At 40.5% G+C, this 121,896-nt stretch overlaps 5 protein-coding genes and 1 long non-coding RNA gene across 7 annotated transcripts in view; 3 read left to right on the plus strand and 3 right to left on the minus strand.

Annotated features, from left to right (window-relative positions):
- LOC134217165 (zinc carboxypeptidase-like) overlaps nucleotides 1-1,328 on the minus strand; it is a 1,531-nt gene extending 203 nt beyond the window's left edge. Inside the window, exons 1-5 of the mRNA XM_062695943.1 lie at nucleotides 1,163-1,328; nucleotides 965-1,101; nucleotides 436-905; nucleotides 84-374; nucleotides 1-20 (exon numbers count right to left, since the gene is read on the minus strand). The exon at nucleotides 1-20 is cut by the window's left edge and continues 203 nt beyond it. Coding sequence (XP_062551927.1) covers nucleotides 1-20; nucleotides 84-374; nucleotides 436-905; nucleotides 965-1,101; nucleotides 1,163-1,312 — 1,068 coding nt within the window. The 5' untranslated portion in view covers nucleotides 1,313-1,328. The remainder of the gene's footprint in view (nucleotides 21-83; nucleotides 375-435; nucleotides 906-964; nucleotides 1,102-1,162) is intronic.
- Nucleotides 1,329-13,396: 12,068 nt separating this feature from the next.
- Nucleotides 13,397-18,433, minus strand: LOC134217168 (zinc carboxypeptidase-like). Its single transcript, XM_062695945.1, has 7 exons — nucleotides 18,290-18,433; nucleotides 14,867-14,993; nucleotides 14,676-14,812; nucleotides 14,242-14,620; nucleotides 14,100-14,187; nucleotides 13,718-14,008; nucleotides 13,397-13,660 (listed from the first exon to the last, which is right to left on the minus strand). Exons 1-7 carry the CDS (start codon nucleotides 18,316-18,318, stop codon nucleotides 13,467-13,469), a joined length of 1,245 nt encoding a protein of 414 aa, XP_062551929.1. The 5' UTR covers nucleotides 18,319-18,433; the 3' UTR covers nucleotides 13,397-13,466.
- Nucleotides 18,434-18,542: 109 nt separating this feature from the next.
- On the plus strand, nucleotides 18,543-20,291 carry LOC134217167 (zinc carboxypeptidase-like). Its single transcript, XM_062695944.1, has 5 exons — nucleotides 18,543-18,751; nucleotides 18,819-18,955; nucleotides 19,017-19,486; nucleotides 19,546-19,836; nucleotides 19,898-20,291. The coding sequence occupies exons 1-5, from the start codon at nucleotides 18,593-18,595 to the stop codon at nucleotides 20,110-20,112; spliced, it is 1,272 nt and encodes a 423-aa protein (XP_062551928.1). The 5' UTR covers nucleotides 18,543-18,592; the 3' UTR covers nucleotides 20,113-20,291.
- A 30,572-nt stretch (nucleotides 20,292-50,863) lies between these two features.
- LOC134213007 (zinc carboxypeptidase-like) lies at nucleotides 50,864-52,460 on the plus strand. Its single transcript, XM_062691451.1, has 5 exons — nucleotides 50,864-51,249; nucleotides 51,304-51,682; nucleotides 51,738-51,825; nucleotides 51,886-52,176; nucleotides 52,237-52,460. Exons 1-5 carry the CDS (start codon nucleotides 50,888-50,890, stop codon nucleotides 52,428-52,430), a joined length of 1,314 nt encoding a protein of 437 aa, XP_062547435.1. The 5' UTR covers nucleotides 50,864-50,887; the 3' UTR covers nucleotides 52,431-52,460.
- Nucleotides 52,461-52,489: 29 nt separating this feature from the next.
- On the minus strand, nucleotides 52,490-101,175 carry LOC134213004 (myosin-VIIa-like). 2 transcript variants are annotated; one of them, XM_062691450.1, is made up of 13 exons: nucleotides 100,939-101,175; nucleotides 82,871-83,008; nucleotides 82,680-82,802; nucleotides 82,008-82,610; nucleotides 80,909-81,421; nucleotides 80,336-80,851; nucleotides 79,406-80,275; nucleotides 63,274-63,471; nucleotides 61,415-63,205; nucleotides 61,227-61,342; nucleotides 53,899-54,061; nucleotides 52,740-53,837; nucleotides 52,490-52,678 (listed from the first exon to the last, which is right to left on the minus strand). In XM_062691450.1, exons 1-13 carry the CDS (start codon nucleotides 100,957-100,959, stop codon nucleotides 52,490-52,492), a joined length of 6,339 nt encoding a protein of 2,112 aa, XP_062547434.1. In that variant the 5' UTR covers nucleotides 100,960-101,175. The 2 variants fall into 2 exon arrangements, with proteins under 2 accessions (XP_062547434.1, XP_062547433.1); XM_062691449.1 differs by having other exon boundaries at nucleotides 63,274-63,474.
- Nucleotides 101,176-109,920: 8,745 nt separating this feature from the next.
- Nucleotides 109,921-114,610, plus strand: LOC134217169 (uncharacterized). The gene is made up of 2 exons (XR_009980933.1): nucleotides 109,921-110,093; nucleotides 114,264-114,610. It is a non-coding gene; the product is annotated as an uncharacterized LOC134217169 (long non-coding RNA).
- The last annotated feature ends 7,286 nt before the right edge of the window (nucleotides 114,611-121,896 follow it).

A 121,896-nucleotide genomic window follows, 5' to 3' on the forward strand; every position in this document is an offset into this window, starting at 1 on the left:
CGATGACCCGGATGCAATATCTGTGTGAACATATTCAGTTATCAATGCAATAAAAACCTTCCTAATATTGCATCAATACATACATAACACATCGGCCGTATTTCCAAACTTGTACAGGGTTCCATATCGCTCAGACAGTGCTATAGCAGCTGCTTCAGCCATGTCCATCCAGTCATAAAAGCGATCGACTTTTTCGGCATTTTGATAACCATAGGGCAGTAATATGAGCTGACTGTATGAATGGAATGAGAGATAGAAATGAATGTTCTCCTTATTATCAGTGAAATAGTCCATGAGGTGTTTCGTTTCGATCTCCGATGCTGGTTCTGGGCCAGCATACGTATCCGTGCACGGATTGGCAGAAGATCCACCATCTAAAATACGAATTCATTAGAAATTTGTATTACCATTGGTAGACTGTGTTTTCATGCTAACCCATCCAATGGTGTGGGAAGTTCCGGTTCATATCAACACCATAGCACAAAATACTGTGAGGGTACCTCGTTTTTCTCCACATTCGATTCGTTTCTTTGGTGTAGTGGAATCCGTCAGGATTAACAACAGGTAAAATATACCAATCGTAGTTCTGAGCAATCTCCTGAACCGCCGGATCCGTCGAAGTCAACAGTTCATTCAAAATCCACGTGGTCGTTGCAGAAGTAATCCATTCACGGGCATGGATGGTTGACTCAATGAATATACCCGGATTGCCCTCCTTCTTGGACAACTTTACCGCTTTAATTTCTCGACCTTCATAGGAGTGTCCAATTAGCTCCACAGATAGGATACTCCCGTACTCTTCAACCAACCCATCAATCCAGTCGTAAATTTCGTCCAGCGTGTGGTAGTCGTCCCAATTGAACCCTTCAATCTTCCTTCGAGCAGGTCGTTCAGTGTCGATTAACCTATGTGACACGTTTTCAAATTCAAATACGGGGTATTGACACTGACATTATCTACTTACTGCTGGACATTTTCTATCTTCAAAACAGTCTTCATATCTAGTCGCGATGACAATTCGTAAAAATCTTCTATTTTATGCGGAGGAACCATTATGCTCACTTTCATACCCGTTTGTACCGGAGAATCCCAGAAAGTATACTGAAATCATTTACAATAATTACAAATTGTGATCAAAAGTGACTCTAACTCAAAATTCTACCCCATCAGAGAATTGCTCCAAATGTTGCAAAATCTGTAGCTGTTTCTCATTCGCAACGGTCACATCATAAACTCGGTAGTTATCAAAGCGTACGCGCTCACCCCATATTAAGGCAACTGATATCGCTAGTACTAAAAACGGTATTCTCATTTCTGAAACTACTTGTATACTGAGCGTCCCACTCGTAAAAGCATATATTTTTATTGATTCCAGAAGTCGGCGATCAATTCGATGGACAAAGCTTATAGTCGAAATAGATAAAGGTATCAGAAGACGAGACATTCAGCTTATCAAGCATCTTTTTAATAATGACACATCATTCCACAGATTGTGGTGCCTGTATTGCGTTCATGGATTAGGTAATCACTTCAATGCTAAGACAGGTTAAACCTTTTGTAGTATCAACAAACGACATAATTTTGTTATGCATTATATGTATGCATTCATACATCTGATGGTGTATTTTTCAGTTCATAAGTGCTATGATGAAAATCGAAAAGTTAAGCACACGTTTCAAAGTAGGGGATGATACCTATTGTTCGTAGCCCAAGCCTTTCCCCTAATTAAAAGATAAAAATAGTGAATATTTTCCTCCAAAACACACCTCTGGCTTAACTGATATACTTTTTTTGTTCTTACTAGATGATTGATATTCTCTAAATAAAACTGTCATTACCACAAACAGGTAAAGTAAGGTTAAAGTAACAGCCCCACTTTTCTGTCAAATTTGAAATAGGCATAAGGTAGGACGATGCAAGATGAGCATTCTAAGATTTACAGTTAACACCTTCTCAGCAAGCATGCTTTTCTATATTACAATACGACAGTTCTTGTTCGATGCATCTTATCTAACATCTTGACTAGAATGTGAATTTAAAAAAGAACGGTAATTCCGATAAATGTGACTTAACTTAAATTCTGTTTTTGACTTGTTCAAATATACTACGGGGCAAGATGATCATCTCTACGGGGCAAGAAACGCACCCTTTTAAAAATCTTTTTTTTGTAATTCCTGATCATAATACCTGGTTTACAGTTCGTCTTTGAGTGATAAAACGGCCTACTTTTCCATACCAACCAAATGGGTGCTTTAATGACCATTATGCAACTCAAATGGGTTGCATAATATCCATTATAGCACTGATTTGGGTGCTATAATGAAAAACCAATATCAGAACAGCAGTTACATGATTATATTTTGCTGAATTAGCTTGGGTAGGTGTTCAAATAGTGTATTCTCTGTGTCGCGTCATAAATTAGTTTGATGGACAAGACATCATCATTTTCCAAATACAAGTTCATCTATCGCCTAATGGTTTGAAGAGCTATGCAATGTGGTACTATTACATGGAATCGAATAGCTCTCTGCAGCAACATGATTTATTCGCAAGAATGATCATGTGGAGTAAATCAGACTGTGAAATTTGGTACATATTTAACATACTGAAGCCATTTTCGTCATTGCAAAAAATAGCGTGTGCAACTCGTTGCAAAACTCGATTTTTTCAGCACTCGGCAAGCCTCGTTGGATAAACGTACAACTCGTGCTGAAAAACGAACAGTGGGTAATGTCTGTGACATAACCGCGAAATGGGCGTAGGACTTGACTTGACCATGCCTTTGAAGATGTATAATACATATATCCAAATCTCTCACGTCACCTAATTTGAGCTTGAGCTTGAGCTTGATTGACTGCTCGTAGTTGCTACTCCATTATGACCAGATCAGCTGTTCTTGCACAGGGAACCAACAGATGTTTGCTTGGGACTAGCAAACATCTTCAATGTACAAGTACTGGTGATCTCATTTGTTAGGTCATACTGGCGCCTGCCACGTCAGAATGCAAGTCAATATAGGGAAGGGGGAGGAAATGATGATGCAATCACTCGCCCACTGCAAGCCGAATATACCTCTGCACTTGCCACGAGTTCATGCGGAATTTGTTGGAATTTCCGGGTTAGGTTGGAGAGGCAGAGGTCCGTCTTGGTTAACGAGCTGCCAATGTGATAGATAGGAGAAGGTAACTGATGGAATTTCTAATTGGATGTAGGAAACGAGCTCTGAACGAGATTACTGATAGAATACTCAAGTTGAAGGTATAGGAATAATAATGGAAACGGTATGGAAGTCCATTTCCAGTTCTTGCGATTGCTAGAACATGAGAAATAAAGAGAAAGATACAAAGTAGGAGAATGGAACGGACCTGGGATTGAACCCACGAACTCCTGCGTATGAGGCAGAAGCAGTAGCCATATGACTACCAAGCCCGTTTTATATCCAAATCTCTCACGTCACCTAATTTGTATTAAAAAATCGGCGATAACAGCCCAAACATTATTATAACAATTTTCATGAGCAATATAGGAAAAAATATCTCAAAAAGAAAAGCTCTCAATCGATTTTTCATCTAATAGTGGAATTTTTTTGGGATTTATTTCATTATATGTCACAGTTCTTGTTATGTAACGGTTATGAAAAAATCTTGAAAATCTGCTATTCGCGTATAACATTTTATCTCTAGAATATTGGATTTGACACCCAAGTACATTTTCTAACGCGGAGGGTATTTAAAACATTGATATATATATATATATATACTAGCTATATATATATATATATATATATATATATATATATATATATATATATATATATCAGTGGCTCTCAGAAGAACCGTTTGCTTCAAAGAAGTACATTTTCTATCTCCATCTGTTGCGTCATGTTGCAGCGGACTGTAAGGCTGATGCTGGGTGCTCCTGGGTGGAGCGCAAAACCAAAGCTGTCTTCATGCAGCGTATCCGCTTGACGTGTGCTGTTTCTTCAATGGAACCAGCGGGATGCGAATTGCCTTAATGCAGCATGCGACGAACCAGTGACGAATGCCACCCAATTGCGAAAATTATTATTAACTCTCTTGGCCCTGATAAGGGCCGAAAATTAACTCCTTTCGGGGAACTGGTTGACCGAGGGGGTTTCTTTACTCGAAACCAAAACACACACACGCGATTTCTTCAAGAACATTGCAGTTCTTTCTCTTGATTTTCTTCAACTTGTTTCGGCTCGATACCAATGCCGGCCGGTCTCGGCTCAACACTGATGCCGGTCGGCCTCAGCTCTTCATTGATGCCGGCTAGTTTCGGCTCGACTCTGCTGCTGCTGCCGATATCTCCTCGGCATTGCTGCGGTGTCGGGTGAATGGGCTGCTTCTGAAACATTTTCTGCGGCTGTACGGACGATGCTGTTTTGCGAAAAGTTGCGAGTGCTGACGAATCGATGCTGCTGTGGCTTTGCTTGTCCCGGTTAGAATGAAAGAAAAATATCCCGTTGGAAGCTCTGAACAGAATGAGAAAAAAAAATTGGAAAAATTGCGTCACCCTCTTTTATGGCTTATTTTGGTGCGCAGTTGCAGCTTATCCGCTAGCGTCTGCACCCATCAGAATCAAACGAACAAATGACGCGAGGAACAAGCGGCACCCATATTTATAGGTTTCAGTGCAGTCAATGTTTTGCTTCGAAAACAGTTTTAGGCCTATTGAAACAAGTTTTTCGGGTCATATCAAGTATAAATATGAAAGGCATACTTAAGATCTGTCGATTAAGGGGATTTTCGAAGAGATCCGTTCACTGGTACAAACGCTATTATCATTCAAAATCTTTCAGCACAGCGTAACGCGGTCGATTTAGAAATATTGAAATGACACCCGGTATAGTGAAGAGAGACGTAAATCCTACGTCAAAAATCATCTTTTTGCAACTAGTTGCACAAACTACTATTTTCTAACTAAAATGCTTTAAAGCACCAATATTAACAAAAAATAATAGTTTTTAATGCGCATTGGCCATATAAAAACAATGAAACCGTTTTTGGGATCGATAAGTAATCCTTTTCAAAATAACATTGAATAACAAAAGTCAGTTTAAAATTTCAGTAAATTTGGTAATGTACGTTACTCATCAGATTCTGCGCAGAGTAAATCATAATTGTAGGTTGTGCAAAAGAGTTTTAATATTTTGTGTATTATTTAATTGTTTAAAAATGGAGTGCTTATTTGGCCCCATTTGAAATAAATTATTCTAATCTTATTAAGTATGATCAAACATTTGGGCCCTCCTTAGCCGTGCGGTAAGACGCGCGGCTACAAAGCAAGACCATGCTGAGGGTGGCTGGGTTCGATTCCTGGTGCCGGTCTAGGCAATTTTCGGATTGGAAATTGTCTCGACTTCCCTGGGCATAAAAGTATCATCGTGCTAGCCTCATGATATACGAATGCAAAAATGGTAACCTGGCTTAGAAACCTCGCAGTTAATAACTGTGGAAGTGCTTAATGAACACTAAGCTGCGAGGCGGCTCTGTCCCAGTGTGGGGATGTAATGCCAATAAGAAGAAAAAACATTTCACTGTGAACATTTTAAATTGCCCTAAAACATACTTTAATGACATATAAGATGTGTACTTGGTCAAGATTTTCATTGAAAAATGTGTTTGTTTTTAAAAACTTCAAACTTTTATTTTTATAATATTTTCACGTGTCAAGTATTTTGTCGGACTATAGTTTAATAGTGTGTGGGGTTATTTGAAGAGAAAAAGTCATAATAGCAGTAAAATAAGGGGTGCTCTTCTTGCCCCGGTGGTGATCTTGCCCCGTCCTCCCCTAAGGCTACCACATTTGATAAAATGTATGGTCTGCACAACTATCTGGATAAAGACTATTGTGATTAATGAATATTAAGCATTTTAGAGGAAATGTTACAGAGTTAAAAGTTTCCACTTTTTCATTTACTTCCACTAAAATCTATTACAGTGGATGAAATTGAATAATGAAGTCTATTAAAAGACTATTGTGTTTGAACACATTTTTCAATATTTTTAGGTAAATGTCAATGCATTGCAATGTCGGATATCTTGTTCCTAGTTTCATTTTCACAAATCCTTCGCACTCTCTATTCCAAAGTGTGTTGCTGGCAAGCAATGGGAACGATAGTTATCTGTACTGCGCGATTCCATTTCCTAAAATTCTCAGCAAAAAAATCTCTTTACTTGTTGTATTTTAGCTGTAACGTACATTTTCTAAAAAAAAAAATATTTTGATTTGCCAAGTATCTAATACATGCATTCATCTCTTAGACTAGGTGGTCCGTGTTTTCTTAACACTATCATCCTTATTTGCTATGATACATTTTAAATTACTATTAATGCATTTCAAATGCCTCCGGCAGTAAGGATTTTTCATCTGGTTGAAACGAACCATGTAGGAATTACAATGTTTTAAACTTAAACTATACTTAACCTTATTTATACTAAGGGTACAAGGAGCTAATAGTTGCAATAGAAGATTGCAATGATTTTTGTATAAAATTGGAAATTATTTAATTGCACTTTTGTTGCAATGTCTCAATATTAGAAAAGTTCATTGGTTCATTACCACGGAGGCAACTTTAGAATCATTTCCATTTTTTTTTTATTCCTCTGAAGTGCCTCCTTTCTGGTATTGCAGCAACTAGTCCAACATGGCAGGTCTAAAAATTTGTTTGTAAATCAAAAATTTGTTCTTAAGACACAGTTTTGATTTGTTGTTAATATATTTGTTACATTTGGCTTGAATGGCTTCAATGTGATTTTTAAAAGATATTTTTTTATCTAAATATTTCGCTTCGCTAAACCAATTAATTGGAACTCCATTCGTAGTGACAATCATAGGCGCCAACTTATAATAATTAATATTTAACTAAGAGGCCAAAGTATCATATCAGAGTAGGCTGTGCTCACGAACGGAAGCGTTTACAACTTCCTGTCACAGTTTAATTTTTCTCGAATATTTTTTTTTAAAGGAAAAGTATTGGCCGGATGTGCTATGTTCTTCAAAGTGTTATACGCGTTAAAGTGGTGTGATCAATCAGGTGGTAGGAAAGAGGGTTCGGTTTCTCCGCATAACAATAACTTAAAAATCACTAACGTTTTACAGATTTATTTAATTACGGAAGACCATTACGGCTAGATACGATCAACTTATCCTAAATTGTGTAATGAAAAAACTACCGTTTAAAAGATATGTGCTGCATTAGCTGTATTATAGATAGAAGAGCTCTGCACCGACAATGACCATCATGTTTTGATCGAACAGTGGTGCTAGTGCGGTATTCAATTAAACAATTCTCGCTTAACTTTTCAAAAGGACCTAAGTAACATTTTTTTTCATGAATTAATTTGAATAGCGCAATCAACAGAAAAACATGAAAGCTTTTGATTGTACTATTCAAATTAATTCATGAAAAAAATGTTACTTAGGTCCTTTTGAAAAGTTAAGCGAGAATTAGGTTTCGCAAAAACGCAGTCAAAATCACGACTGTGGCAACCGTATTAAATTCGTTACCGGATGTTCATTTTTGTCATCATCGAAAGAATTCGAAGCTTCTTCCAGCTAATATATACACCATGAAGTATTATAAATTCAGTAGAAATCGAATTATAGCCGCTATCGAAATTGGATTTTTCTCACAATCCATACGTTACACCTAAATTCGGAAGTAGTGCGCTGTATAGCACATCACCAAATGAAAACAGCGCACCACTTCCGAAGTTAGGTTTAATGTATGGATTGTGAGAAAAATCCAACTTCGTTAGCGGCTATAATTCAGTTTTGCACTGAATTGATAATATCTGGTCTCCGGATACGGATTACAGTGGTGAGATTGTTTCAAAATGTTGCTTATCTTATGACAAAAACTAAATACGCGCTGGATTCGAAAAGTCCGGAAGTTTGCTTATGGATCCATTATCCTATTGATAATAGTAGCATAAACACAGGCGGGGTTTATTGTAAGCAAAAGTGACCTCGGACTAGTAATGAATTTTGTGAAACAGACAGCTTTCTTCCATAATATCACTGCCAGCCAGTGGGGATAAGTTTGTACGCACGCATGCAGATTCTGTTTCAGGCTTTCGAATCGAATGACCCCACCAATCTAGGACCGCTTTGCCCAGTAAGATGGACGTAAAGTATGTGTCAACGTCGTCCGTCACGGCGAACTATTTAGGTTTAGTTGATTTTTTCACAACTTTGTCCAACTATGATGCTTCATTTGACGCGAAGCGATTGATGGTGCAACGATATATGTTTCTGCAGTTGTTGATAGAAGGTACCGAATCTGCTGAAAGCGTCTCAGATCTCGTGGACAACCACATTGTATAGATCTTCTGCCAAAATTTATCAAGTATGTAAAGATATTCATCACCATTCCGATATCTGCTGCTGCTGAGAGATCGTTTTATGGGTTCCGCAGGTTGAAAACCTATAGAAGATCCAGTATAAGACAACAGCGAATGAATTCCAAATGTCTACTGCACTTCTACAAGGACATGGCGAATAAATGTGGATGAAGTGGTTAATACCCAGAGAATAAAAAAATAATATGTAAGCAGGGCCTAAGGTTTTTAAAAATCGATTGCTGTGATGTTTTCATTTCCCGAATTGAATAATTCCATACCTCCAAAACCAAATAACTTTCAACGCGGGATTTAGAGTTCTTTGGTATTGCCTTCGCCTCACATTCTTAAAACGAATCAGTAGCTGAAGATCGTCGAAATGAATTTAATTTCACATTTAGGAATTGCAATGATTCTGGCTCCGACAATTAAATTTAGCAAAGACATGAGAACATTATTAATATAACTTTTGGTATCGAGAGGAATACCAACATCAAAATTTCTATCGATATAAGTTTTATATAATTCCCAATCAGCTCTATGATAATTAAAATTAGCCGGAGAACACCGAGGAGAATACACCCCTTGCCGTTTTGGGGCGATACGCCGCGTCAGGAACTGTTGGTGCTACCGAGGGTGCAACCACTGCAACGCTATCCAATGTTTGCTGAAAATCACGGAGGAAAACAGGAGGAATCTAAATACCCGCGAATCCTTGGATCCGCTGACGGAAAACGCATCGATTTGGCCAGATTTAACGCCGGGAATGTACGGAATGGCTAAGTTAACTTAGTTAGTAAGAAACATGAGCATGAGTTACCAATTGGTCACATTTGACTTGAATCTATTAAAACTAAATCATTTGTCGAAGTATTTCGACTGGAAGATAAACAAGTTGGTCCATCGGGATACCTACCTGGATACATGGTTGGCTACAGCGTCGATACACGTATGCCTGGCGTATTGTAGAGCTCCATAATCGTCGGTCTTGGGCGATGTTACTCCAGTTTCCCCGAACGTTCAGGGTTCCCAGGTCCGATTCAATCGCGTGCAGCCAGCGTGTTTGTAGTCTTCCACGAAGTCGCCGGCCCCTAACTGGTTCTTTGTTTAATATTGTTTTCGCTATTCTTTCTTCCGACATTCGCACTAAGTGACCAGCCGTATTTTATACGATTCACAATATTTCCTTCTTTGTATACTTGATACAGCTCATGATTCATGCGTCTGCGCCACACACCATTTTCTAGTTTCCTACGAGTATTGTACAAAACACTTTTCGCTCGAAAACCCCGAAAGCTCTCCGGTCCGCCTCTTTTAATGTCTGTGCTTCATGTCCTTAAAAAGCCACTGGTAAAATCAAAGTTTTGTATAGAGCAAATTTCGTTATAGAGCTAATGTTGCGGGACCTAAGCTGGTTACGTAATCCGTAAAAGGCCCTATTCGCAGCAGAAATACGTCTTTTCACTTCACGGGAAACGTCATTGGTCACATGTCACAAGCGTTCCAATGTAAACAAATTCTTCAACATCTTCAAACACATCCCCATCAAGCACTACCTCTGCACCAACACCACTAGGTCTTCCCCTATCGCTATCTGCCACCATGTACTTTGTCTTGGTAGAGTTAATGGTTAAGCCTCTCCTAGCCGTCTCCTTCTTCAGTGGGACAAAAGCCTCCACTACTGCTCTGCGATCGATTCCAATAAGGTCGATGTCATCTGTGCATCACCCTGCTTCAATCCGTCTAAGGTCACAAACGAGGTAATCCGAATACTTGATTTCGAGCCATCTAGTGTTGCACGTATCAGTCTAATCAGTTTCGCCGGAAAACCATGTTCGGACATTATCTGCCACAGCTCATTTTTTCTTCACTGAGTCGTACGCTGCTTTGAAATCAATGAACAGACGGCGAGTGCCCAAGTTGTACTCCCGGAATTTATCAAGGATCATACGCAGGCCAAACATCTGATCCGTCGTTTATCGGCCCTCACGAAAACCTGCCTGGTATTCGCCGACGAAGGACTCCTCAAGCGGTCTCAGTCTGTTAAACAGGATTTTGTACGCCGAGTTCAGAAGGGTGATCCCTCTGTAATTGGCACACTCTAGTCTGTACCCTTTCTTATAGATTGGGCATATGAGGCCATCCAACCAGCCGGCAGGCAGTTCTTCATTCTCCCATATATTCTGGATAATGTGGTGGATTGATTGATGCAGCTGCTCACTTCCGTGTTTGAGAAGCTCGATTGGGATCTCATCCTTCCCAGCAGCTTTACTGTTTTTCAGCTCGTTTAGAGCCTTCTTTACCTCGTCCAGCGTTGGTGATTCCACAGCTTGACCGTCGCCGACTATGTCCATCCTACTCCTTAATACACCTTCGTTTTCATCGTTCAACAAATCTTCGAAACGCTCCTTCTACCTGGCTACCACCATAGTCTTGTCTGTCAGAATATTCCCCTCTGGGTCATTGCACATGGCGGGCACTGGTGCAGTCTTATACCGCGCGCCATTGACAGTTGCGTAGAACCTCCGCATATCGTTTCTATCCATGTTCTCCTGCGCTTCAGCTGTCACACTCTCTTCGTGTTTCCTTTTTTTTCCTGCGGTGGATTCGTTTTTCTTCTGCCCTTACTACATTGCACCGCTCTCTTTTGGAACGGGTATGAGCCACTAGCATTCAACTCCTTGCAACATTTTTCTCGTTCGTCACTCCCTGACACTCCTCATCAAACCAACCATTTCGTTGGCGTCGCTGTGCAGTGCCTCACACTTCCTGCGCTGTTGTAGTCACAGCTTCGTGAATATTTTCCCACAATCTGTTGACGTCGCCAGATCCTGTGGCATCTTCTATCCACTCGTCCGGCTTCTGATGGTACTGTTCAGCAACTCCTTCGACTGACAAGCGTTGGATATTGAAACGCATCGTTCTGTTGTTTCGAGAATTCGTGACACCTTGAAAATCGCGCCCGAATTTTTGCAACTACGAGATAGTGATAGTCTATTGGGATGTTGAATAGTATAATATCCCGCAGAACAATCTTCAAATAAAATTTTACCGTTGGAATTGGTTTAAGCATTATTCCATAAACGGTCACGGCATTGGAGTCACCAATTATAAAAAATTTTGATTTGTTGCGAGCTAGCGTTTGAAGATCAGCTCTAAACAAATTCCTTCGCTGCCCATTGCACTGGAAAGGCAAGTAGGCAGCACTAAAAGAGAATTGTCAAAAAAAAAATTCAACAGAAACTCTTAAGGTTTCAAAAACTTTGGTTTCGAAAGAACAATATAATTCATGTTTGATACGTCTATAATGACAATGGTGACCTCACCACAGGTGCTGTCAAGACAATCATTTCTGTGGATAAAATAATTTGGATCTCTTTGGATGAAGAGTCCAGGTTTAAAATATGTTTCAGTCATAATGGCAATGTGCACATTATGAACTGTTAGTTATCCTTTAAAGAGCGGGCAGTTTAAAATTTTCAAAAAAAAATTGGATCCATTTAAACGAAGTCCAATACCATTTAGTAAATTTGATACCAACTTGAACAGCTTCAGTTTTGGTATTTGCTTTGAACATTGCATCAGTAATGGGATGCAATTGTTCAGTTAGAAAATCAAAATCGGAAGCAGACATGCTACCTGAGTCGTCAGTATGTCTGTGCGCAAACACGTGCAAAAAACTCACTCATTTTTTAGGCACTTATCCTTAACCGATTTGCTCGCAGCAAGTTGAATTCGATGCAGAATCGTGTCCCATTGTTTCCTAATGAAAATCAGCCGGATCGGACAATGGGCACAGAAGTTATGGCCAAAATACATTATTTATCCATACCTGAAACTGGCGCGTAAAATTTTCTCCCTATTTCGCCGATTTGCTCGCAACAGATTGCATCGACGCGACGCGGAATCCGTTTCCATTGTTTCCTATTGAAAATTGGACAGATCGAACTATGGGCTCAAAAGTTATACTATAATACTATTTTTATAACACACGAGGCTTCATCACCGCTAGGTGCATTAATCTGGATTTTCGTTGTTGGATTTGAATATCGTGTCGTGAATGAAAAGAAGAATAGAATTTTCTACCCAAGATCATTATTTTAGCAAATATTTAGGTGGAAAGTTTGCTGAAGCTTATACACTAGGCCTTGTCGAAAGAATTTTCTATGTAAATCAATGCCATTACAAAAGTATTAAACATGGGTTTGAAGGAATCGCAATGCAGTCCAAATTGTTGCTCGAGAGAAATGAATACTTTTTCAAAAATAGAGAAGGCTAATGGATCGATGGCGGGAGATAAAAGATTCTTCCTCGTAGGCTTCCGGATAGGCTTGACTGACTTCCAGCCTAGGGTAGTAAACCCCCTTACATGTCAAACTTGCTACCGGGATTAGTTGCCTGGCCGGCACCACGGAGTGGGAGTAGGGATAGGAGTTGCTAAGTAGGAAGCTAAACTACTTAGCATAATGTACCTACAATAATAACAATATAAATTGGCAGACGAATATCGCCAAAACCTGGCTCAAGAATATTGCTTTTATTTTAATATTGTATCTACTTACCAAAACGATGCATTTCGGTGGAATGGCCAAAACTTGTGAAGTTGCGAATAACCTTCCAATTTATTCTGAACCTTGGTGATTAGTGTGATACTCTCGTATATATTTCGAAATATGTTTGAAGGGTTTTTACAACGTTTTTTTGTAGTTTCATCAAATAAAACGGAGTGTGGAGGGAAGAGAGTGTCAGTAAAATACCACCTTACACCGTAGGAGGGATGTTCGAAAATCGACAAATAGCCACGGTTTCAGGAGGGTCTGCATGTTCAACTTTGTCCCAAAATGTGTATGTGCTTCCTAGAGCAGTTGCTTATCATTCAGTTCCGCTCCACAGAAACGCTTCACAGTCATTTTTTATGCGCTTCAATATGAAGTAAAGCAGATGGCACAACAATCCTAAATGACGTCGCCATTCCCATACCTAACTCAATGAATTAGCGCGAGGGACTATAAATAACGCAAAAAAAATGATTGATTTCCCACATAGCAGCTTCACGTTTTTATTTCAAATGGTATATCCTTGCTGTCAGTAGCGGCGAAGTTAAAAATACCCCAAAACTCGTGCTTCATCGACCATTCCAACAAAAGCAGCCAAAACCTCTTCAGCATTGGGTATGATCTGATCAGCCGGTAAAATGAATCCGTACTGCACTTGATCACGGAGCTCGAAGGTGTATGCGAGGGGAATTCCTGCTGCTCCATAGGCCCAATCAACCGAAATACCCGATGCCACATCTAAAATACAAATTTGTCAAATATAATGCTTAGATCGTTTTACGATCAACAACTCACAGAGCACGTCAGCTGTCGTTCCTGCACGATATGGTGTATTATGCACTTTATACATGTCCACCACTCCTCTCCTTGCAATTTGCATCAAATCATTGTAGTTGGACGGATATGGAGCATTGGTGTATCCAAACGGTACCAGAACGTACTGACCCCGTGAGTGCACTGTCAAATAGAGTTTGAGCTTATCCGCGATTGATCGTACGTAATTGGAGATCGTCTTCACTTCAATCTCCGATTCGGGATACTCTCCGGCGTAGACGTCCGAGCAAGGATTGTTGGAGGTTCCACCGTCTGATGAATTAAACAAAGTGATCAATGATCAAGTAGAAAATAGATCTATACCACGTCAGTAGTCTATTGAACTTCAATACTATCTACTTACTGCTCCATTCAAAATCAAAGTTTCTATTAGGATCGGCACCTTGACAAAGCACTGTATACGGATAACGCGTTTTTCTCCACAGTCGGTTCTGCAATGACATAAATATGTACCTCATACTTTTACAAAATTGAAATGTTCATACCACAGTATGAGTATAAACGAATCCATCCGGATTTGCGACTGGTATAATATACCAATCATAGCTCTCAGCCAGCTCACGAACTGCTGTGCTTTCAGACGTCAACAGCTCGTTCAATATCCACGTTACGGTGGCCGATGTTATCCACTCGCGAGCGTGTATATTTGTTTCGACGAAAATTCCAGGATTGCCTTCCTTGTATGACAGCTTGATGACTTTGAGTTCACGGCCCTCGTAGGAATGACCAATGGTTTCGACGCTCAAAACGTCGTATTGATCATCCAAATCATCAAGCCATGCATATATCTCATCAAGGGTGTGATAATCTTCCCACCCGAATGCAGCGCGCTTTGCACGGTTCGATTGCTCATTGTCTATGGCACTGTAAATGAAACCGGTGATTAAATTTAAAAACAAAAATAAAATGATGGACTTACCTTTGAAGATTCGTTGAGATTAATTCTGAATTTAATTTTAGATCATCTAATAAAAAATCAAAATCAGCTTGCTTTTCTGGTGGAACTACCATATGAACGCTCGAATTTAGAGCCAAAGGAACATCTATAAAAGTAAACTAAAAACCAATGATCAATAATTTTGTACAACGATTTCAAATCGAACAAACTACTTCATTTGGTATAGTCTCCAAGTCCTGAAGAATCCGCAACTGTTCCTCAGTTTTAACAGTGACGGAATAAACACGATGATGATCGAAACGCAGTTTATTCGGTGTGCTGTAAGCTGCACCGAACAGTACTAGTGAACAGACCTCTACCGACGGGGCGACTATCCCCGCCGGTGGGCCGCGCGGCGGCACTGGATTTTCGAACTACAATAAAAAACCCCACTCCGGTGGTGGTACAAATCCGACTCTTTATTAACTTCCATTTAACTTACAGCTAAACCTACTTTATGTTGACATTTTTTTCTCTCTCTTTACTTAATGACTCTCTCACACATAACGGTTCATTTAGAACCTTGCCAAGTGCTGTATTTTGCTTATAAAGCAAAAGTAAGCAGACTTAAATAACAAAACCCTGTTGCTGGGCGCAAAACTCTTTTCTAGCGCGGGTCGGTGCCAAGGTAAACTGACTCCGCATAAAAGATTGTGACGAATCCCCCTAAAGGAATTTAAGTAGTTGGGGTCGTCACATTACCCCCTACCCAATGAGTTGAAAGTGTACTTGAAAAGATCACTTTCAATTGAAAAGTAAAGGGTTGAGTTCTAAACTTTATAGCAACTTGGTAGAACTTTGCAATATTTTGGTACACTTTTCCCTTTTTGGATAACTTTAAGTATCCAGATCCATACAAAATTCTATAAATGTACTCCCCTTTTGTTTAATTTTCTGGAGGGTGTTTTCTCTCTCCCATAATATCCTTTTAAGGAGGCATAATTCTCCTCCTGCAATATCTCTTTTTATTTCTTGCTATAGGAGGCATGACTCTTCTCCTGTAATATCTCTTTAATTTCTTTCTATAGGAGGCATGACTCTTCTCCTGTAATATAGTATTATTTCTTCAAATAATAAATCTTTCTATAGGATTATATCCTCCTTCATTATTTTCCCTTATTAAAATTTGGCAAACTAATGTGCCAATATGAACATTTTCATACGTTGTATATAAAACCCACTTTTAGAAAAATGTACCATGTTGTTGTTTTCAAAAATGGCACATGAAAATACTGCAACTCTACCATATTATATGACTTTCGAACATTTATCCAAAAATTAAAAAATCGATGGCTCCCTTTTCGGTCAAAGGCCAAGCAGAGTCATCGCATCACCCCCTTCCCAATCAGCTCGTGGTGGAATATGAGGGTCCATTTCCCTTTCTGATGATGGAATGTGAGAGTCCATTTCTCTTTCCCAATTTAAAAGACAGCTAAAGTAATGGTTTTGATTAAAAAACCAAGCTAGCCGTCATATAAAAAAAAAAGATTGTCCACCAAACTAGCGCTTTAGGAGGATAGATTCCAATGTTTCCATCAATTCATATCTATTTATGGTCATTAGAATGCATTGCATTATAGTAGTAATTGCGGCTTTAGCCGAAACGAAGCCGAAGCGCAATAGCCTGACGGAATACCTGCCGATTCCCTGTTCCTCCTTTGAAAGAAGAAAAAAAAAATTAGCAAAAGATTCCTTCTTTGAAAACGTTATAGTGAAAACCAAGGCTCAAAATAGTCCGTTATTAAAAACAAAAAGGCTTGAGAGAGACTGAAATTTCAAAATACAATTAGTCAAGATCCATTTTTTAAGAGAGAGAAAATTGTTCACAGTTTTTTTTTTATTTTGAATAATTTCATAATTTAAATTTTTCAATAACGTGTTCAACAATAATATAACAATACATTTTTTTTTTGAATCGTTCTACATACTACGAATTATACGCTGAATGTTTTAAACTGTTTAGTCTTTTACTGTTTGAGTTCTTCAATGTGTGTTCGTTTGGGGCAATAATCTGATTAAATTCTGTTAATTAATAATAAAACTCAATAAGCAACGTGCTCGACGTCACATACACTCGAATGATTTTTCTGTACATTTGTATCGCGTAATTCCGCTGCTTTTTACTTTCAAAATAAATTTTCTCGATTAAAAACACTTATTCTTATATGCTAAATGTTGGACTCAACGTGCTTCTGTTTCTTTGCAATATCACTTGAACGCATAAAAAGATTCACTTTTACACACAACTTTTGTTGTTGAATTTAAAAAGATGTTTCACTAGTAGATAATAATAATAAGCGTCAAAAAATACGCGCAAACGAAACAAAATCCGCAGTTAAATTATTAATACAAAAACTTATTATAAGACGTCCAGTTGTAAACCAAATGCATATTTTTCTCTGAAACTTATAAGAAAATACTCGCGTTCAACTAATGAAAGTATTGCACTACACTTAGAAGATAAAAGAAGACAAAAGGCATACTTATCATTTAAATCACTTTCTCGGATATCCTATCGAAGTCGAAGCTACTAGAAACCACCTGCAACAGAGGATTCACCAGGCTTACGTTGCGTGCTGGAACCTTTCTTCTCCGTCGGCAGCTGGACGTTTCCTCGTGGCCGCAGACCCTCACCCAAAGAGTGCACAGTTGAACCATCTTTTGTCGCAAAAGCACTCGTTTCTTCCGTGCGTACTACGCAAGCGAATCCGTAACTCGACCAGAGAACTACATCACCATTCACATTTGTTGGGTGTGATATCCGGAACGTAGGACAATTCCCGGCTTCTTCACCTTTGCATATTAAAATCCACTTAGCTGTAGTTCATTGTAAATCAGGATCTGATGAAAACTCAATTTTTTGTCGTAGAAACGAATGCCCGTGGTCGTTTCGCAAGCGCCACTTTTCGCTTATCGCCATTTCAAAACAATTACACTCAGCTGTTTTCGTCGCAATTAATTGATGATCCAATTTTACACTCAAGCTTTGCACAGCATAAAGGCTCTTCGCGCTTCGTTGCTTCTTGTTTGCTCACTTCAAATGTTCTCTTTGTGAAATGTTATCCTTGGGGTTTTCATTGTTTGTCACTAATGTTCACCAAACTCTCGAAACTCACTTAAATCCATATAAGTCATTATTTTCGCACCGCAGATTTTTTCTGGCGTACCGGCGCTTCACACAAAGCGCTTTCCGCTGTCACCACAATGAACAGACCTCTACCGACGGGGCGACGATCCCCGCCGGTGGGCCGCGCGGCGGCACTGGATTTTCGAATAAAAATTAAAACACCACTCAGTTCGGTGGTACAAATAAGACTCTTTATTAACTTACATTTAACTTACAGCTAACCTACTTTATGTTGACAATTTTCTCCCTCTTTACTTAATGACTCTCTCACACATAACGGTTCATTTAGAACCGTTGCCAAGTGCTGTATTTTGCTTATAAAGCAAAAGTAAGCAGACTTAAATAACAAAACCCTGTTGCTGGGCGCAAAACTCTTTTCTAGCGCGGGTCGGTGCCAAGGTAAACTGACTCCGCATAAAAGATTGTGACGAATCCCCCCTAAAGGAATTTAAGTAGTTGGGGTCGTCACACTAGAAGTAATATCTCCAGTGTCTTCATCGTGACTGAAACCGTCTATCTATTATTTGAAGTAGACCAATTAAGAAAACTGAAATCAATTGCTCCGGCTTATGTGATAACCAATCAGATAAAACCATGGTTCCCAGAAAATGCAATTTCAATGGGTAAATTTTGTAACTGTATCTGCTCAAACTGAAAATTTTCATGAATCAATCATCAATAACACATCGCTATCAGATCTCCGTACTAATCTATAAAAAGCAATGTCTATTTTCTGTAATCTATTTAGTCAGAAAAGAAGTGTCTAATAATCATGAAGCGAGGCTCACTGATATTGCTCTTACTTGTTGTCGGCGTGTGCGGTACGTTAGGTGAAAAAGTGCGTTTCGATAGCTATCGTGTCTATGAAGTGTCTATTGAGAACGATGAGCAACTCCAAGTGCTGCAATATTTGGAACAGTTCTCGGATGGTGTAAGATCTTCTGCGGTTTAGAGTTATTGGGAGTGCGTCGTTGATATTGACTTTATACCATTCACAGTACTCGTTCTGGGAGTCTCCAGTACAAACAAACATGAATCTCAGGATAGTAGTTCCTCCACATAAGGTCGGAGATTTTGGAGAAATAACGGAACGGCTCCAAATGAAAAATACCTTAATGGTCCAGAATCTTCAAGAGTAGGTTATAATTCACAAGAAAACTAGTCAATCCAACTAAGGCTTCAATCCTTCTATTTAGATTGGTTGACAATGAGCAACCACAGCGTAGTAAACGTGCTGGTTTCGACTGGACTAGCTATCACACCCTGGATGAAATTTACGAATGGTTCGTTGAACTGGTTGAAACTTATGGTTCTATACTCACAATTGAATCTTACGGTTATTCTCACGAAGAACGTGAAATGAAAGCCATCAAGTTGTCCAAAAATACCGGAAATCCAGGCGTGTTCATAGAATCCAACATCCATGCCCGCGAGTGGATTACATCTGCTACTGTCACATGGATTCTGAACGAACTGTTAACATCCACCGATCCTGCTGTTCAAGATCTAGCCGACAACTATGACTGGTATATCCTACCAGTTGTTAATCCTGATGGCTTAGCTTACACCAAAGATGTCAACCGAATGTGGCGTAAAAACCGCTACCCCCACTCTATTCTATGTTACGGAGTAGACATGAATAGAAATTTCCCAGGGCATTGGATGGGTATGTGTTGTGTAACCATGATATCAATGTTAATCGCCATAACAAATTATGCATTCCAGAGGGAGGAGCTTCCAGTAATCCATGTAGTGATACGTATGCTGGACCTCTGCCGGGATCGGAAATTGAAACGCAAAATGTTATCAATTACTTCCTAAAGTACAAAGACCAAGTTGAAATTTTCCTATCTTTCCATTCATATGGACAGTACATGTTGTTCCCATTCGGCTATGAAGGTGCTGAAAAATCGGAACGCTACTACGACTGGATGGACATGGCCGAGTCTGCTGCTATTGCACTCAGCCAGAGATACGAGACCTTATATCAATTCGGAACGACCTCGGATGTGCTTTGTAAGCAAACTTTTTTTTTTCGATAGTTCACATCTCTCTAAGTGATTTCCCTCATCTTCAGATATTGCCTCCGGTTCGTCACCTGATTGGGCTCATGGGGAACAGGGCACTCCGATTGCATTGACATATGAGTTCCGCGATAAAGGAGCCACCGGATTCATCTTGCCCGCCGAACAGATCATTCCAAATGCCCAAGAGGTACTGGACTCGCTAGTTGCTTTCTTCCAAACAGGCAAGCTGTTGGGATATTTCCAGCGCAGCGCCAGCGCTAAGTGAACAATTGCCGCATTCAAAGTGACAAGCCGAAATGAGATAAGATTAGACTGTCGGTGCATGCCGAATCGATAGACAACTTTACTCGTCGTAAAAATAGGAGGATTACAAATGATGTGAATGCATTGTTTTAGACAATCGTCGATAACCACTCATAGCGGCAATAAATGATGTCTATTTTATTTATTCGGTTGAACGATTATTCAATGACTTATCACAATTTTTTTTTTTTACATAGTTCGACCAATTGATTAAAAAAACCCAGATTAATCCACCTAGCGGTGATGATGCCTTTCTCGTGCGGTAAAAAAATAGTATTTTGGGCATTACTTCTGAGCCCATTGTCCGATCGGGCCAATTTTCAATAGGAAATAATGAGACAATATTCTGCGTCGAATTCAACCTGTTGCGAGAAATCGGTTCAGGGTAAGTGCATTAAAAGTGAGCGAGACTTTTTTACGCGCTTTTTTATGAGAAAAAGTATTATAGCCATAACTCCCAAGCCCATAGTCCGATCCGGCCAATTTTCAATAGGAAACAATGGGGCAGAATACTGCGCCAAATGCAACATGTTGGGAAGAAATCGGTCAAGGGTAAGTACAAAAAAGTGAGCGAGACTTTTTTACGCGCTTTTTTATGAGAAAAAGTATTTTGGCCATAACTCCCAAGCCCATAGTCCGATCCGGCCAATTTTCAATAGGAAATAATGGGGCAGAATACTGCGCCAAATGCAACATGTTGGGAAGAAATCGGTCAAGGGTAAGTACAAAAAAAGTGAGCGAGACTTTTTTACGCGCTTTTTTATGAGAAAAAGTATTATGGCCATAACTCCCAAGCCCGTATTCCGATCCGGCCAATTTTCAATAGGAAACAATGGGGCAGAATACTGCGCCAAATGCAACATGTTGGGAAGAAATCGGTCAAGGATAAGTACAAAAAAGTGAGCGAGACTTTTTTACGCGCTTTTTTATGAGAAAAAGTATTATGGCCAAGCCCATAGTCCGATCCGGCCAATTTTCAATAGGAAACAATGGGGCAGAATACTGCGCCAAATGCAACATGTTGGGAAGAAATCGGTCAAGGGTAAGTACAAAAAAAGTGAGCGAGACTTTTTTACGCGCTTTTTTATGAGAAAAAGTATTATGGCCATAACTCCCAAGCCCGTAGTCCGATCCGGCCAATTTTCAATAGGAAACAATGGGGCAGAATACTGCGCCAGATGCAACATGTTGGAAGAAATCGGTCAAGGGTAAGTACAAAAAGTGAGCGAGACTTTTTTACGCGCTTTTTTATGAGTAAAAGTATTTTGGCCATATCTCCCAAGCCGATAGTCCGATCCGGCCAATTTTCAATAGGAAATAATGGGGCAGAATACTGCGTCAAATGCAACCTGCTGCGAAGAAATCGGTCAAGGGTAAGTACAAAAAAAGTGAGCGGGACATTTTTACGCGCTTTTTTATGAGAAAAAGTATTTTGGCCATAACTCCCAAGCCCATAGTCCGATCCGGCCAATTTTCAATAGGAAACAATGGGGCAGAATACTGCGCCGAATGCAACATGTTGGGAAGAAATCGGTCAAGGGTAAGTACAAAAAAAGTGAGCGAGACTTTTTTACGCGCTTTTTTTTGAGAAAAAGTATTATGGCCATAACTCCCAAGCCCATAGTCCGATCCGGCCAATTTTCAATAGGAAATAATGGGGCAGAATACTGCGTCAAATGCAACCTGTTGCGATGAAATCGGTCAAGGGTAAGTACAAAAAAAATGAGCGAGACTTTTTTACGCGATTTTTTATGAGAAAAAGTATTTTGGCCATAACTCCCAAGCCCATAGTCCGATCCGGCCAATTTTTAATAGGAAATAATGGGGCAGAATACTGCGTCAAATGCAACCTGTTGCAATGAAATCGGTCAAGGGTAAGTACAAAAAAAATGAGCGAATCTTTTTTACGCGCTTTTTTATGAGAAAAAGTATTATGGCCATAACTCCCAAGCCCATAGTCCGATCCGGCCAATTTTCAATAGGACATAATGGGCAGAATACTGCGTCAAATGCAACCTGTTGCGGAAAAATCGGTCAGGGGTAAGTTCAAAAAAAGTGAGCGGTACTTTTTTAGGCGCTTTTTTATGAGAAAAAGTATTTTGGCCATAACTCCCAAGCCTATAGTCCGATCCGGCCAATTTTCAATAGGAAATAATGGGGCAGAATACTGCGTCAAGTGCAACCTGTTGCGAAGAAATCGGTCAGGGGTAAGTACAAAAAAAGTGAGCGGGACTTTTTTACGCGCTTTTTTATGAGAAAAAGTATTTTGGCCATAACTCCCAAGCCCATAGTCCGATCCGGCCAATTTTCAATAAGAAACAATGGGGCAGAATACTGCGCCGAATGCAACATGTTGGGAAGAAATCGGTCAAGGGTAAGTACAAAAAAAGTGAGCGGGACATTTTTACGCGCTTTTTTATGAGAAAAAGTATTTTGGCCATAACTCCCAAGCCCATAGTCCGATCCGGCCAATTTTCAATAGGAAATAATGGGGCAGAATACTGCGTCAAATGCAACCTGTTGCGATGAAATCGGTCAAGGGTAAGTACAAAAAAAGTGAGCGAAACTTTTTTACGCGCTTTTATGAGAAAAGTATTATGGCCATAACTCCCAAGCCCATAGTCCGATCCGGCCAATTTTCAATAGGAAATAATGGGCAGAATACTGCGTCAAATGCAACCTGTTGCGAAGAAATCGGTCAGGGTAAGTTCAAAAAAGTGAGCGGTACTTTTTAGGCGCTTTTTATGAGAAAAGTATTTTGGCCATAACTCCCAAGCCTATAGTCCGATCCGGCCAATTTTCAATAGGAAATAATGGGGCAGAATACTGCGTCAAGTGCAACCTGTTGCGAAGAAATCGGTCAGGGGTAAGTACAAAAAAAGGGAGCGGGACTTTTCTACGCGCTTTTTTATGAGAAAAAGTATTTTGGCCATAACTCCCAAGCCCATAGTCCGATCCGGCCAATTTTCAATAAGAAACAATGGGGCAGAATACTGCGCCAAATGCAACATGTTGGGAAGAAATCGGTCAAGGGTAAGTACAAAAAAGTGAGCGAGACTTTTTTACGCGCTTTTTTATGAGAAAAAGTATTTTGGCCATAACTCCCAAGCCCATAGTCCGATCCGGCCAATTTTCAATAGGAAATAATGGGGCAGAATACTGCGTCAAATGCAACCTGTTGCGAAGAAATCGGTCAAGGGTAAGTACAAAAAAAGTGAGCGAGACTTTTTTACGCGCTTTTTTATGAGAAAAAGTATTTTGGCCATAACTCCCAAGCCCATAGTCCGATCCGGCCAATTTTCAATAGGAAATAATGGGCAGAATACTGCGTCAAATGCAACCTGTTGCGAAGAAATCGGTCAGGGGTAAGTTCAAAAAAAGTGAGCGGTACTTTTTTAGGCGCTTTTTTATGAGAAAAAGTATTTTGGCCATAACTCCCAAGCCTATAGTCCGATCCGGCCAATTTTCAATAGGAAATAATGGGGCAGAATACTGCGTCAAGTGCAACCTGTTGCGAAGAAATCGGTCAGGGGTAAGTACAAAAAAATGAGCGGGACTTTTTACGCGCTTTTTTATGAGAAAAGTATTTTGGCCATAACTCCCAAGCCCATAGTCCGATCCGCCAATTTTCAATAAGAAACAATGGGGCAGAATACTGCGCCGAATGCAACATGTTGCGAAGAAATCGGTCAAGGGTAAGTACAAAAAAAGTGAGCGGGACATTTTTACGCGCTTTTTTATGAGAAAAAGTATTTTGGCCATAACTCCCAAGCCCATAGTCCGATCCGGCCAATTTTCAATAGGAAATAATGGGGCAGAATACTGCGTCAAATGCAACCTGTTGCGATGAAATCGGTCCAGGGTAAGTACAAAAAAAATGAGCGAAACTTTTTTACGCGCTTTTTTATGAGAAAAAGTATTATGGCTATAACTCCCAAGCCCATAGTCCGATCCGGCCAATTTTCAATAGGAAATAATGGGCAGAATACTGCGTCAAATGCAACCTGTTGCGAAGAAATCGGTCAGGGGTAAGTTCAAAAAGTGAGCGGTACTTTTTAGGCGCTTTTTATGAGAAAAGTATTTTGGCCATAACTCCCAAGCCTATAGTCCGATCCGGCCAATTGTCAATTGGAAATAATGGGGCAGAATACTGCGTCAAGTGCAACCTGTTGCGAAGAAATCGGTCAGGGGTAAGTACAAAAAAGTGAGCGGGACTTTTTACGCGCTTTTATGAGAAAAGTATTTTGGCCATAACTCCCAAGCCCATAGTCCGATCCGGCCAATTTTCAATAAGAAACAATGGGGCAGAATACTGCGCCGAATGCAACATGTTGCGAAGAAATCGGTCAAGGGTAAGTACAAAAAAGTGAGCGGGACATTTTTCGCGCTTTTTTTTGAGAAAAAGTATTTTGGCCATAGCTCCCAAGCCCGTAGTCCGTTCCGGCCAATTTTCAATAGGAAATAATGGGGCAGAATACTGCGTCAAATGCAACCTGTTGCAAAGAAATCGGTCAAGGGTAAGTGCAAAAAAAGTGAGCGAGACTTTTTACGCGCTTTTTATGAGAAAAAGTATTTTGGCCATAACTCCCAAGCCCATAGTCCGATCCGGCCAATTTTCAATAGGAAATAATGGGGCAGAATACTGCGTCAAATGCAACCTGTTTAGAAGAAATCGGTCAAGGGTAAGTACGAAAAAAATGAGCGAAACTTTTTACGCGCTTTTTATGAGAAAAGTATTATGGCCATAACTCCCAAGCCCATAGTCCGATCCGGCCAATTTTCAATAGGGAAATAATGGGCAGAATACTGCGTCAAATGCAACCTGTTGCGAAGAAATCGGTCAGGGTAAGTTCAAAAAGTGAGCGGTACTTTTTTAGGCGCTTTTTTATGAGAAAAAGTATCTTGACCATAACTGTCAAGCCTATAGTCCGATCCAGCCAATTTTCCATATGAAATAATGGGGCAGAATACTGCGTCAAGTGCAACCTGTTGCGAAGAAATCGGTCAGGGGTAAGTACAAAAAAAGTGAGCGGGACTTTTTTACGCGCTTTTTTATGAGAAAAAGTATTTTGGCCATAACTCCCAAGCCTATAGTCCGATCCGGCCAATTTTCAATAGGAAATAATGGGGCAGAATACTGCGTCAAGTGCAACCTGTTGCGAAGAAATCGGTCAGGGGTAAGTACAAAAAAAGTGAGCGGACTTTTTACGCGCTTTTTTATGAGAAAAAGTATTTTGGCCATAACTCCCAAGCCCATAGTCCGATCCGGCCAATTTTCAATAAGAAACAATGGGGCAGAATACTGCGCCGAATGCAACATGTTGCGAAGAAATCGGTCAAGGGTAAGTACAAAAAAAGTGAGCGGGACATTTTTACGCGCTTTTTTATGAGAAAAAGTATTTTGGCCATAACTCCCAAGCCCATAGTCCGATCCGGCCAATTTTCAATAGGAAATAATGGGGCAGAATACTGCGTCAAATGCAACCTGTTGCGATGAAATCGGTCAAGGGTAAGTACAAAAAAAATGAGCGAGACTTTTTACGCGCTTTTTATGAGAAAAGTATTTTGGCCATAACTCCCAAGCCCATAGTCCGATCCGGCCAATTTTCAATAGGAAATAATGGGGCAGAATACTGCGTCAAATGCAACCTGTTGCGATGAAATCGGTCAAGGGTAAGTACAAAAAAAATGAGCGAAACTTTTTTACGCGCTTTTTTATGAGAAAAAGTATTATGGCCATAACTCCCAAGCCCATAGTCCGATCCGGCCAATTTTCAATAGGAAATAATGGGCAGAATACTGCGTCAAATGCAACCTGTTGCGAAGAAATCGGTCAGGGGTAAGTTCAAAAAAAGTGAGCGGTACTTTTTTAGGCGCTTTTTTATGAGAAAAAGTATTTTGGCCATAACTCCCAAGCCTATAGTCCGATCCGGCCAATTTTCAATAGGAAATAATGGGGCAGAATACTGCGTCAAGTGCAACCTGTTGCGAAGAAATCGGTCAGGGGTAAGTACAAAAAAAGTGAGCGGGACTTTTTTACGCGCTTTTTTATGAGAAAAAGTATTTTGGCCATAACTCCCAAGCCCATAGTCCGATCCGGCCAATTTTCAATAAGAAACAATGGGCAGAATACTGCGCCGAATGCAACATGTTGGGAAGAAATCGGTCAAGGGTAAGTACAAAAAGTGAGCGGGACATTTTTACGCGCTTTTTATGAGAAAAAGTATTATGGCCATAACTCCCAAGCCCATAGTCCGATCCGGCCAATTTTCAATAGGAAACAATGGGGCAGAATACTGCGCCAAATGCAACATGTTGGGAAGAAATCGGTCAAGGGTAAGTATAAAAAAGTGAGCGAGACTTTTAGGCGCTTTTTTTGAGAAAAGTATTATGGCCATAACTCCCAAGCCCATAGTCCGATCCGGCCAATTTTCAATAGGAAATAATGGGCAGAATATCGCGTCAAATGCAACCTGTTGCGATGAAATCGGTCAAGGGTAAGTACAAAAAATGAGCGAGACTTTTTACGCGCTTTTTTATGAGAAAAAGTATTTTGGCCATAACTCCCAAGCCCATAGTCCGATCCGGCCAATTTTTAATAGAAAATAATGGGGTAGAATACTGTGTCAAATGCATCCTGTTGCGATGAAATCGGTCAAGGGTAAGTTCAAAAAAAGTGAGCGGTACTTTTTTAGGCGCTTTTTTATGAGAAAAAGTATTTTGGCCATAACTCCCAAGCCTATAGTCCGATCCGGCCAATTTTCAATAGGAAATAATGGGGCAGAATACTGCGTCAAATGCAACCTGTTGCGAAGAAATCGGTCAGGGGTAAGTACAAAAAAGTGAGCGGGACTTTTTTACGCGCTTTTTTATGAGAAAAAGTATTTTGGCCATAACTCCCAAGCCCATAGTCCGATCCGGCCAATTTTCAATAGGAAACAATGGGGCAGAATACTGCGCCAAATGCAACATGTTGCGAAGAAATCGGTCAGGGGTAAGTACAAAAAAAGTGAGCGGGACTTTTTTACGCGCTTTTTTATGAGAAAAAGTATTTTGGCCATAACTCCCAAGCCCATAGTCCGATCCGGCCAATTTTCAATAGGAAACAATGGGGCAGAATACTGCGCCAAATGCAAGCTGTTGCGAAGAAATCGGTCAAGGGTAAGTACAATAAAAGTAAGCGAGACTTTTTTCTCTTTTGGTGCGCACATACACACACACATACACACAGACATCACCTCAATTCGTCGAGCTGAGTCGATTGGTATATAACACTATGGGTCTCCGAGCCTTCTATAAAAAGTTTGTTTTTGGAGTGAACATATAGCCTTTACGTATACTTAGTATACGAGAAAGGCAAAAATGGTCATAATTGATTTACATTTTAAGAACCCAAAGGCTTAAAGATAGCGTGCTATGCATGGTGATGGATAATGGGGCCGTCCAGAAACCACGTGGTTATAAAGGGGGGAGGGTTGGAAAATGCACATGATAAGTCACATGGGGGGAGGGGGTTTAGCTCCCGAACCACGTGTTTTTTTAACTTTATTGTTTTTACACAAAAAGCTCTTGGTGATCCTTATTTCCATTCAAAAACGTCAAACGGTTCTACTACGGTTTCCACCGTCGCCGATGGTTTTTGGCATAACTGCAGCTACAATTTCGTGGAAATTCAGTTTTTACAAAAATCCAGGAGCAATCTTAAGAAGAAACTGTAAGAGCCTTGAAATTACTTCATACAATCCTGATGCAGTGCTGCAATTCTGAATGATTTTTAAGCAATTGTTGTGGTAATTAGAAAAAAAAATCTGTCGTTGAATCCCTAAAAAAATAGCTTGGAAATTACTACGAACAAAACAATCTCCAGAGTAAAATCCGAAAAAAACCTTGGAAATTCCCATGAAAATTCTGCTTGAAAATTCAAAGTAATTCCGCTGGAAATACAAATAATTTCCGGTGGAAGAAATAGAACATTTTTTCTGATTTTCTGATTTTACTGAACTGCTTTGGGACGGGACAAGTTTTGATCAGTTTTAGGTACCCTCCTCTTCCAACGTGGACAATCGCTTTTGTATGAAATTTGTATGCACTGTGGACATTCGCCATAACCCCTCTCCTCCTCATACTGTCCACCTGGTATATGGATAGCCCCTTTCGAATTTCTTCTGCAAATTCTTTCGAATCTTCTCAAAAAATTCATTTCCATTTCCATGAGAAGTTCTCCAACATTTTCAAGGAGAGCTCTTCTAAACTTTCAAGAATTTTTTTTTTAATTTGGCAATGCCATCTCTGAATAGAAATGCATTAGAATTTGTTAATAGAAATTATTCGGAATTCCCGTATCCTGTTCTTTAGGAATTCTGTCACAAATTCATTGAATTTTCCAAGGACTTTGTTTGTTCTTTGTTACATTACACAGCGCATTCTATCACAGATTTTGTCCCTAACACCAAACACGTCAAGATTTTGAGATATACCTCAATAAATGTCGTAAAATTAAAGATTTTGAGCATTTTGGAACGGCCATTGTTAACCCTATAAAAAGAATTACTAGTCAATCGAAGTCCAAAAGGGACCACACACATTTAATCTTTCGAAATGTGGTGCATTTTGAGCAAGTTGAACATAATAAGAGTGATTTATCTACAATTTTAATAAGTGAAAATTACTATGCAATTATGTTTTATGCAAGCCTCCTTCGAAGACTTAAATACAAGCCTAGTAATTTTCTGTAAACGGTTTCGAGAGGAATGTAACAAGAATTCAATATAATAGTTTGTCCAAGCAAAAAAAATAATATGTTTCATTGAAGTAAGTTCTATTTGAATGTAAATATGATATTGTATTTCCTCTGGCAGGACAAGTTTTCAAAAACTATCTCAAGTGATATGGTGTTCTTCTTCTTCTTATTGGCATTACATCCCCACACTGGGACAGAGCCGCCTCGCAGCTTAGTGTTCATTAAGCACTTAGGGCCAATTTCTTCACCTCCGCTTAACTCTTAAGCGATGCTTACCCATACGCTTAAACCTGGTTTAAGCACTAAGCGGAGGTGAAGAAATCGGCCCTTAAACAGTTATTAACTGCGAGGTTTCTAAGCCAGGTTACCATTTTTGCATTCGTATATCATGAGGCTAACATGATGATACTTTTATGCCCAGGGAAGTCGAGATAATTTCCAATCCGAAAATTGCCTAGACCGGCACCGGGAATCGAACCCAGCCACCCTCAGCATGGTTTTGCTTTGTAGCCGCGCGCCTTACCTCACGGCTAAGGAGGGTGTATTTAATGTCAATTGAAGCTCCACGGCACGGCAAATGCTGGGTAAAGCGTACCATTGGTACTTCGCGTACCTGAAGGAATAAAATAGACCCCATCTCGCGGTCCTTAGCCTCTTACCCAGCAACTCCTATCCCTACCTCCCGCGGTGCTGGCCGGGATACGAGCAACCTTAGGGAAGATCGGGTAACCAACCCCGTGGGAACTATGGTCGTATGCTGACAGGGAAGGGGGTTGCTCCTCTCCGGAGGTGCAAATCTTATTGAGCGTCTGTTCTCCATGTCAGGATCGGCTCACAACAGCGTCTGTTCTCCATGTTAGGGCGGCTGATCATCGTCCGAGTGCCAGCGAGGGACTCTAAAGTGAAACTGTGCACCATGGCCCACCGGAAATAAGGAGGAATGGTCCTCCGGAAATTTAGGGGGTTTGGTGTCAGGCCCTGCAAGCCAGCCTTTAAAAAATCATAAGCAACGAACAATCAACAAGAGAATACAGACCGGAACCATCGGCGAAGACCACTGCGACTAGCGATTGGAAACTCGGTTCGTGGAACTGCAAATCTCTCAACTTCATCGGGAGCACACGCATACTCGCCGATGTGCTCAAGGACCGTGGATTCGGCATCATAGCGCTGCAGGAGGTTTGTTGGAAGGGATCAATGGTGCGAACGTTTAGAGGTAATCATACCATCTACCAGAGCTGCGGCAACACACACGAGTTGGGAACAGCTTTCATAGTGATGGGCGATATGCAAAGGCGCGTGATCGGGTGGTGGCCGATCAATGAAAGAATGTGCAGGTTGAGGATCAAAGGCCGGTTCTTCAACTTCAGCATAATCAACGTCCATAGCCCACACTCCGGAAGCACTGATGATGATAAGGACGCATTCTACGCGCAGCTGGAACGTGAGTACGACAGCTGCCCAAGCCACGACGTCAAAATCATCATAGGAGATTTGAACGCTCAGGTTGGCCAAGAGGAGGAGTTTAGACCGACTATTGGAAAGTTCAGCGCTCACCGGCTGACGAACGAAAACGGCCTACGACTAATTGATTTCGCCGCCTCCAAGAATATGGCCATTGCCGGAAGAGGGTGAGCTCGATGGGGCCCCTCTTGAGGACTGCTGGAATACAGTCAAAGCAGCCATTAACGACGCAGCGGAGAACAACGTCGGGTATATGGGTCGAGGTCGACGGAACGATTGGTTCGACGAAGAGTGCAGACAGATTCTGGAGGAGAAGGACGCAGCGCGGGCGGTCGCGCTGCAGCAAGGTACCCGGCAGAACGTGGAACGTTATAGACGGAAGCGGAGACAGCAGACCCGCCTTTTTCAGGAGAAGAAACGCCGCCTGGAAGAAGCGGAGTGCGAGGAGATGGAACAGCTGTGCCGTTCTCAAGAAACACGCAAGTTCTATCAGAAGCTCAACGCATCCCGCAAAGGCTTCGTGCCGCGAGCCGAAATGTGCCGGGATAAGGATGGGAGCATCTTGACGGACGAACGTGTGGTGATCGAAAGGTGGAAGCAGCACTACGAGGAACATCTGAATGGCGCTGAGAGTACAGGCAGTGAAAGTCAAGGCAGCGGAGGAGATGACTACGTCAGTTCAGCGGACGATGGAAGCCAACCAGCCCCCACCTTGAGGGAAGTTAAGGATGCCATTCAACAGCTAAAGACCAACAAAGCCGCTGGTAAGGATGGTATCGGAGCTGAGCTCATCAAGATGGGCCCGGAAAAGCTGGCCACTTGCCTGCACAAACTGATAGTCAGAATCTGGGAAACCGAACAGCTACCGGAGGAGTGGAAGGAAGGGTTAGATGCCCCATCTACAAGAAAGGCGACAAACTGGAGTGTGAGAACTTTCGAGCGATCACCATCCTTAATGTCGCCTACAAAGTGATATCCCAGATCATCTTCCGTCGTCTGTCACCATTAGTGAACGAGTTCGTGGGAAGTTATCAAGCCGGCTTCGTTGACGGCCGCTCGACAACGGACCAGATCTTTACTGTACGGCAAATCCTTCAAAAATGCCGTGAATACCAGGTCTCAACGCACCATCTGTTCGTTGATTTCAAGGCGGCATACGACAGTATAGACCGCGTAGAGCTATGGAAAATTATGGACGAGAACAGCTTCCCCTGGGAAGCTTACCAGACTGATCAAAGCAACGGTGGATGGTGTGCAAAACTGTGTGAAGATTTCGGGCGAACACTCCAGTTCGTTCGAATCGCGCCGAGGACTAAGACAAGGTGATGGACTTTCGTGCCTCTTGTTCAACATTGCGCCAGAAGGTGTCATGCGGAGAGCCGGGTGTAACAGCCGGGGTACGATTTTCAACAGATCCAGTCAATTTATTTGCTTCGCGGATGACATGGACATTGTCGGCCGAACATTTGCAAAGGTGGCAGAACTGTACACCCGCCTGAAACGTGAAGCAACAAAAGTTGGACTGGTGGTGAATGCGTCAAAGACAAAGTACATGCTTGTGGGCGGAACCGAGCGCGACAGGGCCCGCCTGGGAAGCAGTGTTACGATAGACGGGGATACCTTCGAGGTGGTCGAGGAATTCGTCTACCTCGGATCCTTGCTAACGGCTGACAACAACGTTAGTCGTGAAATACGAAGGCGCATCATCTGTGGAAGTCGGGCCTACTACGGGCTCCAGAAGAAACTGCGGTCGAAAAAGATTCGCCACCGCACCAAATGTGTCATGTACAAGACGTTAATAAGACCGGTTGTCCTCTACGGACATGAAACATGGACAATGCTCGAGGAGGACTTGCAATCACTCGGAGTATTCGAGAGACGGGTGCTTAGGACCATCTTTGGCGGTGTGCAAGAAGACGGTGTGTGGCGGCGAAGAATGAACCATGAGCTCGCCCAACTCTACGGCAAACCCAGTATCCAGAAGGTAGCTAAAGCCGGAAGGGTACGATGGGCAGGACATGTTGCAAGAATGCCGGACAGCAACCCTGCAAAGATGGTGTTCGCTTCCGATCCGGCAGGTACGAGACGGCGTGGAGCGCAGCGAGCGAGATGGGCAGACCAGGTGCAGAACGACTTGGCGAGCGTGGGGCGTATCCGAGGATGGAGATGCGGCCTCGAACCGTGCATTGTGGCGTCAAATTGTTGATTCAGTGTTATCTGTTTAGATGTTAACTAAATAAATGAATGAAGCTCCTTTATTATGTTTATTCGAAAGAAGCAAGTACGAGAACTGTATTTCACGGCGTGTTCAGTAGAACAATATTATCACAAAAAATAAGCATGGCTAAAATTTCAACTACGTGAAAATATAGCTTCTTATCTTTCATTTCCTGGGTATTTTAAAAAAATCTACCGGGGGGTCCCGAACAACTTTTTTTTCCTTTCCAAATGGAACCTGCATTCTAATCTAATACCAGCTGCCAGTCACGAGTCCCTCATGAGTTGACTCGTCATTTTTTTTTTAACTATTTTTCATGAATTAAATGCAAGGAATGAATATTCTTCATGTTCTTTTATTTTGAACCTAATTTAAAAGGCTCAAATATGGAAAAGCATGACGGAGCCAAAATTATTAAGTTCAACATTTGGCTAGCAAACATACTGCTTCGCAAGGGTTGAACCCACTTATATTTTTAACAGTGTTTGCTTAGTTTCAATTTTATACTTTTAGGATTTAAATGAAAATTAGCGAAATTCGTAGAAATTATTCCAGATAATTGAGAAATTTCAAATTGATTGTTTGAGCTCAAAAAACGACAGAATTCCGACATTCAAGACATTACGATTTCTGAAAACCTAATGATTTTTTATAACATTTCCAAGATAATATAAAACTATTTTAACCTACCGAGATAAGCATGCCAAGACCATGCTGCAGGTGGCTGAGTTGTATTCCCGGTTCGGTCTAGGAAATGTATAGGTTGGACATTTCCTCGGCATTTCTATGTGGGATGGTTTTATAAAGATATTTTTGGTTTTGAAAGTAAGGATTTTATTCTATGGAGTTTTTATAAATATTAACGGGCCTAATAATTAGTAAAGCTTTTCTAAATTACGCTTCTGATCATTGTTGAGCTAGATTTTTTCCACTAGACAGATGAATAAAAGTAAAGCTCATCGATTACTTCAAAGTCTGGTGGTTGTACCAAGAGTCATGAAAATAAGTGTCTTTTTAGAAGAAGATGCATTTGATGCATAGGGCAGGAGATTGATTTTCGTTTACTGGTTAACTTTTCTGAACTCTTAGGCAATTTAGATTTTATTAGAGTCATCCCTTCAGCACGATTTTTGTGTCTGAAAATTCAAACTCTTCTCCAAAAACTTCTAAAACTACCCTGGTTCTGATCGTCCAGGTTTTGTGTTTGCGTTTTATGTTGGTGGTATTCGGCTTGACCAAATAATTGAACGTTATTGAAAGTGATTGCCAAAAGCAAAATAGCAATAATGTGACAACACAATGAAAAGTGGACTAATTTTTAAATTGGTAATGAATTTCGAGTGAAAATAATCGTTTCGAATGAGTATTTCTCCAAGCTCACGCAGTGCAATATCATAGAAAGTTGCATGTTTGCCACAACATTTGTAGTAAAATAAATTTGCTTGTCTGGATGAATCACTCGTTCTCATCAACTATGCATGGCAGCGATATGATCTCTAGGACAAAATACAGTACATATTTTTAAGTTTTGCCTTTCTCGTACAACTAAGGGGCAAGCCAGAGTAAACGCGACGAGCGATGCGACGCGACGCGACTCACGTAAAAGAATAACAATCATTATCAACAGGCTGTCAAATTGCACTGTCGCGTCGCGTCGCATCGCACGTCGCGTTTACTCTGGCTTGCCCCTAAGTTGTACCGAAAGGCTACCATTTCACTCCAAATTCGAACTTTTAATAGAAGTCCCGGAGACCCATATTGTTATATACCATTCGACTCAGCTCGATGAGCTGAACAAATGTCTGTCTGTCCGTGTGTGCGTGTGTGTTTGTGTGTATGTGTGTGCGTGTGTGTGCACAAAATGCCATAAAAAACATTAGCCAAATTTTCACATAGAAACTCTTAACCGATTTTCTTGCAACAAGTTGCATCCGACAGAGACTAAAACGCTGTTGATCACTATAGAATTTCATAATAATTGCAAATTGCATAAAAAAGATAATATTAAAATAGTGATGAGACATAGTCACATAGAACAATAATGTGTTATGAAAAATGCCTTGCATCTTGCATCTATGAATATTTTTAAAGTTTATCCACAGACAAACAGACGTAACAGCTTGAACATTTATCTGAAAAATCCATCGCTCAACTCCTCTACCACCATCTTGCGAGCATGTTACACAAAACGATGTTTCGTATGACATCGTCACCAGAAGGCGCTGGAGTGAAATGTCAAACCCAAAGGATTACGACACTAGCGCCTCTAGTTGTGAATTGCGTAATCAATCAAATTCAAATTGATCGTTGAAGTCATGGTCGATGGTATTTTCTTTAGTGTTACGTCTGTTTGTCTGTGGTTTATCCGTGGCATGCTTCCATTAAGAGTTTCATCGTACTATAAAGATGCTCGTGTTGCACGCATTTAGGCGTAAGTATGCTCTTCGTTCAGTTTCATAGTACTATGAAATTGTCCAAAAGTCAAAATTCGAACATAGGAAATTCGAGAAACTTTTGGCAGCGCCATCTGTCGTCTACTAGTGTAAATTTTCTATCATAACATAAGACGGTGTAACTGTTTTGCCTTTCTTGTACATCATCGAGGTGTAAGCGTAAAGGCTACATTTATTACCTTTTTGCGCGAGAAAGGCGCCATCACCGCTAGGTGGATTAATCTGGGTTTTTTATACCCATGTCACTTTTTGTTGAAATCAGAAGAGATTTTGTTTTAAACTAAAAGCTAGATATTTACTTCCATTTTTGCCTTTATTGTGCACTTAGCATGACTCATTTTTGGGCTCATCTGTTTACCGTATATCAATTGAAATCTGATTTCTATTTGAATGAGGTATTAAGGATTTCTATGAGCATGTTGGATAGTTTTTAGTGATAAATTGAAGTTACACAATCAAAAATACGACAGAAAAAAAGTGTAAAAAGTGAATTATGTGTATCTACATTACTTCTCCTTCTTCGTTTTGGCATTACATTCCCCACTAAGACATTGCCGTCTCACAGTTGAGTGTTCAATCAGCACTTCCACAGTTATTAACTGCGAGGTTTCTAAGCCAAGTTACCATTTTTTTACCATCAAATTTACCACCAAAGTTTCAATTTTGGTATATATTTGGGAAAGAATTGGGTGTATATGTGCATAAGATGACGATGCAGAGCATAATCTCCATCCAAGCCTTTCTTAGCTGTTTGCAGGGGATAACATAAATATATCGAGTTCGGCTTCGTCATGCACTTTGACGCTTGAGCTCCAATAAACTATTAATTTGAACTATAACTTGGTAATTTCGGTACCCCTGAGTTTATATACGATTATTGGAATAAAAAAATCCAGGAATCTCATTTTAAATGGGACGCGATAAATAATAATCGTTGGTCTTCCAACTACAAAGATCCGTTTCAGGGAGAAAAAAAAAGTTGTTCGAGACCCCTCGGTAGATTTTGTTCAAATAGTTACGAAATGAAAGCTTAAGAGCAATATTTTCACGTAGTGAAAGTTTTGGCGATGCTCATTTTTTGTCATAAAGGTCCCCCATACACACGCCGTGATTTATGATCATTCCAATATTCCTATGATAGAAATGTGGACGGAAAAACTATCCATTTGCAAAATCGATCAACGAATCGATAAGTTGCATTCGATCGTCCTTGTGTACACTCAGCGAACTGGACTATCGAAATTCATAACTGACGCCTTATGAATATTCGACTGATTATTCCACCAACAATGCTTCTTATACGCAGTTACCTCTTCAACTACCCAAGCGTCGATGGGCGTGTGGTCTACATACCGGCCTCCCGACCCAGACGTCCATGGTTCGAACCCAGTCTGCCGCACTTCACTTTTTTTTTAATGGAAATCATCATTCATAAGGCAACATATTGAAATTCATACCGATTCCTTGTGGCAAATTTCCATAAGGCGTTTTATTGAAAATCGTACGTCCATTTTCCTCAGTCATATATGATTGCATAACAAGCTGAAGTGGCGGCTACGCAACAGAAACTGGAAACGTGCGTGGGGGACTTTATATTTAATTCGCGTTGAAAATGCCGCGTGAATGTTGCAATAATTCCAATGCATTTTCTTTTATCTGTGGTCCGATTATGACAGTGAACCCGAAAAAACTTCACGATCAACGATCAACATGTTATAGGTTTGCTGCAGGAGCAGCACATTTTTTCCCGTGCACATTTTTTCCTATTCTACAATAATTGATCTAATAAATCATATTGAAATTCCAATACCTATTTTTCCAAAAGTTTTTTTTTAAGACACTCGGAAACATGTAATAAAAGTTCTCCAGGATACGCTAATTTTTTTCCCCGCCACCCCTCCTGATAAAGGTAGCCTCACACCTCGGGAATATTTTCCGCCAGATTTTGGGCCCTTTTCAATGGGGCCGGGATTTTGATTTTCCGTGCTCAATTCCGCGGACCAAATTCCCGAGGTGCGAGGCTACCTTAATGCTTGAAGGTCCTTCGGAAATTCCTTATCTATCAATAGTCCAACATGGAAACCATAACAACGTTTTGCTCCGGAAGTTCCTTGAGGATTTTTTCCGGAAGGATTCACCCGAAGGTTTCTTCGGGATTTCCTCCGAAAGTTCATTAAGGAATACCTCCATTAATTCATCCAGGAATTTCTTCGAAAAAACTTCCTGCTTCCTGAAGGAGCTTCCGTAAGAATTTCAGTTTTAGCTTCCGGTGAAACTCGTGAAGGACTTCCGGGGAAATTCCTGGAGGATTTATTGGAAGAACTTCCGATAGAACTCCTCCAAGAACTTCCGGAAGAGCACCTTCACTTCCAGAGGAATTCCTCAAGGAGCTTCCGGAAGAATTCCTCAACCGATGAAGAATTCCTCAATCGATGAACTTTCGGAGGAATTCCTTAAAGACCTTCCGGAGGAATTCCTCAATAAACTTCCAGAGGAGTTCATAAAGGAACTTCCGGAAGAATTCCTCAAAGAACTTTCAGAGGAATTCCTCCAAATTAATTCCTGGAACAACTTTCAGAGAAAATCCTGGAACAGTATTTAAAGATATTCCTAGAAGATTTCCAAAGGAATTTATCTCGAAGAGAATTTTTCTCTCAGAAAAAAAAAATATGGAGGAATACCTTAAAGATATCGCCAATGAATGCATACAAGAATTCTAGAAAAAATTACTGTAATTAAATTCTGAAACGCACGAAAGAGTTTTTGGCAGTATTTCAAAAGAAAGTCTGCATATAGAATTCTTTATTCTATTCGGTATTCCTCAAATATATTTTTCTGACAATTAGCGGATTTTGTGAACGGGTTTCAAGGGGAATTCCCAAACTAATTCCATCCACCGACCTAATTTAGGACACAATCTGTGAGGAAAACCCTGAATACTTTCCCAAACAATTGTTTTTTAAACTGAATCTAGACAACAGTACCGGATTAATTTAATTTAAAACTACAATAACAAATATAACAAAATTTCCGGAAAAAAATTTCAACGCGCATTTTATTTGAATAACAGACAGTTTCGTTTTCCCCTTCTGCTTGTTTATTCCGCCCAGTCCCACCCACTCACATGGTTTCGACAGTTAAAGTACAATTGTATTGGTGAACCCGGTGCGAAACCGTGAAACAGCACAGTGCGAACCCGATAGCTTTGGGGTTGGAACTAGTGCGAACCTAGTTCCAACCTGAGCGAATAAAAAAACACTTTGACAGCACTTAGGTTGGAACTGGTTCCAACCTAGGTTGGAACTTTTTAAAAACGAATTCGACATTAGAAAGCTTCTTTTGTGAGGAAGATGGATTTCTTTTTTCAAGGTCTCGGCAAGCCGTACTCATTACTACTAAAATAATGCTGCACACTATTCAATCAATTGTGTAGAGCAGCGGTTCTCAACCTGGAGTACATGTACCCCTGGGGGTACTTTCGCTGGTCCTAGTGGGTACCTCGGACAAAAATGCGTAATGGCGGACGATATACAGTTACAATCGAAACTTATTGATAAAGTTTTGGCAATTGTGTATTTTTCATTTCAAAACTTTGTCTTGTACATAATATGCATTACCTATTTTTATTTTTCAGACTAAGACCTGAGTGGGTGCATACAAGTGTACTCCATTCAGTTCAGTCCATGGCTGCATGTCGCCAACCACGCAGTCTGCGGAGGTTCCGCAAATTGTCTTTCACCTGATCGATCCACCTTGCGCGCTGCGCACCTTGGCTTCTAGTTCCCGTAGGATCGTTGTCAAGAACCATTTTCACCAGATTACTACCCGTCATTCTGGCTACGTGCGGGGTGAACGATGGATGCTTCTCCCAACAGCTGATGCAACTCGTGGTTCATTCGCCTTCTCCACCATCTGCGCCCCACCTAATAAGCGTTTTGTAGATAGTCAGTTTGGTACGGCGGCGAAGTCTATTCGATCGAAGCGCTTTGCTTCTCGGAACTATTCACCCAGACAGCTCGAAGGCCTCCTTCCAAGATGTTCAGAATCCTTCTTTCGAGAGGCTCGGAAGCATCCTTTCAAGATGCTTAGAAACCTCCTTTCAAGATGATTTGAAATCTCTTTTCAAGAGGCCTGCAAGCCTTCTTTCAAGAGGCCATGAAGCCTCGCTTTGAAATACCCGGAATCTTCTTTTCAATAGGCTCGGAAGCCTCCTGAGCGATTCCAAGCAACAGCATCAAAATTTAAGAAAATTTTTAATTCATGATTTTCTATTGAGTTGAAACTTTGCACAGTTTTTCAATTTCATCTAAGTCGTCATTTTTCGATATCAAATCTTCATATTGAGTCACGACTAACTTTTCAAAAGGGTGTATGTGAAAATGGTTCAAAAATATTTAAAAAGCTGCACAGCAAAAACGGAACGTTCGATTGTTATGATTTTTTCAGCAAAGTTAGACAACTAAATGGTGATTCTTAAAAAAATGTGCACAGTAAAAAAAAAATTTTTTTGCCTTTAAAAATATTATTTTTGTCACAAAAACTCAAATATCTCAAAACCCTATCTTTTTTCGAACGTATTTTTTTTAGGGAAAACGGTCCATTATATTAGCTATCTACCATAAAAATTTGGTGATGGTAAACTAATAAACAAAAAAGTTATGACATTTCAAACATTTCACAATTTTCACATATAGTAAACAAAAAAAATTTCCGTGTATTTTTTTTCAAGAATCGCAGTTTGATGCTGATTTTATTGTTAAGGGCCTTGCGTGAGTTAAACAAGTTGTTTGTATGATATTCCATATTTATGTATTCATCGATATTATGTATATTATATGTATAAATATTATATGTATAAATAAATAAAAATGAATTAATATTATCCTAAGTATTAAATTAAATGTGGCAGTTACACAATGTTGTTATAGAAACTCTAAGAGTTTTGGGTTTGAATTTTGGTATGGGTTATGATATCATGAAAACAATTTATTAATACTTATTTTTTATTTATTTTTATTCAAATTTTTTAAAATATCGAACACTTTTGAATTATTATCAGCACAGTTTGAGTATAGTTTTGCTTTAATTTTATTTTCCGACAATGGAATGAAACAGTGAAATTTTTGGGTTCCTTGGATCGTTTTCGCGTTATTAAATTGCTCGCTGAGCTCTGAAGCCTTTATTTCGTACTCTTCAGTAGTAGTAAAACAAAATGATAATTTGGTTAAATCTTTTTCTTTTCTACGATTTGCCCAATCAAAAAGTTCTTTCGCAGTTTTAATTGGATGCTCACGTTCTTTGGCTAAACTTGCTCTTGTTCCTCCAATAGCATCACAAGGACCTTTGCCATGTGATGTAGCAAAAAAATGCCATTCTGCATCAATTCCGTACATTGATTTAAATTGACATAGGCTCGAAAAATTCTTACGATTTTTGTACTGCGACGCTGCTCCATCAGACATGAAATATATCTTTTTGACTTCTTTATGCTTATCAACGTGTAAAAAGTTAATCATTTTTTCAATGAACAAGTTTACGGATACTGAATCGTGTCGTAAATCTTCGGAAATTATAATAAAACTTAAGTGTTCAATTTGCATACTCCCATTCAAATAAATAACGAATGGATGAATTGTAGCTTGATGTACGCTCCAGCGATGGGACTGCACTTCATCTTGCAATACAAAGCTGTAATTTTCAGAAAATCACAAATGACTAAAAATTCACCATTTTGTAAATGTATTTTTCGTATTTTTAAAAAGCTGGGTTGTTCTGTTTTAATGAAATCGTGAGGATTAAACTTTCTAATTTCAAGCAAAAATATGACACAAACTCATCTACAGGTTTTACAATAGTTTCTATGTCACACCTATCCGTGGTCACCCATTGCTCAAATGATAACTGATCAATATATTTTTCTTCAAACTCAGCGAATAAAGTATTTTCCAATGATGAAGAATCTGGACAATCCGAACAAGATCGTAGATAGCAATTTGATGTTGTATTTTCACACAAAAGACTACCAGTTAACATTTTAATATCCTTTGTTAAATTGATTCTTTTCAAACTATGTAAAATAAGATTAATATTCTCATGGGTTGTGCACACACACACATTATGTGTTCCTGAATTGGAAAGAAGCTTACATTGCCTTGGCCGAAGGCTTGCAAATGAGGAAAAACCTATTTTAATATTATCGTGAATTTCCTTGAAGCGTGTGTACGCTTCTTTTAAAGTCGTCATCATTGATCGTTTTTGGATTGCTTGACGCTTTCCATCTTTTTTTACTGATACATAATCTTTTTGACCAGGCATAGCTCGACTTACTTCATCATCTTCAAAATATTGAACTACTATTTCTTTTGTCTCATCTGTTAATGCAGTACTAGACCTAGACCTAGACCCTTTTTGGTTGAAAGACAGTTATTCTTCAATTGTTTTGCCTCTTTTACTGTATTTCTATTGGTTTTGAACTCATCAATGGCATCCTGAATAGACCACGAACTTGGCAGCATCGACAAAATCAATAATTTTTCTTTCCATGTCGTGGCTGCATTCGAGAACCTTTCCTTCATATTTATAATTACCTCATCGTAGTCTGTATTTTCCACATCATCAGGTCCTAATTTGAAGAGGTTTCTTCGTACAGCTTCGTTTATTTCACGGTATTTTTTCTCCGGGTAATAAACGTAGTCCATCTTACTCCATTTAATCAGAGTCACTTTTATCCCAGCTATGCCCTCGTTAAAGCGTTCGATGTTGACCTTTTGGATACACTCATCTTCCGATTGATTTGTTGAAACAGATTTCGCTGATGGTACGGTGGCAAGGCTCTCAGCACTTAATACTTCTGGTAATTCCTCAGTTGTTGTCGATACATCTGGCAATTCCTCAGTTGCTGTCGTTTTCGAACTTCCTGCGCTCTGCTCAACCGATGATATACAGATTGCTCTTTTGTCAACGTTTAGACGGCAGGACGTGCAAATGCGTAAATTTGTATTCAATGTGGACATTGGAGCATAACCAGTCGCTTTCAGTTTATCTATGGTGCTTTCGGTGAGATTTCGTAACTCTTTTGAACACTTTTTTCCATCAAACGGCCTACAACAGTTGAGAAAGCGGCTACTCATGTTGTTCGTAATATTTCAATAAACAAAATCACTTTTAAGTTTTTACTGACTAGTTTGGTGTCATTTGCTTGACTGAAGAAAAAATTACTATAAGATCTTTAACAACCTTAGTAGTAGTAATTTTTTGCTTTTTCGTGAGCATTGTCATGGTATGTACCTATCATGCATTTGTTGTTGTTGAAGATACCCGTTTCCTCCCGATCATAAAGTCTATTCTCTAAGAGGTATATTTTTTGCAGGTAAACTATAGACGTACACGTGTATATAAATCTTTGATTTTGCAGCTTTTGTCTTAAAAATAACATTTCTGATATGTTTCTATCAACGTTATTATCAACAGGTTTCAACACTATTAAAAAGAATTTTTCGCCAGTCACGTGCAATGAAAATTATGACACTATCAATACTTTTGATCACAACACTGGATCGTGTCTAAGTTTCTTATAGATGCTATGAATAATTAAATCAAAATATCATGAAAACAACTTGTTTAAATCACGTCCCTTAACAATAAAATCTGCATCAAACTGCAATTCTCGAAATAACTTACACAGAAAAAAATTTTTTTTACTAAATGTGAAAATTGTGAAATGTTTGAAATGTCATAACTTTTTTGTTTATTAGTTTACCATCACCAAATTTTTATGGTAGATAGCTAATATAATGGACCGTTTTCCCTAAAAAAATTACGTTCGAAAAAAGATAGGGTTTTGAGATATTTGAGTTTTTGTGACAAAAATGATATTTTTAAAGGCAAAAAAAATTTTTTTTTACTGTGCACATTTTCTTAAGAATCACCATTTAGTTGTCTAACTTTGCTGAAAAAATCATAACAATCGAACATTCCGGTTTTGCTGTGCAACTTTTAAATATTTTTGAACCATTTTCACATACACCCTTTTGAAAAGTTAGTCGTGACTCAATATGAAGATTTGATATCGAAAAATGACGATTTAGATGAAATTGAAAAACTGTGCAGAGTTTCAAATATTTTCGAAATGGTCGCTCAGGATCGACTGACATGCCCCCGTGGAATGCCTCTCCTTTCAAGAAGGTCGGAAGCCTTCTTTCAAAAAGCTCGGAAGACTCCTTTCAAGAGGCTCGAAAGGTTCTTTTCAAAAGGCTTGAATAAATACTTTCAAGATGCCGGAAGGCTTGTTTTAAGATGCCCTGTATTCTACTTTCAAGAGGCTCGGAAGTCGTCTTTTAAAGAGTCGAAAGATTTCAAAAACGCATGGATGGTTCCTTTCAAGAGGCTCAGGAAGCTACTTTCAAGAGGCCCAAAGGCCTCCTTTCAAGAATCCCGGAAACCTTCTTTCAAAAAGCTCAGAAGACTCATTCCAAGAGACTCGAAAGGTTCTTTACAAGAGGCTCGGAAAACTCCTTTCAAGAGCCTCGGAAGCCTCTTTTCAAGAGGCTCAGAAGCCTCTCTCCAGTAGGCTCGGAAGCCTGCTTTCAAGAGGCTCGGGAAGCTCCTTCTAAGAGGCTTGTGAGCCTCCTTTTAATAGGCTCAGAAGCCTATTTTCAAGGGGCTCGCAAGCATATTGTCAAGATGCTCGCAAGCCTATTTCCAAGAGGCTCGGAAGCTTATTTTCAATAGGCTCGAAAGCATATTTTCAAGTGGCTCAGTAGCCTCCCTCAGAAGCGTCCTTTCGATATGCAAAGGAAGCTTGAAAGCCGAAATGCAAGAGGCTCGAAAGCTATGCAAGAGGCTCAGAAGCAGGCATTGCAAATTATCCCATCATTCGATCTTCTGAGCAAAGATACTGATGATATGCTGGGATATCGATCTTAGTTATCTATCTGCTCAGTAAACAAAGTGCAATGCTCGCCATGGAGAAAAGTTTTTTCACTGCCTTTGTTGTAGCAACGCCCTCGCAACGTGAACAACCCCCGAATCGCGCTGGCTATCAGGATCATCTTCAAATGCTCAAATGATAATATCTTTCCAGAGTGCTCTTTGATTAGGGATAATATCTTTGCGCAAGCAAAGATGATATCCTGTGCTCAGATGATATTTTGCAATGCCTGCTCAGAAGCCTCTTATCAAGGTGCGGAAGCCTACTTTTAAGAGATTCAAGGGCTTGGAATTGAAAAGTGAAAGTTTGTTTCTTGCCCAGTCGTGTTTCTCCAGTAAGCGGATTGGCCGGTCGTCGAAATTTAGTTTAGCTTTGTGCGGAATGCAAAACGACTGCCGGTCGCCGTAATTTCGTTCTGCTTTGCGCGGGTAAGTAGGTTATCTGTACCATTATTAATAACATGCTCCTATATCAATAACATTCGCAAAACAGGCTATTTAGGCTCAATTTGTGTCGTGTTTTGTTGTTATCCGGCGTGCTCACTGCTGAAAAAAATCACAAAAATGAGAAATAAAACAATTTGCACACCAATTCCTTGTTTTCGAATGGTATTGATTTGGGTACATGGTATGAATTCAAGGAGCAGTTCCCCTAAATAAATCCGAAAGTAAAACAAAAATTCTTGTCCAGTCTTGTTTCTCCAGTAAGCGAGTTTGAAGTAGCCAAGTGCAGTGCGTGTTTCAGTCGTCGGAAAAATAATAAAATGTCGATTTCGTGTTCGGTGGCTAATGCGCATGTATTGCGCTTTGCTCCGGTCGAGAGAAGTGCGATCTTCAATTGTATGCAGTAGCTATCGGGCAAGTAAGTACAGAGTACTGCGCGTCCGTTCGGTCGTCCAAAACGTTTCTCCTCCTTTTTCGTAAGCCACCAGCCGTTCATGGTTTAGCATTTTCCTCGTGTTATTGCCCATCGAATTAGTGTTATTGCCCATCCCAAAGATCGCATCACTTAACGAAGAGAATCCAGATAAATTATCCTTTGTAACTAAAACGATATCCTATCCCAAAACAATCGTGGAGATGCAGAGGTATACTCGGTCTCTAGTAGCAACGAGAGTCGGACTAACAATTCTTCCCTTCCTATATGACCGTAAGGACGTGGCCGGCGCCGTTATTGCCTTTGGATATTTGAGCTCCCGAAACGTGTGCATTGAGAATGGGTAGCTAGTCCCAAGCCCCATTTATTGTGTTCTCTGTACAATTTCGCAAGTTCTAGTCAATCACGGAGTAGCAACTATGAATTGTGCGGTCATAATGCTCATGCTCATGCTTATTCAAGGGCTTGGAATTATTCTTTCAAGAGACCTGGAAGCCTACTTTCAGGAGGGGGTACCTCAATTAATGCAATAGTTCGAAGGGGTACCTCTCAAGAAAAAGGTTGAGAACCGCTGATGTAGAGGTTAGAGATGAGCCAGCCCCTGACTGGAAATCTCTTTAATAAAGAATAAAAAAAAATCGTGTAGATTTTTCGACCTCAATGTTGAACAATTATTTTTTTGTGTAGGACAAAGACAAACAATCAGCTTTGCAATTAACGCATTGAAGACTGTGTTCAAATTAATAAACAAAAAAATAAATACTTCAATCAAGTATCTGAAACCCTCTTGTTTGATGGGCTGCAATATGTCGCTAATGATCCACAACGGCACAAAGCACAACACAATTGCATCATGATAACAGCGAGCGAAAAAAAAAACAACCAGAAATCGAGCAGAATAACATTTTAAGAGGAGGAGAAATGTTGAGCATAAAAAGAAAAATAATGGATATTTTATTAAAAGTCGAGTGTAACATATATTTACTAGTATATCTATATTTCATTCTATATTTGCATATCCCAGTTCCAGAAACTCTGTTGAAGATTTTTAAGATTTTTTTTAGGAAATTTTAAAAGAATTTCCTTTGAAAAGTTTGCCTAAGCTATTGAAAATATCCTTGGAAATTCTGAGGAAAAAAAAACCGCTGGAGATTCTTTCAAATTTGTACTGGAAATTCTTCAGAAATAAAAGTTTGTTATAATTTCATCGTTATAAGTATTTCGGAAAATTCATCCACCGCTAGATCTTCGAATTTTCCATCGAAAAATGTTCGGAATTTTTTCATGGAATTTCCGATCAATTTATCATGGAAAATCTAAAGTTTTTCTCCATGGAAACTCCGAAGAATTTCATGTGAATATTCCGAAGAGTTTTCTTTGAAACTCCAGAATAATTATTCCTGAAAATTCAAAAGAATTTTTCGTGGATAGAAAAAGAAAATGTTGTTGAAATTTCCAACAATTTGTGGTGCAAAAATAATGGACAAGATTCGTCAATATAAAAAAAATATATATCGTCGAAAATAGATTCAACATTGTTACATTCGAATCATTTTTTGTTGTTTTATAATTGGCGCTGTGATGTTGCATGAAGAAGAAGAAGCAGAAAGATGAAAAAATCTCCACGGGAAAGCATTCAAAGAAGTTTTTAAGCTCTTCTCAAAAATTCTAAAAGCATTTCAATTAAAAACGGTAAGCAGTACGGGGTTGGACTTTTCTTATACTAGGATGCCATGCTAAACAACAGAGAAAAAGTATGAAGTGACAGCTGCGGTAGTTTAAAAATTCAACCGGAAAGAGGAAAGTTTTCTCTGGAACAGCAATATTTTCCCCTTGAAAAAGACACAATTCCCGTGTCGAAACGTAGGGTAGATAATAAAATCGTTATGAAATTGTAAGACTGATTTTTTTAATTGAATTTGAAAATTGAAGTTCCGAATAATAATATAACTTTTTAAATTTATAGAAAGGTCTTAGAACTATGGACTGGATAGTCTTGCGATATAAAAAAAATGCGGTAGTGTTCCAAAAAAAAAAACACTTAAATGTTTAATCTCAAAAGTAGTATTTATTTATTCAGACTAAGGCCGAAGTGGCTTGTGCGGTATGTAAGAGTCTTCTCCATTCGGCTCGGTCCATGGCTACACGTCGCCAACCACGCAGTCTACGGAGGGTCCGCAAGTCATCTTCCACCTGATCGATCCACCTTGCCCGCTGCGCACCTCGCCTTCTTGTGCCCGTCGGATCGTTGTCGAGAACCATTTTCACCGGGTTACTGTCCGACATTCTGGCTACGTGCCCGGCCCACCGCAGTCGTCCGATTTTCGCAGTGTAAACGATGGATGGTTCTCCCAGCAGCTCGTGCAACTCGTGGTTCATTCGCCTCCTCCACGTACCGTCCGCCATCTGCACCCCACCATAGATGGTACGCAGCACTTTCCTTTCGAAAACTCCAAGTGCGCGTTGGTCCTCCACGAGCATCGTCCAGGTCTCGTGTCCGTAGAGGACTACCGGTCTAATGAGCGTTTTGTAAATTGTCAGTTTGCGGCGGCGAACTCTATTCGATCGGAGCGTCTTCCGGAGTCCATGTACTTCGTCTTCGACGTGTTGACGACTAGTCCGATCCGCTTAGCTTCCCTCTTCAGTCTGATGTAGGCTTCCTCCATCTTCTCAAAATTACGTGCCATAATATCTATGCCGTCGGCGAAACCAAATAGCTGGACGGACTTATTAAAAATTGTACCACTCGTGTTAATCGCTGCTCTTCGTATTACCCCCATCACCCAATCAATCGTCGCTTTGATCAACCGTGTCAGTTCATCCGGAAAACCGTGTTCGTGCATTAGTTGCCATAGCTGGTCCCGATCGATTGTATCATATGCGGCTTTGAAGTCGATGAATAGATGGTGTGTGGGCACGTTGTATTCGCGGCATTTCTGCAGTACTTGGCGAATGGTGAACACCTGGTCCGTGGTGGAGCGTTCGCCCATAAAACCCGCCTGATACTGCCCCACGAACTCCCTTGCAATTGGTGCTAGTCGACGGCATAAAATTTGGGAGAGTACCTTGTAGACGGCGTTCAGCAATGTGATTGCGCGGTAGTTGCTACAATCCAGCTTATCGCCCTTTTTGTAGATGGGACACACGACACCTTCCATCCACTCGTCCCCACCGTGTTTAAATATTAAAAAGCTCTCCTGGTAGTTCGTCAACCCCAGGGGCTTTGTTGTTCTTCAGCCGGCCAATCTCCTCCTGGATTTCCTGAGATCCGGAGCCAGCAAAATTATGTCCTGTGCGCGTTCTCCCAGGTCCATCACCATACCGCCATCTTCGTCTGCCACATCGCCATTCAGGTGTTCTTCGTAGTGCTGCCGCCACCTTTGGATCACCTCACGCTCGTTCGTAAGAAGGTTCCCGTTTATGTCCTTACACATATCAGGCTGTGGCACGTGGCCCTTACGTGAACGGTTTAACTTCTCAAAGAACTTTCGTGTGTTATTAGCGCGGTACAGTTGCTCCGTCTCTTCACGGTCTCGATCTCCGCGCCTGTTTATATCGTGCATCGTTCGCCCTCGTGCGGTGTTGCAGCAATCTCGCCCATGCTGCATTCTTCTCTTCCACTAACTGCTCACATTCGCCGTCATACCAGTCGTTTCTCTGATCCAGGGGCACCGTGCCAAGTGCACCGTTTGCTGTGTTACCAATGGCGGATCGAACATCTCTCTAGCCATCTTCAAGAGACGCTGCCCCTAGATGCTCTTCCGTTGGGAGTGCCACTTCCAGCTGCTGCGCGTATTCTTGGGCTAGTCTTGTAGCCGCCCAATGTTAAGCCGCGGCGTCCGACTTCGACGCGTGTTGTACACCGTCGAGAGTTTTGAGCGTAGGCATACTGCAACGAGGTAGTGGTCGGATTCAATATTCGCACTGCGGTAAGTGCGGACGTTCGTGATATCGGAGAAGAATCTACCGTCGATTAGAACGTGGTCGATTTGGTTTTCCGTTTCTTGGTTAGGTGATCTCCATGTGGCCTTGTGGATATTTTTGCGGGGAAAAAAGGTGCTTCGGACAACCATTCCGCGGGAGGCTGCGAAGTTTATGCATCGTTGGCCGTTGTCATTCGATACGGTGTGCAGACTATCCGGTCCGATGACCGGTCTATACATTTCCTCCCTTCCTACCTGTGAGTTCATGTCACCAATGACGATTTTGACGTCCCGCAGTGGGCATCCATCGCATGTCTGCTCCAGCTGTGCGTAGAACGCTTCTTTCTCGTCGTCGGGTCTCCCTTCGTGTGGGCAGTGCACTTGAAGATGCTACAGTTGAAAAAACGGCCTTTAATCCTCAGCTTGCACATCCTTGCGTTGATTGGCTGCAACCCAATCACACGATGGCACATCTTACCCAACACTATGAAGCCGGTTCCCAGCTCGTTGGTGGTGCCACAGCTTTGGTAGAAATCGACGTTAGGGGTTTAAATACGTACTAACTCTTCTTGAACTGGTGAACAATGGTAGTGAGAGGAACACACGGAAGTTCTTATTACTGAACAAATTCTTTTGCTTGAAATGGTCTTGTAGACAGAGCTGAATCCCGGGTTTTCATTGTTTTACGTATGATATTCTAGAAGCAAGACAAGGATGTGGCTAGGGCTCCGATGCATGGCCAAAAACAGTATCACTGCTCTGTTTTCTCAAGAAAGGATTGATTTCCTATTGATAAAAGGCGCGACTTCGATGGGATTGCTCTCTGTGAAGGGTCTAAATAGCGGGACCTTGTCATGTTGCTCTTGAGAAAACAAAACAACAACTGTATCGAAACCGATACTGCATTGCTTATCAATAGTAATGAAGTAATTCGACATGCACTTAAACACTAAGGATACGAGTAACGCTACAATAGATCTAATAACAGGTCGCAGTAGCACACCCGAACAGGAAAAAAATGATGCGCTCTCAGTGCATTTTTGTCTGAATTCAGCCCACTACATCCGAAGTTGGGTAAATTGTCTGTATCTCGATGAAATCCGTCTTCGAGCGTAAAAGTCTAGTAACATTTATCTGAATAGACAATCCCTACTAGTCTGTTATTAAAGGAAGATGGTTAATAGCACATAAGTTCTATTTTTCTTCCCGTATCATGCGATATCCATGTAATCAGTGTTCGGTCGATCGGGAATATAACCATGTCTGCTGTGGCTGGGTATTTCATCAGAGCAATGGTTAATTAAAGAAAGTTATAAAGTTCTTTAACGGCCTTATATTTATAAAAAAATACACAATTGTTAACAAATTGTTAAAAACAGATCACTATGTCTGACTTATTTATGAGTTCAGAGCCTATATTTAGCTACACATTTTTGGAACATTTAAAAACTAGTCTAACCAAACTTATATGCTGTGCTATACCTGTGGAGGAAGTAGCGAGCATTGTCAATGTTTTTACAAGGCGCTTGAAGGCGTGTGTAACAGCCAAAGGAGGATATTTGGTAACACCGAGAGTATTACAATCTATGTTAATGTATTCATGTTGTCCGTAAATATAATGACAATCAATATGCAAACAATAAAGTTATGAGTACAAGAATAACCACGGATAATTTTTCACCACCCTGTATGAATTTTGAAATAAAGAAAACGCGCCTTTGCGATTAGGTACTTTTTGAAACGTCGTCCTGGCGTTGGTACAACCTCAAGTTAGCTAAACAATAGCGTCCACGAGATGTCTACAGAAGGCAAGCATTTTTTTTTGTTAAAACAACGTTTTTCCATCCGATGTTGTTGCTTTACACTAAGTAGAATTGATTATAGAATATAGTTGTTCTTTTTGATATATTTTAATATAAGGCATTTTTTTTCAATAACCTGCAGTCTTGTAAATGCGTTTGAACTTCTGACTTCTACTTTTCGACAAGTCTGTAATCGAAATATACCTAATTGAGCATATCACCAAATGATATGTTCCCAAATATTTCCCACACGTCATGTTTACACGTATTTCACACCCTTATCTCCATAGATTTACAACTGCTACTGATTGCCAATCATAGACAACAATCTAATGCCGTATATGCAAGAGTTCTATAAAAGGCTTACTCTAAGAGATCAAAATTACAGTGTCATACGAACTATGAACCGTGGAAGTCTTTTATTGCTCTTTGCTGTGGCTGTTTGTTCTGCCTTCGCAGAACAAGCTCGCTTCGATAACTATCGTGTGTATGAGGTATATGTCGCATCTGAGCAGCAACTAGAGACATTGCAGTATTTAGAAGATCGCCCGGATGGCTACATATTTTGGGATTCGCCTGTGCAAATCAACATGCAGCTAGAAATCGTTGTGCCTCCGCATAAGTACGCTGATTTCGAGGAATTGTCTAACAGGCTGAATCTGAAAACACGATTGATAATAAAGAATTTCCAACAGTAAGACCGATACTGAATATTAAACCTCATGATAATGCAAAAAGAGTCTTTCAGAGTTGTTGACGAAGAGCGCCCTGCAAAAAGTGCACGGAATTTCGGATGGACCGACTACTACTCCACGAACCAGATCTATGCTTGGTTGGACGAACTGGTCGGAAGATACCCAAATGTGCTGACCAAAACAGTTTACGGACAATCTTTCGAAGGCCGTGATCTGGTAGCTGTAAAACTGTCACAGAAGGCCAACAATCCAGGTATATTCATCGAAGCGAACATCCATGCTCGAGAATGGATTGCTTCAGCGACTGCCACCTGGCTTCTGAATGAACTGTTGACTTCCACCAGTGCATCTGTAGTGGATCTGGCTCAAAACTACGATTGGTACTTCATTGTAATGGCCAATCCCGATGGATACGAGTTCAGTAGGGATAGCGTAAGTTGTAAAGGTATTATATTATAGCGGCAAGTAAAATTGTCTTTCAAAATAGAACCGAATGTGGAGGAAAACTCGTCAGCCATCTAGTGTTTTGTGCATTGGAACCGATCCCAATAGGAACTTCGATTACAACTGGAGAAGTAAGTAGTAATGCTGATAATCAGTTATTGTGACCCACATGCTTCAAATCAAACTTTTAGATGGAGGAGCCTCAACGAATGCCTGTTCCGATACCTTCTCTGGACCGACCGCATTCTCCGAGCCAGAAACGCTGGCCATGGCCAATTATTACGCTACAGTTGCTGATAAAATTGATGTTCAATTTTCATTCCACTCCTATGGTCAGTACCTATTAACTCCGTTCGGATTTACTGGTGCCCCGGCTCCGGCCAACAATGCTGATCTACAGCAAATAGCTGCTAGAACTGCTTCTGCCATTCAAGCTACGTATGGTACTACTTACACTTACGGAAATAGTGCACAGCTTCTGTGTAAGTTTCTGCGTCATGCTTTGAATTTTGAACATAATCATTAATCAAATATGATTTCAGACGTCACCTCTGGCAGCACCAACGACTATTTCATGGGAGTCCATGGCACCAAGTTATCATACACATTCGAATTCCGCGACACCGGATCCACTGGATTCGTACTTCCAGCCGCCCAGATTATTCCAAACGCCGAAGAAACACTCAATGGACTGATCGCATTCGTAGCCGAAGCAAAGGTTTTGGGATACTTATAAATTTTTTAACTATACCTTTATTGAAAATAAAACCTAATGATAAACAGGAATAGAAAGATCTAGTTTCGTTGCGCTTGAGTTTTGAAGTGGCGAATGTAAGACGTCAAAAGGTCGTCCATTTTGTAGCCTTGTTTGGTCTCCAAAAGTAGTTTGGATGATCCCATCATGTTGCCAAACTTGATGTGGAAATAAGTATTTCCCGAACTCCAAAAATTAAGCTCCATGTAGCTATACTGCGCTAATAGGTCCTGAAAGTACTCAATATTTACAACTGGAATCAAGGAATTATTCGTATTACGCCAATCTTACTTTTGTGCGTGGATCGATCAAATTGAACCCTTGTTTATTGATAGCAATCAGCAGCGTTTCTGGAAGGTTTTGATCCGTAGTCTGTTTAGTAACAAAAAAAGTAGAACCAAACATGATAAAGTTGTGAACAATCTTAAGGAACTCCAACTTTGCCGTTGATTGACTTATTCCATTCAAGGAATTAACTCTAGCAACGATATCCTTTTTCCATTGATCAGCCTTTTGCATTCTGATGGCATCTTCTGGAACCAGCGATAACATCATTTCAGGGAATGATTTATGCAGTAGCTGTATGTCCGCCTCTTCATAAGTAGCCCAGAAAATGTACCCGGCCAGATCTATTGCCTCATTTTTGGATACTTTATAGTACCCCTGTAAAAACTTCGGCACCTCCTGATAGAAATAGAACATTTCATCTGCACATGGGTCCTTTCCTGGAACCACATTGATCCACAGCTTCTTCATGAAGAATAGCTGATACTCACACTGAATACGATTATCGTTTGACCTGGATGGAAGAGTTTCCCGTATCCATTCCATCAGTTCGTAGATAAAGTCGAAGATGAAGTACTCCTCCGGAATAGAGAACACCTTATCGCCGATCTTGATGAACAAACTAAAACCTTCACTTGACTTCAACTCCAACCGCTTGGTGATCGTCTGCACCAAGTCTTTGGTCTTGGTAGATGACTCTATCTGGAAAGCTTCATCCGTATCATCTGGGAAATAAACCTTATGATAGATTTCCACCGTTCGTACACGGATAGCTTCTACTTCCACTATGTAGGGAGGGTATTTTCTGTGACCAAGTTTCAAGGTTTTCTGAATTCTCTGGAGGCATTCTGTAGCGATTGGATGTTTTCTGGTCTTAAGGAACTCGAACAGTTCCTTCAGTACTTGTTGACTCGGAAGCATTACTCCGGTTGCGAGCCAAAGAAGATCCCAGCCACGTTCTTCACTGATCTGAATGTGGTTATCAGTGAGTTGCCGCATGATCTGGCAATATAGTTCATCTCTCAGAAGATCATCGCTCAATGCTGGACCGAAAATCATGTCTGTATCAACCATCTCACGTCCCTTTGGCAGGTCTCCCATGTACTGTAAATCAAATTGACAGTGTTTCAACTGTGTAAATGCTTGCCACATTTCACTACTTTACCTTCAAAATCCACGTGAACACTGCAACCGCCGTATCGGCTCTGGTTTTATCTTGATGTAGTTTCTGCAATAGCGGTGCTTTCATTGGCTCCCTAGTGTGCTTCCAAAGTTCCTCAGATGTTGATTTTCTAACACTGTTTAATGTTGCAGATGACGATGCCAAACTGGTGAAAGAAATAATAATTAAATTATTTATTTATTTATTTATTTATTTGTATTGAGCGATTCTAATGTAAAACATTTATCAGTGCCTAGCCCTGATGCGCATCGAAAAATATTGAACCCATATTTTGTATATAGGTTTTGGACTGTACATTTCCATTTAGTTTGGAAAAAAAAAATCATTTTCTCATATGAAGCCTTTACAGTCTTCGAATTTACGTAGTTTAAAGCTTCTTCAGTACCACTCGTTTAATTTAATTTATTTAGTTAACATCTAAACAGATAACAATTTGACGCCACAATACACGGTTCGAGGCCGCAGCTTTCCATACTCGCTTGTGCCCCACGCTCGCCAAGTCGTTTTGGTCAGCCCACCTCGCTCGCTACGCTCTACGTCTACTTATACCTGCCGGGTCGTAAGCAAACACCATTTTTGCAGGGTTGCTGTCCGGAATTCTTGCAACATGCCCTGCCCTTCATACCCTTCCAGGATTAACGATGCGAAAGAGAAAGAGCAGCACGTAATAGCAACGCTCGACAAAGCCTAAATTCGGGGCTGGACCTGCCTTGACTATTGGTGTGATCACGCAGCGTGGCAAATGGGGACTTTCTCTGCCAAATTCTATATTTTCTAATAAAATTAAGCCGTCAAACGTTCCCAGTCTGATTTGGGAACCAAAGATCAGAAATCTTTTCTGTTGAGAATTTCTGTAATGCCGTAACGGATATCTAAGTGGCAATAAATGGGATGTTCCTTAAATTATTGTCGTTATGGGTGACATTGGGCCAAAAACGAAAAATGTTTCCACTCTTAATTTTGGAAATGTGATGGTGAGAGGGTCATTGGAAGAGATGGAGATTGTGAGTGAAGTGGTTTTGTTTAGTATTTGATCAACTCAGTGGAACTGCTGAACCCCGATTCCAACCAAATTTGGAACACAAATTCTCCGTCTAATGTAGACGATATTAAACTGGATCAGAGTGTCACAAAGGGAGTGAGGAAGGTAATTATGAAACGAACAGTTTTGTATAACTTTTTAACGCATGGATCGATTTCAACCATATTTAGAATACGTTTTCTCTAGTAATTATATAGGTTGGGAGGGTCATTTGGAATACGAGAGGTAATTATGGTCAGGTGTTGTTTAGAAATCGACCAATTTAGTATAAAACGATCAATTTAGTATAAACGACATTCTGGCTAAGTGCCCGGCCCACCGCAGTCTTCTGATTTTCGCGGTGTGAATGATAGATGGTTTTCCCAACAGCTGATACAGCTCGTGGTTCATTCGCCTCCCCCACGTACCGTCCGCCATATGCACTCCACCATAGATTGTACGTAGAACTGCCTTTCGAAAACTCCCAGTGCACGTTGGTCCTCCACGAGTATCGTCCAGGTCTCGTGTCCGTAGAGAACTACCGGTCTAATAAGCATTTTGTAGATACAGTCCCCTCTCAACATCTCGATATTGAAGCGACCATCGAGATAGGGAGAGATCGAATGGAAGAAACATTGAAATGGGTACTAGATTCAAAAAAGCTCGTTACTATGAAAAACGACAACAAAATATATGTCATTTCTGGTTGTTGATGTGTTTGTTATTGTCTAAAAATGATCTAGCAGCCTAAAAATTTCAACATATCGACAGAAGGAGAGTGAATCCATAACAAAATATAATCAAACACATCGAGATAGAGAGATAGGGAGGATATCGAGATGTGGACAGCAAAAATGTAGATTGAAGGGACCAAGCAAACCATTGACATAGGGAAAGATATCAAGATATAGAACATCGAGTCGACTGTAGTCAGTTTGGTACGGCGGCGAACTCGATTTCCTGCCATGATACGTCTCCGAATTTCTCTGCTGGTATCGTTCTCGGAGGTCACCAGTGAGCCCAAGTACACGAATTCTTCAACCACCTCGATTTCGTCGCCACCGTTAGAAACTCGTGGTGGGTGGCTTACGTCGTCCTCTCTTGAGCCTCTTCTTACCATGTACTTCGCCTTCGACGTGTTGATGGCTAGTCCAATCCGTTTAGCTTCGCTTTTCAGTCTGATGTGGGCTTCCTCCATCCTCTCGAAGTTGCGTGCCATAATGTCAATGTCGTCGGCGAAACCAAATAACTGGACGGACTTCGTGAAAATCGTATCACCTGTGCCAATCCCTGCCCAGTGTTTTACTCCCTCCAAAGCGATGTCGAATAGCAAACACGAAAGACCATCACCTTGCCGTAATCCTCTACGCGTTTCGATGACACTCAAGTATACCCCTGATACTCGAAAAACGCACTTCACCCGATCCATCGTCGCCTTGATCAACCTTATCATCCAAACGGAAATCCGTTTTCGTGTATTATCTGACATAGCTGGTCCCGATCGATTGTATCATATACGGCTTTGAAGTCCATAAATAGATGATGTGTGGGCCACGTTGTATTCACGGCATTTCTGCAATACCTGACGTACGGCGATCACCTAGTCTGTAGTAGAGCGTTCACCCTTAAATCCCGCCTGGTACTGCCCCACGAACTCTTTTGCAATAGGTGCTAGTCGGCGGCATAACATTTGAGAGAGTACCTTGTAGGCGGCGTTCAGCAATGTGATTGTGCGGTAGTTGCTACAATCCAGCTTATCGCCCTTTTAGTAGATGGGACACACGACACCTGCGGCAGAGCCTCATCTTCCCAAACCTTGATAATTACCTAGTCCAGCCAGTGCCTCGCCACCGTGTTTAAACAGCTCTCCTGGTACTGAACCATCTGAGCCCTTCAATTGATTTACACCAACAATAGGTCACATATTCAGTATTCTTAGCAGACGATTATAGATGAGGTGGGACGGTCATTGGGAAAAGGGAAGGTGTGTGGGTGGTGTCGAGTGCGAGGTTATGCATGAGTATGTTATGCATAAAAACGCAAGACATAATGTATGTTAGGCATAATGGACGTTAGACATGATTTCAATTCCCCCATTCTTTGATTCATCCGTGGTTCTTTAGATTGTAAAATTCCCCACAAACTAATTACCCGAATTCCTTAAAATTTTCAAATCCTCGACAATAACATTCTCCCGAAAATAACATTTCCCCAAAAAGGACTTTTAAACAAAAATAATGTTTTTCCGAATATGGAATTTCTAAGAAAAAGACATACCCCTGAAGGAAGCCATAGCCATTGCCCGGCATAAGGCGATACTGGGATTGAACCCTTCTTTAAAAATAGGCCTTTTCCCGGAATAAGGCAATGGCGAATGTGTTTCCTTTTTACAAGTAGGTGTTTTCCCGGAATGGTGGGTTTGTTCCTTTCTTTAAAAATCCGTTCTCAAACGTGAAGTCTGTATGTCAAGTCAAACGATGAAGTATTAAAAACATAATACAATTACCCTGGTGACCAACTGGTTTTATCATATTCCGATTGTAAACAAAATGCGAATCAAACTGGCGATTCCGAGCAAGGTCGGGTATATACAGCTAGTTGAAAATAAACATCAGATTCGACAGCTTCGCTCTTCGCAAATATTGTTTTCGAAAACAATCAATCCGTAATCAAAATCCATTCAATACTTCACAGAAACTGATAATCATCTCTCTAATTACCTACCGTTTATTAATCTATATTTTTTATTAATCGTCATGCTTCGCGAAAGCCTTTTAATCCTTTTAGTAAAATGAGCGTTGCAATGGTGAAGAGGTGAACAACATATACGTACCGTCTACGGGGGTGTCATTGGGCCAAAATGTGGTATGCTCTAAGTAAATGTTACAAAGCTCTAGTAGTTAACATTGGATTCAAGTTTTAATTAGTTTGGTACAAGCTTGAATAATAAGTTTACCACAGTGTGGGGAAAAAATATTTAATGAGGGAAATTCTTCAAAGTTATATGTTGTTTAAAATTGGCCCATTCTCACCCCTCACAGGGGGTGACATTGGGCCAAGTACAATGTAGTTCAGCAGTGACGATTCAACGATTCAATCGTTCATTAAAAATAATTGCCTACATTACGGTTCTTACCAACTATGTATGTCAAATCAACCAAAGGCTTGGCCCAATCTCACCCCTTTTTAGCGTGCATTGCTCGTTGCTACGAAAAACCAGAACCGCTATATAAATATGCATAAAATAGATAAATAAAATAAAATCGATAAAACAACAAAAGATTGTCGTAACATGATAACCAGGTATCCATCGATCTAATAACTAGTTATGTAATAGATTTGTGGGGCATTACTGACACTATTTTAATACGGGTTCATTCAATCAATAGTTTTACATTCAAATTCCAAGCATTATGGTACGAGCACAATTAGTTCTTGGAGTTTGTTTTGTGATTTCCTAGACGTGAATTTTACTACAATTTTGAACCGTTTGAAGTTTTGATCAAAATTCGTAACAGTTTCTGAGATATTAGCAGTTGAAACATTTTTCGTTTTTGGCCCAATCTTGCCCCCTAGGCCCAATGTCACCCCGAACGACGGTACATATAATGAATGAATTTTTCATAGTAATGTGTTAATTAATGTGTTCGTTCACAAGTTATATAACGCTATTATCCTATTTCATACAGAAAACCTAATGTAGGATGATTTTTTCAATTGTATTCTAGAAAATAACTTTATTTTATTTTGCCGAATGTCATCCATTCTGAAGGGAGAGAATGTGCTAATTTTGAATTATGTATAATTTTGAAGAATTTTCCTCATTCATTAAATTTTCTTCAGACAGTGGTAAATTTATTAATTCAAGATTAAACCTATAGTTGTTGGTCTAGAAATGTTGGCTTCAAATATTGTAAGACTCTCCCAAACAACACAAACTCGTATATGATGCTAAAGGGGAGGTGGTGTACAAGTTGTATAAGAGAGTACGTATACTACTCTGCTTTGACATATGACTTATATGACATCATGTACGATCTTTTGTCGATTGGGCTCTAGCGGCAATGGAATTGATTCTCTAAAAAAAATGGAATAGGTTTACAATAAATTATTTTTATGTCCAAGCAATCGCTAGAACTGAAATATGGTCTTTCATACCGTTTCCAACTTCTATTGACGAATTTCGCGCCAAGTCTTCTATGGGGCTGGCAGCACCATCTCATAATCGAATGAAACTTGGTGGGCATACAGATATGGTATTTCTAAGGCACTCTGCATACTTAGTTTTTCAAAAATAGTCAAGAGTAACATTTGATGAGGGCCTAATTTTTTTTCATTGATTTTTTTAAAATCGATTTAACTCTAAAATGACAAAACTTACAGAAAAGTGTTGTATGGCGGACTGTCGTGAAATTCCCAAAAGTTTTTTGGAAAAATATCCAAAAAATTGTAAACCGATTTCTACACTGAAAAAAAAAATTAGTTTTAGAAATTAAAATCGATATTACATAAAAAACTCATCTTAGAAATCGATGAAATTTCTTCTGCAGATAGGTATTTCAATTATCTAACTTTTCTGGGAATAATGTTCCTGTTACATATTTGGGAATAATGTTCCTGTGACATATTTAAAGAAAAACTTTTTTTCCTTAAATATGTCACAGGAACATTATTCCCAGAAAAGTTAGATAATTAAAATACCTATCTGCAGAAGAAATTTCATCGATTTCAAAGATAAGGTTTTTTTGTAATATCGATTTTAATTTCTAAAACCAATTTTTTTCAGTGTAGAAATCGGTTTTTATTTTTTTTGGATATTTTTCCAAAAAACTTCTGGGAATTTCACGACAGTCCGCCATACAACACTTTTTGTAAGTCTTGTAATTTTAGAGCCACATCGATTTTTTAAAAAATCAATGAAAAAAATAGGCCCTCATCAAATGTTACTCTTGACAATTTTTGAAAAACTAAGTATGCAGAGTGGCTTAGAAATAGGGCACTGCTCAGAAGAATCTCTTTCTCTTTCGTTCTTCATGAAATTTGACGTTTACTGGCCTTGTTGTTTTCAATTTTCTTTGCAGCGAAAAAGAGACAAAGCAGTCCGTTCACTGCCGTATACCATATCTTATCCCACCAAGTTTCATTCGATTCTGAGATGGTGCTGCCAACCGCTGGTCGAGTTGGCGCGAAATTCGTCTATTGTACATCAACAACCATATTAGCTCTAGCAGGTAACTGTTAGAATTCGGAATGAGCGAAAAAAACTCGTGGCGAGTGCAGAGGTGTTCTCGGCTTGCAGTGGGCGAGTGATTGCATCATCAATTCCTTCCCATCCCCGATAGATAGTGACGACGTGGCCAGCGCCGTTACCGACCATTCAAAAATATACTAGAGCTCTCGGACTGTGCAAATTGAGGTTGGAGAGCAAATCCCATGCTCCAATCCATTGGTTCCCTGTGCAATTGCGATTCGTCTGGTCAATCACGGAGTAGAAACTACGAAATGTACGGTCATCATGCAATGCTCATGCTGACATTTCAAAACTGAGTTTCTGCAAACATGATTCTTGCCAAGATCTCAGTAAATGTTCGGTTGCTGTGATTAGAAAAATATATATGTTGCTGATAATCAGGAATAAATGACATTCTATGCAGAAAATAATTTTTGAAATTTACTTTGTTACGACACAGCCGCTACTCGCATATCAGTCCCATTTCGGTTTTCGCCACTTTTGAGTTAACACCGTGAATAGCATTTAATTGTATCATACTTCCACATAACATGATAAAAAATGAGACTTTGTTCGGGAGAAATGTGAAAAAATACCAAACCAACCTTGTCCCATATTGAATGTACCCGCATACCAGTCCCATTAAGAATTTACATAAGTGGATTGCTCCAAATTTTATTATTTTTTCATTGATTTGAATCGTTTTGCATTAACTCATTGAATGAGGAATGACTCAGCAAAATTTCAACCAGATCGCAGAATGTCTGAATTTATTAGATTTTTCGAAAGTTTTGCATGGAAAATGCGTTTTGAGACTTCATCGGCTATTATCTCAGTATGCGAAAAACCAATACGGGACTGATATGAGAGTACCGGCAGACAGTACCTACCCGATTTTGCGAATTTAAAAAATCTTAGTGTGTAGCAACCACTATTTTTTATTATGAAGTTGCGACGTTGTTCAATTGTGAGCAACAAACAAATTTGTCATAGCTTTCTTGTATTACTGTAAATTTTTAAATAACCGCAGAACTGTTTGAACTTATATAACTTACGTACCTGATCGGTGCTCTGAAATATTCTGAAGCGTATCTCTGCAAAGTGTACATTCGCCTTCTTTGAATTGTGTTGTAATTCGGAGTGGCATGCTTCCTAGGTTTAAGCACACCTTCTCTCTGTAATGATAAATACATGCAGAATTACAAAACCACCATGCATTGCGCTGCACCCATAGAAAAATCACTTACTCTATAATGACTCAATACAGTTGCTGATGGAGGCATGATGGTTGGTAATACGTAAATAACTTCAGTCGGGAAGTAACCGGTTTTTCCATTCGACTCTCCATAACCCCAAGTGGCGTCCTCGGCCAAAATCGATTCTCCCGTGAATCCTTGTCCCAGTGTTACTAAATCACCTTTCAGCAAGCTCAACATCGATTCCGTTTGTTCTTCGCTACTGTGGGTACGAACAGCCACCGCATATATACTTCTATTACGCAACTCCCTCAAAATGTAATTTACTAGATCAGTGAGAGGCTTTGCCTCGAACGATTTGAACACATAGTCTTCCTTTTGGATAGTACTAATGTAGAGCGTCCCGACTTCACTTGAATCACCACCTTCATCGCCTTCCATTTGAACGATTTCCGGATACGATAGTTCCACTAAAACCTGTTCCTGATCATCGACAAAGTAAACGCCAGACCAATTAACCGCAATCATCACATTACTGGACGGGAGTTTAGTTCCATCAGTTTGAACAGCTTCATAAAATCTCGAAAACATCATACCCCATGTAAGTTTGGCAAACAGAACAATGTCTTCCTTTGCAACTATTCTCTGTAAGCCTTCCTTTACACAGCGGCTTCTTTTGAATGCCATTTCAATCAACTGCAACCAACGGGCTGTAGTATCTGGTCTAATTAGGTTCCTTGGCAAATAATCCTTCAAACGCTCTTGCAGTGTCTTTACATTCATCTCATGTCCGTATTCTGCGTAGTACTGCAAAGCTACCAACATAGCAATATCTTTATCGGAAGTGCTAATCAGCTCCCCTAGGTTGAATCCCCGTACAATCTGAGCGTAGATCAAATTAGTAGCAACCGCATCAAAAGCTGGATCATGCCACGGTACAAACATTTCCTTTCGGAAGAATATCTTCCAGACAGCATTGCGTTCATTTCCTCCCTGCTCTTTCTCATACTGCTCACAATTAGATATGGCATCCATAATAAACTCTCGTCCGCTTTGTAACGGCAAAACTTTATCTTGTAGCATCACAAAAATAGAGAATCCGAAGTCATCCTTCAATCCAATGCCATTCGCTAGCTTTGCACACATCTCTTCCGCCGTCGTAGCTGAATCGATGTCTACATTCCTACTAGAACCATCCATCATTGTGACGGAAACCACTATCGGCTTCTTGGTTTTGGTAGTCTGCAACTCCAACCAAGATGGAGGCTGTCGCCGAGCTCCATTCTGAACCGTTCTATCAAGTCTGTGCTCACAGAACGGAGCATACAACTGGGGACCTTCGCGAATAAAACATCTCAAATATTTTTCAAACCGTGTCGATGGTGGAAAGCACCCAACGCACAGTGACAATAAGATCCACCCTTTTGCATATGACGTAGAGCTCGGATTGTTCATCAGTTGCTTGCAAATCTGACAGTAGATCTCATCTCTAAGCTGCTTGTTCAGAATACCATGCCCAATTATAAAATGCAGCTTGTCAAGGTTTGAGCTTCTATTGTTTAAAAATTCCTGATAATCCGAAATTTCATCCGTATTCTCAACTATCGCTTTCAGCTCAGACGGTATCTTTGTTTTCCGTTTCAACGTTCGGTGAATCAACTTCCGCTCGTGCTCAGATAGCTTTTGCTGAAAAGCCTGAAAGTCTTTTGTTTTAGCGAAATTGCGCCCCAGCGTGACGGTCAACTTCTGCATAACGGGCCTGTTTTTAGCTTGCTCATTATCTTCTTCGTATCGCGCCTCCGCCATATCGCCCATGAAACGTAGAATAGTAATCCATAGTGCCTGTGCGTTCCAAAAAAAAGCATTATCACGCAAAAATCGCGCTACAGAATTCACATTTGGCTACTGACCTGTGCAGAAATGATGTCGGCCGGACTGGGTAAGTCTAACAGCGAGGATTTAAGCTTGCGCTTGCTGAACTGATAAGACGCATTGTTGGCGAAGTACGTGGCCGCGTACTTGGCAAAGTTATAGTCGGATAAATCCTCGCGGTAGGGAAAATTTTCACCATTGGCAAACGAGACGGTTTCTGCGGGGACTTCGTCCTGCTGCTGGAGGAAAATGAGTTATCGTACTGAAGAGTGTAATTGTGAATTATGAACAATAATGATGCATGTATCATGGAGGACGTGTAAACATTCAATGAAGCGCTAAATTTTAGGTAGGTAAATATTCACAAATGATTCTAGTGTAACCTTGTAAGTGGAGGCGCATAATGCTAATTCGATCGATTCTTCATCAGATGGGAAAGAATCTGGATCTCCGGGTATCATTCTCATAAAATGGCAAAGCCTTCAGTAGAAATGATAATATGAAATGATAGGCCGTGCATTTTCTAGTGAAGGGTATAAAACAGGCCTGCCCAACCTTTTCAAGCCACGGGCCAATTTTTGAAATTCACAGTTGCTGGCGGGCCAGAAAATATTTTGTACATTACTTTTTAAATATGTAAAATACAATCATTGTTTTTTTTCAGAAAAACTAAACACGATTTATATGCGTTCAAACAATATTTTTTGTTTATTTTGTATTAGTCATTGCATTAGAGATCCATTTGAAACATTAAATTAAATTATTTACAACGTTTACCGGATGTTAAAAAATGGAAATTTCGTTAGCACATTTGCATGAACTGTTTTCAACAGGATGAAATAAATGTACCAGATTTCAGCAACCCACTGTGCCAAGAGTCATTAAGATGTTTGGCGATATCTGCTAGAAAAGTCATCACTCATCTATTCAGAATCATTCAGCTCGGGCAGTGGTTTCCTTTATCTTGTAGAAAATAAATAGTGCAATTTTCATTCGAAAAGAAAACAATTTCTCAACCAAGACTTAGTCAATGAAATTCGCAATAATACAGCAAGTCTCCGTATTCTGCTTTCATTTCCGTCAACATAATTTATAATTGGTGGGGGTTGAATTCCCTTGAAACATTGATAAAGTTAATTGTCTTAATAACGAGCGTCAATACTTGAGGAATATTGATCGTTTTTGCCTATCGATTTTTTTTGGTGCAATGGCAGGGAAATATCGCCGTACCTATGTGATTACTTTCCCTTGCTTAGAATTATCACAAGGCCATTATTCTTTCCTGTCATTGCTGGTGCTCCATCATCGTAAGGTCACTTAAGTTTTTGGAAGATAAAAAAGATCCTTTACACAGGTCTTAACAGCTTTAAGGTTTTTCCCGTTAGTTGTTCCCTGCATTGAGAAATCATCATCAAAGCCGCCAATTTCTCTGTCATTTGAAAATGACCTTATGAAGACAGCCACCTTTGCCACGTTTTTCACGTCAGTATTTTCATCGTTTGCGAGAGAGTAGAATATGAAACAGGCGGCTTTTTCACGTAACGTAGCTTTCATATCTTCTGCGAGAACTTTTACTCTTCATCGTATTCCGCACAAACTAATGCTACTGAAGGAGGTTGTTTCCTTAGGACACAATGTGAGCAACAACCGAAATTCATTCCTCAACAAGTTCTCTGTCCTGGAAAGGTTGATCCGTTTTGCAAAAAATTATTAACTGCAAAAATGGCCCGTACTGCATTTTCTGACTTCGTTTTAGCTTGAGTAAAGAGAGTTTGTTGCTTTAAGGTCACTCCTGACAGAATCCAAGTTTCAAAGTGCTCGCGTTTTTGAGGGCACACCACTCGATACGGAAGCAACGCACAACTGTCATTTTTATTTTTTTTTGCGACGCAGCAAAGCTAATAATCCATTGGTACAATTTGAATCAACAAATGAAAATTTAAATTGAAACCTTTGAAGTTCTATAAACTTTTGTTTCCTACTTGAGCGCTTTCATACCATATTTCATAGAATGCTTGGATCCAGCTTTTTACGCAGGTCATGCTATAAATTTTGAATCACCCCTTCTGACGTTTGCTGTGTCCACTATAATTTTTATAATTTCATCAAAGTATGCTTTGTTATTTTGAAAAATATTGTTTAGGCATGGAAACGTCAACTTGTTTATTCTTTTCATATTCTATTTCAATTTGATCTAATTTGATACGTTTTAAACGATTTTTTTCTTTTTTAGCCTATTCAAGAGCTACTGACCTCGTACTATTATTGAGCACCCTTGGAGCAAGTCATGGCGGAACGGTATCAGACTTCAATCTTTAAAAAAAGGCGCCCTCAAAATATTGCAACATTGTTTCAACTCGCAACTAACTAATTATGCAAAGATTTTCTTCACGTTAACCTCGTCAGATCGATAAATTCATAACTTTCCTGAAAATCTACTGTTTCTGAAAATCTACTACTAATACATATTACTAAGTCGAGTAGCGCACGAGTCGTTATTTTGGCGATTGCTCATCGTTCGACGTCACTAGGGACGCGGATTTCAAGGATGGTCGAAGGGTACGAGTACGATGGTTTCGAATGGTGCTTTTCTGTGAATGCCATTTGCCTTTAGAGAATGCCGAAGACTACCCAAATTTGAAGAGCAAACTTATCTCTCAACTGTAGGCACGTTTGGCCCTTTTACCTCGTTCTGGAATTGATTAAAACAAGACATATTCTATTCATGAGATCATTTAGACAGTAATCGCAACAATGGTTGGTAATCTTAATCTCCAGAGTGAGGTGGTCTACAATTTACGTGAATGTGGTATCTGATGCTGTTCAGCGCATATAGTGTTCATGCAGTGGAACGCGGAGAACGTCGATTTTCGATAACCGATTTTTGTAAGCGATTTAATTTTCCAGCTACATATGTCAGTTCTAGAGACTTATTCGAATAACAATGATGGGTTGCCAGAATAAAGAGCATTTCTTATGAATCCGGGGAACTGATTCGAATAGAAGTCGTAGAGCATACACTGTATCATAGGTAGTGTGTTTGTACGCTTTTCCAATACCTACATATGTGCAATTCGGCTGCAGCAAATCTGAAAAGAATAATTATTATTACGTACATATTATTAACCTGAAATACCGTGAGACGGAATAAGCTATCGAACATTTTGACAAATTGCTAAACATACTTTTATTCAAAGGTGACTATGATGCTCTGATAAAAGTAGTTCACGGCATCTGTCAGTTTGAATCACCCCTTCCCAGATTTATGGCTAGCGTAAAAAGCTGGATTCATTCAATATAGAAAACTTTCCGAACAAATTAAGCAAAACAGCCTTCCTTTTTTCAACGTGAACATCATCATCTGACCAATCTTTATGTAAAACGTGATGTTCCATATCAACCTCTTGTATCTTGGGGTCACTTAATGCAATCATTTCAAATTATGTAAAATATTTTCATTTCAAATTCAAATTATTGATTTTGCAGCGCGAGCTTTGTTTTAAAAATTACATATTTAATAATGAATAATTTAAAAAACTTCTCGATCCAGGTAGAAAAGCTGGCGGGCCGATTATGAGGTCATTTTTCTTACACGTCGCGGGCCACTAAAATGTAGCTGAGGGCCGCATCCGAGCCGCGGGCCGTACGTTGGGCAGCCCTGGTATAAAACAATGAAAGATAAGGGAGAACACAGTGCAGTTTCCGTGGAAATTAATAGAATTCTCCGTGAAAATTTGTATAATTTCCCATGATAAACGGATGGGTGTGAATCATTTGACATGACGTCATTTGGCATAACGGCCATGTGGCATAATTTTGAACTGCAACAAAAGAGCGGGTAATTTGGCATAACGGACATAATTTGGAAATGTGAAAGAGAAAGGATTTATTGATGTATTATATCACATAGATAAAGTAAATCGAGGATAGGTTCTTATAAATTTAGACTGCTGGTAGACATTTTTCGGAAGGACTGACAAACGGATCTACAGAACTACTTCCGAGGAAGGGATCACATCCATCATTGACTTATTCAACGCAAACGCCTACCTCCAAATAATGGAAAAACAAATGTTGATGCTTGATGCTAAACAACCACCTACTCTTGAAGAAGGGATCAAATCCAACATTACCTCAATCCAGGCAAACAACTACATCCTAAGAACAATTCAAATCCACCATTGCCTTACTGTATGCAAACTGTTACTTACCAAAAAGAAATACCTTTACGTTATTTCGTTGCCGTTAAAGGTGTACACACCGCGGAGATCGTCCTCGGCGGAGATCTCTCTATAGAAATACGTGGGGATTTTGTTCGGTATTTATTTGCGAAATTCTTCGAAATTTCCTCGGGAAACATTTCGAAAATTCCTCGGGAAACCCTTCGGAATTTCTTTGGAAAACTCTTTGAAATTTCCTGGGGAATCATTTCCGAATAACCTGGAAAATTCTTCGGAAACGTTTCGAAATTTACTCTGGAAACGCTCCACGGGAAGCTTTTGAACTTCCTCTGGAAACGCTTAAGAATTTCGTCAGGTATGAATTTCCTCGGAAAACTCTTCATAATGTATTCGGGATACCCTTCGGAAATTCCTTTGAAAACTTTTCAGAATTCTTTTGTAAAATGCATCGGAATTGCCTCGCGAAACGCTTCCGAATTCTCTGGGGAAATTATTCAGGTTTTATTTCGAAAATTCTCCAGGAAGCGCTTTGAAATTTCCTCGGGAAACTATTAGGGACTTTCTCGGAAGACTCTTCGGAATTAAATCGGGCAGCACTTTGTAATTTCTTTGGATAGGAATTTTGCGGAAAGCTCTTTGGAAATTCCTCGGGCAACTCTTCGGATTTTTTTGGGAAACTCTACAGAATCTTCTCGGGAAACGATTCAAAGTTTCTACTGGAAACTCCTTGAAAATTCCTTGAGCAATTCTTTGAAACGTCCTCAGGAATCGCTTCGGAATTTCTTTTGGAAACATCGGAATTTCTTCGAGGAATGCTTCGAAATTTCTACGGAAAATTCTTCAGAATCAAATCAGGCAGCGCTGCGAAATTTCCTCGGAATTTCCTTCGGAAATTCTCCAGAATATTTTTGGGAAACTCTTCGAAATCTTTTTGTTGTTGCAGCTTTCTCCCCTTCATCGGCCAGGAAGTCCACCCACACTCGCTTGTCCCGTTTGCAGCAGCGTTTAACTTCCTTCTCTAGAACCGAATACCGTTGACGGGACTCGTACTTGGCGTCTCTGGTTCTTGCCCGCTCTATCACGGCCATTGCTTCTCTACGCTCCTGCGAGGTTACATCCGTAATCCATTCTTTTCGCTGAGTTCGCAGCTCACTTGTTTCGATAAAAGCATTCTTGATGGCCGTCCACTGCTCTTCTACGCTGCCACCTTCCGGAACACCCGCTGCCCGAGTTCCAAGTTCTTGAAATTCCGAGCAAACGCCTATTTTTAAAGAAGGGATCACATCCACCAGTTTTTTAATCCAAGTAAGGTCCTATACTTTTAAAGAAAGCATCAAATCCACCATAGCCTTAATCCGGATAAGTGCCTACCTGAGACGCGACTTGCAAAGTCGCTTCTTGTTTGACCATGGGTTTTCAAACCGCAGGGAACCGCAGCGACAATCGTCCTCTATCCAGGGGTATTGTGCATCTCGATTCGAACGTAATTCTATCGAGTCGAACATGTTTGCCATTATGGGTTTCGATTCGATCTCGAAAACGACTCATCGTTCGAGTATGCTCGAGGAGGTACAAGAATAACGAGATGTTTTGGCAATATGGAAACTCGTTAGCACACTGAAAAACGACTCAAGTCGAATGAAAAACACTCGTCACCTTTATAGCTTTCGAATGTTGTTCGAGAGTTATTTCTTGCTGAAAGTTTTCAATTATATTTGTTATTATTTCTCTACGGGAAGAGAATAAATGTTTTATTATTGTCTCTTGAGGAAAAGAATGTCATTAGTATACCTACTTTTATAGTTTCCAGACAATATGCAATCTCTAATTATCTTGAAATCCGCGTAAAAACGACTTCAACTAAAATCGGTTTTTTGAATCGCGTGAAAAATCTATGAGGAAAATCTGCGTATAAACGTGTATATTCCAAAATCTACGTAAAATAGATGAGTTAAATTTAAAAAAAAGCGCGCATGGGATGACCCGAGTGCATTCAACTACCCAACTAACAATTTTGGAGCTAAAAGCTTCAACTTCTAGCCTTTGGCTGTATAATATTTGAATAAAAGCAGCCAATGCTGAATAAATGAAAAGCCTCTGCAAATAATCCCTACAACTTCAACTCAACTATTACCCAAATATCTATCAGCTAGTCATTTTTTATCGTTTATGCAGCTTTCATATAGTCATAAAACAGCTCTGTCTGAATTAGCAACAAAGCTTATCGGTTAAGAGCTCATGTATGTAACTGAGTTGCTTGTTAGCAACTTCCCATATTACGATGAGTAGCATTCACAGCGAAAACGTTTTCGCTGTTGTTATAGCACTAACAATATAGCGTAATGACGCTATAAATGAACTAACGAAGCTTTAAGGCAACTTTAGTATCTTTGAAGATTACTCAACGTTTAAGTAAACCTTATACTGCTTCTTTTAATAGCTTATCAGTATGGAACGTCAAAACCGCAATGTTTACATTTGATTTTTGTTGCCGGAGCTGTGTATGAGCTATTGATTTCTATAATGCAGCTACAAAGGTATTCACCTGCTCTTATAGCAACTGACAAAGCGCTGTCATTAATGCTAACAGATAGTGTAAGAAAACAGGCCATTTAGAAGCAATATTTCTGTTGACGGCTACTGTTAAACGATTAGCAGCAGAGTAGCATCGTTTAGCAATGTTGCCTAAAAACAATTTCATCGATTGATGATGCATAAAAGTTAGCCAACAGAACATGCTGATAGATGTTTGAATAATGGTTGAAATAATACTGAAAGCATAATTTTTAAGCTTATGTGCTGAAAGCAGCATGTAGGCCTCTTCCTAACGTTTATACAGCATGAATCTGAAAATAGCGTTAGTAAAACAACCTATGGGGTATGCGAAGAAGCACATCCATAATTTTCTTTGTTATTTACATATGTCAAAGTGACGGTGATGACAAAGCAGCAGCCATTGAATCAGGAGATCAGGAGTTCGAATCTAGATAGCAACAAAATTGGTATTTCACAAATAAAAATTAAATAAACTCCGAAATTTAATCTCCCTCTTAAATAATATTTAATCAAATTGAATTCAGTGGCTGTATAAAACTTATTTAACAGATTCAAAAAATCTGAATAAGCGCCATTGAAGCGAATTATATGACTAAATGGTTTAGTAAAGATTGAGACAAAATTGTGTAACATGCTGTAAAGTAGTTGTGCAGACACGTCAAAAACAGCTGAATAGATTCGCCAGATTTGCTGGTAAAATCATTGAATAGAAGTTCTTGATCATATGTATAGCACACATATTCAGCTTGAAGCCGTATAGACGAGTTGAAATAACATTTACATTGACATTAAATGTTAGTTGGGTAAAATACATGGAAACATCAAAGTAATTTATTATCGAATCCTTCTTTAGCTTTAAATTATTTAGCTCAAATTTGGATCTGTGGCATACACTCGAATATAAAACTTATAATTTGTGTCGTAACAATATCGTAAATTGCGAAAACATGTCATTTTCAACATGTCATTTCCAACAGGCAACATGCTACACGCAGATGAAATTACTCTTATTCTCTCTGTTTACTCACATTCGCCATGCGCTGAAGGTTGTCTCTCCAGCGGGCGGCATACTAAACACGGAGACAGCTATCTCTTATTCTCTCTGTTTACATTTCGTTTGACAGACCATACTCGATTGAACTAGTACAGCAGCATTCGAAATCTTGTACTGCTACTGAATGAAGTCGAACGAAATAGATAATGCCGCAATTTTTCGAATCGAATCCAAAAACTTACGAATCGAGTGATTCGATTCGAGATCCGCAATGTCACCCCAGTATTTTGCGCTCGATAATGGCGGCCGAGTGAGTGCCCTTTTGACATTCAAGAGGTAGAAAATATTTACATATTTCAATTACAGTAGGCCTTGATTCATTGAAAAACTTTGGCACTCACCCGGTATCAACAAATAAACAAATGTCAAGTACTTCTTCTATGTTGTTCAAGGATTTGGTACTTTTTTCATCCTTTTTTATAATATTCTCTTTTCTAGGAATGAAACCACAAGAAATTGACAAATCAATGGTGATTATAATATGTTTTTCTAAGGGAAAAAAAATTGAAACCGGACACCTGCGTGAGGCGATAGTCAGGTAGTATCAGGCTGGGTTCACAACGCTGGATGCATTCAAATAAACTCCGTTTCCCCTATCCAATCGCCTCCGCCCCCCAATCAAGCAATACTTTAAAAGGGGACTTTTAAGCATTACGCTCAATGATCTGCGTGCACACTGCACATCGACACATCTTGTACTCTCCCCTTTCCCACTGACTGTACGCAATAACATTCCGACAGATACTGCCACAATACTCCTCAAGCAGAGCGGCGGAAGTATCCTTACAGCTGCTGACTGACACTTACTGATCCTTAGACCTGTTACAATTGACATGCTACGAACCATTAATAACTGCATAAAGTCATTGTGCTGATATTTGTCACGGGATTCATTAAAGGGTTTCTATCACTAATTACCTACATAAGGTCAAATTTGGCCTTTTTCAACCTTACGGTGAGGTGCTTAAGCCTTAAGTCAGTCAGGATACTACAGGTACAGGATACGCCGCTCTGCTTGTGGAGTATTAGGGCACAGGTGATGCCAGAACGTTATTGTGCACAGTCAGTGGGAAAGGTGGGAGTATAAGAGATGTCGATGTTCACGTAAAGCATTGAGCGCAAGTGTAAGTATTGCTTGATTGCGGCTTGTCTTGTTGATTTAATTGTTGCTTCATTCCTAGAAAATAATGAAATTTACCAAAAAAAATTACCAAATGGTGGAATAACGTAAAATAAATACCTGACATTTGTTTGTTGATACCGGATGAGTGCCAATGATTTTCAATGAATCAAGGCCTACTGTGATTGAAATATGTAAATATTTTCTACCTCTTGAATCTCAAAAAGGCATTCACTCGGCCGCCATTATCGATCGCAAAATACTGGATAGAGGACGATTGACGCTGCGGTTCCCTTTGTTATTGTCCCCAAACATGTTGGGTACCTATCTGTCAAAACGTACTGATTTTTCCTTCGTTGACATTTAGTGCCCTATCCTTGCCAGCAAAAGATGTTTCGCCAGTGACGACAGCGACAATCTTCCTCTATAGTTTATTACCTCTATTGTTTTCAACTGTTTCACCTACGTCCCGTGTCAACACTGATAATAATAAAAGTGTTTCCAATTCGCGAATTTGTAAATTTATTCTCATAATGATTTTTATATCGGGAACAAAACATACATTTATAAATAATTAGAATATGAAGCTAACCAACTGATTTGGGTACTCGTTAAAGTGAAAAAAGCTTCGTAAAATAAAAATCGAAATACCTACTTCATATAGGATACTTTCATACATTATCACAAGATCATTTGGCCAAATAGGACATTTGGCCTAATAGGTCATTTGGCCGAATAGGTCATTTGATCGAATAGGTTATTTGAAATAGGGTGTGACTTACTTCCCACTTCTCACTGTGAAAAGTGAGTAGTGCGAAGTGGGTAGTGAGACGTATCATTACTAACTTCTCATTTTTCGAGAAATTAGGAGTGAGACGTAAGAAGCCTCACTACCCACTTCACACTACTCACTTTTCACAGTAAGAAGAAAGAAATGAGGAGTGAGATATTACGTCTCACGGTCTTACTACTCACTTCGCGGTTCTAACTTTTTACAGCGAGAAGTGAGAAGTGAAAGGTCTCACTTATCACTCCTCATTTTTCTCTTTTTACTGTGAAAAGTTAGAAGTGCGGAGTGAGTATACACAAAAAAAATCGTTGGTGAAAATAAAAGAATCGTTGGTAAAATTAAGAAAATGAGTTAGTGATTTTCAGTAGAAAGTACAGAATTGTTAAATTTACCAATGAATCGCCTGCTTTGAGCGTAATTACAGCGGCACACGAGGAGTTAACTTTCTGAAATCAGTATGGCGAAAGGCATCTAAGGTTCGATTTCTCAAAATTAAGCACTTTCATCGAAAAAATATTTGGTAGGCGTAGTAGCGGACACCTTCCTAAATAACCGGTACCAAATAGTTTTTCATGAAAAGTTCCTAATTTTGAGAAAACCCGCGTTAGATGTCTTTCGCCATACAAATTTCTGGCGGTTAACTCGCGCTGGCTATTTGCGCATATACTATAGCGCCTGGATGTGGAAGCGGCGAGTAGAAAATCAGCCACTGCCAATAATTCATTGGCAGAAACCAACTTTTTGTTAAAACAAGAGTTCTCCTCTCAAAATTAACTGCTTTTTCTCTATTTGAATCAACTAGTTTCTTTCAAAACAACAATATATTTATCCTTTCATATTGAGTTACAATTGGTTAAAAATTGAATTATTTTATTTTCAAAAAACATGTTTATTTAGTTTATTATCTCATTTTTATTTATTCACATAACATGGAATGTGCGTATTAAGCGTTGGTCAATGGAAATGGCATTGAAAAGTCAGTACGGGAGAATACACCGTGATGTCGTGTACCTCCCAGCCTACGATGAACATACGGCCGGTCAACCCAGTGGTCAGCCGTGATTAGAATTGGTATGCACAATGGTGTCAGAAGTTGTTCGGAATGAACGCGTTTATGATCTTGTCCACGATCGCAGTTCTTTGAGCCCAGCTCTCCCTTTGCGCAGCTACCTCTGCATCGAATTTCGCACGGGTTGGTATGCACAATGGTGTCAGAAGCTGGTCGGAATCAACGGGTTTATGATCTTGTCCACGATCGCAGTTCTTTGAGCCCAACTCCCCCGTTGAGCAGCTACATCTGCATCGCAATGCAGCGATTGACCTCACATTTTTTTCTGAAATATTGAGCAAAACCGTGAATCTGTGCGTTGCCAAACGATTGCCTAAACGACTCACCTTATCGTTCCCGAGATCGTTCCGTCATCAATGATGTGCATCTTGATTTCCCGCAATGTCGTCAGATTTGCATTGTTTTTACCAGATTCGGTAGGAACATGCAATAGCAAATTTTCGTCGCTCATTTTAGAATTTCTAATAAAAAATCAGGCCGCAATTTAATATCACTTGGAACAGAACTCTATTTTTTACTCTATAAGCAATGAATGATCATCGCCGGCTGCCAGTTACTTTTATTTTTGTCGTCTGTGTTACCAGAAATCCGAAATATGAAAGTTTGTTTGACAGTTTTATAAATTTTGTTTTGAGTGATTTCACTGTAAAAATGACAATTTTACACTGAGCAAAAAACTATCAAATCAAACATTTTACTTTCAAATTAAACATTTTAGCATTTAAAAATACTAAATTTTGCAAACTTTCAAAATAAAATTAGAAAACGTGGAAATCACAACTTTTTTTTGCTCTGTGTAGTGGACGTCTCATTTCTCACTTTTCAAATGATTTATTCTGCCAAATGTCGTATTCTTCCAAATGTCCTATTTGGTCTGATGATGTCGATTGTTTTCGATGTACTTTTCGGTGATTTATTTAGCGTTTCAGTCTGGTTTTTGAATGAAAAATAACTATATGTTTTCTTCTTCCAACGTTTCGATCCTCATTGGATCTTTTTCAAGGATTCAAAAATGATTAAAATAAAAACTCCGGCTAAAAAATTTAAAAATTGCCAATAAAGAAATCAGGGTATGAGCAATAAATACATATAAAATTTCCACAAATAAAACTAAATTTCCATAAACAATTAAGAATGTTTCACAAAACCAAAATAAATAAACACTTTTAAAAGCAAAAAATGCAATTATAAAAGAAGAATTTTTCATAAAAAAATAAAAAGCAATAAAAAAATAGGAAAACTTTCATAAAGAAATACAAATTGTTTATGGAAATTTTGTTTTATTTGTGGAAATTTTATATTTATTTATTGCTGATACCCCAAAAGACTTTCGGCCAAATGGAATATTCGGCCAACCAACATTCGGCTTAGTGGCGTTCGGCCAAATGGCATTCGGCCGAACGGTATTCGGCCAAACGACCTATCCCCTTCTGCTGCCAGTCAACTGCTGTTACAAAGTGTCAGATGCAGCCAGCAGCGTTTTGTGTGAAAGTATCCTATATGAAGTATTTCGATTTTTATTTCTTTATTGGCGATTTCCTAATTGTTAATGAAAAATTTATAATTTCTTATGGAAATTTTATTTTGCTGCTATTCGAAAATATTGTCTTTTTTCCGTCAAGCATAGTTTTATAACTTTCAACCGTCAATTTAGTAAACGCGAAAAATATCCCAAATGACCACCACATCTGACACTGTTCACAGTTATACTAAATGTCCATTATGCATGCCATATTACCGTTATGCCAAATGGCCTTTATGACAAATGGTCAGCGCCGTAGCGTGTGGTTGGCTATGGGTTCTTCTTCTTCTTATTGGCATTACATTCCCACACTGGGACAGAGCCGCCTCGCAGCTTAGTGTTCATTAAGCACTTTCACAGTTATTATTTGCGAGGTTTCTAAGCCAAGTTACCATTTTTTGCATTCGTATATCATGAGGCTAACACGATGATACTTTTATGCCCAGGGAAGTCGAGACAATTTCCAATCCGAAAATTGCCTAGAGCGGCACCGGGAATCGAACCCAGCCACCCTCAGCATGGTCTTGCTTTGTAGCCGTGCGTCTTACCGCACGGCTAAGGAGGATCCTAAGGGTCTAAGGAGGTGGCTATGGGTAATGATCACACATTACTCTCCAATTCACTGGTTCAAAGTAATTCAGTTTCAAGCGATTAGATGATTTCCTCAGTAATCAAAGATTCTGTTATCAACCGTTTGACTAGTATTAAGAGAGCCCCTTCCCGTATATAATTGCGATACAGGTATCAGAACGGCAGCTCAGGAGCACGTTTCCCTCAATTTAGGAGATTTGTGCCATCGCCTTAAGAGCCCCGCACGTAGGATACGTTTGCGTTGCGTTTGACACGTTTTCCATGGGAAATGTGCGGGGCTCTTTAACTGTCTTTTTCATCATTTATTTGACGGATAAGGAAGTAAAAACAAAACGATAAGCACATGAAATGCAAATGGAAAGGAGCATGAACCTGGCTTCTAGGGAGGAAGCCTTAGAAGGGAAGTTTTCAAAACGCTACAGTCGAAACACAGAGTAGACTGTAAAAAACGTATGAACGGAAGAAGTGATAGAGAGTTTGTGTGAATTTGAGACAAACATACAAACTATTTAAGATCCGAAAACGATCGCATTTGATCCAGTGATATTTCCGATTTCATTAAACCAGAGACTTGTATGATTTCAATGGTAAAAGACAAGGCGAAAACGTTTAATATTCGATGAGCATTGATAATATGTGTTTGATTTTTCCTCTTGGTTTTATATAAACTATAAACGTTTAAAGCTTAAGTTTTAAATAACGAGGATGAATATTTGGAATGACATCACTTTTCTAACAGCATACTGAATACAAGAATGCAGTTACCTTGATACGACTAGGTCTAATCATTATTCCGACCACTAATTCACTACAGAGTTGAAATTAATTAAGACTTTCCATTCTTGAAACCACCGACCAAACAACTCTAGGGTTGATTTTTTCACAATCATTAGGGAGTTTCTGAAGGTAATCCAATCCACTTCAAAAGGGTTTTTTATTTATCTAGGTCCAATATAGCTTCAAGCTCGACCAGCTTATATTTTATTGGCTTAACTAGATCCACTAGGGCGTAAATTTACTAAAAGTAAGTGCTTCGTCCAGGGTGGGACGACCCTACGTTGTGTTCTTTTTTAACGGTGATTCTCCGGGCGACGAATAAGAAAACTACTTCTTGACTTGACGGTTGATTTATTGCCTCCGAGAGGCAGCGTGCCTACTCGGAGGTTACTATGAACACTGTACAAAACATGAATTTGAGAGTCGCCTTTTATAGGCGACTCTTAGTACGGAATTTTACATTAACATTTATTAGGGACGTGTGCACAACATTCAAATTTAAATCTAATTAGATTTGCAGCGCGCCAAATGCTACGTATATAACGCAAGCAATTGGCGCGAAGCAAGTGAACAAAAAGATCACACATTTGAACAGCAACCTGCACGCTTTCTGCTCGCTTGCCACGCTGCGATGAAGCGATGTGTGATCGAACAGGAAGTTTGGAATGTTTTGTCGAGAATCCGCGAACTACTAATTCATATTATTTTTATTCGCGTAGATTTATTGAATTCAAAAATTTGTAAAAATTTCAACGGATTTCTAGGAATTTTAGTATGGACAAGAAATGCTTACTTCCTACCTCTAGCTTGAGGAATTCATAAAGCAAATTCTACACCACGTAATACACCCAGGTTTTTTTTACACGGTTTGGTTTTAGTCATTTAAGACCTTCAACGTCAATGAAACAACGAAAAAATAACAAAAAATTAAAGAAAATTCAGGTGGTATTTAAAAAGCTGTGAAAGTTCGGGTTAACCGAGAAATTAAAGAATTCCGTGTAAAAAAAACCTGGGTGTACATTGATTTTAAATCTCACTGATTTTAACGCGCTATTTGTTTTGAACATCTGCAAGATAGTAGGGGGCGCCAAAAAAGTTTCGCCAAGGGCGCCGGGAGGCCACGCTACGGCTCTGCTAATGGTCATATGCCAAATGGTGTTCTGCCGTATGACTTTATGCCAAATGGCCCGCCCTTAAAATTCATAGGATTTCCTGTGGAACTTCATTGTCTTTGTGTGAAAATTCAAAAAAAAATTTGGTGAAAATCAAATAATTTCCCGTGGAAAATCAAACAATCAATCCTGGAAAATCAATCAATTTCCCGTGGAAATTCAAAAAATTTCCGGTACACATTTAACGAATTTCTCGTGGAAATTCTTTGAATGTTCAAAGAATCGTTCGTGGAAATTGTAAGAATTTCATGTTGAAATTCATAAATCTTCCCGTGAAAATTGATAGAATTTTCAAATTCATAGAAGTTCCCGTGGAAATTCATAGCTCGCATTAAGCACTTCCGGAAGGAGCAAAATTCGTACATCCTAATTCTTTGTATCGGATGTGGATTCAAAATGAACAATTTCCCACATGGTTTATTTTTATCACAATATTTATTTCTTCATAACGAAGGACTATTTCTAAAATACTATGAAAATACATAAAGAAACAAAGAATGATTTCTACATGATACATATTGAAGTAATCATAAAAATACCATGCGAATGAATGAATAATTAATGGGTTCATTTATGAATTTATAAGTTTATGATGTGTTCCTAGATAAGTAGTTTAAACTTATCCACGTGTGCAGCCAGCTTACCTGTGTGTCTTCCCTGTGTATTTGTTTCTGTACATTCGTATGTGAGATGGTGCTGATATGCGATTAAATGACATAAAGAAATTAAAAATTTATCAAACCAAGCCTTTCATTAGACCGCTCCTCTGTCGGAACTCTGTCAATCAGCAGTCATCTATTCATCATTCATCGTAATGGTATTTACGAGTGACATGACAGCCCGATCGAATATGTGTGCCAGTCCGATAAGATTTGCCACCCCCGTCTACGCACGCACGATATCGCGATTAAGGTCCGGTTAGTAGCGATTGAAACGCGATACGAGCTACATCGGCTCGGAATCTACGGATCGACCTACTTGATAATTGTGATTTGCAAATTGGCATTGGTCTGAACAATTTTTTTTCTCTTTAAGTCATGATGTGAAATAAATAACATTTCAGAATGAACATAATTGCCAGTTTGTTTTATTTACAGTTTTGTTTTAGAACTTGTACTGTGACTGATACAGGATAGGATGTTTTCATTTTATTAAGAAGAAGAGTTGATTGAGTGTAGATTGTGTAGAGAGTGAGATTTGTGATTCGAATCCCTGTTTGTTTAGCATTGATCATAATCGAGACGATTCATAATAATTTACAGGACGAGACAATAGTTTAGTAGGAATGATTTTTTTGTTGCGACTTTTATCTTCAAAATATTTCAACATTTTGCTTACGGCAAACGATCTCTTAGGGACCGGTTCTGGGCTCGTAGTGTCGTTGAGAAAATTGAAAACATCATCAACCACTTTATTGTTTTCTTCGACGTCGATTGTCTGATACGGTTGAGCCATCTCTACGGGTTTTCGCATTTCTGCCTCCGTGGCCAATTCCTGATTCAGCTCGTCTACGCGCAACCAATAGTTGTGCTCTGCATCCTCTCTCCAGCGCTTATTTCCAGACTGCTTGAATTGTATTTCTTCTTTCCGTCTCAAAGCTAACAGCTCGTTCATACGTTGAGCTTTGTAAGTAATTTTATCCCTTAGATTTTTACGACTCAGGTACCCACGACAATGTGCTTGCAGATGAATAATGGCTTCCCGAAGTCTACCAAATTTGTACGTCAACTCACGAGATTTTACTACTGCTTGAAGTCTTCGGTAACCTTTTACGATTATCAAGTAGTTCGATCGGTATCCACGCGCTCTCCAATGTTTTTGTATTGTGATAGCAGCCCAACGATATCTACGAATGTACTTGAAGAATAGTACGCGACGGAAAGCTCTCTGAATTAGCACAACGTAGTACAGATACACTCGGGAACGCTCTGATTCTAACAACGCATCGTGACTTTCTTTAAGGAATATTTTGGATCTACCAAATTGGTAGTCGTCAGGAATCCCAGACAAAACTTGCGCACAGATTTGTTTGGATGCTGTAATACAGTCTACTTTGTGGGCTGGACCAATGTTTTTGCCTAAATGTCGATATCGTTCAACAAATTCTGAATAGCTGTGTCGTATAGCGAATCCAGCTTTTCTGATTTTGGCAGTTTCCATCATTCCAGAATACCTCAGTTGCCTTACACACAGTGCATTGTCGATTATCTGTAGAAAAAAAATAAAAACAAATTATTACTGGGGCTCATCCCAGCATTTGCTGCTTACCTTTGGTTTCTTCAACTCATTCGGTTTGATGCAACGGATGAAGTATGGATGACATGCAGAAAGTGTTCTCATCAGAGCTTCCAGAGAATTTCGGAACTGTAGCGATAACGTTATAGATCTCTTCGAAGTGTCTAAAGTATCATCCGAACTGAATAAATTCAGCAAGAACTCGTTACTACTTTTCGTTATCAATTCTTTCAAATCTGGACTGAAAGTATCACGATTCTTTTCAAGGAACCCAATTACACTGTAGAATACCGTCCCAGCAAAGTGCTGTACTCCGAACGACGGTACATTATCGTATTTCGGCTTCAGATAGATTCTTTTGGACCCGTGGGTAGCATGTAACTTAGAAAGCATTGTAACATCCGTCCCTTTTGGAAAGCGAGTTTCCTCGTCTATCAAGGCCATGATGTGCAGCGTTTTCATACCGATCATGTCCAACACATCTTGATTGTCAATAAATTCGATGTTGGTCCAGTTAATGCCTTCACGAGTATATTCTGCTTGCTCCATCTGAAAACAAACGATTTATCAATTCAATGTCACTGAAAACTAAAAAGCGTAACTTACTTTAAAAATATGTTTCACAAAAAATTGCTGTAGATTTTCATTCGCGAAATTAATGCACAACTGCTCAAAGCTGTTCGTCTCAAACTGCTCAAATCCAAAGATGTCCAGGACGCCTATACAAATGCGCGTCTTCGGTGACGATTTAAAAATGGCACTGTTAATCTTATCGACAATCATGACGAATATTTTTCCGTATATGGCCTTTACAAACGCATCCCGAGCTTCTAGTGCCTGCTCCTTGGAAATGTGTGAAACTACACGCTCGCCTTGAGCAATGCGGGTTCTTCTTGTCAGCGATTGCACCAAAGCGTTCTTTGCCACACCCAACAGGGTGCTGATTCTAGTCACATTCACGTTGTCGTTCACCTCGACGGCATCCATATTCTGCACAGTCGTGGCCTTGTACTTCACGTTGCCCAGATGCAGGATTGCCGCCAGCAAACTCAATACCGACCAAATGTCACGATCACTAAACGATAGCATTTTCATAGCGGCTCGTACATCAGCAAATTCCTGGAAAATTTAATGCAAAAATATTTGGTTAAAAGAAAATTAAAAGTTGATTAGTGAAAATCTATGTCTCAGCCTGATCAAATTTTTCATTGATTTGTTTAATCTAGCTTCATTGCTAATTGTTCAGCGAAACAATAATTTGATCTTCAAAAGTTTGAAGAGAATATAAACTTTGAATAGAATATATGATATTGATGCGGACGACAATATCAGCACAGACAAACAGACGTAACACTGATGAAATTTCCATCGTCCATGCTCTAAACGGTCGTTTTAAATTACACTGATTACTTGTTTCACACATAGAGGCGCGCACATCGTTTACCTTTCAATTTGACATCTCACACTAGCTTCGTCTGTTGACAATGTCGTACTAAACATCGTTTCGTGCAACATGTACGCGAGATGGTGATAAAGTAACTGGGCTATGAATTTTTCAGGAAATTGTTCTAGCTGTTACGTCTGTTTGTCTGTGATATCAGTTTATGAAACTTTGTTAGCTAGGTAGCATATTTATAGCGTAAGGATGGTATTTGGATAAGTTACAACAATCTTGAGTTCCTAATACCAAAGAAATATAACTTACGCCAGCATCGCTTCGTCCATCGCAAGTCAACGTTTGGCCTCGTGTCAAATAGTAATACTTTGAAGCATCCTCTAACTCTAGCAGCTTCTTCTCCTCTTTGTTTAATCCTGCCAACATGGAATAGAATATATGATAATTCCTCTCGCCCTTGTTCTGGTTCACAATTCTTGACTTTTCCAGCAAGTACTGATCGATCTTTGCTCCGCCGATAACTCCTTCCTTATTGAAATGCACATCGATGTATTTTCCGAACCGAGACGAGTTATCGTTGCGGACAGTCTTCGCATTTCCGAACGCCTCCAAAATTGGGTTCGACTCGATGATCTGTTGTTCAATCCATGAATGCTTTCCACTTGTAGCAGCCAAATATTGCAAAATCAGTTTAGTACTCTCGGTTTTCCCAGCCCCAGATTCCCCACTAATCACAATGCATTGATCCCTTTCGTCCCGACGCATCTCTTGGTATGCGCTATCACCAATCGCGAAGATATGCGGTGGGAGGTCTCCAATTTTCTTTTCTCTATACAGATTGATTTCGTTGAACGTGTATATCGGTAGAATTTCGTACGGATTAATCGCCACCAGCATGCTACCGGTGTATGTCTGCGAAAATAATAACAATTGAGTCACATTAAGCTGAAAACCCAATTCTCGAACCAATCAGCAACTTACGTAGATTTGTTTTTGACGATAGCGCACAATTAGATTTCGAAGAATGGCATACTCCTGCAGGTCACCCAGCGTTATCATATCATCTACCGTCCTTTGCGACGTTACATGGATCGGTTTGATGATCTATCATAGGGAAAAAAATACATTTTTACAAATGCAAAATCAATCTTTCACAGACTATATCAACCTACATCACTATCAGTGACCCAGACTTCTTGACCATCGTCATCCACAATTAGTGTTTTCCCGGAATGAGTGCGAAGTACTCGCCCGGCATACGGAATCTCGAATTCATCGTGGTTTTTCGGTGCCAACCACACCCATTCACCCTGTAACGAATTAAAAATAGGAAAGAGAGTAATTAAAATACATATTTATTTTACTACAATTCTTGAACTGTTTGTATAAAAATCTCTATATATAAAAATGAGTTTGTTTTTCTTTGAGACATTATAACTTACGAATGGTTGGACCGATTTGATTTTCCTTTGAGGCATTATAACTTACGAACGGTTGGACCGATTTGAACGGTTTCCCCACTAATCGATTTGTCTTAAAATCTGCTGTGTTTATATGTACAAATAATTTAGAATTTTTACGGGGAAAGTTGAAAATTAAAAAAAAATACAATATAAGGGCGAGTTGGGTACAAAAAATGATCTATAGTGCGGCGTCGCAATGAAGTTAAAGATTGACAGAAAAATAATACAACCCCGAGCAACGTCGAGTACGTTCAACTAGTTTATATTATTTTTTGTGCGTTTTCAGCATAGAGTTTTTCATTATTCTGCTAAATAGTTCAAAGAATACTACACTTTAAGACTAATCATGAGCGTTTCTTGTCGGTAACCACCATCGCCATGCTCCGTTGCAACAAGCTGAGAAGCGCAGTTGGTAACCGTAAGAAGGCTTGTCAGTTGTTAACGCTTAAAGAGTGTATTTGCCGAGTCAGGCATTTGAGATCGCGGGCATGGTCATCGAAGGGAGTATAACCACCGAAGAAACCCTTCATGGCTTTGGTTAGTTCAAAAACCGTTATCTTCGTTCCGGCCCGATACTGGATTACAATCAAATGCATTCGCTGCCGCAAGAGAGAGAAAAAGGCTTACTTGCCTTACACGCTGCCTTTTGCGTGACCTTTTCGGGGCTGCATTGCCTGACTTTGCGGTAGCTGGCAATAAGCCTCGATGTGCATCGTGCGGATAGAAACATGCGAAGTGTCTGGACCGAAATGCGCTTATTGCAATGAAGGCCCTATGCGTGCTCTCATCGCTTAATCCATGTACATACATCGGCGAGAATACCAGAAGTGGTCTCTTCAACAGCGTTCTCGTCAAAGCTACGCCGAGATGATTGAAAAGGCCGCTTCTCCTGTTGAAGAAGGAAAAATCTACTCTCCTCTGCCTGTTGACGATCAAGCTTCCGACTTTGAAGTTAGCGATGAGGTGTTGTTTTCAAAGCATCAATGAGAAAGCGAGGAAAGCAAAGTCAAAGGCCCTCGAAGGGCTTCGTGGCCGTGCGGTTAGCGACGTCAATCGTCTAGTCGCATGTGCTGTGGAGTGTGGGATCGATTCCCACCCCGGTTAGGATAAAAATGACCGTAAAGCGAAAATTTCTCCACTTATCCACTGGGTGTTGAGTAAATGTCCTGTCCGTTGTCTTATGCTAGATGTTAAGTGTTCAGTCTGTGTGACCTCTGATCGAAGGGGTCGAAGAAGTTGATTCTTTCTCTATAAGAAACCTCGTAAAACTGCCTCTCAGTGTTTTTCAAGTCAACATAATAAAATCAAAGGAAGGTGGAAATGTTCCTAAACTCTAGGATTTTCTCCAGAAAGAACAGGACTTTCCGCTTTTCTGGAGCATCTAAAATACCTGATGTCCCTACCTCTTCGATTTATTCCTCAGCTACTGAGCATCAGAAGCATTATCAGAGTGTTCTAATGTTCCCGTTCGCTCGCATCGTGAAATTCATCCTCAACTTCTTTGGTAGGAACATTTCCACCTTCTTTTGATTTTACCAGGTTCACTTCTGACTAAGTGAAAATCATAGTCAAATCAGTTCTCCCTCTTACAGTGTTGAACTTAATGTAGCTTTAAAAAAATACCTCAATAAATTTTAAAAAAAAGTTCTTCTTTTGATACCTCTACTGCCGTGCATCGCATATTTATCCCATATGAATAGGAAACCCAGCAAAGATGGGACAGATATGCGATTCACGGCTAACGAAGAGAGAGAGCCGCCGCAACCGGGGACATTCGCCTCCTCTACGATATTTCACGACGCTTAATTGGGGCGAAGATGAATGTAACGATGCCTGTGGAAGACGCGAATGACCAGTTATTGACCAGCTGAAACACTGGTTCGAGCACTTCGAACAACTTTTTCAAGTGCCAGCCAGGCCATCACCACCTCGGCATGATCTGCCTAGGATCCGACGTATATACGCGTCAATACCGAAGCTCCATCACTGCTAGAGATTCAAACAGTCATCCAAAGCATGAAATCGAATAAAGCCCCAGGGGTCGACCGCATATCCGCCGAGATGCTCAAAGCTGACCCCATGACATCCGCTCAACTACTGTATCGTTTATTTCGTAATATCTGGGACACCGCAACTTTCCCGGTCGACTGGATGCAAGGTATCTTAGTGAAGGTGCCCAAAAAGAGTGACCTGACTGTATGCGATAACTGGCGAGGCATTATGTTGCTGTGTACCGTTCTCAAAGTTCTACGCAAAATTATCCTAGCCCGGATTCAGGAGAAGATCGATGTGACTCTCTGGCGGCAGCAGGCCGGACTCCGTGCCGGAAAATCCTGTGTGGACCATATTGTCACGTTCCGTATCATTCTGGAGCAGGTCAATGAATTCCAAAAGTCCCTTTACTTGGTATTCATTGACTACGAAAAAGCTTTCGACCGTCTCAATCACGAGAATACGAGGCCTTCTCGTGTAGAGCGCTGCACAATGGGGTCTTGTCCGACCCTATCCGGATCGTAGCTGGTGTGAGGCAAGGATGTATTTTATCACCGTTACTGTTCCTCATCGTAATCGACGAGATTCTTGTAGATGCGATTGATCGTGAACCAAACCGCGGGCTGTTATGGCAGCCTATAACCATGGAGCACCTAAACGACTTCGAATTGGCTGATGACGTTGCACTCCTCGCGCTACGGCGCTCTGATATGCAGAGTAAGCTCAACGACCTTGCCGAGTGCTCTTCTTCGGCAGGTTTAGTCATCAACGTCAACAAAACCAAATCGTTGGATGTAAACACGGTGACTCCTTCCCAAACACCAGCCCAAACACGGTGACACCAGCCCAAACACGGTGACTCCTTCCAGTTTCACAGTAGTCGGGCAACCAGTGGAGAATGTTGATAGCTTCCAATATCTTGGTAGCCAGGTGGCGTCAGACGGCGGTACCAAGAAATAAAGCAAGAGCTACCTTTGCGAGTTCAAGAAATATCTGGAAAAACAGGCAGGTAAGTGAACGCACCAAAATACGAATTTTCAACTCTAACGTGAAATCTGTGCTGTTATACGCTAGCGAAACAGGTTGCGTATCAGTGGAGAACACTAAACGGCTGCAGGTGTTCATCAACAGATGCCTGCGGTATATAATTCGGGCCTGGCGGTCTCACAACTGGATCTCAAATAACGAGCTCCATCATCGTTGTCACCAGAGGCCGATAGCAGCAGAAATTCGGGATCGGATGTGGGGCTGGGTCGGCCACACTCTACGTAGGGGCGGAAACGAAATCTGTAAACAAGCATTAGACTGGAACCCAGCGGGACATCGCAGCAAAGGCAGACCCAGAGGCTCTTGGCGGCGAAGTCTCAATAAAGAAATAAAAGAAGTCGACCGAAATCTAACCTGGCAACAGGTTAAAGCGATAGCTGGGCAACGCTCAGGATGGAGATCTTTCAACCAGCCCTTTGCACCACCGAAGGTGTAAAGGATAAGTAAAGTAAAAATTGTTAACAAAGTCAAATAAGCTAATAGAATCTCGGTTCTACAGTGGAAATATAGATATAGTAACTGTGGAACTGTCGAACCATTCTTTTCAAATTAGATATTTTCAAAGTTTAAGGCTTTAAATGCGATGGTTTTGATTTGTGTGAAACATGCCAAATGGATGTGAACATTAATCCGTCGCATGTGAGGTGACTATTCGTGATGAAGACCTAAGTATTCCCTCGATATATCTTCCTCCGGGTACTGCGATATCTTCCACGCATTTGCTCGGTTATGCCCGAGCCATGGTTGCTTTTGGGAGATTTCAACTCTCACAGATCATGTTGTGGGAAACTGTTCGACGACAACCGTTTATCTTTGATATACGACCTCTGTGATGACTTCAACATGACCATTCTTAACACTGGAGAAGTTACACGAGTGGCACCTTATACCACTTACCAATACCACTTATGAAGGAATTTCTGGAAGAGCTTCTGGAAGAGTTCCTAGAGAATCTTCCGTAGGAGTTCCTGGAGGATCTTCCGGAGGAGTTCCTGGAGGATATTCTGGAAAATGTTACGATAAACTTCCGGAAGCATTCCTGGCGGATTTTCCGGAGGATTACCTGGAGGAACATCTAGAAGAATTCCTGGAAGAAAGAATTCCTGTAGGAACTTCCGGAAGAATTCCTGGACGAATCCGGAAGCTACTCCATACTCAGGGAGATTATTCAGGAATTTCCTCCATGGCTTTCTCAGTCTACTGGCAAGGAGGAATTCCTGGAGGAACTTCTGGAGGTATTCCTGTAGGATCTTCTTCTTCTTCTTATTGGCATTACGTCCCCACACTGGGACAGAGCCGCCTCGCAGCTTAGTGTTCATTAAGCACTTCCACAGTTATTAACTGCGAGGTTTCTAAGCCAGGTTACCATTTTTGCATTCGTATATCATGAGGCTAACACGATGATACTTTTATGCCCAGGGAAGTGGAGAAAATTTCCAATCCGAAAATTGCCTAGACCGGCACCGGGAATCGAACCCATCCACCCTTAGCATGGTCTTGCTTTGTATTCCTGTAGGATGTTCTCCTTCAGAAGTTTCTCCGGAAAATCCTCCAATTCCCTCGGAAGTTCCTCCAGGAACTCCTGAGGATTTTTTTCCCGTCCAGGAATTCCTTCAGAAGTTTCTAAGGGAAGGATCTTCCGGAGGATTACCAGGAGGAACTTCCGGAGGAACTACTGGAGGAACTTCCGAAGGAATTCCTGCAAGAACTTCCTGAAGAATTCCAGAAGGAGTTTCCGGAGCTATTCTTGCAATAGGAAATTTCGAAATTTAGGAATTCCCGGAGGAACATCCAAAGGAATTCCTGGGGGAACTAACGAAGGAATTCCAGGAGGAACTTTCGAAGGAATTCCTGGAGTATCTTCTGGAAGAGATCCCGGAGGAATTCATGGAGGAACTTCCAGAGGAATTCTTGGAAGAATTTCGGGAGAAATTCCTGTAGGAACTTCTGAAGGAATTACTGTAGGAACTTCCTTGAGGAATTCCCAGAGAAGCTTCCGAAATAATTTCCGGAGGATCTTTTGAAGGAATTCATGAAGAAATTTCTGCAGGAATTTTTGGAGGAACTTCCGAAGGAATTCATGAAGGAAATTCCGGATGAATTCCTGCAGCAATTCTGGAAGGATTGCTGCAGGAATCTCCGGAAGAATTCTTCGAGAAACCTCCGGGAGCATTTCTGGGGTAACTCATAGAAGAATTTCGGGAGGAGCATCCAGAAGATCTTCAGAAAGACTTTCTGGAGGAGCATCCGGACGAATTTCAGAAGAAATTCCTAGAGGAACTTACGAAAGAAATCTTCTAAAAACTTCCGTTATAGTAGGGTAGCTGTACCAGTTTTGGTCATGTTCCTAATTTGGCCAGTTACTCGCATAACTCCGAAAATGAAGCAATTTCTAATGGTTTTATTAGCTCTAACAGGAGATATATCCGTAATACTTCTACGCTATTGAAACTGATCGATATTTTTTGAAAACTACCGCTACACTTACCCTAATGAATTTCCAGAAATTTTCAAGAATTTAAAGAAGTCTCCGAGAACTCGGAGCAAATCTATCAAGACCAAGAAATTCTCCGTGATCCATAGAAATAAAAATAAATATCAAATACTCCTCGTGAAACTCTGAATAATCTGAAAAAATCATAACTAATTTTCAATTGATTATTTATTAATAATTAATTACTGGCAAGGAAAATGCTGTGTACCATTGGTACTTCGCGTACCTGAACGAATAAAATAGACCCCATTTCGCGGTCCTTAGCCTCTTACCCAGCAACTCCTATCCCTACCCCCCTTGGCGCTGGCCGGGATACGAGCAACTTTAGGAAAGATCGGGTAACCAACCCCGGCGGGAGCCCTTGTCGTATGCTGACAGGGAAGGAGGGATTTGCTCCTCTCCGGAAGTGCAAATCTGATCGAGCGTCTGTTCTCCATGTTCCCTCTAAGACCCGGGACGAACGGATTTTTTTCAAATGGCTCGCATTCAGCACCTGATCGTCGGAATTCCTCGCGGTTTCGTTTGTGCTCAATGGGAATAGCTATATTTTTGCTCTGATACATTTTCAAATAAAATTTTGTTCAGGTTCGAGTTATTGCTAAAATAAGTGTGCGCGGGGTGTTTTTCTATAATTCAAACATCTCTTCAATATTCTGGACGTGTTCATGCCCAAAATTTATCAAATCACCCATCAAACCAACCCAAAAGATATTTGTAAAGATTTTAGTCGATTCCGATGTTTTCACCATTTGAGTAGGGCAGGATTGACTGAATTCAGGGCCGCATTCAGGGGTTACAATGGTAGAGTATGGGCTAAAAATTCAATTACAATGAAATTTGCATGAGCATGCGGCTGCACAAATTTAAAAATCAGGAGTTTTAAATATTTAATTTTCAATTGAAATTCACTTTCTGAAATTCTTATCAGGGCCGGATTTAGGGGTCGAAATGGGGGTGACCAGGGGCCATATCACCAATTGCAATGAAACTGGGCATGCGACTGCTCAAACTTCATGAAAACACATCAGGAGCTCAAAGAATTCTGTTTGAATTTGAAATTGACCTTCTGTAATTTTGACCAGGGCCGGCTTGAGGGGTCCAAAGAGCAAGGGCCATATCACCAAAAGCAATGGAACTGGGCATGCGACTGCTCAAACACCATGGAAACACATCAGGAGCTCAAAGAAATCTGTTTCAAATGGAAATTGATCTTCTGAAATTTCAACCAGGGCCGGATTTAGGAGTGAAAATGGGGAAGGCAGGGGCCATATCACCAATTACAATGAAACAGGGCATGCGACTGCTCAAACTTCATGAAAACAAATCAGCATTTCAAAGAACTCTGTTTGAATTTGAAATTGACTTTCTGAAATTTCAACCAGGGCCGGATTCAGGGGTGAAAATATGGAGAGCGGGCTGCTCAAACATCATGAAAACACATCAGGAGCTCAAAGTATTCTGATTGAACTTGAAACTGCTCTGATACAAATTTCAGCAATTTCTCCGGAAAATACTACAGGAATTCCTCTAGAAGTTCCTCCGGGAATTCCTCCAAAAGTTCCTCCAGGAATTTCTCCGGAAATTCCTCCAGGAATTTCTCCGGAAGTTCCTCCAAGAATTCCTCCGGAAGTTCCTCCAGGAATTTCTCCGGAAGTTCCTCCAGGAATTCCTCCGGAAGTTCCTCCAGGAATTCCTCCGGAAGTTCCTCCAGCAATTCCTCCGGAAAGTCTTTCAGGAAATCCTCCGGAAAATCCTCCAAGAATTTCTGCCGAAGTTCCTCCGGAAGTTCCTTCAGAAATTCCTTCGGAAATCCCTCCAGGAATTCATTCGGAAATTCCTCCAGGAATTCATTCGGAAGTTCCTCCAGGAAATCTTATAGAAGTTCCTCCGGGAATTCCTCTGGAAGTTCCTCCAGGAATTCATCCGGAAGATCTTCCAGGAAATCCTCCGGAAAATCCTCCAAGAATTTCTGCCGAAGTTCCTCCGGGAATTCCTCCGGAAGTTCTTTCAGGAATTCATTCGGAAATTCCTCCAGCAATTCTTTCGGAAATTCCTCCAGGAATTCATTCGGAAGTTCCTCCAGGAAATCCTATAGAAGTTCCTCCAGGAATTCATCCGGAAGTTTTTCCAGGAAACCCTACGGAAGTTCCTCCAGGAATTCCTCCATGAATTCCTCCGGAAGTTCTTCCATGAAATCCTCCGGAAGTTCCTTCATAAATCCCTCGGGAAGTTCCGCCATGAATTCTTCCGGAAGTTCCTCCAGGAATTCATCCAGATGTTCCTACAAGAATATCCCTCAAAGTTCCTTCAAGAATTTCCCGGAAGTTCCTTCAGGAATTCCTTCGGAAGTTTCTCCAGGAATTCCTCCGGAAGTTCCTCCATGAATACTTTCGAAAGTTCCTCCAGGAATTCGCCGGAAGATCCTCCAGGAATTCATCCGGATGTTCCTGCAAGAATTTCCCTCGAAGTTATTCCAGGAATTTCCCGGAAGTTCCTTCAGGAATTCCTCCGGAAGTTCCTCCATAAATACTTCCGAAAGTTCCTCCAGGAATTCGCCGGAAGTTCCTCCAGGAATTCCTCCGGAAGTTCCTCCAGGATTTCCTCCGGAAGTTCCTCCAGGAATTCCTCCGGACGTTCCTCCAGGAATTCCTCCGGAAGTTCCTCCAGGAATTCCTCCGGAAGTTCCTCCAGGAATTCCTCCGGAAGTTCCTCCAGGAATTCCTCCGGAAGTTCCTCCAGGAATTCCTCCGGAAGTTCCTCCAGGAATTCCTCCGGAAGTTCCTCCAGGAATTCCTCCGGAAGTTCCTCCAGGAATTCCTCCGAAAGTTCCTCCAGGAATTCCTCCGGAAGTTTCTCCAGGAATTCCTCCGGAAGTTCCTCCAGGAATTTCTCCGGAAGTTCCTCCAGAAATTCCTCTGGAAGTTGCTCCAGGAATTCCTCCGGAAGTTCCTCCAAGAGATCCTCCGGAAGTTCCTCCAGGAATTCCTCCGGAAGTTCCTCCAGGAATTCCTCCAGAAGTTCCACCAGGAATTTCTCCGGGAGTTCATCCAGGAATTCCATTGGAAGTTCCTCCAGGAATTCCAGCTCCAGGAAGTTCCACCAGGAATTCCTTCGGAAGTTTCTCCTGGAATTCCTCCAGAAGTTCATGCAGGGATTTCTGCAGAAGTTACTTCACGAATTCAGGAATTCTTTCGGAACTTTCAGAGATCCTCCAGGAATTTTTGACTTCCGAAGGAATTCCTGGTGGAATTTCCGAAGGAATTCCTGGTGGAACTTCTGAAGGAATTCTGGTGGAACGTCCGAAGGAATTCCTGGAGGAACTTCCGAAGAAAATCCTGGAGGAAGTTCCGAAGGAATTCCTGGAGCAACTTCCGGAAGAATTCCTGGAGGAACTTCCGGAGGAATTCCTGGAGGAACTTTCGGAGGAATTCCAGGAGGAATTCCTGGAGGAATTCCTGGAGGAATTCCTGGAGGAACTTTCGGAGGAATTCCTGGAGGAACTTCCGGAGGAATTCATGGAGGAACTTCCGGAGGAATTCATGGAGGAACTTCCGGAGGAATTTCTGGAGGAACTTCCGGAGGAATTCCTGGAAGAACTTCCGGAGGAATTCCTGGAGGAACTTCCGGAGGAACTCCTGGAGGAACTTCCGGAGGAATTCCTGGAGGAACTTCCGGAGGAATTCCTGGAGGAACTCCCGGAGGAATTCTGGAGAACTCGGAGGAACTTCCTGGAGGAACTTCCTGGAGGAATTCCTGGATGAACTTCCGGAGGAATTCCTGGAGGAGTTTCCGGAGGAATTCCTGGAGGAACTTCCGGAGGAATTCCTGGAGGAACTACCGGAGGAATTCCTGGACGAACTTCCGGAGGAATTCCTGGACGAACTTCCGGAGGAATTCCTGGACGAACTTCCGGAGGAATTCCTGGAGGAACTTCTGGAGGAATTCCTGGAGGAACTTCCGGAGGAATTCCTGGAGGAATTTCCGGAGGAATTCCTGGAGGAACTTCCGGAGGAATTCCTGGAGGAACTACCGGAGGAATTCCTGGACGAACTTCCGGAGGAATTCCTGGACGAACTTCCGGAGGAATTCCTGGACGAACTTCCGGAGGAATTCCTGGAGGAACTTCCGGAGGAATTCCTGGAGGAACTTCCGGAGGAATTCCTGGAGGAACTTGCGGAGGAATTCCTGGAGGAACTTCCGGAGGAATTCCTGGAGGAACTTCCGGAGGAATTCCTGGAGGAACTTCCGGAGGAATTCCTGGAGGAACTTCCGGAGGAATTCCTGGAGGAACTTCCGGAGGAATTCCTGGAGGAACTTCCGGCGGAATTCCTGGAGGAACTTCCGGCGGAATTCCTGGAGGAACTTCCGGCGGAATTCCTGGAGGAACTTCCGGAGGAATTCCTGGAGGAACTTCCGGAGGAATTCCTGGAGGAACTTCCGGAGGAATTCCTGGAGGAACTTCCGGAGGAATTCCTGGAGGAACTTCCTGGAGGAACTTCCGGAGGAATTCCTGGAGGAACTTCCGGAGGAATTCCTGGAGGAACTTCCGGAGGAATTCCTGGAGGAACTTCCGGAGGAATTCCTGGAGGAACTTCCGGAGGAATTCCTGGAGGAACTTCCGGAGGAATTCCTGGAGGAACTTCCGGAGGAATTCCTGGAGGAACTTCCGGAGGAATTCCTGGAGGAACTTCCGGAGGAATTCCTGGAGCAACTTCCGGAGGAATTCCTGGAGCAACTTCCGGAGGAATTCCTGGAGCAACTTCCGGAGGAATTCCTGGAGGAACTTCCGGAGGAATTCCTGGAGGAACTTCCTGGAGGAACTTCCGGAGGAATTCCTGGAGGAACTTCCGGAGGAATTCCTGGAGGAACTTCCGGAGGAATTCCTGGAGGAACTTCCGGAGGAATTCCTGGAGGAACTTCCGGAGGAATTCCTGGAGGAACTTCCGGAGGAATTCCTGGAGGAACTTCGGAGGAATTCCTGGAGGAACTTCCGGAGGAATTCCTGGAGGAACTTCCGGAGGAATTCCTGGAGGAACTTCCGGAGGAATTCCTGGAGGAACTTCCGGAGGAATTCCTGGAGGAACTTCCGGAGGAATTCCTGGAGGAACTTCCGGAGGAATTCCTGGAGGAACTTCCGGAGGAATTCCTGGAGGAACTTCCGGAGGAATTCCTGGAGGAACTTCGGAGGAATTCCTGGAGGAACTTCCGGAGGAATTCCTGGAGGAACTTCCGGAGGAATTCCTGGAGGAACTTCCGGAGGAATTCCTGGAGGAACTTCGGAGGAATTCCTGGAGGAACTTCGGAGGAATTCCTGGAGGAACTTCCGGAGGAATTCCTGGAGGAACTTCCGGAGGAATTCCTGGAGGAACTTCCGGAGGAATTCCTGGAGGAACTTCGGAGGAATTCCTGGAGGAACTTCCGGAGGAATTCCTGGAGTAACTTCTGGAGGAATTCTGGAGAAACTTCCGGAGGAATTCCTGGAGGAACTTCCGGAGGAATTCCCGTAGGAACTTCCGGAGGAATTCCGGGAGGAACTTCCGGAGGAATTCCGGGAGGAACTTCGGAGGAATTCCTGGAGGAACTTCCGGAGGAATTCCTGGAGGAACTTCCGGAGGAATTCCTGGAGGAACTTCCGGAGGAATTCCTGGAGGAACTTCCGGAGGAATTCCTGGAGGAACTTCCGGAGGAATTCCTGGAGGAACTTCCGGAGGAATTCCTGGAGGAACTTCCCCCGGAATTCCTGGAGGAACTTCCGGAGGAATTCCTGGAGGAACTTCCGGAGGAATTCCTGGAGGAACTTCCGGAGGAATTCCTGGAGGAACTTCCGGAGGAATTCCTGGAGGAACTTTCGGAAGTATTTATGGAGGAACTTCCGGAGGAATTCCTGGAGAAACTTCCGAAGGAATTCCTGAAGGAACTTCCGCGAAATTCCTGGAGGAACTTCGAGAGAAATTCTCGTAGGAACATCCGGATGAATTGCTGGATGAACTTCGGGAAGAATTCATGGCGGAACTTCCCGAGGGATTTATGGAGGAACTTTCGGAAGAATTCATGGAGGAACTTCCGGAGAAATTTATGGAGGAATTCCTGGAGAAATTTATGGAGGAATTCCTGGAGGAATTTCCGTAGGGTTTCCTGGAGGAACTTCCGAAAGAATTCCTGGAGAAACTTCTATAGGATTTCCTGGAGGAACTTCCGAATGAATTCCTGGAGGAATTTCCGAATTAATTGCTGGAGGAATTTCCGAAGGAATTCCTGAAGGAACTTCCGGAGGAATTCCCGGAGGAACTTCTATAAGATTTCCTGGAGGAACTTCCAAATGAATTCGTGGAGGAATTTCCGAATAAATTCCTGGAGGGATTTCCGAAGGAATTTCTGAAGGAACTTCCGGAGGAACTTCGGCAGAAATTCTTGGAGGATTTTCCGGAGGATTTCCTGGAAGAACTTCCGGAGGAATTCCTGGAGGAACTTCCGGAGGAATTCCAAGAGGAACTTCCGGAGGAATTCCTGGAGGAACTTTCGGATGAATTCCTGGAGGAACTTCCGGAGGATTTCCTGGAGGAACTTCCGGAGAAATTCCTGGAGGAACTTCCGGGGAAATTCCTGGAGGAACTTCCGGAGAAATTCCTGGAGGAACTTTTGGAGGAATTCCCGGAGGAACTTCTGGACGAATTCCTGGAGTATTTTCAGGAGAAATTCCTGAAATTTGTATTAGAGCAGTTTCAAGTTCAATCAGAATACTTTGAGCTCCTGATGTGTTTTCATGATGTTTAAGCAGCCCGCTCTCCATATTTTCACCCCTGAATCCGGCCCTGGTTGAAATTTCAGAAGATCAATTTCAAATTCAAACAGAGTTCTTTGAGATCCTGACGTGTTTTCATGAAGTTTGAGCAGTCGCAGGCCCACTGCCCAGTTTTATTTCTATTAGTGATATGGCCTTTGCTCTCCCCATTTGGACCCCTGAAGCCGGTCCTGGTCAAAATTTCGGAAAGACAATTTGAAGTTCGAGCAGAATTCTTTGAGCTCCTGATGTGTTTTCATGAAGTTTGAGCAGTCGCATGCCCTGTTTCATTGCAATTGGTGATATGGCCCCTGCCTTCCCCATTTTCACTCCTAAATCCGGCCCTGGTTGAAATTTCAGAAGATCAATTTCCATTTGAAACAGATTTCTTTGAGCTCCTGATGTGTTTCCATGGTGTTTGAGCAGTCGCATGCCCAGTTTCATTGCTTTTGGTGATATGGCCCTTGCTCTTCCCATTTGGACCCTTGAATCCGGCCCTGGTCAAAATTTCAGAAGGTCAATTTCAAATTCAAACAGAGTTCTTTGTGCTCCTGATGTGTTTTCATGAAGTTTGAACAGTCGCATGCCCAGTTTCATTGCAATTGGTGATATGGCCCCTGGTCACCCCCATTTCGACCCCTAAATCCGGCCCTGATAAGAATTTCAGAAAGTGAATTTCAATTGAAAATTAAATATTTAAAACTCCTGATTTTTAAATTTGTGCAGCCGCATGCTCATGCAAATTTCATTGTAATTGAATTTTTAGCCCATACTCTACCATTGTAACCCCTGCATGCGGCCCTGAATTCAGTCAATCCTGCCCTACTCAAATGGTGAAAACATCGGAATCGACTAAAAATCTTTACAAATATCGATTTGATGGGTGATTTGATAAATTTTGGGCATGAACACGTCCAGAATATTGAAGAGATGTTTGAATTATAGAAAAAACACCCCCGCGCACACTTATTTTTAGCGATAACTCGGACCTGAACAAAAAAATTTATTTGAAAATGTATCAGAGCAAAAATATAGCTATTCCCATTGAGCACAAACGAAACCGCGAGGAATTCCAACAATCAGAATGCGAGCCATTTGAAAAAAATCCGTTCGTCCCGGGTCTTAGAGGGTTAAGAGCGGCTCACAACAGCGTCTGTTTCCCATGTTAGGGGCGGCTGATCGTCGTCCGAATGCCAGCGAGGGACTCTAAACTAAACTGTTCACATCATGCTGCATTGTGTCAGCATCGAGAAGGCAGCCGATATAGGTATGCCATGGCTCGCACCCGTTCCAACAGAGAGCGGTACAGTGTAGCAAGGGCAGAACAGAAACGAATCCACCGCAAAAAAAAGGCAACACGAAGAGAGCGTGATAGCTGAAGCGCAGAAGAACATGGATAGAAACGATATCCGGAGGTTTTACGTAAGTCAATGGCACGCGGCATAAGACTGCGCCAGTGCCCGCCATGTGCAATGCCCAAGAGGGGAATTTGCTTACAGACAAGACTATGGTGGCAACCAGGTAGAAGGAGCATTTCGAAGATTTGTTGAACGGTGAAAACGAAGGTATATTAAGGAGCAGTATGGACATAATCGGCGACGGTCAAGCTGTGGAACCACCAACGCTGGACGAGGTAAAGAAGGCTCTAAACGAGCTGAAAAACAGTAAAGCTGCTGGGAAGGACGAGATCCCGGTCGAGCTTCTCAAACACGAAAGTGAGCAGCTGCATCAATCAATCCACCACATTATCCAGAAAATATGGGAGGATGAAGAACTGCCTACCGGCTGGTTGGATGGCCTCATATGCCCAATCTTTAAGAAAGGGCACAGACTAGAGTGTTCCAATTACAGAGGGATCACTCTTCTGAACTCGGCGTACAAAATCCTGTCGCGTATCCTGTTTAACAGACTGAGACCGCTTGAGGAGTCCTCCGTCGGCGAATACCAGGCAGGTTTTCGTGAGGGCCGATCAACGACGGATCCGATGTTTAGCCTGCGGATGATCCTTGATAAATTCCGGGAGTACAACTTGCTGGCAACTATAGGCCGCATCTAATGGAGCGTTTGACCAACATTGACTCCACCTTTCGTTTAGTCAAGCATCCAACAAGTATCACCAACAGCGGCGCAACACTCAATTTATCCGACCAACAATATCACACACGAACGACCGAAGCACCAACTTGAACACCAACCATCAAAAAATATATGGTGGTTTGTGCGACTTCACTACAAACTAAATGTTCGGCGAACTTTGTCTCCGCCCTCGACAGGTCAAACTAAAATCAAACTGCTTTGATTTTTTCCAACCGAGCCGCCAACCGTCAAATGGTTGTTCGAACATCTTCACACACGGTCAAACAAAGCAGCAACCGAGGCGTTTTCTTGGGGGCGGAGTCAATGTTGGTCCAACGTGTTTGAGCGTGTGTACGCTACATAAGTCACTTACTCTATGGTTTTTCTATGCTTTTATTATCGTGATCTGCCGTAATTGAAAAAAATGAACACAACAGCTCAACAGATCATGTCGAAACGAAACTGTTTTTTCCTTTTTCAGGTGTGTCACTGTGAACAATTATTAGTTTCGTTGTAGCATTTGTTGCGTTACCCTTTATCCACAGACAAACAGACATAACACATTGAACATTTACTCATCAAATTCATCGTCGTTCAAACACTAACGACATCTGTTGATTTCAGTTAGTTGGGCAAATCACGAACCAGATGGCGGTAGTGAGCAAACGTCAAACTCGAGCAAAAACGATGCGCGCGCCACGATTGATCGATTGGCCAACTAATGATTTTTTGAATTGACCAGTAAATCAGTGAACGATGGTAATTTGACGAGTGTTATGTCTGTTTGTCTGTGCTTTATCCTTAGTGTATAAGTGCATGTCGAATTACTTTTGAGACGCAATGCAGAACGGTTTCGATACAGCCTTTTTTTGATTTCTCAAGATCTTCATGACAAGGTCTCGCTATTTATACCCTTTACAGAGAGCAATCTCATTTAAGGCGCGTCCCTTGGATCAAACCTTTCTTGAGAATACAGAACAGTAATACCGTGGACGCCGATAATTCCAACGGTACCTTCTTCATATAAACGGGTTACATTTCTAATTTAAACTTTTGGTTACTCTATGAGCATCAGAAAAACCGGTTTCTGGTTGCTCGCTTTGCTGTTTAAATTTTACAATGTTCCTCTTTGCTATTCTCCAAACCACGTGCTAAATAACGTTTGTATTATTTTTAATTTGGACGATGTTCAAACCAACAGGGCTCAAATTGAAAAGTGTTCATATTTATAACGGTCAAGTTACTAGGGGCAGAGCTTAAAATATTCATCTTCATGAAGCAACTTCGGTCCGAATTTTGACAAACATCGCATGAATATTCAAAACATAGAATGACAAAGTCAGACGACTACTCCACGAACTCATTCATTCGACTGTCACTGAGTGTGTTTACTATGTGCAGAAAAAAACATAATTAGCATTGTTTATGTAGATGTTTACCGTTGAAAGTGCCTCGCGGATGAAAATTGGATTCAGTCATTTGTGATAAATCACTTCACTCATTTGAAACGTGTTCAGATGTCAGATAATTTATCAATTTGTAAAATGTGCATAAATATTCAATGACTAATATTCAACTGAATATTGACTGTCCAGAGCCGACTATGAATGTGTCGGAAGTGAACTGACAAATGAAGAAAAATGGACTTCGCCAAAAATTTCGATTATTTTACACTCTGACTAGGGGTCCACGGTACTGTTATTTGGCCATGCATCGGAGCCTTAGTCACATCCTTCTATTGCTTCTAGAATATGAACAGTAAAGTTGCAAACCCGGGGTCTAGCACTATCTACAAAACCATTTCTAGCTCAGGCTAACACATTTATTTAGTAACAAGACTTTCCGCGTATACCTCTCATTACCATTGCTCAACAGTTCATTAAGAGATAGTACGTATTCAAACCCCAACTAGATTTTTCCAGCAGTCAGTTCAGCCTAGGATGGGCACCGAGGTTTTTGAAACTGAAAAGTTGCTTCCGCTGCATACAGTTTAGCCTCAAACGAAGTTTGAAATTCGAGTCTTTCATACATCTGCAGAGTCAAATTAGTTATGTTTTATGTCTGAGACAGCTGTTGGTAGCGAGGACTAAATACTATGAAAACGTTAGCCCAGGAGCCAAGAGCGGGCTGCCCGGGGTGATTAGGACTAAGGGATCATGGACTTATTACGTATTAAGCACTTATGGGGGAAGGGGGGTCTGCCATTTTCTTACACTCCATATAAATAAAAAATGATTTACATATATGGGAAAAATCTTACAAGGAGGAGGGAGGGTTGAAAAACCAACAAAAATTGCTTACGTAATTAGTGTACAGCCCCTAATCAAGTGTAAAGGATTCTGGATTTACAATCATATAATCTTCAACTGAATGAATTAAATTCTTTCACCAGTTGTTAGCTTACCGTTCTTTTCTATTAATCAAAGTTTCGGTAGCCCCACATCACAGACCCACACGATTTCCATAACTTCCGAAAGGAAAATTCGGAACTGAGATTTAAACTTCACATTCAGACTGGTGTCTTCTATTGGCAAAGTAGAATACAGCTTAATTTCGTGTATTGATGGTAATACCATCCCAAACAGCACAAGTCAAACGAATCTAGTTGCAGCAACTTAATTGTGACAGCTCACGATAGTCAAACTTACGTAACAGCTGAAATATTTTTCGTAGAAAACAGGCTTGCATGTTTTCCAGAAAAATGTTGTAGCTGATACGTAGGCTTGTCTACGGTAGGAAATTTCATCGAATCCTTAAAGCATAGCTAATCGTACAAGATGCAAATTCATGCATTGTTTGAGGACGTCGAAAAGTATATATTACTTTTGTTTGAAGTGCTTCTGGACCACTAAGTTGCGGGTATCAGCCAAGCCAATTGCAATAATCTTACATGATTTTAATATTACCACCAAATAAAATTATTTTCTTCTGAAATCTGAATCAGTGCACCAAAATATATTTTAAAAAATGTAATCCTACCGCCATAAATGAACCGGATTTGAAGGCAAATCCTTAGCTAATCTTTATCGATTCCACACTGTCTGGAATGTTTTTGCAAATGCAAAACAAATCCATCACTTTGATACGAACAGGTTTAGTAAAATTGCACCTTAAAAAAGAAGTACACCCCACTGTAATCGATCACGGAAATGGGGTTCTATAACGAGACCCATAGATTTCTCTTATCGACAAGACTCGACGAAATCACCTACAAGTTCCGATAAGCGCCCTTGTGGAAAGCATTTGTCATCAACGAGTGATATCGAGACTTTAATTGGGCAGCTGATTGCACCTCTATAGTAATTGATATTTCCATGCCACAACACAAACTCGATAAATTTTTATTTTCGACGAACAATCCATCACTGTTCTTCTTCCGATACTTACAAGTTCTTGTTTTATATCCATTTTCCTCCACAAAAGATTATTTTTATTTTTCCTCCACAAAAGGTTATTTGAATCTGGTACTCTTCACTTTCTTGTTATCACAAAACAATTGTGCCATGTCACAAATCCAACTAAATCCGCTGAATTCTTTTCACATGAATCATCACTAACCGAAACCGTCTGTACTAAAAGAATGAAGATTTTGCAAGATTTTACCGGAAACGGAACGTCCCACTAGGTCGCAAATACGAAGCAAACTGAAAATCGTTTCTATTGAAGCACCAGTGCACGCATCGAGCCATCCGATAGTGGCTTCGATATCATGCTTATCAGTTCGATTGGTCTCGTTATCTTTAGGTGAACGATGAAATCATGGTCCAAGACCAACCGAGCAAGGGTGGCAATCTTACAGGTGGAATCAGATAATTAAAAAAACAAATTTCAATACTTTTTGGAAACCTGTTTTATTTAATTGAAAAATATACATATTAAGATCAGTATAGCGTGATGAAAAGAATATGTGGATGCACAAATTGATATCGTTGTCAGCATGAAACTCTGTCTATGGCTAAAACTGTCCGCAAAAATCACGTTTGTCGTATTTTTCCTCATAGGCTTTATCTTACTCATTACAAACCTCTTCTCTCTCCTTGTGTCATATAATACATACATGCTAGTACATACTCCTACATTCAAGTCACACGTTCTACCAGAAGCTTTGTAAGTTGGGGTGGTGGAGCGTTTTCTACGCGGGATGTTTTTGCACGATATTTTTTAACGCAGAGGGATTTACGCGGTTTTATTACGGCGGTACGTAACCCCCGCGCAAAAACCCACTCAACCAAATTGAAAATTTGAACTCAAGTTTAGGTACCTTAACCGAAAATGGTCGACAAGCTATGTTTGTCGCTCACTATGTGGAAAACGATACTGAAGACCGAAAACATGTGTTTTGAGAAGGAGAATATTTATGAAATATGCAAAAATATCCACTGCCTACTAGTGGAAATCGAACCGACAGCTCCCAGTACGCTAGACGGGTGCTTTACCACTATGATACGATAAACTTAATATACTCATTCATTTATTTAGTTTACAGGTAAACAGATAACACTGAATCAACAATTTGACGCCACAATCCACGGTTCGAGGCCGCATCTCTCCGTCCTCGAATGCGCCCCACGCTCGCCAAGTCGTTTTTCACCTGGTCTCCGTCTCGTACCTGCCGGATCGGAAGCGAATACCATCTTTGCAGGGTTGCTGTCTGGCATTCTTGCAACATGCCCTGCCTATCGTACCCTTCCGGCTTTAGCTACCTTCTGGATACTAGGTTCACCGTAGAGCTGGGCGAGCTCGTGGTTCATTCTTCGCCGCCACACACCGTCTTCTTGCATACCGCCAAAGATGGTCCTAAGCACCCGTCTCTCGAATACTCCGAGTGCTTGTAAGTCCCCCTCGAGCATTGTCCATGTTTCATGTCCGTAGATGACAACCGGTCTTATTAGCGTCTTGTACAAGACACATTTGGTGCGGTGGCGTATCTTTTTTGACCGCAATTTCTTTGACCGCATTCACCACCAGTCCAACTTTTGTTGCTTCACGTTTCAGGCGGGTGTACAGTTCTGCCACCTTTGCAAATGTTCGGCCGACAATGTCCATGTCATCTGCGAAACAAATAAATTGACTGGATCTGTTGAAAATCGTACTCCGGTTGTTACACCCGGCTCTCCGCAAGACACCTTCTAGCGAAATGTTGAACAACAGGCACGAAAGTCCATCACCTTGTCTTAGTCCCGGCGCGTTTCGAACGAACTGGAGTGTTCGCCAGAAATCTTCACACAGCTTTGCACACCATCCATCAGTCTGGTAAGCTTCCCAGGGAAGCTGTTCTCGTTAATAATTTTCCATAGCTCTACGCTGTCTATACTATCGTATGCCGCCTTGAAATCAACGAACAGATGGTGCGTTGGGACCTGGTATTCACGGCATTTTTGAAGGATTTGCCGTACAGTAAAGATCTTGTCCGTTGTCGAGCGGCCGTCAACGAAGCCGGCTTAATAACTTCCCACGAACTCATTCACTAATGGTGACAGACGACGGAAGATGATCTGGGATATCACTTTGTAGGCGGCTTGGTGATCGCTCGAAAGTTCTCACACTCCAGCTTGTCGCCCTTCTTGTAGATGGGACATATAACCCCTTCCTTCCACTCCTGCGGTATCTGTTCAGTTTCCCAGATTCTGACTATCAGTTTGTGCAGGCAAGTGGCTAGCTTTTCCGGGCCCATCTTGATGAGCTCAGCTCCGATACCATCCTTATCAGCTGCTTTATTGGTCTTTAGCTGTTGGATGGCATCCTTAACTTCCCTCAAGGTGGGGGCTGGTTGGCTTCCATCGTCAGTTAAACTGGCGAAGTCATCTCCTCCGCTGCCTTGACTTTCACTGCCTGTACTCTCAGCGCCAGCTGTTCCTCGTAGTGCTGCTTCCACCTTTTGATCACCACACGTTCGTTCCTCAAGATGCTCCCATCTTTATCCCGGCACATTTCGGCTCGCGGCACGAAGCCTTTGCGGGATGCGTTGAGCTTTTAGTAGAACTTGCGTGTTTCTTGTGAACGGCACAGCTGTTCCATCTCCTCGCACTCCGCTTCTTCCAGGCGGCGTTTCTTCTCCTGAAAAAGACGGGTCTGCTGTCTCCGCTTCCGTCTATAACGCTCCACGTTCTGCCGGGTGCCTTGCTGCGGCGCAACCGCCCGCGCTGTATACTTTTCCTCCAGAATCTGTCTGCACTCTTCGTCGAACCAATCGTTTCGTCGACTTCGTCCCACATACCCGACGTTGTTCTCCGCTGCGTCGTTAATGGCTGCTTTAACTGTATTCCAGCAGTCCTCAAGAGGGGCCCCATCGAGCTCACCCACTTCCAGCAACACTGCCTCGAGATGCTGCGCGTATGCAGTGGCGACATCAGGTTGCTTCAGTCGCTATAGGTCGTACCGCGGCGGTCGTCGGTACCGAACATTGTTGATGACGGATAGTTTTGGGCGCAGTTTAACCATCACCAGATAGTGGTCAGAGTCGATGTTAGCGCCACGATATGTCCTGACGTCGATAATGTCGGAGAAGTGCCGTCCATCAATCAGAACGTGGTCGATTTGTGATTCTGTCTGCAGTGGTGATCTCCAGGTGTACCGATGTTGGAAGTAGGTGCTGTGAATGGCCATATTCTTGGAGGCGGCGAAATCAACTAGTCGTAGGCCGTTTTCGTTCGTCAACCGGTGAGCGCTGAACTTCCCAATAGTCGGTCTAAACTCCTCCTCTTGGCCAACCTGACCGTTCAAATCTCCTATGATGATTTTGACGTCGTGGCTTGGGCAGCTGCCGTACTTACGTTCCAGCTGCGCGTAGAATGCGTCCTTATCAGTGTTGTAAAATGTCATTTGCATTCGTTTGTATAATTTTCCCAGAACTTTTTCCAGAAGGTAGCTATCAATTCATGATGTATGACGAACTTATAGCGCTTAAATGTGTCTACAACTTTGTCTAACAAGATAATGTTGTAAATATGTAATCTGGGGCGTGGAAGGCAAAATGTCATTCAAATGACATTATGTCAAATGTCACGTGACATTTTGGAGAGTTTTCACTCTCCAGCCTCAGATGTTATATTTAGAGCAATGTACCCTTGGACAAAAATATAGCCCTACTCAAGCGTTATGAGTACATCTAAAATTATGGAATAAATTTGGCTTCTAAAGAAAGTTATGAACAAATTAGTCAAATGACATGCAGATGACATTTTACAAGCCTGGTCCTTATCATCATCAGTGCTTCAGGAGTGTGGGCTATGGACGTTGATTATGCTGAAGTTGAAGAACCGGCCTTTGATCCTCAACCTGCACATTCTTTCATTGATCGGCCACCACCCGATCACGCGGCTTTGCATATCGCCCATCACTATAAAAGCTGTTCCCAGCTCGTGTGTGTTGCCGCAGCTCTGGTAGATGGTATGAATACCTCTAAACGTTCGCACCATCAATCCCATCCAACAAACCTCCTGCAGCGCTACGATGCCGAATCCACGGTCCTTGTGCACATCGGCGAGTATTCTTGTGCTCCCGATGAAGTTGAGAGATTTACAGTTCCACGAACCGAGTTTCCAATCGCTAGTCCCTTTTCGTCGCAGTGGTCTTCGCCGATGGTTCCGGTCCGTACTCTCTTGTTGATTGTTCGTTGCTTATGTTTTTTAAAGGCTGGCTTGCAGGGCCTGACACCAAACCCCCTAATTTTCGGGAGGACCATTCCTCCTTATTCCCGGTGGACCATGGTGCACAACATGGAGAACAGACGCTGTTGTGAGCCGATCCTGACATGGAGAACAGACGCTCAGTAAGATTTGCACCTCCGTAGAGGAGCAAACACCCTATCCTGGCGATAATGCTTCGTGGATTTCTTTCCTCTCAGACACAGCGAGCAAAATGTCCGATATTGTGACAAACCTTGCATTTGCGGGACACAGCAGGGCCGGATGGATCCTTTGAGCAATGTCGCCCATCTCACCGGAAACATCGACTGGTAAATGAAGAACTTGCCTTATTTTCTAGATAGTCCTTATTTGAATGACGGAAAGAGTTTTGTGGTTCATTTGTTTGAATTACATTATTCACCTCGGTACTGGGGGTTCCGGTTTCCCATCTGCTTAATTGGAATTGCACGGATTCCTGAGTTCGAGCCATTGCTCGCACCTCATCTAGTGTGTAGTCCTTTTCTAACCACTTGCGCTTCAATTTGTCGTCTTTGGTGTTTGACACGATTTGATCTACAATCATATTGTCCGTTTGACTTCCGAATGAACAGTTGGCTGCCTGTTTCTTGAGGCGAATTGCGTATTTGTCCAGCTTTTCATTTGGCTCTGGAAGTATTTGCCGAAACCTCTGCCTTTCAAATGTTTTCGACACGCGGGGTATAAAATACTCATCCAGTACTTGAAGAGGCGCATGATAACGGTTGCTCAGAAGATGCGATTCATTTACCTGTATTTTCGAAACAATTCTACGGATGTCGGAACCGCCAAACAGCATTAATGTTTTATTCTTTTCTTCGTGATCAACCACATTTTTCCAATCGAGATACGTCTCGAAATGCTCTCGTCACTTCCCCTAGCGGGCCGCTGGATTGCCCTCATCGTCTTCAACAAATGGCGGCATAATCTGGTTGACCTAATGAATGTATTTTTTCTTAAATAATTATATGGTAGTATAGTCCTGTGTATAAGCATAACAGGTTAATTTTTTTTCTACTGGTGACTGTTTCCAAAATTTAAATAGAGACTTTTACACCAACCATTAATTTCAGTTTATTTAGTATTCATTGTCCTGATTATCTCAGATTTCACTGATCTCAAGAGGGTCATCCCGACTACCTTGAATCTCGATTCGTAAAATCCTGAACTAACCTCAATAGATCCATCAACTTTTGAGTCTCACGGTTATATTAGTGATCCTCCCGTTATTCAGTTGGGTACATGGTTAAGTGAGAGCCATCCCGGGCCTTCCGGGTCTCACTAGAGGGCCATCCCGTTTAATCGGGCCTCCGTTCAGATTTATTTATGTGAGGTGCATCCCGGCGTCCCGGGTCTCACTTTATGATTCGAAGATCGTACTGGTATGTCGGGCCTCTTTTGGTACGTTAATTAATAGCTGGTTAAAAATTCTACTTTACAATTTTCTTCCTCGGATTTTTTTTTCTTACCATAGAATATGCCATTATTCCAAATCAAGGGACCTACTTCCGAAACTTCCTCGTAGCCTTCTTTGATTCGCAAATAATCCCAATTTCTTCGACTTCCGCCAAATCGTTTTTCCGAGCGCTAAAATTTTCACTCGCCGCCAAATATAGTATAGTAACTAAGACGACGGTTGGATACAGAATGATATTTATTCCTCGGTTCAATGTAACTTACATTCTTTTATGCTAACTAGATCCTACACGCACTCCGCTTCTTCCAACTTAATATAACTACCTTCCTAGCTACCTACCCTAGCGATAATGTAATACATACGGTCCAACCCCCTATGGTAATTAACAGATCAATCACACTTAACACACTCATCCGGTAGACATGTTTGGAGTTTTTGAAGTTTATGGAGCATGTTATAAAAGCTCTACTATATGGCGCTGAATTTGAGATAGATATGCGTTTTGAATTCGTCATGCTTCCCGGCGCCATTTAAATCACTTGGCGCGAATTTGAAAAAAATGTCGTGAAGAATAGTAATTTTTGAATACTTGAATTAGGCTAATGTAGAATTGAAAGGATACTCAGTTCCACTCGATCATTCCGTTAAAAGATTGGCTGGAAGGCAGAAGTGCGCGATTAAAGTAAACCACTTTTTTTAGAATATCTTGTGGGATGAAAGATAAATTTTAAGGTGAAATTAGTAAGTGAGTTGAAAATCTAAAAGTTGTGTTAAGCCACAATAAACGTTGTGTTTCTTTCTTTGTTTTGTGGACTGAGGTCTATAGAATCGTTACCCAAGCAACACCTCTTGTTTCTCAGTGAGTAACAACAACTGTGGTGTGACTTACTAAAGGTCTGACTTATGCACAACGCGTCGTATTTGGAACTCCTTTGTGCCACAAAAAGCGCAAGAGGTGGAGCCTATTTGCAACATCTTGCAGCTACAATGAAAATAAAAACACAAAAACCAACCGGGAATCGCACCATGGACCTTCAGATTTGCAACCTGCTACTATAACCATCACACCAACAATTCTGTTTGAAGATTCTGCTACAAGTGTACTACACAAACAACAAAGTCATTTGTAACTTCATTGTACCTTATACCACAGATAACAGATATTGAAGCTAGAACAAATTTTATTTAAAATCCTGTGTAAACTTTTGAATTGATATACGTTGGCCCACTACTGCCATCTACTCAACTGATTGCGGCAGTACATAAGAATGCAGCGGATTAACAACCGTCGAACGCAGCCAATGCATTTGACAGCCGCATTCGGGCTGCGTTTTCAATAATAGTGATCCTTGCGCCATCTGCGATCGATTGCCTAACGCGGTCCCAATTTAAAATACATTTGAATTAACGGTTGCGGATGTTTACACACGTATCGGATGCCAGCCTCAATATCTGTTATCTGTGCTTATACAGAACATGCAGGGGACTGTCAAAAATAAAATACTGCTCAGCTCAGAGTCTATTATGTATAGAGTTACGCAAAGAGTGAAGCCAAATCTACCTATTGAACTGCCCAACAAACAACGACAAGCTACAAATAAGCATCTAAGTTGAATTATTGTTTATTTGTAATCTTCATTGCTGAATAAAATGGATGCTGAATAATTCGCTAGACAGATTTCATCGCAGCATTTGATACAACTAATATTCGACTTGGCCTATTTATTTGTTTACCACCTTTATTTGAGATCGAACTAACGTTTTAGTTTTATCATATTTCAGCACATTTGGGAAGTTTATCAATGTGCTGAACTAATGATTTTCAAAATTCTCTGTTCGACTATGATGTGATGCTCTAAAAGGGTGGTCGAATTGAGTTTGAATAGCAGATTCATAAGCAAGCATTAGACATCCTTCTTAACCGTTGTCCTTCTTAACCATTGGAATTCACCTCTACCGGATCTATCGCACAGTGGAAGAAAACATTATAAATAATAGTTTATGTTTTTTCCGTTTGAAAGAAAATCGCGAAGGCTTGAATTGATGATATTTGGATAGGATAATAATAATTTATTTTCAAGACATTGTTGGAATCATTGGTAAGGAAAATCAGGCTTTTTATATTCGTGGGGCAATACATAATTATTTCGTGATACATAATTATTTCGTGACACATAATTGATTCCTGATCAATAAAGCTGTTGGACGAACACAAACAAATTCATAAAAAATCGACCATATTGGATGTCTGTTACAGATTTCCTATGTACTAGTTGTTTTTCTATATGTAAATAAATATCGATATGTGTAGTTATTTACTGTGGTGTGGTATTGATGACACAATTGATGACTAGCAAGGTCGAACATAAATTCATTAAATTTTCATAAACTCCATCATTGGAGACGAATTTTATTTTATCGTTTTGACATTATTTTCTTATATTTTTTCCCAGTGTTGAATCGTTATGACTGGCTGAACAATGGTTGAAATAAAAATCTTGTACAGTTACTAACAAACTGTAGTTTGACAGATTGACTTGTTGATTAAGAGTCCAATTATGATTCATATTCAGCCATACGATTATTTATGTTTTGCATTGGGTAAGCCATAACTTACAAATCAAGGATGGCGCGGATGGCAACGTTACCGGCGGATGATCAAATGTCAGCAGTTCGAGACCCAATTTAGGAAAATTTTAAAATGATTATATGAAAATAGCAATTGCAATACGTTCAATGGAGATCTTGATGATGTTACTCTCAATGCGTTATTATTTTCGAAGAATTTACATGTAGCTGAATTAAGGCTAAGTAAAATGCTTATTAGAGGTTTAACGAATCAGGTAATAAAATTGTTTTTCAAAATGAGATGTTGTAGCTGTATAACTTCTCCAAAATTGTGTGAACAAAGCCTGAACAGAAGTTGCGATAAGAAATAGTACAGACATAATTCAACACAGTGCTGAACTGAATCATCACACTGATGTTAGTTAAACTAGTGAATGTTTGTTGGGTGTCAAACCGTCTACCTATCGAGCAAAGTAAACAAATGATTGTTGGTAAGGCGGAAGTATTGTTATCACCTGATGATTATTATGGCGAATTAAAACTCATGAATTGAAATATATTTGATTTGTTCTAGAAACAGCTTCAAAAAACTTCAATACACCCCCAATGAAGTTGCAACAAGAAACTCACGTGTTTGCACTCTGTAGGTTGTGGTATTCTAGAATAACAGTGTAGATCAGGAAGTGAGGAGTTTGAAATAGACGTGTATAGAGTGTCAATGTAGAGTGAAAATAAAGAGCAGTAGTTTTGGTGACTATTGGTGGAACTTGATATTAATAATGGTAATGTTTAGTATAGATTATGGAATATCACATTGGCGATCCTGCCATGAAAGGGTGTGCTGAAGAAATTGTAATTGGTTTTGTGATTGAAGTGTTTTGTTTTGTCAAATGGTAAGTTTTTGTTTTCTTATCGCGCTGGGTGGAGACATCATGATGGGATGATTGTGAGATTGTGACAGGAGAATTTAGGCATAGTGATTTCTTGTATATGCCCTGTTACTTCTTTGAAAATACACGGTTAAGTAAATCAACCCAAACAAAAAAAAAAATAAATTAAAGTTCGTTTAAGTTGACGGTAAATATTACTCAAAATAAATTTAATCATTATACTTTTTTTTTACCGTTGATTCTATTGAGAGGTTGGATTCATTGAATGACTTTTTGAGAATATGTGGATTTGAGGAGCAATAACAAGCAAAATGATTATATAGAAAAAGCAAAATTTCGCATGATTAACTTCGATTTGAACGAAACATTATAAACATATTCACTTTTTATATTTTGACATGACATCTTTCGGGCTCGAGAGTAACTTTTAAGAAGGGTGTATGATTTTTTTTGTTATCATTTATTTCGGAAAACTATAACTCGGAAACTGTTAGAAAAAAAAGTGCCCGAGAAGGAATGATGAGAAATCAATCGGGTTTTGTTTAGTTGAATTTAAAGATTTTTGACAGTAAAAATGCATGAATTTATTACAGTGAAATGATTCAAATCTGAAAATATCTATCTTCAAGAACTCATAGATAGCAAAAGCGTTCGAGTGTTGCGTTGGGTGTTGTTGGAGTAGATGTGACGAGATAGATGAGTCGGGTTAAGCCCATGGCCATCTGGTGTCGTTGCATACATGGAAGAGATGAGTCGGGTTAAGCCCAAGGCCATCTGGTGTTTATTTATACAGTGGAGATAGATGAGTCGGGTTAAGCCCAAGGCCATCTGGTGTTTGTTTTCACAGCAGAAATGGATGAGTCGGGTTAAGCCCATGGCCATCTGGTGTCGTTACACAGATAGAAGAGATGAGTCGGGTTAAGCCCAAGGCCATATGGTGTTTGTTTTCACAACGGAAATAGATGAGTCGGGTTAAGCCCAAGGCCATCTGGTGTCGTTGCATATATGGAAGAGATGAGTCGGGTTAGGCCCAAGGCCATCTGGTGTTTGTTTTCACAGCGGAAATAGATGAGTCGGGTTAAGCCCAAGGCCATCTGGTGTCGTTGCATAGATGGAAGAGATGAGTCGGGTTAAGCCCATGGCCATCTGGTGTTCGTCACATAGTTGGAACATATGAATCGGATTAAGCTTAAGGTCATTGCATTGCAGTGATTGTTTTCATAGTGTGAATATAAAAGTCGGGTAGGCCATCTGGTGTTGGTAAGAAGACTTGTGTCGAGTAAAGCCCAAGATTCAATGTTCGAAGTTGAACCCAAGGCCAGTTTAATCGTTGTGAGAAGTTAAACCCATGGTTCGCATCGACGAAATTCTTAGTATGCGTTCAAACTTCGTTTACATCTGTGCACTGCAGATAAAGTAAACTGCAAGCTGTATAAAGTTTTCATTCCACCGAGAAAAGCTGCAAGGCAAGAAAGTAATTTGACTCTTACTAATTATAGTTCATTCCAAACAAAATTCAATTTCTTGAGTCATTCCAAATCTTTTAAGGATTTCAATATAAATGAACGTTATGAATTATTTTACAATCTACACATGATTTTTTGCAATCGACAGGCGATGGTGCCTTCTCGTGTATTATAAAATGTAACTAGAAAAGCACATAAGAGTGGTCAAAACTGCACTTTATGGAGATAGATTCACTTATTTCCATCATTCACATTTATTTGCGTTCAATTGAATGCATTACAGGCCTATAGCCTTTACGTTTACTTAGTATATGCGAAAGGCAAAAAAAAGGGAAAGGCATAATGAAAAAATATTGTGAGAAAATAGAAACGTGTACGTAACCCAGGGACAGTAAATTTGCGGATTTCAAGCAAAATATCTTGAAATTTGTATTGAATCTAGTTCGCAGCTCAATGCATTTGAACTTGGAATTTCAAACAAAGTATTTGGAGTTTGTTGTTTAGCCGAATGAAATCTCTCATTAATATACAATCATTCAAATAGGATTATCATGGGATCATATGTAAGTTTTGATTTTTGGCTTACCACTGGAACCAATTTATCTGATAAAAAAATATTAAAAAATTCTAAAGTGTTGGTAATATGAAGCATAACAGAAATAACATACCACACACGATAAATATTTAAAACAAACGAATCTGGTTTTAACCCAACATTAACTGATAATTTCTAACACCACTAGGACAAACGTGTTTCATATTTTGAAATAAAAGTGAGTTGAAGATTAAGTCTATCACATAGGCTAATGACAGGCTTTTTTTATCGACGAGAATAGTTCAAATTTATGGACGATGGATATGGCCATGCGATATATGGTATTGCGATCACCCATTTCCAACGTCAAAGCTGGTACGAATTAAACAACCGGAGGACACAGATGATTTCCACATGATCTTTTAAGTTCTATGTTCAGTATTGCGCTACAGAAAACTTCTAACGCTAGAGTCTCATTTTTTGGAGTTAGATGCAATTAAATTGTTGAAAAATATTGGAGAAATGACTCAACATACGTAAACCGAAAAAAATAGATAATTATGAAAGCGATAGAACTTGCACAGATTTCTGATAGGTAATCGGAAAAGTTAAATTCATGGTATTGTCTTATAAGTGTCCAAAACGCTTCGAGTTGAAGAAACCAGAAGATGTTAGTATGATATAAGAAACGTTGGGCACTATTTACTAAGCTTTGAGAAAAATAGATTCCAATTCACTTCAGAGAAAAAAAATGGAAACAAAATGTTGGTGCCCTTCTCGTTTATTAAAAAAAGTGGAAAGCATATATGAAAATTAAATTGTTATTTTTAATAAGATAGAACTATTTTGTATGTAAATGATTACAATAATATTTTTATTTATATTATATTTTACCACAAATAAAAAAAGAAGCGTTAATTCTTTTCGCAACAAGTGCTATTATGTTAATTTTTGTCATAGCTTCGGAACGTAACTATCAATCATGTTGTAATTAGCATCATAATATAAATGCTGTGTAACTATGAGTTTCGTACTAGAATAACTTCTTGACGACAAACAGACGTCATCACTCTAGTATATCTACTTATACTTATGAAAATTGTATTCCATTCAGTATATCCGAGGTAACGAAATAAATCAGGAAGCATGCCCTAACTCCTGTTTGCTTTGTTTTGTTAATGTTATTTTATAATCTATTTTCAAGGTTAACAACAATCAGTAAAGGTTTGGGATGATATACGTTTAGACTCATCATCTGTTTGTGGATTTAGAGGCAGCCTGCGACTTTCTGTCTTTGCGGATTGAATTGTTTCGTGCAACGCTGGATGGGTCAAAATCGAGCTTCGGAACGAACAGTGAGACATCCGATTCTTTCGTGACATTCGATGGATTAAATCAGGACGATACACTCTCCAAACTGCTGTTCAACATAGACTTCGAAGATGCAAGGGAACTGTTTTAGCAACAAATTATACATACTAATTTTGGCTTGGCGGATGACATCGAGTACTGGGAATATCTTTCATGCCTTGCAAATGAGAGAAAAATATAATAGGGCTGATCATAAACTATGTTGAAACCAAGTATATGGACAAGTAACTTGATCTGGTTAATACTTAGTAAAGTATCATAATAATAACAGCTGTCTTGTTGCGATTGACACGAACATTGATACGACATATATAGCACTGTGCACATCGTTCATTCGTCCAGCGGCCCTATACGGTCATGGAGCTTGAAAAAAACAAGAAGAAAGACTATCTAACTCCCAAAGTATTTGAGCGAAAGAAAAGCCGCACATGGTATCTTGTGCTAAATGGAGAATGGCGCAGACGCATTAATCATGAGCTGTACTTAGTAGACACAAATATAAACAGGCCTACAAAATATGGCAAATTACAGTGGCCTGGACATGTAGTTTGTTTACCAGAGGAGAGAGCTGAGAAAATGTGTTTGCAGAGTTTCCTGAGCTCATTGGCTGATGATTGGCAGTCAAAGAACAAGCAACCTGGGAAATGGGTTGTTTGACCCTCAAAGAGATAAGTAGGAAGCTGCTCAGAATGCTAATGAAAACAAAATGCAGAAGAACGGGAATCAAGCAGTTTGAGAGATTGTGTTATTTTATTACTATAATTTCAACAAATATAATTCATTTATTTACTTTCTTTTCAGTTATTTTTTTTATTGTCACCGGAGGAAGATGAGGGTCAACGACATTTCAATTGAATCTATGGTCGCTTATTAATCGTACTGAATGAATCGACCGGCTACAACACCTACCATACACACAACGTCAACCATACGGACTTAAGTTAGAACCTCGTCTGCCGATTGCATTTCTCTGTAACATTAATAATTTGGTACATTCCTATTTCTGTCAGGGGAGGATGTGGTATTCTAGAATAACAGTGTAGATCAGGAAGTGAGGAGTTTGAAATAGACGTGTATAGAGTGTCAATGTAGAGTGAAAATAAAGAGCAGTAGTTTTGGTGACTATTGGTGGAACTTGATATTAATAATGGTAACGTTTAGTATAGATTATGGAATATCACATAGGTGACTTTAGTTATCGAATTAAAAAGCTTTAGAAGTGATCACTCCCGTAAAGTCACTTGAAGGGTTGAACAAAAATGAAAGTTTTCAACATAATAACAAGAGCATCATTCAGAATAAGAGTAAGAAGATCCTCTTTGCGCAACTCTATATAATAGACTCTGGCTCAGCTGAGCTCAAACCAAGGGCCTCATACGCCTGTCACTGGCGAACAAAGCTCGTGTACTCTGCATCGAAGCTTAGAACCGGTGTTAGGGCGCAATCGTTAATGTGAACATTTTTTATTTGATTAGTTACTGCAAATAAATTCTTTTTCGAGTCCCTATAATCAAGCAGGTATCTCAAGCATACCCCATCGTTATATTGCTGCATTATTGAGTGTTTAATTTTGATAAAATATCGAAAACAAAAGTGTGCATAAAAATTGCCTCGCCATAACAAAAAGGTGGTAGAGAATTAACACTGTTGTTTACAGTTTAGAACCAAATCCAGATGTCGCATATGTTGGGGTAGGGATTCAGTGCTCCACCTTCTCCCCCTGGCTCAAACACCCCCATGAAACGGCTGTCATCCACGAACAACTCGCCTGAAGCCGAAAACATGGTGCTGCAACATGGTGCTGGATGTAAACATTGCCAGTTAAGCAATAAACACACGAAGTCAGAATGTCGAAGTCGGATGCGTAAGCGGCATGTGTTGTATTGTTAAATTATATTCAACGAGATGTATTGCATTGTTTCGTGATTCTCGACGTGATTAATTGGCGCTTTGATGTTGCATGAAGAAGAAGAAACAAAAAGATGATATTTAAAAATTTTCGCACGGGAAAAGATACGAAGATATCTTTGAAATTCTAGAGGCAATCTAATTAAAAACGGTAAACAGTACGGGGTTTGACTTTTCTTATACTGTGTATTAAGTATGATATCACAGAGTAAAAATTGAAATTTAAATATTGTTTTTATTGTGCAGTAGAAAACAAGTTTAACCCTGTACTGCTTACCATTTTTAATTAAATTGCTTCTAGAATTTTAAAGAAGAGTTTCAAAAATTTCTTCGTATGTTTTCCCGTGCGAATATTTTTGATTATCATCTTTCTGCTTCTTCTTCTTCATGCAACATCAAAGTGCCAATCGCCAATTCTCTCGCGGCAGTATGAATGGAGCTTAAAATAGGAAAGGCAACACTAGCGCCACCCAATCGGTAGACGGCTTCAAGAACTACACCTCATTTCAGGGGGGTGAGCTCAAAGTGTTTTGCAACATATCAGAAACATTGTCGTAACAGCAATGAACCGAAGTGTTATTAATTCTGCAACTTATCTGTTTTGTTTCTGATGTGAAACACATCGAGTTTTAAACCACCCAAGAAGTCAGATGGGTAGAATATTGCGACGCCATTTAAACGGCAATGAAACATTGTGATTTTCTGAAACTGGAAAGTTGCTTTAGTGTGACTCGATGTATTGCCAGTGTCTTCAATGCAATTTATTAGGAACAAACACCTATTTGAAAGATGTTGCGCGTGCTGCTTGGGTAACTCTGTTTGAATTATTTATTTCTACGAAAAAAAGGTTTTTTAACTATTGTTTATTTGAAAAACTCATTTTCATAAAGCGTTCTTCTTCTTCTTCTTCTTCTTCTTCTTCTTGTTCTTCTTCTTCTTCTTCTTCTTCTTCTTCTTCTTCTCCTTCTTCTTCTTCTTCTTCTTCTTCTTCTTCTTCTTCTTCTTCAATGGCTCTACATTCCAACTGGAACTTGGCCTGCTTTTCAACATAGTATTCTATTAGCATTTCCTCAGTTATTAATTGAAAGCTTTTCTATGCCCGCCATTGCATGAGTATGTATCTTGTGTGGCAAGTACAATGGATACACTATACCCAGGGTGTCGAGAAAGTTTCCAACCCGAAAATATCCTAGACCGAACCAAGAATCGAACTCGCCATCTCCGGATAGACTAACGCAAAATGAACTCCCCCAAGAAATTATGACGTTTGAGCGGGTCGCATAATGAACGCAAAATGAACTTTTGTTCGAGAAGACGACCCGCTCAAATGTCAAAATCCATCGGGTGAGTGAATTTCATGAACTCCTGCACAGGTCTATTGGCAATCCTACGCCTTTGCTCGCAAGGCTACTGGAGACACCATAAAGCGTTACGGAGCCAAAATCATATTTTTACTACATTTCTTATGATTCTTATACACTAATGTATGTTTTGTGGGACCGGAAAACTCGCGGTTATGGAATACAATATCAAGACCCGCTAACACTTCCCTAATATGTTTTGGTCGTTTTCCTCGGACCCGGAGATGTTTTGCCACGATGCTCCTCGCACGCCCACGTTCACACGATGTGATCAATATCCTGATAATCCTCACCGCAAACACAGAAATTTTGTTTTCGAGAGTCCCACTCTGAAAGTGAAGATGTTAAAAGCACCGCAAGGTGGTTCTGATATATTCTGGGTTATCCAAACTATTCTTGAACTCTGGGCTTGAGATGCACAGCTGCTTAGAACCTTTTTTCGGCACTCGAAGCTTCGATATACATTCAATTATATCCATTACAACTCCTGAGAGATCAACAGATATCGTAAGAACATTTTGGGATATTCTGCGTTATCCAAACTGTTCTTGAGTTCGGAACTTGAGATCTACTGCTGCAAGAAAATCGTTTTTCAATCCTCAATGCTTCAATATGCATTTAATTACATCCATTACACCTCCCGGGCGGACAAAGAATATCGTAGGATAGTTTTGAGATATTCTGGGCAATCTAAACTGTCCCTGAGTTCGAGATTTCAAATCTACAGCAGCGAAAGTACCTCTTTCGTCACTCAATGGTCAGCAAGCAAGTACGCCATATTTATTTATTTATTTATTTCAATGCTAATCTCATCTTTGTAAATATATTTATTTTATTTTATTAAAATTATAAAACTTTGCATGTCCGGTTGCGTTTCTTTAAATAAATCTTTGTGTTGGATCACCGCAAGAATGGTCTAGAAGAAGTAGGCTATTGAGTTACCTACGCTAAGAATCGAGCCTTATGAGTTCCCTACAGTCAGCTACCAAAGAAAGACATGGGGTGTAGCCAGCATTTAACGCTTCATGACTATTGGACGCCAAAAGTAGCACGTGGCTTGCGGCCAACGACCCGCACGCCGGTCTTTTGAAGTTGCGTTGACCTTTGGCTTGTCCGGCATTCCACGCTTGGCATGACTCTTAGCGAGCAAGCTTACTCTAATTTGAATCGTCTGTGGGAATGTGATGCACGATTTTGGGGGTTTTCTTGGATAAATTCTTTTGATGCTCGTGTTCGCAAATTTCAACTTCGATGAATTTCGCGAACTCTGGAGATAATGTCTAACATTTCGCGGTCTCTGAGGATTTTTCCAATCGTTCACTTTGTTCCGTTCCGTGGAAGAGGCAAACGCGGTCAATTTTGTTCCGTGGCGTAGTGTGATTTGTGAAGTAAAAGTGGCATAGGTTGTTAGCTAATAAACGTTCTTTGTTTCCGTCTAGTCGAACATAAGTTTGTTAAAGCTCAAGGTCGTTAATCCTGTAAGAATTAGTGTGTGTAAATTCGATTTTAAAAGGTAAATGATTGAACATGTGAATTTGTAGATAGTGTTTCATGTGCTCGTGCGTATGTGCTAATTGTTAATAAGGTTCGTGGCACCATTAAATTGGCGAAGCCGACACACTACACCAATCCATTACGACCGTTTTTGACCCCACGCATCGGCTACAAAGATTCCCGGGGTACACTTGGCCGGAGAAGGTGGCGAACACCCAAAGTCGCACTTTTGGCAGGCGAAGCCAAACCACCGCAAATCAGCCCCTTCAATCGATTTCAACGTCCCCCAACCGCATAGTAGCAGATCGCCGTTGTCGTCGTCACCATCGTCCAGCGAGTATCGACGGCGCATCAACTTTGCTTTGCGCGCCAGGAGACGAACGGACGCTTGTCCCGCGCTCCCGGAGTGAGTGACCGTCCACAACATTGACGCAATACGCCGTCCGTCGGCGTGATTTCTGGCCCGGAGTAGTGCGTAATGCAGCTCCGGCCCCATCCCTTGGGTCCACTCCAAAACTAGCTAGTTCGAAACCGTGATTAAAATGCATGCGTAATTGTTTGTGTCGTCCATAGCCATGTGACTCGATTAGAAGCATAACACGCTTAAAATGACTTACATATTTTTGTGTTCCGTTCACACAAAACGGGCCTCTCCTGGAACAACTCATATTATGAGTAATTACGATGTTACTCATTTTTGTGTAACTGATGGCCGATGATTTTCGGTGAGTTCATTTTACACAGCGAGAGAGCAGTCGGAAATCGAACCTAACCTCAATTGTATGTTTTCAAGTTAATGTTTAAGGACATAGTTGGAAGAGTACCACGATGGCAGCCAATATGGCACCGGAACTTCCACGGGCCAACCCCACACCTCCCGCACTCCTCTCCCACCAACATTCGAATGCATCGAACAGCATCGTACAAAAGTTAATTATTCAAATTACTAACCTGTTCACAGCATATTTCCTTACTTCCCGTGATAATGAACATGTTTCTTCAATTAATCCTATGTATTCCGGCTCGAATTGTAGCATAAATTAGCAGTTTCGTGCCATTTGTTGGGTTTGTTGGGTTCGCGTCCGCGATTTGTTGGGTTCATCACTGCACTTCACTTCTTCTCAAAGGGCATTGGAAAAATCAAGTTTTTACTCACTTCTCCGCACATGAGCAGCCCGAAATGTTGATAGAATGCAAATTAAACACCACTTTTTGAAATCAGTCACTTATTTGAACCGAAAACATAGTATAAACTGCTAGATTTGCACGAAAAAAACGATTAAAAACTGATCGCGGAGCGAATGTAAACACCGCGGTGCACCGGCACCGGCAGCAGCAAACTAATAAGTAGGGTGGCTCAAAAAATAATTTTGCTTCGCCACGCTCAGTTGATTATGATTTATAATTTGGGTGTCATCCAATGGTTTGGGCTGGTTTGAATAGGCTTACCGTGCGCAGGTCGTTTCAGGTTTGTATGACAGTTGATATGGCGAGGTTGAATTTAACATTATTCTGATTCTGGCACTCCGTCATTGGGCGATGGCGAGGGGGGAGACCATATGACGGGATGAAATATTTAAGAGCTTCAACTCCATAGACAATCCATATTGAATGGTCGTTCCAATAGTTGGGAGTCGATTTTAATCGAGGTTGCGATTCTTTCGCATGATAATTTTTTTTTTTTCCCTGTTCGGGTGAGCCACTGCGACCAGTTATTAGATCTATTGTAGCATTCCCCGTATCCTTAGTGTTTAAGTGCATGTCGAATTACTCCATTACTATTGAGAAGCAATGAAGTATCGGTTTCGATACAGTTCTTGTTTTGTTTTCCCAAGAGTACCTGACACGGTCCCGCTATTTAGACCCTTCACAGAGAGCAATCTCATTGAAGGCGCACCCCTTATCAAATCTTTTCTTGAGAAAACAGAACAGTAATACTGTTAATTGGCCATGCATCGGAGCCCTAGCCACATCCTTGTCTTGCTTCTTGAATATCACCAGTAAAGCTACAAACCCGGGATTTAGCTCTATCTACAAGACCATTTCAATCTAGAGAAGTTGTTCAGTAACAAGAATTTCCACGTGTTCCTCGAACTACCATTGTTTACCAGTTCATGAAGAGTTAGTACATCCATAGAACCCTAACTCGAACTTTTTCTAGCAGTTAATTCAGCCTAGGTCAATGGGCCCTGGTTTTATAACTAATTGCTAGAAAATCTGTTTCCGCTGCATACAATTTAGCCTCAAACGAGAGGAATTTGAGTCTTTCAATCATGTGCAGGGTAAAGTTAATTTTGTTATAATTCAAAAACTGCAATTGGTAGAGAGGACTAAATACGATAAATCCTAGAAATACCACAACTTATTGCCCTAGCTTGAAAAATGGATTAAGCTAGGGCTCGGTTTGGTAGATCTTACACCGTAAAACACTACGTAAAAGTGATCTACCAGCTTTACGGGAACGCATGATAATTAGGCTTCTCAGAAGGCATCAGTGAAACGTGCAATTCAACGAAATACCCAGAATTTATCTGTGATTTCTATCGCACCAGGGGCAGATACTTCTAGTCTAGTGTAGTCTACACTATCGTACCAGGGGCAGATACTTCATACAAAAAGTGTGACATAAGGGTGAGTATAAAATGCTATCTTTGCGTTACGTAATCAATGGATCTTTCCTGCGGTGCGTTTTTCGTTCACTGAAGTCTCTGGAATGTTGCTTTCAGCAATGAAGGTTCTCTTTTCGCCAGCGTTTGGAGGGAAAGCGCCGTAATCAGTGTAATAAACGGTTTAGTTTCTCATTCTAGTTCTCATACAAACTTGAACCGGCTTGCGCTCAACCAGTTTTTGTTCAAATCGGTTTTTTTAGGACACTCGGAGCATGGGACGGAATCGAGTGAGCGTGATGGTGCTGGGTCGTTTTTTGAACCACCCTACTAATATTCTTTGTTTTTTATAAATACGACACCAATACTACTACAGTATATGAAAGTTTTTACTGTACCAATACTATCAAAGCTTTGTTTTGGTACTCAACCCACCTTCACCTTAAGTAAGCCAACTTTTTCATACTTATTCGGAAGCTTCTCCAATCGTTTCGATTAACAAAACAAAGTGCGATGATTGTATTGGAACATTTTTTTGTTTCGCCATCAAAGCAAAAGGAAAAACCTCCGAAGAAGTACGAAGAAGTAGCGCTAGGCCTACGCGAATGCAAGGAATGAAGATGAATGCAATAAAATCCATGTAAACCTTTATTGGAGCCTCATGTACGGGAGGGATCAGAGCCGAAAGAATCCCGATTCTGCTTTTACACAGATTTTTTCCACACGGCCGTGGAAAAAAAATCCCATACAAAATGTTTGCGAGAAATTCGTCGAGAAATCATAAAACTTTTTTTACACGGATTTTCAAATTTTGAACTGAAAACTTTTTTTACACGGACCGCATCCCCCGTGTAAAAAATAATCGGGTGTATCTCGATCGAAACCGTTAGACCGGTTCAAAATCCACTGTTTGGATGTATTTAGTTGATGTCTGTTTTTTTTGACGTAAACTACGTCTAAGGGGAAGACTCGGAAACAGGGTGACAAATGAAAATTTCAAAATTCGAGACCGTCACGAAATCATGTAAGATTTTGAACTTTAATAGCGCCTTTATCTTCCGATGG

Source organism: Armigeres subalbatus, chromosome 2 (assembly GCF_024139115.2).
Source record: "Armigeres subalbatus isolate Guangzhou_Male chromosome 2, GZ_Asu_2, whole genome shotgun sequence".
Taxonomy (NCBI): domain Eukaryota; kingdom Metazoa; phylum Arthropoda; class Insecta; order Diptera; family Culicidae; genus Armigeres; species Armigeres subalbatus.

Coding starts and splice junctions, on each gene's coding strand:
- LOC134217168 (XM_062695945.1), bottom strand. CDS start 18,318: ATGAAGACACTGGAGATATTACTTCTAGT. Junction 14,621..14,675: donor ATCTCAACGAATCTTCAAAG/GTAAGTCCATCA, acceptor TTTCATTTACAG/TGCCATAGACAATGAGCAAT. Junction 13,661..13,717: donor AACGACAGCTGACGTGCTCT/GTGAGTTGTTGA, acceptor TTTGTATTTTAG/ATGTGGCATCGGGTATTTCG.
- LOC134217167 (XM_062695944.1), top strand. CDS start 18,593: ATGAAGCGAGGCTCACTGATATTGCTCTTACTTGTTGTCGGCGTGTGC. Junction 19,487..19,545: donor TTTCCCAGGGCATTGGATGG/GTATGTGTTGTG, acceptor TATGCATTCCAG/AGGGAGGAGCTTCCAGTAAT. Junction 19,837..19,897: donor AACGACCTCGGATGTGCTTT/GTAAGCAAACTT, acceptor CCTCATCTTCAG/ATATTGCCTCCGGTTCGTCA.
- LOC134213007 (XM_062691451.1), top strand. CDS start 50,888: ATGCCGTATATGCAAGAGTTCTATAAAAGGCTTACTCTAAGAGATCAA. Junction 51,250..51,303: donor ATAATAAAGAATTTCCAACA/GTAAGACCGATA, acceptor AGAGTCTTTCAG/AGTTGTTGACGAAGAGCGCC. Junction 51,683..51,737: donor ACGAGTTCAGTAGGGATAGC/GTAAGTTGTAAA, acceptor CTTTCAAAATAG/AACCGAATGTGGAGGAAAAC.
- LOC134213004 (XM_062691449.1), bottom strand. CDS start 100,959: ATGGATATAAAACAAGAACTT. Junction 82,611..82,679: donor ATCGTCAAAAACAAATCTAC/GTAAGTTGCTGA, acceptor TTATTTTCGCAG/ACATACACCGGTAGCATGCT. Junction 61,343..61,414: donor CTGTATTGAGTCATTATAGA/GTAAGTGATTTT, acceptor TTATCATTACAG/AGAGAAGGTGTGCTTAAACC.